Source organism: Arctopsyche grandis, chromosome 1 (assembly GCF_051622035.1).
Source record: "Arctopsyche grandis isolate Sample6627 chromosome 1, ASM5162203v2, whole genome shotgun sequence".
Taxonomy (NCBI): domain Eukaryota; kingdom Metazoa; phylum Arthropoda; class Insecta; order Trichoptera; family Hydropsychidae; genus Arctopsyche; species Arctopsyche grandis.
Window position 1 is genome coordinate 25,231,815 of NC_135355.1, and position 144,179 is coordinate 25,375,993.

General features: G+C 33.7%; 7 protein-coding genes across 26 annotated transcripts in view; 3 read left to right on the forward strand and 4 right to left on the reverse strand.

The window, feature by feature from the left end:
• The window catches only part of LOC143915289 (kelch-like protein 5), a 4,040-nt gene extending 182 nt beyond the window's left edge, over positions 1-3,858 (forward strand). The window contains exons 1-11 of one of the 2 annotated variants that reach the window (XM_077435972.1): positions 1-99; positions 1,303-1,448; positions 1,530-1,687; positions 1,770-1,972; positions 2,072-2,269; positions 2,377-2,547; positions 2,623-2,781; positions 2,859-3,007; positions 3,081-3,288; positions 3,358-3,529; positions 3,610-3,858. The exon at positions 1-99 is cut by the window's left edge and continues 81 nt beyond it. In XM_077435972.1, the coding sequence (XP_077292098.1) occupies positions 1,318-1,448; positions 1,530-1,687; positions 1,770-1,972; positions 2,072-2,269; positions 2,377-2,547; positions 2,623-2,781; positions 2,859-3,007; positions 3,081-3,288; positions 3,358-3,529; positions 3,610-3,776 (1,716 nt within the window). In that variant the 5' untranslated portion in view covers positions 1-99; positions 1,303-1,317 and the 3' untranslated portion in view covers positions 3,777-3,858. The remainder of the gene's footprint in view (positions 100-1,302; positions 1,449-1,529; positions 1,688-1,769; positions 1,973-2,071; positions 2,270-2,376; positions 2,548-2,622; positions 2,782-2,858; positions 3,008-3,080; positions 3,289-3,357; positions 3,530-3,609) is intronic. The other variant, XM_077435889.1, reaches the window with a different exon arrangement.
• A 33,340-nt stretch (positions 3,859-37,198) lies between these two features.
• On the reverse strand, positions 37,199-41,124 carry LOC143913140 (uncharacterized). Of its 9 annotated transcripts, none has more exons than XM_077432815.1 (11): positions 41,058-41,124; positions 40,746-40,881; positions 40,614-40,666; positions 40,381-40,506; positions 40,109-40,260; positions 39,562-39,759; positions 38,926-39,025; positions 38,757-38,833; positions 38,504-38,666; positions 37,532-37,710; positions 37,199-37,351 (listed from the first exon to the last, which is right to left on the reverse strand). In XM_077432815.1, exons 6-9 carry the CDS (start codon positions 39,565-39,567, stop codon positions 38,598-38,600), a joined length of 252 nt encoding a protein of 83 aa, XP_077288941.1. In that variant the 5' UTR covers positions 39,568-39,759; positions 40,109-40,260; positions 40,381-40,506; positions 40,614-40,666; positions 40,746-40,881; positions 41,058-41,124; the 3' UTR covers positions 37,199-37,351; positions 37,532-37,710; positions 38,504-38,597. The 9 variants fall into 9 exon arrangements, with proteins under 9 accessions (XP_077288941.1, XP_077288933.1, XP_077288949.1 ...); XM_077432807.1 differs by having other exon boundaries at positions 41,043-41,124; XM_077432823.1 differs by having other exon boundaries at positions 40,746-40,906; positions 41,084-41,121.
• Positions 41,125-49,551: 8,427 nt separating this feature from the next.
• Positions 49,552-51,248, forward strand: LOC143916432 (uncharacterized). The gene is made up of 5 exons (XM_077437540.1): positions 49,552-49,653; positions 49,807-50,097; positions 50,170-50,806; positions 50,882-51,017; positions 51,117-51,248. Coding segments are annotated over exons 1-5 (1,164 nt in total). The 5' UTR covers positions 49,552-49,651; the 3' UTR covers positions 51,215-51,248.
• Bap111 (Brahma associated protein 111kD) lies at positions 50,922-63,118 on the reverse strand. Of its 11 annotated transcripts, none has more exons than XM_077437457.1 (15): positions 62,894-63,118; positions 62,342-62,431; positions 61,547-61,591; positions 59,516-59,694; positions 59,237-59,443; positions 58,966-59,077; positions 55,866-56,012; positions 55,637-55,770; positions 55,416-55,556; positions 54,116-54,295; positions 52,459-52,987; positions 52,338-52,388; positions 52,023-52,265; positions 51,813-51,950; positions 50,922-51,729 (listed from the first exon to the last, which is right to left on the reverse strand). In XM_077437457.1, the coding sequence occupies exons 2-15, from the start codon at positions 62,403-62,405 to the stop codon at positions 51,680-51,682; spliced, it is 2,220 nt and encodes a 739-aa protein (XP_077293583.1). In that variant the 5' UTR covers positions 62,406-62,431; positions 62,894-63,118; the 3' UTR covers positions 50,922-51,679. The 11 variants fall into 11 exon arrangements, with proteins under 11 accessions (XP_077293583.1, XP_077293573.1, XP_077293609.1 ...); XM_077437447.1 differs by having other exon boundaries at positions 55,866-56,015; XM_077437483.1 differs by having other exon boundaries at positions 55,866-56,015; positions 59,516-59,652; positions 62,894-63,108.
• Positions 63,119-63,928: 810 nt separating this feature from the next.
• On the forward strand, positions 63,929-69,959 carry Kr-h2 (transmembrane protein 33-containing Krueppel homolog 2). The gene is made up of 6 exons (XM_077427239.1): positions 63,929-64,138; positions 64,647-64,814; positions 64,918-65,099; positions 66,356-66,423; positions 67,673-67,806; positions 67,875-69,959. Exons 2-6 carry the CDS (start codon positions 64,654-64,656, stop codon positions 68,098-68,100), a joined length of 771 nt encoding a protein of 256 aa, XP_077283365.1. The 5' UTR covers positions 63,929-64,138; positions 64,647-64,653; the 3' UTR covers positions 68,101-69,959.
• Positions 69,312-89,362, reverse strand: Tmem131 (Transmembrane protein 131). Its single transcript, XM_077427228.1, has 21 exons — positions 89,004-89,362; positions 79,779-79,828; positions 79,474-79,704; positions 79,255-79,368; positions 79,055-79,177; positions 78,768-78,979; positions 77,988-78,132; positions 77,733-77,904; positions 77,513-77,648; positions 77,297-77,417; positions 77,050-77,220; positions 76,735-76,971; positions 76,457-76,648; positions 76,119-76,374; positions 75,888-76,036; positions 75,603-75,817; positions 75,203-75,517; positions 72,372-75,121; positions 72,151-72,297; positions 71,905-72,077; positions 69,312-71,836 (listed from the first exon to the last, which is right to left on the reverse strand). Exons 1-21 carry the CDS (start codon positions 89,098-89,100, stop codon positions 71,696-71,698), a joined length of 6,147 nt encoding a protein of 2,048 aa, XP_077283354.1. The 5' UTR covers positions 89,101-89,362; the 3' UTR covers positions 69,312-71,695.
• Positions 89,363-98,284: 8,922 nt separating this feature from the next.
• LOC143919806 (T-complex protein 11-like protein 1) lies at positions 98,285-101,872 on the reverse strand. The gene is made up of 10 exons (XM_077442344.1): positions 101,725-101,872; positions 101,373-101,528; positions 100,998-101,183; positions 100,803-100,923; positions 100,516-100,722; positions 100,278-100,428; positions 100,034-100,197; positions 99,763-99,947; positions 99,514-99,680; positions 98,285-99,405 (listed from the first exon to the last, which is right to left on the reverse strand). Exons 2-10 carry the CDS (start codon positions 101,489-101,491, stop codon positions 99,212-99,214), a joined length of 1,494 nt encoding a protein of 497 aa, XP_077298470.1. The 5' UTR covers positions 101,492-101,528; positions 101,725-101,872; the 3' UTR covers positions 98,285-99,211.
• Positions 101,873-144,179: the final 42,307 nt, after the last annotated feature.

The window sequence follows — 144,179 nt, forward strand, 5'->3', positions numbered from 1 at the left end:
AGGAAAAAAACCTGATTTTTAAAAACTAATAAAAAATGTAAAATTTTTAAGATAATTAAATTTTTTGACCGGATAGTGATATTTTATACAAGAAAAAAGGTAAAATTCCTTCACAATTTCTATTGGGGAAAAGCTTCCAGGTAGTTAGACCCAAATGAAATACAAAAAGTAACTTTACGTTCTTTTTTTGTTATCATCATGTTAAATCGTTTGAAACCACACCGGAACTATTTAAAATTTGTGCAAAATTATTTTACTCATTTTCCCTGTTCCGATAATTTGTCTAAAACTATACCTATTCAGAATTTTCCGACCGAAAACTGTAATCACAATATTAAATTATTATAGAAAGCGTTTGAAGATCGATTTATAGATTTTAAAAGTAATTTAAGTGTTTCAATTTTTTTTATTTAAATTTTTTTCAAAATCCAATTAATATCGATATCAACAATATTAACGATTTTCAATTTGAATGAATCGATCTTCAAGTGAATAATGGTTTGAAGTCATTCTTTAAAAATGAAACGTTAATTAAATTTTATGCTATATTGGAGGAGTCTGATTACCCAAAAATAAAAGCATTTGGTAGCACATATGTAAGTACATATGCGAACAGACGTTTTCCAAAATGAAATATATTAAATCAAAAAATCACGCTTAACCGACCGGCATCTAGAATTTTTTTTACAAATCGGAAAGTCAATTTTAAAACCAGACATTATAATAAAAATTAGTATCTTGTATTTATATGTATGTATATATGCTATCTACTTTGGATATAATTATCAACTTTTTTATTTTCGAATCTATGCATAATTACAAAACATAAGTACATATGTATGTACATATATATGTACATACATAAGCATGTAGGCATTAATTTAGGTATAAAATCCGTGTTTACATTATATGTATATATGTATGTATAAATTGCAAAAAAAAAATACTTTTTTAATAAATGTATATGTATATACATATGTATGTACCTACATATATAAAAAAATATATGCAAATTTATTTGAATTGGATTCCAATTCGATTTTTTTTCATCCGGCCCTCCATAAGTTTTAAAATTCTGAACCGGCCCATTTCGGAAGAAATGTTGGGGACCACTGGCTTAGACTATCCTTAAGTTAAATACAATTATGTATATTTTCATTCTAGAAATTTCCACAATAGAAAATTTTATGCATATTTTCTTAAATATACAGTTTTTGAAAGAACGCTCACGATAAAACGTTACAGTGAATTTATATTTTTTTTAATATTTGCAATAAAAAATATCATTATATGTTGTTACAGTCACTGAACATTAAAATGTGCGAACGAAAAGTGAGAATGAAAACTCATAGCGATCCCACTCATTTGAAGAGGGGATTTGAGCGCTTGTACGAGATGATGGAACAAGAAAAGTTTTGCGACGTTGATGTGATAATTGGATCAGAAAGGTTTCCTTTTGATTTAATACATTAAAATAAATTATTTAAATAATGTTAATCATATCCAAAAATGTTCACATAAATTCTCAGTTTCCCAGTCCACAAGAACGTTATGGCGGCCTATAGTGACTATTTTATCGATTTGGGTCAAAATGTCGACGATCAGCCAAGAGCTCGAGCTATTATTCGCGATGTTGATTCCAATGCGATGAAACAAGTTATAGAGTATTGTTATACTGGAAATATTAGTGGGCTTTTTTATTTTATTTTTCGAAAGCCATATAATATTTCATTTAAATTATTCATTACTTCATCTCTGTACATGCATAGATCTACAAGAAGACATTGTGGAGAAAATATTCAACGTTGCCGGGATCCTTCAAATGCAACCGCTACTAAAAGTGTGTGCAGATTTCTTGGAAGCTATTATTGACGTTAAGAATTGCATTCGTATAGCGAAACTTGCAACTTTATATAATAATGCTGATTTGGAAGATTCGACGAAAGATTTCATAGGATTTAACTTTAATGAAGTACCGTTAGATTTTTTTACATTTATATTTTACGTGATGTGAATAGCTAGTTTTATATAAAATATACATATATGTAATGCTTTTTTAATGTATATTAAGGTTATTTGTACGGAAGAATTTCTTAATATTGAATTCAATATCCTATTGGATCTTGTAAAATCAGATGACCTTAACGTTTCTTCGGAGATGACGGTCTTTAAAAGTGTTCAACGATGGGCACAGCATGATTTTTCAAACCGAAAAGACCACTTCTCTAGTTTGATAGAATTCATCAAACTTCCACTGCTTCCTGTTGAAGTATAACTAATATTTTCATTAATAAAAATCATTTACTTATATTCGTGTATATCTTCAAAAATCCTAAATGTATTTCTATATAAAAAATTCAAATTCATCTATTTCAGGTTCTATTCGATGAGGTGCAGCCGCTAGTCAATGAAAAATGTCTATCGATCGTTGTAGACGCTATACAATGGAAAACCATTCCAAGCAGAAGACCACAACTTGATTCACCTCGAAACATTCCTAGAAAATCAGCTATTGTTGCTTTAGCCATTGGCGATTGGTTTTCCACAGTAAGCGGCGTTTATCATTAAATCATCAAATCCCATTGAAAATTTTTCCCATTAAAAATAAATAACTCGTTTCAGACTTCAGAAGTTGTTATGGTATACGATCCAGAGACTGAATTAATGTCCGAACTTATGAACCTGGAAACAGAAACAAGAAATTTCAGTGCAGTCATCTTAGGAGACGAAATCATAATTATGGCTGGATTTATATCTAATACTATTCAATACATCGACAAGGTTTGTAATCTCAAAACTATCGAGAACTAAAAACCGCGTTATTTTTTACTGATATATTTTTTTGATTAACAATAAAGGTTGACAGTTACAAAATAAAAACCGGCTCAAAGACTTCATTGCCACCAATGCTACAGACCAGATATCATCCTGTAGTTGCAGTTATAGACGGATTAATATACGCAGCCGGTGGCAATGATGGAAAAGCTGCCCTTAAAACAATGGAGAGGTATAATTTTTTATTTTAAAATATGATAACGATATTTATATGATTTAAACGTTGAAACATTTCGATGTTTCAGATATAATCCTATGTCTAAGATATGGACTTTCGTTAATCCAATGCCTACAGCCAGGTATGACGCTGGTGGTGCAGTTCTTAATAATGAATTATTCGTCATCGGGGGCTTTAACGGTTCTTCTCCTTTGAATGTCGTAGAAAGTTATTGCAGTTTCAGTGGAAAATGGAGACAGTGCGCTCCTACAAACGTCGCAAGGAATTGGCCAGGGGTTCGAATCTAAATCTGGATTTCAAATTGTTTAATGATAAATTATTTATTTTGCATTTAATCATTCTAGGTGGCAGTTGCAGGCGGTTATATATACGCTGTCGGGGGATCTATGAACGGTTGTTTGGGAAGTGCAGAACGCTATGATGCAAAAACAAACTCTTGGAGTATGATTGCCGATATCAGTGTTCCTAGATATGCTATTGGAGTGTGCGGATTTGGTGACAATTTGTTGGCATACGGTGAGCAGTGTTTCAATTTTAAATCCAGCATGTCGTCTCCAAAAAATTAATATTTTTTTAAACTTAAATTATTAATGCAGGTGGAAGCTGCAACGGTACAAAAACCGAGCTGGAAGAATATAATGCTGCTACTAACCAATGGCGCAGTATAACTTCGCATACCAAACGTGGACATTTTAACTTCATAGCCATGCCTAAGCGTTGGATCAAGCGCATCAAAGCAGATTCAAAGAAAAATCTAAATTAACGTATTAATTATTGCAATGAATAAAATAAAAATTCTTTTATATTACATTTCAATTGTTTATTAAATACTTTCGATAAGTCTTCTTTTGTTTTTTTTTATTGATTTATGAACGGACGCTTGTGAAAAAAAATATGTTAAAATTCACTACGTAATCATTTTGATACATTGAAAATCTAATTGCGTTATCCAGGTACGTGTTCACTTTTCTACAGAATCAACTGTGTATGCCAAATTAAGCTTACGGGTTTGTTTATCTCTTCTTTCTCGCTTCTTTCTCGCCAAGTTAAAGGCAGCGTTAAGGGACGCCAATTCCTTGATTTGGTCATACCATTTCTTGGGAGACCGTCTTCTCGTTCGCCTTCCCTCCAATGACAACCATCCTCTCCAGACTCTCCATATTTTTCCTGGCCGCTTAAATCCACAAAATACATATGTTGGAAGGAGACAAAATGTCCGAAGCTAGCCGAGTGCGGCCGAGAAGGACTCGGCCGCATTTGGCTAACTTCGGACATTTTGTCTCCTCCAAAAACACATGTATTTTGTGAATTGAAACCCAAGTCTCGACTACATATAATGAAATGGGGAACACCAGAGATCGCACCAGAGGGATTTTCCATATGTTTACTAACCTCTTCTTACTTTCACTTACGATTTTTACCAGACTGGTCATCGCCGTTTTCGCCATTCCTACTCTTTTGCGGATTTCCGATTGGCATCTTCTTTCCCTTGAGATCAAGACATTTAGGTAGATATAGTCATCGACTTCCTCGTATTATTTTAGAGCGTTAGATTATGAAAGCCTCAAATCTGTCAACTAATAAGATTTTTGTTTTATTTTTATTTATCTCTAGACCCAGGCGTCTACTCTCTATCTCTATTGTACAAAGTAATTCAGCCATTTCAGCCAAGGTCATGTCTGTCAATCTTATGTTAGAAATCTTTCTGACACCTATTGTTATTCCACCTTGCCATCCGTCGAGTACTCTATTCATTATGTATAGATTACATATATTACATAAATATTAAAAAGATCAGGAAAATTATATACATATATTAGCATATACATACCTGCATATATTTAAAATATCAGAAGATAGTATGCATCCCTGTCGGACATCGGAGGGATTTTTTTATGTAAAGGGGAAAATAATTTCAATATCTTATAGGACTCGATAGGGCCTTTGAGTATTAATCAACATTAGATTAAGAATCAAATTATCCGCATCGATCCCGATCGATTGGATGGTGATAAGATGGCGGCGGCAAACGAAGTGGCCATTACAACTCTATTATTGAGCATTACGCGTTCCCATGACTGAAGGAATGAATTTTATCACTTCCGGTAGCGGGTCTTCTAATAGCGTACACGTACTCAACCATTGGTACGCGTCCCGTATCTCTGGTTTGCTTTCTCCAAAAACGCTGCATGTTCACTTGCAGAGTCAATTAGTCAAAATTGATTATGTACATCGAGCCAGGAGCAAAAAATGGGAATTTTGCAATTTCCCACAGTCGAAAACTTGCATCGTAACAAGGGGATGTTAACCCTTTGGCTGCTATGAGGTTTTTCAAAATCCAAGCGAAAAATGCTAACATTTGTAATTATTTTGAAAAAAATATAATATATATATTTTTTTTACATACTTACTTCGCCGAAGGCGCGTAATTTTTGTAATACTTTATATACATTTTTAAGAAGCAGTTGTGGACTCGCCCCTTTCTGTCTTGCTTTTACATGCGCGTGCGTGCGAAAGAGATACCTACATATATACACTCAAGTTTTGACTATTGTTTTCGGACGCAATATTTTTTTCAATAATCTATTTTTAGACATCGATGTATCTTTACAATGGGTCTACCTCACGGGCCGGAATGTGAAATTACCGAAAACGCAAATATCGGAAGGCAAAGATCGAAAATAAAAAGATCTTAAGTCAAAAGATCAAAAAAAAGGGTGCGTGGTAAACGGTACATACTCACGTACATACTCACTTAATTTGCGCGAGCAGGATATAACAGGAACAAGAGGAACAGGCTTTTCCTCCCGTATCCTGCGCGCGCACATTAATACGGGAGGAAAAGACTGTTCCGCTTTTGCCTGTTGTATCGATTTTCGATCTTTGCCTTCCGATATTTGCAATTTCGGTAATTTCACATTCCGGTCGGTCACGGAGACCGCTTTACAACATGCGATACATTTGAAACAGGTAGCGGTCTTTCTCTCTTTCTTTCTTGGTTTTAATTATGTGCGTGTGAGTGAGACACACAAGGATGCGAAGTTTCAAGTAATCAAATAATTTTTCAACATGTATCATAAACATTTGGTATGCATTTCAGTTGGCTATAAATCCTTCCTACTTACTATGTCACCACTATTTGTAGTATGATTATTGTACAGTAAAATGTATCTCGTTAATTTGCGAGTTTTTACAGTGTCTCGTAATTCAATGACTTGTAATAAAAATGCTGCATTATAATTGTAATTGTAATTTGTAATTGGCCAAGAAGGCGCATTGGAGTTTGCCTGTAAAGGCTTCCTGGCATATATCTAAAAAATAATTTTTAATTCTTTTAACCCAACTAACGCGTTGCCAATATCTTACTTCGATTTATTTTTTACCGATGAATTATGGCAGCTCATTGTCGTGGAAAGCAGTCGATTGTTTCATACCCCTGACGTACTGCGTATAGAAAATATTGGAATACGGCAATTATGACGTCAACAACGATCGTTGTTAGCAGTCTTCGCCGATTTCATAACAACGATATATCGTTGTTGTAGCAGTCAAAGGGTTAAATAAAAAATTTCATCGGCTTTAAACAATATCCTGTCCCTCCAACCAATCGATTTATCTCGACGAAAATCTCGAATCTTATTTTAGAATAGTTTTATTTTTTTTTTAAATCAATAGTCACATATTGCAGTTTAATTAGGATGATTATGATTAGTTTCAACTAATTAAAGAGAATTCAAAACCACAGCTTAGCCTAATGTTCCTATCCAAAGCGCGCCATGCTCACAACAGCTACATACATACATATTTGTATGGTGGCAGCAGGCTTTTCCGAAAATCACATTTTTCATATTACCATCATTTTTTGAAAATAAGATTAGTTAAAAGTTTCTATGGTTTAATTTTTAATTTAAATATGTATCTTTTCTGTATTTAATTTGGTATCTTTAATTTAAATAAGCCGTTGAATGTTTAGAAAAGGTCCAACGGCGAATTACAAAATTTTACACTTAAATCATTTTTATAAACCTCCGTTTCATACATGATATTGATAAGAATGAAACTTTCTACTTTGGAGACGAGATGGACGGGAAGTTAAAGTCTATAAAATTATAAACTCCTTTCTTTTAACAATAACACTCATCTGAGAGGTCATACTCTCAGTCTCCAAAAATATATTCACTCAAAATAATTAAAAAATCATTCTTTTCAAATAGGCTAAAATTTGAAATAGTCTATTCAAAGAATTAATAACTTTTTGTAAATAAAGCCATTTGAAAAATAAACTTGATGATTTTCTTGAAATAAATGACTTTTTGTTGTTCTTCCTTTTTTCTAGTTTATTTTTTGTATTTTGTCTTCTTTTTTTGACTGTCTATTTATTTTTTTTAATTTTTCCTCCACTTTATATTTCTTTTAAGCTTTTTTTCATATTTGATATATGTATTTTTATGTAATATCTTTATGTATTAACAAACCCCATGGATCCATCGGCTATGCTGACGTATTCTTAAATCAATAAAATGCTGAGAAATATGTGAATTTGATTAAATATAATCATGCTAAAATGTCATATTTTGACTTAAAATATGATTTTACATAAATGTATGTACAATATAATCCTAGTAAAAGTATTAAAAATGATCGTGATATGATACGTACATAATATTATATTGAATGAACAAATTTCTTTGTGATAATACGAGTGCATGTACATATGTATGTATGTATGTACATATGTACATATATGTATATTCGGGAAACTTTAAAATTTGCTGAATTAAGATTTCCAAATTCAAAGGAAACGATTCAAACTTTTTATGATTAAAGTTTTTGCGTTAATCATTATGGAGATGTCGTCTAATTATGGAATTTCTTTAGTGTTAAATTTATTTTATGAGCAAACTATTTTAATTCACATTCGCGACATATTTTATTGGTATATAATGAAATTAAAAAAAAAAAAATATATGTACATGATGATGTATAACTATTGCTATTTAGTATGACTGGTTTTTATGTTGAGAAACGATCTTACATAAAATAATGCATAGACGAAAATTCGAGAGGGTTTGATGTGATATTGATGCGATTTTCATGTGATGTTCAATGATTGATCGCACTTTTCTTTTTTGTTGTCGGATGTCTTTCAAATTATGATATCATATTATATTGCTTTCGACTGTATGGCTAAAAGGAATTTTCCGTCCGTAATCGGGCAAATTTTGATTGGTTCAGAAACTGAAAATTCCTTTCAACTCGATTTTCGGTAAAGCGGCTCTATCATTTCAAACTGTGCAAAACCGAAGGTATTTTCCGCAATTATCCGAAGGTTTTTCATTAAGAGGGTGAAACTGAAATCAACCTGTTTCAACGGTTGAACCGTCACGTAACTGTGGTCGCTATTAGTTCGCCGGTGATTTAGGTGGATTCGATATCGGAACAGCGGGAAAACGCTTTTACCGGGGAAATCCGATACGCTCGCATTTCCCATCGCATCCAGGGAAAACGAGGTTCTCTTTGTTGTGGGGATTTTGCGTAAAAAGGAACCAAAGGAAAATGGTTGGCAGGGAGTCTGCCGCCTAAGCCGACTCTTGATAATTCCACGCAAACGAGTACCTCATTTGCATAAGAGCTGGTATGGAAAAGCGCCTTGAAAATACACAATCAAATCAGAGTGGAAATATATTAGTTGTCGCTACTTTATTTGCTCTCAGTTATGAGCAGTTCAAATACCGTCCCAGAATATTATCAAAAATAAACATGAATAAATACAGACATCCACTCGTAGGAAAAAAAGAAACATGCCACTCGTAGGAATTCCAATACCGGTATATCGGTTTACCAGAAAAACCGGCAATATTTCGCCTATTCGATTTTAGATTATATCAGTAATTACCGATATAATCTAAAATTTACCAGTAATTACCGGGAACTATTTTATCACGAATTAAGAAAACAGTGTATTGTGCATTAAGTAGTCTGAAATTTGTGGCAATTTTAGACATATCAACCAAATCGTAAAAAATGCGATCAGACAGATTATTTCAATTATGATCTAAACTTTTAATAAATAAAATCAAAATAAAATTTATTAACTATTATATTAATAAAATTTATTTACTTTAATGCCATAATTTATTTACTTCTACGACATTATTCACCAGAAATTTATATAAATACACATATGACATTATTCACCTGAAATTTAGTTTAAATTATTTACGATTCAATCTAGGTTAACGTTTTTATGAAAAACTAGTGTTGTGCCCGTTGATTTCAACGGGTGGTTTCGGAAAGGAATTGATACATGATTTAAAATAAAGTTACAATACGTATTGTAATAATTAATCTGAATTGGAACTAAAACAGAAATATGCTTACTGCAGAGTTACTTGTTGGATAGGAAATTGTATTTCGAACTCGGAGGACATGTTGGTTTCAGGGATCTCTCTATTGGATGTCCACAAGGCTCCGTTTTGGGACCTATCCTTTGGAACATTCTCGTCAATGGCCTTTTTACAATCAATTTTCTGGAGGGTTGCAGGTTAGTTGCGCACGATGATGACATCGCGTTATTAACGCACGCAAAAACCCGTGTTGAGCTGGAATTTAAAGCTACTGTGGCACTTCGCCTTCTAGACGATTGGGCCATAATTAACAAACTTTCTTTCTCGCCCTCTAAGTCCAAGTGCTTACTAATGAAGGGTTCTCTTGTTAGAGCCCCTAATATCAAACTCAGAGACTGTAAGATCAAATTTGTCAATGAGTCCACTTATTTGGGTGTTGTGCTCGATGTCAGGCTTTCATTCAATGGTCATATTGGGAGAGCATTAGATAAAGCTAAGGTTTCCTTTATTGGTCGCCTTTGTGGTCGCTCATGGGGTTTAGGCTTCCATGAAAAACGCTTGGAGTACGATGCTGTGTTTGTGAACTCTTTGACGTATGCATCTAGCATTTGGGGTCATCGTGTCGAATTAAAGACGGTCCGTCGTACATTAAATAGTGGTCAGCGCTTTCCTCTGATCGCTCTTACCCAGGCCTATCGCACTGCGTCTACAGAATCACTACATATTCTTGCGGGAACATTGCCACTAGACTTGATCGTCCAAATAAGATCTGCTCGGTGAGTTAGATCCTACCGTATCGGCTTGGTAACTTAAATGGGATTGTTCCTCCAAAGGTAGACACACCTATTTGTTTTTTCCGAGGGTCACTTCGCGCCTTGAGCGTGGTTGGCTATCGCCCAGTTTTTGGACCAGTCAATTTTTGACTGGTCATGTCCACTTTAATGGCAAGCTTGCATCTATGGGCTTGGTATCTGAGTCCTTTTGTCCGTGTTCTTTTCCGGAGCAGGATGCAGATCTCATTCTGTGGTCCTGTCCTGGGATGGAGACTGAAATGAGGGTTCTGCTGGACAGCGTCGGGGGTTCTCTAATTGGCCCCCTGCATCATGGGGATCTAATAATGAATAAAGCATCGTTTAGAGCTTTCGAAAAGTTTGCGGAATACTTTGGTAAGCTGTGTTCCCCTGGATGCTACTACTCCACTTAATTGCAAAAGCATTTATGAGTTCATTTTTATTATTATTATTTTTTATTCTGTGAATGTGTGTGTGTTTGTATGAGTGTGCGTTTGCTGTTTAGGTATGTGTATGTATTTGTTTTGGGTGTGTGTGTGTGTATTTGTGTGTGTGTATTTGTGTGTGTGTGTGTGTGTGTGTGTGTGCGTGCGTGCTATGTATTTATGCGTGTATAAATATACATGTATGTATATTTATGCACGCATAAATATACATACATGTATGTTTACTTGAGGTGTGCGTGCATTCGCACGGCACATTTCAGGTATTATTTCCTGACGCATGCGCGCTTTATGTGCACATGCGTTGTTGTTTATTTTGTACTTGGTTATGTACAGTGTGGTTGTTGTGCGATATTCATGAACAACCGTCTCGTGCTCCGACGAAAGGGTCTCTTAGACTGTATTCGTTGGGGGGTGGTGGCCTCATGTTGAGGGCTTTAAGGGTCAAATTCCTTGACCTTTAAAACGGGCTTAGAATATCGACGCATTTATTCGCGCGACGCGATGCTCACCATTTACATAATTTACGCGTTCGTATGAAATGATAACAACACTTATCTATATCTAAAAATATTAATAATTTTTCAAACGCGCCCTATTGGTCAAGAAGTATTACGTTGACAGTTGGCGTTACGACACTACCCCGCTTTCCACATACGAAAGCGGAGTATCGCGCGTCATCCGTTTGTCAGACATGTGCTCTTGATACAATAAAATTTGTTTTTTCATTCCCCACGTTCTGCCAGTAAAGGATTTGATACACGAATCAGAAAATTCGAATTACGAATTTTGCAGTGAAACATATGGATCGCTGACATCCCCTCTACGACACTACCCCGGTATCCGCATACGAAAGCCGAGTGTCGCGCGTCATCTGTTAGTATGACATGTACTCCTGATATAAAAAAAAAATGTTTTTTCGATATCCCCATACTGGTTGATTGTCTGGCACATATGTATATACATATTTAACGACAGTCGATTTTTATATATATAGTATTATACTAGATTTATTACCCGGTTTCGCTCGGTATTTGTGATATAAACCGCTTAAACATGACTAATCTAATAGTAAACATTTTATTAAATTTATTTGAATAGTTTTATTTTATATAAATTTATTTGAATACTCATTTGTTTTTTTTTTTATTTAATTGACTGTCACGAACAAACCAACATATATAGCAAGTCTCTTATAAAAAATTATATGTACACCCCCGGGGTCTGCGCCCCCTAGGGCTTCGCCCTCGGTGCCTACGCCCCCGGGAACTTCTAATGCTTTGAATCGGAAAAAAGCGAATTATTTGTTCGATGACGTCAGAACAATTGACTGCCGACTATTAATTAAATTGACGAAAAATACGTAGGTACAAACATACATACATAAAAATATACATACGAACAAACTTTAGTGTTTTATATGTCACATACCGCTAACCTAATACCGCTTTGCCGGTAGTAGGAAAAATCATTTTATGACATTTGACAGTAAATTACGATATTTTTAGGTACATAATAACCGATTACGAATGTTTCAAAATAACATAATAAATCTTATTATTTTTCTTCACCCTTATATAAGATTGGATTGGGGTCTTAAGATTTAAATGAGGTTCCTCCAGGAGAACCCATCTTCGGTTGCCACCGGAACCTATTTCCACTGAAGCTCTATATTGAGTTCATCTCTTTGTTCCCAACCCCTTTTAAGTCACCCTGCCGGCCTTTTACCTGCCGGTACTGTTGACAAAATTCTTTTGGCAACATTTTTTAGTCAAAAAAACTTTTAATTATATATGTACATACATATATAATTAAAACATGCGAAATATTTCTCGAAATGAAAAAAGTAGAGTTATGCCACTTTCAATTATAACGGCTCATAGTACAATTAATTATAAAATTCTCATTCGAAAACAACTTTGAATATGATACCGATAGAAATTTTTTTTAACCAAAAAAATAATAATTTTAAAATTGATTGCTGAAATTAAACTACGATATGTCTTCAAATTTTCATGATTCTTTTCTTCATTGCAATAACTCTTAATAGAAATACTAGCGTATATTGTCGTAAAGAAAAAATATTCTCTCATGTTTCCTTTGGAGAAAGGGCAAGGTGCCCCCTAAAAATACATTAATCAAATTATATCGGAATTTCATTAAACTTTCCTTAAAAGCGTGAAACTTTTTTAAAATATCAAAAATTATACATTTAAATTTTCTAAAAAGGGACAAAAATTTATTTTTCTGTTCCTTACATTTTCTTTTCATTATTAAATTTTCAACGGTAATTTTTGTTATTTTCACTCCCACCATCCTTCTGTTGAACCCAATCACAACAAATTAACAAAACAAACACCTAAAGCCTCGGATTATTTGTTCAAATTCAATGTACATATGTACCTACATATGTATGTATATATGTATATATGAATATATATATATATATATATATATATATATATATATATATATATATATATATATATATATATATATATGTATGTGTGTGTGTGTGTTTGCATGTGTATACCTATAGACATAAACATACAAATACATATATTATATAACATAGTTCAAACATACATACTTCCATGATATGCGTCGAAGCAAAGAATGCCCGCATACCTGATAAAGCTTAAACTGGATTAATACAAAGTGAATATATAATAATATATATGTAAATTTCGTTGAGAGGGAATATAGTCATAACCTAAATATATTCTGATAATTTCACTTAACATTTATGTACATATATTTTCAAATCAGTAAGGACCATCTTAAATTTTCCAAATATAATACATTCATACATAATGCAGATAACTTTGTATAATTTTTGTATGATACAAAAATTTGTATGGCGTTACGATTCCATTATTATTTTAAACAATCAAGTTTACCTTTGTGTATAATCACAAAGGACTTAATAATATAATCCTCATTTCAGCTGTTTCCTTCTGATCATCAATTCAACGGACAAACAACATTTATTCTCATATGATTATATGTAGAATATAACAAACATACATATTTGAACATGGTATAATATACCAAAGAGAATTTACAATGTTATTGTATAATCTAAATATGTACTTTGATTTAGAAACTGTGTAGAAAAAAAAGGACGAACATTTTCTTGTTCAAACGTTGTTTTTCTTTATATTTTCTTTTTGTAAACACAAATGATACATACATATATACAATTGTAAATTTATTTTGATCGATTTTATCAATAGAAGATTATCTCTAAATGCTTTAAATAACTTTTCAAATCTTCGCTTTATCAATGTACATACATATGTACATACATATATGCACTTTTTTCTATGAGTATTATAAGACTTTGAGATATATGTATGTACGTGAACATATGTATGTATGGTGACAAATAAGTCACGTTCCTCAGAACTATGATGAAATAGTGGAACAGGGATATCCATTAATAAAGTCCGGTCACGAGCGAAGTATAACGATCACATACCTGCCAGTTTTGCCGGATAATGAAATTCCGGAAAATTGACGCTTCCCCACGTTGTGGTTGCCGTTACGATTTTTACTAATTGTTTTCATTTATGAATTAATCATTGCGTTATCACCGTTCCAGATACGTGTGCTAAAACCATGGCAATCGCACAATTTAACCCTTTCGATGATACTACATGGTAATTTATTGAACAGTGAAATCCTCCAACACCCACTTTACGACCCTTTCGATGCGAACTTGGAAGCTCGGTAAGCTTTATCCGAGTGGTTAGCTTTCGAATTTATAGCTTCGGTGAGAATGTTATGCCTTTTTTTGCGTTTTAAAGTCAAATTTCACTTTTTATTGACTGCACGTTCAAATTCAACACATGCCACGTTAAATTTGAAATTAATTTAAAAAAAAAATGTTTTCGTGTCAAAACTTATACATAGTTTATGTACGGTAAAAAATATTGCATATCAACATGTGAGAATAAAATACTATAGCTCGGTGGTTGCATTAATGTTAACCACCTAGAGGTTTCCGGGTTCAAGCCCTAGTTGACCTCGATTGAAAATAATTTATTTGGAAGTATTTATGTAGCTACTACTAGTCAGATTTGGATATTTGTGATTCGTTTATTTGTAACTCGAATATTTGTGAAGTCGTTCCTTTCCTATCATAGTTTTCCAATTTATCTGAATTCATTGTTTAAACGGTTCCTCATCAAATCGGTAGAACCATTCTACCCACTATTTCACAATTATTTGAATATTATTTCAAATTTATAATATATAAAATTTATATATTTAAAAATTTAATATCAAAGTTGTCGCTCACGGACAACCCGTAATGGTTTCATAAGAAAACATATATTTTTTGAGAAGAATATATAAGAAACAAGAAGAAAATCTACAAAAACTTATCAATTTTTATAAATTATTTTTGAAATAGTTGTTTAAATTAACTTATTGGTTTGATAAAGTATTCCAAACTTTAAACCATTCGATTTGAAAAATAATGAACTTTCTATTAAACATCAAGAGGTTTCTTATAAGACAATTATAAAGGTTATTTAGTATTTTGTATAGTTCAATTAAATCACCTCTCATTCGTTTCATATCCAAATTTTCAAACTATTTCTAAATTCAATTGTTTTTGAAATGCATCAAATAAAAATCTGCATGTTTTGAGATACAAAAATTTGCATCAAATTATAAGCCTTTTCTTCCTTAAATTTTGTTACATACACACATTTTCTCTAACATGTTTGTTTTGTGGTCAACAATTGTTGTTATCAAATGTGGGAATAATAATTATCTCTATTTAACATTGATTTCAACCAGCCTTGTGACAAAAAATTAAAGTCACCGTAACATATTAAAAATTCTAAAATAATTTTGCAAATAAAATGGCAGTGAACCTATAATTTTTCGTGCGCTCGTTATTCCGATCGGGTTTCGTCGATATTTCAATAGGTTAAATTTGGGTCTTGCCAGCAAGAGATGAGGTTAAGTCAGATAAATGACTCTTAAGAAACTTTAATGCAAATTACTAACCTTTCACATCCACTGAACCTTTTATAGCTCACCATAATACCGAACACTGGAAATACCTCTGTATTTTACACCGGCCATTATCAATTACCACAACAGTGCAATGTCTTCGCTTAAATTCACACCATTATCGACTGGATGCATGCAAATGACACTCTATGAAATCTGACCAATTGTCCGACATTTCATAATTACCAATCGAACTAATAGAAATCGTTTATATAATTTGAAGTGCATGTCTGACACACAAAGCAAAAAATACAAAGTAATGAGAAGTCCTTTCAAATAACATCAAAGCTCCATTCGTATTTCGCATGTCTGATAAATTAGTTTAATTCTTTTTCGATGGATATTTTAGATTGTACGTGTTGCTATACGTGTTCGGATATTGATCGAAAGCTTTTAAACGGATGTGTACGTAATTGATACTCGTGCGGGGTGTATCGTCTGCAAAATTTTCTATCCAATTATACCGGAACTGGCTGCAATTTCCTGTTTGACCGCCTCCCTTTGAAACATCAGTCAGAAAAACGGCTGCCAAAAATCCAATAACGACCCTTTACGAGCTGGCCTGGAGCCTTCTGTGATCCCTCGTCATTATTGAGCTAATAAGAAACTTGTTGACGGTTCGACAATGTCTTATTTATATTAAACAACCTGTTGAAAATGACCGAAATATTTAAGTCAAAACAAACACGACATAAATTTCAGTAACGTTGTTTATTGTTACTTTTTTTCCTTTCCGAGCCTGGTAGTGGATTTTGATATCATTTTTCAATGAAAGTGTACAATTATTATGTAATATATGTACCTACATACGAGCCGTTATATTTGAGACTTGCATAAGTCAACTATTTTCTTTTCGAGAAATATCTCGCAAAACATTAAATATATTGATTTGCGTTTAACAATATTTAAAATTACGTGTGGCCTATAATACTTTTGTTTTGTTTTTCCAAGATTCTGGACATATCGAATTAAAAGAAGTCATATCAATTTGTGAATCAAATCAAACAGAAAAAGTGATTTTGGAACTGAAAATTGGATTTCTGCCACTTTCAAATATAACGGCTCATATAATGTATTAATATTATAAATAGCAAGATGCGGATGCGGAAAACAAATTCCATAAAAAATTTAAAATTTATTCAAATCCCTTAGATTTTCAAAGTTTTTCACTATTAAGAGCTCGAATTAAAAAATATTCTTTAATTTGCTTTAGAAATTATATTTCTCTTATTCAAAATAATATTAAAACTAATCCCAAATCATTTTGGTCATATATAAATTCAAAAAAAAATACCTCCTCTTCATATCCTTCCGTAATGTATTATGGAAATAAGTCGGCTTCACATGGTTCTGAAATCTGTACCATTTTTGCTGACTATTTTGACTCCACTTTCAATAGTGATTCTACCATTAACCTTTCTATCTCTAATACAGATACTTCTTCTTGTAACTTATCTACTTTTCATTTTGACTTATCTACTGTACTCAGTCACATCAACTCTCTCAATGTTAATCTTGGTGCGGGTTGTGATGGTTTGCCTTCTTTTTTCCTTGTTAAATGTGCTGTCCCATTATCTCTTCCCATAACAATCCTTTTCAATCTTTCTATGTCTAACGGTATATTTCCTGACTATTGGAAATTATCTTACATCACCCCTATTTTTAAAAAAGGTGATAAGAATCTTATTGAGAATTACCGTCCTATATCTAAACTATCTGTCATTAGTAAAATCTTTGAAAAAATTATCTATAATTTCCTTTTCTCCAATTTCAAAAACTACATTATACCTGAACAACATGGTTTTTTTAAGGGGAGATCGGTAGAGACTAACCTGCTTAATTTCACTAGTACTCTCACATCTTATATGGACAAACGAATCCAAATAGACGTCGTTTATACGGATTTCTCTAAAGCTTTTGATAAAATCAATCACAACCTTTTACTCAATAAACTTTGGTCCCTCGGAATCCGAGGAAATTTATTTCGTTGGATCTCTTCGTATATACTAAATCGTCACCAAATCATAATTCTCAATGGTTTTAGATCATCACTTAGACATTTATTTATTTATTTATTTTATTTCATACCAGGAAGGCATTACAGGTAAACCCCAATGCGCCTTCCTGGCCAAATTACAAATAATACAGCATTTTTTTTTATTATATACATAAGTCGCTAAATTACGAGACACTGACTTAAACTCGACAATTAACGAGACATCTATGAATTGTACATACATTTTTATTGTAATATTTACATTAATCATACTCAAATAGTGGTGACATAGTGGGTAGGAAGGATTTTTTAGCCAATTTTTAATCGGGAATCGTTTCAACAATGAAATCAGAGAAAATTGGCAAACTCTGATAGGAAACGATCAACCAGGAGTCACAAATCCTGGTCTGACCAGCAGCATTACAGATATACTCAGAAAAATTCTTTTCAATCGAGGTCAGCTCAAGGGATCGAACTCGGCGCCTCTCAGTGTTAAGCAGAAGCTTAACGACCGAGCCACGCTGCTAGACATATTCCTTCCGGTGTCCCACAAGGGTCGCATTTAGGTCCCTTATTCTTTTTACTCTATATTAATGATATCTCATACATCTTCAAACATTCCTTTATACTTCTTTACGCTGATGATTTAAAAATTTACAAACCTATATACACCATAGACGATTGTCATAAGATACAAGAAGATCTAGATAGATTCTCTATATATTGTTTAAATAATGATCTTTTTATTAATCTAGAAAAATGCTCTATTTTAAATTTCACTAGAAATAAGTCAATTATTACTAATCAATATCAATTAAATCATTCAATCCTTAACACGTCATCTTCTATTAAGGATCTTGGTGTAATACTCAATAATAAACTAGATTTCTCTGAACATATTTCTTTTATTACCAACAAAGCATTTAAATCTCTTGGATTCCTACTCCGCTCAACAAAACCCTTTAATGATCCTTATGTACTAAAATTACTTTATTTTTCCTTTGTAAGGTCTCACCTTGAATTTGCCTCAATTATCTGGTCACCTTTTTATTTATCCCATATTAATTGTATTGAGAAAGTTCAACTTAAATTTATTAAATCCTTACGCTACCTTTTTCCTACCTATACCCATTCTACTGTTTCCGACATTTTAAAAATCCTCTCTTTTAACAATCTTTCTGTCAGGCGACGACATTCTGATGCTATATTCTTCTTTAAGCTCATAAATGGTTTTCTTGATTGTTCTGATTTACTGAATAAGGTTAATTTCAGAATCCCAGTTCGATACTCTAGACGCGTTGCACTCTTTTCACTTGATCCTTTCAATACTAATTCCCAAAAATATTTTTATCTGCAGCGCGTTTATCGTATGTTTAACGGAGAGCTGAATGAGGTTGATCTGTTTGGTATTTCCCTACATCAATTCAGGTCTAACATCAAGAGAATCTTGACCGATTGATTCATTTTTTCTCCTATTCTATTTTTTCAATATTTCCATTATTTTTATACTTTAGTTTAGTTATGTATTGTGCTATTTAATCATATTATAGCTTTCATTCTTTTCCTTTTCATTTGTTTATTTTGTATTTACCTTTTTCATTTGTTTTTTATATTTGTAAATTTCAATTTCTTCTTATATTCTATCTTATAACCTTTTCCAAATATTTTAATACTATAGTTTAATTATGCAATGTACTACATATTTTGTCATGCCTTTATTCTTTACTTTTTAATTTGTTTTCCTTATATTTATCTTTTTCATTTTTGTAAAAATCTATTATTGGACTCGGATGTTACATATATTATTTATTTACTTTTTGTTTTTTTTATACCTATCTCTGTACATCCTGTCTGTTGATTTTTCAATTAATAAAATAAAATAAAATACACATACGCGTTCGCGTGTCAATTTTAATGCAATTTTATATGTCAGCCGTCGCAATGTTAATAGTTAACATCAAATCAGGAATCTATGCTATATGATTTTATGCGTGACAGGGAATAACAATCGTATGTACATATGTATGTATGTATATATTATTTGCAAATGTATTAATTTATTTTAATTTAAATTTGACAAACATAAAGTCTATTGTATTAAAATTATGAAAACATTAAGCATCTTTCACATTTTCTCATTACAAATATTAATGTACTGTTTCAACAGCATTGGACAAGTTTATAAATGTATTGATTTTCTGTTATATATGTACATAAATATATGTATGTGCGTTATTAGAGAAATTTCAAATTTACGACTCAAATATGTCATTCGTGGGATTAATTCCGGTAGTTTAAAGTTTACGGAAATACCCAACTTATGCGCCATTAAATTTCAAAACTTAATCGTTCTCCAAATCCGAAAATTATCTACTATGGGTTTTAAATTTTTGTATGTGTACATATGTACATACATATAATCCTAGTCGATTTTTTGTTAATATGAGGGATGCATTCCACTAAGTAAAATATTTGCAAATTTTTTTGTGGCAAAAAAAGTGGAAATCAATTTTTTTTTTATATTTTGTTCACAATTCCATATTTCCGTTTCTGTTCCTTAAAACAATGAATAAATTGGCACCATTGTTTACTCGAATGCTCTCTCACCTTATTTTTACGGACGATTGTAGGTCATAAAATTGCCTGACTAAAACGATAAAACATGTTTTACTGCCAAGAGCGGATGAAAAAAATTTCAATTTGATATTCGCTGAAATTTGGCATTTGATTATTTGAAATAAAATAATATAAAACTCAAATTTCAAATTTTCATAGTATGCATATCACGAGACGAGCATAACATGAATCGATTACTTTCAAGCAATACAGTGTTGTTGGGAAAGTTTATTCAGTGCTATAAATTTAATAAAAAATTGCTTGAAACTTTAAAAAACTCGAAGCAGTCGAGAAAATTGAGGAAGTTAATTTAACAAAAGTATATATCATTTTTGATTTTAATATAATGAACTAAATATGTATGTATTGTCCATATGTATGTATTTACATATACTCAATAGATTCATATTAATCAATTTCATTGAAAATTAAATCTTTTAATCACTGAATGTAACAAACGATAACCAGACATTCATTCTTTAATTTTTTCAACGGCGTATCATATCAATGGAGTTTTTTTCCAAAATCAAGAGGCATAATTTTAAAGGAAAATACACTTTTGTTTTTAAAAGGTCACCACGCTTTAGCCTCATCAGCTAAAAAAATATGCGTAGCAACGATTGCTTAAAACGTAATTTTCTCCGTTTTTTGAACGCATTTTAATATCGAATACATACATTAATATATTCCCTAGGGGGAAATATACATAAACGAAATGTTATATTATACATGTATACCATATTTTAAATTCTTATCCTGAATCGAATCTCAAAGACTTTTAGGGTTTGTGTGTAATTCGTCACAATCTATAAACCATTGTGGACCATTTATCAATGCGCAAGACTCTCGCTCGTAATCTGTCTACTGAAAGTTGAAATTTTTCACGTCGAAAAATCGAATATGCCATTCTCAAGACTTGAAAAATTTCAACCATTCGGTTTCGTCCCTGCATTAGCGCTTAGACTTGTATCGAAAATATTCTTATAGCCGGTATGTGTGAATTTTTATGTATGCGTCATTGTCGAATTTTGTTTTTTATTCTTCATATATTCCTTAAATATATTATATTTTTATTTCTTTCATTGTCTTTCTCTCTTATCTATGGCAACCCCTCCACTCCAACATGTCTACTCTACACTATGATCTATAATTTTCAAAAATTATTACAAATTATGTACGTAAATTTCATGCCAAACTCTAAACTTAGCGATTATTTAGTTTTTGGGGGCTTCTGAAACGGATTTTCTATGATAAAACAATTTGTTAAATACTAAAACAAGAGCCTTAATTATTCAACAGTTTGATAAATATGCATGGACGCAATTTAATACATATCGAAATACTAATTGTAATATAATGGTTTGGCAGTGACACGACACAGCAGTTTGTATGTCGAAATTGATTGATTCATTCGGCAATTTCTACGGCATTCACACGCAAAGTCACTTTTGCTAATTAAATGTAATTAGTTTTATTGTTTCTTTTAGTGATTATTGCATAAGTTTTACAAGAAGCAAACGATGCGCTTGTTCATATTTGAGTACATACTTCAATGTGACACGGAAACGCTTTCGAGCTTAAACTCGGTTAGATTGCAATTTTTCAAACTTTCTTCTGGGATGATACTTCGCCGAGAGCAATCTCGACGAATTGCACGATGACAAATTAAAGTGTCACTTTTATTGCAGAATTGAATGTGCAGCCGACAGCTCTTCGTCTGCAGAGCGAAGCTGAAAGAAAAAAAAACATTCCAAATGCGTATTATATATGTATGTAATTGGGAGCATTACATTCGTATGATATACATAGTTACGTAGAGATTAGGTGATTGGTACTCATCGACCACTGGTTTATCATCGCTGATCACCTGATATCGCGTTCGTGCCAAAAAGGCCTCAGCGTTTAAACAAGCCACATATAACAACCAATAAGATATCCCGATCCATCGACCAATGATCTCTCTGTGCGGAGGGTCTACCTCACGGGACCGAAAGTGAAAAGCCCGAAAAATCAAATATCGGAAGGCAAAGATCGAAAATCGAAAGATCTTAAGTCGAAAGATCAAAAAAAAAAGGGTACATGGTAAACAGTACTATGTATATATATAATATATATGAGTGGCATGCGGTGAAATTATCTCTCTTTTTGTCACACAGCCTTGTTTAATGTGCGCGCGCAGGATACGGGAGGAAAAGCCTGTTCCTCTTGTTCCTGTTGTATCCTGCTCACGCAAATTAAGTGAGGATGTACGAAGGGGGGAGAGAGACTTTTACCGCATGCCACTGATATATACTAACCGTTTTTCATATGTATGCTTGGTAAACGAACATTTTCGACTTTTTAACATACGGTGCGGTGACGGTCACCCCTGTGTGGAGTACCCAATGAGTTGAAATGTTAGGTGGTTTTGGTCAGTGCTTTATTGGAGCTGCCAGGCTGACGGATCAAGAACAATAAACTAACTCTACCAATACTGCCTGTGTCTTTTATGTTTTTCATTATTTTTTGTAATATATTCAATACTTGTCGAATTCAATTTTGAGCGTATTTTTATACAATAAATTAGCCGACACACCGCTAACTAAACGAATTAACTTAACGAACTCGAATGTTCTTCCAGCAATTCACAATCACGACTTTGTTTGAACAAAAATATAAATTTGCATTGAGATGTAAATTAAGTCGGCTTCAACGAAGCTTTTTCCGTCACTGATTTCTTAATTATTCATAGCCATTACTTTGCGTGTATCTAATTAGTCAAGATAAACACTTTTGTACTATGGGAAATTTTCCATATAATAACATGAAAATTATAAAACAAATATTTTCAGATATTATTATACATATGTAGCTAGTAGTGAAAAATTGTTATTTGATTAAAATCTCCTATTATTAAAAAAAAATAACAGAAACATTTAATAACTTTATTTTATAAACATACATAAAATACTTAAAATCACACAAAAAGAGCAATCAAAACATCGTATTGTAAATATGTACATATTATAGAGGTTCATTTATACCATTACAGCTTATGCCGGCAACTGCACGTAAACAGCAGTACGAAAAATATTCTTTAGTACATTATATATGTATGTATATGGACACGTTCATATGTTCCGTAATATTTACTTGGCGTATCCATAACGGCAGTAACCGACACGATCTATTCGTATTATACAGCAGTGCATATCACCGAAACGTATCAAGCAGAACCGGTTTTCTTTGGCCACTGTGGAAATATTTTTGGAAACGTCATATTGTGACAATATTGACTCGACGATATTTTTTCAATGCCATCTTATCAATTCCCGATAAATCATCACCAGTGATATCACTGTTCTTCAGGTCATGCACGGGCACTACGAAAACACCACTCCGTCCTCCAAAATTGTGAATTGGGTGACTCGACGATGACACAAGCAATCGTTGCACCCTGTAATGTATGTATATATGTATGTATATGTAAGCCGATTTTGCCTTGTACTCGTCCAAAATAAGTATGAACGTGCCGAAAACATATGAATAGAAGTACTCCTTTCCGTACAGTGTTGTGCCGAGCCGTTGACGAGCAGTGCTGGACAATATAAACGGACCTTAATATGTGCTAGATAACTGCGACCATTATTTTCAATTTGAAATTACCTTTGTTATAATTACAACATTAACAATTTTATACAAGTTCAACCTTTAGTCCTGAGGTCCATTAGGCTACCTTCAAAATTTATGATGAATATAATATTAAACCGTACAAATATTATACGTACAAATGTACATATATAAAATAAGTAATTATTTATATTTTATTAAGGGCAAATAATAAACATGTACGGGATTAAAGAAGAAGAAATAAAGAGACAGGTGTATGAAATTAGGATGGAGTGCATTTGGACCGTTTTTAAATCAAAAATACCACTTTGCCTTAATGAAAAATTCTTCGGTCAATATGTTTTGTCAGTAATGACGTATGGATATGAAACTTAGACATTAAACGCCAAGATGCTACGCCGAGTCCAATGCACTCACAGAGGAATGGAAGACTGTATTCTCGGCATAACGAGGAGAGCTAAGAAAATGTATACGTGGGTGAGAAATATGACAAGGGTAGTGGATATAGATGGCTAGAAGAATGTAAAAAAGTACTAAAATGCTACCCGAGAAAGGGTGAAAGGAAGGCCGTAATAAAGTTAGAAAAATGAACGGGGTGGGATATGTACATATGTAGATAAGAGTTGCACAAAACAGAGATGAATGGGAGTGTGTTGGGGGCCTTCATCTTGCAGTGAATTAGGAGTGACTGTGTGTAGATGCTGATGATGATAATGTATATGAAAGTATTTAACATACTAGCTGCCGATACATTTCATAAATATTATATGTATTGAATTAATCATATATTTGAAAACCTACTACATGTAAGTTGTACATAGATACGAAACTTTTTCAATTAATATTACATATTATGGTCTCGCATTGGTTTTCTGTACATCCATAATTGGATATCCAAAATTCCTCATGTTATCTGAATAATAAAATAAAAACTCGATGAAATTTATACAAAGAAGTTCTCGTCGCTATTTATTTATTTTATATTATTTCGTTACGTAATAATACACGACGTTCCACGAAACTTTGCGAGTGCGATTTGAATAAATTATACGACGCAGTAAGTAGCTTAAGTAGAAGGGAGCTCGCCATGAAAACGAGGAAAGTCTTCCGTGGAAAGTCCTGCGCGCGTACCGACGAGTTTTTCCGCGCATATCGAGGTAATCCCTTTCATAATCCGCATTTCTCCGTATATGTGCGTGTTGCCGCTGATTACTGCCGTCGGATTATCACCAATTAGCTAATACAGTTTTATCCTAACGCTTTTTGTGCGTTCATCCCCCTCGACCGGGTCTCGTTACATCCACGCATTTAACCGGATAATCCTGTCACGCAACTCGCGTGACAACATTCGTCTTTGCGCTCGCGCGGGCGGCAAAGACCCTCTTTATCTCGAAATTTAGTCCCCCGTCGTATATTACTTAAAATCGTTTTAAAAGCACGAGCGTGAGCATCGTTTAAGGGTGTCGAAATTTCGACTATCTTAAGTACTGGATTTCTTATACTTATGCGCTATTTTCTCAAGAAGGTGACGGCGATGAACATGTTATCGGCTACATATACCTATATGTACATACATGATATAATCGAGTAGTCGGAGAGCTGATGACTTTTAAACAAAACTGTTTTTTAGATTATATTGTTAAAATTTTACAGTTTTATCTTTTATCTGAAAATTGTCCAGAACACAACTTACAACACTTTATTAATCAAAGCTATCGCTTTTTCTCCAATTTCCTTCTTCAATCTTCTCCAAAAAGCAAAGACAGTTCAATTCCAAATATTTTTACAACACTTCATAAAAAAAAAACATTCATTGTAATGAAAAAATTAGTGCAATGAATCTGATTTTTACGAGGCCTCTTCTTATGTTTACTTCGCAAACGATTCAGTATATTTTCCTACAGTCTTCTGATCGTCTTGAAACTTTGTCATTTTGTACGGTTTGAATTTAAAATCATTTCTGGTGAAAAATAATCGTAATTCACGTTTAAAAATTCTACAATTTTGACCATCTTGACGTTTACTGGTAAATAGACTTATGTATTTACCTTTTTGTCGCCACTCTTTCGTTTTGTCAGAATTTAATTGTTTAAACGACTATAACTTTATCTTTTTCACACTATATCATATATAATTTGCATTATAGGCTCTCATATACATATATTTTTACTTCATCCATAGATTATATATTGAATGCAGTGCCGGTTTTAGGGGGGGGGCTGGGTCGGGCGGCACCTGAAAGCGCCGAGTAAGTTAGGGCGTCACTTAATGCGCCGAAGGCGCTTCAAAATTTAAAATTAGAACGCCAAAGGCGCTCCAAAATTTTAGATCAAAGCGTTAAGGTGCCTCTACGTTCTAAGTTCAAACATTTGTACTTGGCAAATTATATTCATTTGGCGAAGGCGCATTCCCTTTTATATTATATTATACTTATCAAAAAAATTAGTTCCACATTTCTCTGTGGCATCCACAATTTAAACCTTGTGCTATATGACGCTGAAACATCTTCTGTAACATCACAAACTTTTTTCGGTATTCTCCAAAGATTGTTTACCTTGTTTTCAGCTTGATTATATCGCTGGAAGATTCTAACTGATCACGTGCAATTATATTCCTTAAAAAATTAATTTGACACTTGATGGGAAGCGAAAATAGTAAGTTTCAGCTAAAAATTTAGTAGTGGAATTACAAATAGAAGCGGTATTTAAATAAAGTAACAATTTATTAAAAAGTTAAACGGCAATTTGACGAAAATACAAAAAACGAGTTAATCATTTGTCCTGAGAAATAGTTCGAGTTCGAGTTTTTTAATTCTCTCTTAATCCTTAACATTTGTGTCAATGAAAGAAAGATTCAAGCAGTTGATTGAATATTCAAAACCGTGAGGTTTTTTGTATTTTGTAAACAATCTACCGGAAAGTAACGAACTTCGTAAATATTGTGCCGATCTTCAAATTAAGCTCACCACGAATTCAAAATCTGATATCATTAGTAATGAACTTATTAGTTAAAAAGCCTATAATTCAAATAAAAGGTAAAATTAATCCAATTCCAACTAAGCAATCAAAAAAAACATTTACAAGAATTATATACAAACATTTGGGTTGCTATGAGAAATTTGTTTAGTTTTTCGAAACTTAAATTAATTAAAACTTATCCCCGATCTAGAGTGTCGCAAAATAGACTTTCCAGTTTGGGAACTCAATCTATTGAAAATGATAGAAAATTATCGCTGAAAATCTTAATTTTTCAGCTTTAATTAAAGATTTTGGCTCGGAAAATTCACTTCTGAAATATAATTTTATTTATTTTTAACTCCACCAGTGGGGTTGGGAAACCTTATTAACCACTTTTCTGCCAGTCTCAAGCCCGGAAAAAGGAGGATGGTAACCCCTTTTTTAATATTTTTTCTAGGAGCACTTAGAAAAAAATTGTCCGAGGGCACCATAGGGTGTAAGGCCGGCACTGATTGAATGTTAAAATGTTTATATTATAATGGTGATTCGATATGCTTGCTATGACCAAATACCCCAGGCTAAACTGTCAGTGTGACGTTTGTGAGCCTGGGGTATTTGGCCATAACAAGGGTGACGTTTGTGACCGCTGTACCAATCGGTCGATCTTTTTGTTCTTGTTTACATTTGTTTGAAAAACAAGAAATAATTAAAATACTATTATCAGTCTTTCATTTCACACAGTAAATTTCTTTTGAATTTTACTGTATTCATTGACACTTTTCTTACTATGCTAAAAATCACCAAACCACTATCCTGGACACCAAGCATTAAGTTAAAATTATTATTTTAAGGTAAAATAATGCAAAATCTTTCGAGATTAATTATTGTTATAAAATTAGCTATAAAAATCATATTATCGTGTATTAAACGTCAAATAATATAAAATAAATTGCAAGAAATGAAGAATTTCCTCTCTCTCGCATGTGCGAGGCACGTGTACGAGGAGCTTCCATCGAAAATATGTTGACATTGATCAATGTTTTTATTTCATAATGACATATGTAATTCGAATCATAGAGGCTTTGATGAAGAATATATAAAATATGACAATTCTGCATTCAGTATGTTTGGAGATACAAAATAAAAAAATGTCCTAGTGACTCGATATCACAATCACAATGTGGCAAGTGTTAAAGGTTGAAGCTAATTTTGATCTCCTATTCTTGTACAAATTTGATGATGCAACCTCCTAGACTTCAAACGACTAGTTCGTTTATCATCCTTTGCATTATTTGGAGCTTTTTAATCTTTTAGCATGAGTGATTCGGTGAAAATGGCAAAATTATTTCTCCTAAGTATAAAATATTCAAAAATAATCACTTCAAAGCTAATTTTTTATTTTTATAAAATTTATATTTACCATAGTGCCATTACCGACTACCCCAAGGCGATACCTATATCTAAGGCTTTACATATATACTACAATATATTTATGTATATATAAATTTATAATAATATTATAAATTTCAAATTAAATGCAAATAATGGTGACAAATGAGGGTAGGTGGCCGATTTGATATGAACCGTTTCAACTAAATTAGCAAACTGATAGGAAACGATCGACCTGGAGTTACTTATATACATATATCCAAAGTCTGGCCAACAACACCGGGTATAATATGTATAATCATACTGATTATATTATAAGTTTGTGTTATTAACTTAAATTTACATACATGATGGAATTAAAACAATCCCCTATCGTTCAATTCTTAGAATTTTCACATTCTGCAAAATTTCCGTTTTGGATAAACAAACAAAGGATTAAATGCTAGCACCATAGGTATAAATGTACGTGCGAACATACATATGTATATGACCTACATATATGTATATTTTAATGTATTTCCTTAATAATGCGTTGTATTTGAGGAACACAAAGTTTCCTGCGTAGCTAAGTAGTGTCTTGTTTTCTTGCACGTGTAAATTATATATTAAGGACCTCGCCTTTATCAGGTCAAGCGTAAATTTGACAAGCGATTACGGTAGTATATCATTCGTTTGTTACGCAGCACTCGGTAAATTATTACGAGGATTCTAACCGAACGAACAGCTGCTATTTTCGTCAAAGTTTTCCCAGCATGCCATCCAATATACATATGTACATATATAGAAACTATCAAAAAATGAAGGCATTTTTTCCTTTTGCCCCGTTGAATTTTCCCCGGTAAATTTTCCGGTATTAAAAATTGTAGCTCAGAGTGTTCATGGAAAGTGACATATGGTGGAGGACAGCGAATGCCTTCTGACGCTACACTAACACTCCCAAATTACTTTTCGTTGGAATTCGTATTTTATGAATGCAACCATTCTCATAAAATTTCATACATGAAACTTTTGCCAGTATTAAAAATAAAAGGATTCAAAATTAGAAAATTTCGTCTTCAAAAAAATACGAATGTACCTGCGGAAAAGAAGCGGTTTTCAAACAAAATTCAATTTATTTTGAAACATTGAAACACAAAATATCTTTTTTTGTCAAAATAAGTTTTTTTTAAATAAATTCATTATTTGTATAATGTAAAGAAAAAAAGACGCTGTAGATGAAAGTTTTTTTTTCGAAAAGTGATAGCTAGGCACGAAAAACGTAGATTTTCCTTGCTCTATTATAATTATTGTAACTTGCCTTTTAAAATTAAAAAAAGTCTATGGAGGTTCTATGTGCGTCTATTTGGATACTGTTGTATGTGTTCGTACTGTTGTGTGTTGGAGAGGATGATAAACACAGCGTAATTTTGACGAGGTTATTTATTCATTAATCAGCGACGTGGACAGTGTGGTTAGCATATTATGCTTTCGAGCAAATAGTCACGGGTTCGAGTCCTACTAGAGTCCTGCTGCTGGCCATATCTTGTTTTTGTGACTCCAGGTCAATCGTTTCTTATCAGAGTTTGCCAATTTCTCTTATTTTCATTGAAACGGTTCCTGTAAAATTTCATTTCCTTTCCTATCTCTCTTGCTAATCTCAAGTTATTCAGCCTATTGAGGGTCGCCAATTTAATTATAAAATGCTGCATAAATTTCTCCATAGGTGTCACTGTGGATGTTTGAATGAATTCGCCTAGTATAAAATGCTTGTGTATATTAATTGCATTGTACATATCTGTCTAAATGCACTCGTCGCTTTGGATGGATTTGTAATGGCGAGTGTTAATGTTCTATGAAATAAAATTAAATAAAAATATATTTTATAGGGGTAGGGTGAGTGAGACGTGTTAGTAATGCACAACTGCTTATTTTGGCAGCCGGGGAGGAAGTAAATGCTTACCGGCGAAGCACTGGCCAACCGATGGTTTTTCGGCCATAATTTAATATTGTAAATTGTACATTTAAGCGATGGAGCGTATTGCGTGTCCATGGAGGTCTCAGGGTTGAACTGTGGTTGAATCGGAACTCTGCTAGTCGAGGAAAACATCTGGTGAATAGGGTTTGTTGTGGCACGTACGAGTACTTTTGCAAAAAAAAGCATGTTTATGCTATTTTAATTTTAAACGTAAAATATACATTTTAAAATGCAGGGGAGCGTTCCGGCTCAAAAAAGAATTACCCCCTCCACTCTACGTAAGGCGTGCCAATAGGCAAGTGCCTCATAAACAGCTAGTATCTAAAATACTCCACCCATACACACTATGCACGTTCGCTAGCTGCTCGCTCTGCACGTTTAAAATATATTTTTTAAATATATTTTATATTTTAAATAAATTAATATGAAGTTCTTTATTACCATCATTAAGCTTCAGAATTAATAATGGACAACCTGTAATAATTATACGTTCTCATTGATGAGGTTTTAATTGTACATGAAATTGTTTTCAATTTTCGTGTAGGACTTATCTCACTTTTGCTATGCAGAGGTCAACAACGAACAAAGAACCGAAACATTACGACCATTGTCGAACGTTTTGGTGACATTGTACCGCGTCGGCTGCCATTTGCAACCACAAAGGACCAATTTATGACCGTAAAATGACGGACAATGTACATTTGGAGATAGACCATCAATCATATTGTAACACGACATCACCATCCCCGCCAAAAACCACCCCCAGAGGATACACGGGTCATTGGCGCGCGCGTCCAACACTCCAATGGGCCATTACATTACGAAATTTGTATACATCACGATTTAATACCATTTGGACAACAGTAAATGAGTGCTTTCAGCCGCTAGTGTACAAAATATATTTTAATACTAATCGATTAGTGATCTCATAAAATAAAATAATATTACATTCTATGTCATAAAAATTTTTCCTATCAAATGTATGGCCGTGCACTAGATTTTTTCAGGAGCATTCCAACTGAGAGACTTTTTTTTAATTCAAAGGTGAAGCAAATTTTTTGGTGATTAGTGTACTCATATTATTCTTTTATTAGAGTTTATTCGAATAAAATAATTATTCAAGAAATAGCATCTCCGAAGCTGCATGTATTTTATTGTTTTTTTTTCTAAAATTTCAAGGTTGTCTAAATGTGTTTCAAGATTATTTCATATTTCAGATCTATTTTATTTGAAAATCAAATATCATTACATGAATGAATTAATTAATTCATAATGTTACGTATAATAAAAAGAGCCGCAGAGTAATTGCGATTGGATTAGGCCGGGTAGCGTCCTGAGAGACCGTGTGACCGGTATAAGTGGTTTTAAGGATTATCGACAGGCTAAGTGCAAGTAAGCTAAACAATTATTGCACTTCCCAGAATTGACCTGTACCGTGGGAGCGAATGTCGTGGGAAGACATATCCGTACGTGACCATAACAATAGGTAAACAAATTAGACGTCGAAGATGTCCTGAGAGATCTATCCCTTATAAGGCAATACTTAGACGATATCATGTCAGTCTGGGCTGAGCACTGCTAGTGCGTGTATCTCCTTAATCATCAATAAATGCTGTGAGATGACTGTTGGCCCTTTACTTGGATCCTCCGCCCACCCCTACGTAACAATACCTATTAAATTTAAACTAATATTTATATTAAATCCAAACAAATAATTTATTGATTTAAGTGAAATATGTAATTAAAATTATTTTTGATAGTATTCACTAAGTACATGGAACTTAAATTCAGGTGCTTAATATTACACTTAATATTATACTTAAATTACACTTAATATTATATAATATTAACTTAACTTTGTTTTGAGTACTTTTAACTTTATTTCGAATACATTTAACTTTAAAATTAATACTATTCACTCGGTACACTTTAACTTTATTTCCAATAATGATACATTAAATATCATGCACTGAAATTTAGAAAATTTGAAAAATCTAGTAAAAAAAATTTAGAAAATTAAATTTGACATACATATGTATGTATAGGTACATACATAGATATTACCATGAGCTTTTAATTGAATAGTTATTTTAATTCAGCTGGCAATTGAATGTTTGGGATATTTTTGAAAAATATGATATAATTTTGTTTAAAACTGAGTTGGCAAGGTTTGTCGTTGCATTTTTGCTTTAGTTCTATTGTGAAATATTTCTAACCTATGAGTAACCTTCCGGGATTGGAAGCATTACTCAGTAGTTTATAAGTTCACTTGTCACTGTATACACTTTTCGTTGTGTTCATTAGTCGTTCGATCAATAGCCGTGTGCTCTTTTATAATGTGTTCAGTTGTCTGGTCACTCTCAATAGATTTTCGTTATTTGGCTCTTTGTTTGAAAAAGGTTCCCAACCATTGCCTTAAACATTCATTGAAATATTTTAAATTCTCACAAGAAAAAATGTACATATAAAATAAATAATGATCATTGGATCAATAATTTTGTAGTAGAATAGATTTAAAACCTATTGTGAACATAATTTATATGTAATTAAAATATATAAAAATTGTTTATTTGATGGCATGTATTTCCAAATCAAGTGGGACAATTTCAGGTCACTTTTTTCTTATTTAGGATATAATTTAGTGTTTTTATATCGTTATAAATTTGACAAGTCGCAAAGGCGTGAATTCCACTCTACAAAGGATGACTGAAAGTCACGCGTGCGAAGCCTACGTGACCGATTGTTATAAAAGAGTACCTACCAAATGGGATTTCTGGAAAACTTTTGATTCCACAAATCCACTTAAGCAAACCCTTTGTTGTTTTTTTGTGAATTCTGTTGAACTTCTTAATATTATTACAATTATTCAAAATATGTATACATAGTTGAAACGCACTTTTAAATCCATGCAATATTCCGAGTGCGTTTTATTATGGAGAGACCCATTTCGTTGTTTGCCTCCCCCTCCTTACCCATTCCTAAATCGTACACAGACTTGATGGATGGTGGGATTCGATGTCGGATTCGCGGCAATTTCGCGAGAAACGCATACCTAGTACCATCGCAGTTCGCTTTACGCAAATCCATTAATCTCTCGGTTACGCTCGAACGTAACGAGTGGTCCAATTAAGACGCTCCTATCTCGGGCTAACGACCCCCGATATAGTCAAATACATATTATATACATAATAATCATATTTTTAGAGACTTGTCGCTAACTTGAATTATTTTATTAATTAAAAAAAAAATCAATAGAAAATTAAAACATATTTACTACGCTAAAGAAAAGATCTTCGAACAAAGTGTTTTTCCAGTAATGACGTATGGATGTGAAAGTTGGACATTGAACGCCAAAATGTTACAGAAAGTCTAATGCATTCAAAGCAGTATAGAAAGATGTTCGCTCAGCATAACAAAAAGAAATAGTAAACGGATTACATGGATGAGTAGAGTGACAAGGCTCATCGATAGAGTGGAGAGAGTGAAGAGATTTAAGTGGCAATGGGTGGGTCACGTAGCTAGAAGAATGGAGGAAAGGTGAACAAAGGAAGTCCTGGAATCGTACCAGAAAGATTGTAAAAGAGTGAAAGGAAGTCAGCAAGGAAGACGTTTATATTAAATTGGAACAATATGTTAAGTGAGATGCATGAGAGTTACGCAAAACAGAGAGAAGCGTATTGGAGAGGCCTTCATGGCTGTAAATGGTGATGATGTACATATGTATGTATGTACATATCTATTGGATGATTGCATAAGTTCGTGCCCGATTTTCATAGATGGCGGTAAATGATTTTAACGGTTATATGACAAGAGTTTATGCAATATTCCAATATATTCATATATAAATCTTATGTAATAAAAAAATATATACATACATATATGTATTTTGTATGTATTATAATACATTATATTAATACAGTTTTTTTTATATAATGCATTATACATACGTAGTTGTGAAATATAATATATCACTGTTGAGCTCGTATAACTTCTTTTCTCATTTTTGACGTAATTGATGATGGGTCATGATATTTTAATATGTTACATTTTTGGCACCTCAAAGATGTAGATCATTATTCCTCTCGCTGTCACTCAATGTCGACGTCCTATTGTATGTACAATGTATAATCGAAATACGACCTTATTCGTTCGTCAGGTAAATTAATTAGAACTATTTTTGATTTTCACTTATTTAAACAACATTTTGATTAACGTCTCTTGAAATATAATATTTAATCCAATTTTCATATAAACATATATGTACATCCATATTATTAACTCATTATGTAAACGTCTTTCACTTCAAAAAACATCAACGTGCTCTTTACGAAATGTTTATATACATATGTACATACGTACGTTTATGTAACGTGGGTATTTTCCAATAAAAATATCCCTATTGTGTTAAAAATTTTCTTATAATAAATTAAAAATAAAATTCATTCCATAAAATAAACTCAAAATATAACATTCATTATTATAATTATGCGTTCAATGTTTTGTTTTCTGCGGCATAAAAAATATGATTCTTACATTTTACATTAACATAATAGGTATTAATTATATTATATATAAATACATAAATTGTATTATAAAGTAAAAACATCAATAATATTTATGTGATGTTGGCGCATAATATCTTGGTTTATAAATTAGTATTAACTGTTTCCTAAGACTATATTTCATGTCTTGTCTGCAAGATGACCGCAAATGTGTTTCCACATACTCCGTAAATTCACACTGAATTATATTTCTCAGAATCCATGCAATACAAACTGTGCGATACAGATACAGAATTAATTTATTATCGCTAGATGCTATAATGGCTAGTCTAATTTATGAATTTCGATTTGAATTCACTTTGAATATAATTTTATTATGATAAAAAAAAGAATATTTGATTTTTATAACAACAAAATGGAAGACGTGCGTTTTATATTTACATACACAAATTAATTTTATTTTAAATCTCCATAATTTTATTTACGTCAAGGACTTCACCGATCATTCAAATTATCTCTACGCGCTGAGTACTTTTCCTTTTTACTTGAAATGACGAAAATCTCGCAACGTTTCAAAAGAAAATTTACGACTAGTCGAAAATTTATTACACATCGTGCATACGAACGATCGAAAAATCGTGAGGCGCACTTTCCGCGCTTTTCCTTAAATTTCTTCGCCCATTTTCCGCGGCCCCGACACTATAAATCACGGCCGATGGTCACCATTGTCCCATTTGCCTCCTGACACACAAAAATTCACCGGAGAAAATATGTAAAAGATATTCATTTCGAACATATGTATGTATGCGGTTTCGAAAAAGATAAACATACATATGTACATATAAACGTGTGTTACATACATATATTATTTCGGCCTCCTTTTAGTTTTTCTTATGTACAGCTGCGGAAAACCACGATGAGGCATCGTAGTTGTTCTTTTTTTTCAGAAACTTTTTATTACATTCAACCGTATTGTTGAATGAAAATACATACATACATTGAGAATCTTACAAGCATTTCACTTAGAGTGCAAAATCAGCAAACGTTCAACAAATAAAATACATATATATTAAATGGGTCTACGTGACGAGACAGAATGTTAAATGACAGAAAACGCAAATATCGGAAGGCAAAGATCGAAAATCGAAAGATCTTAAGTCGAAAGATCAAAAAAAAAAGGTGCATGGTAAGCGGTACATACTCACTTAATTTGCGCGAGCAGGATACAACAAGACAAGAGGAACATGCTTTTCCTCCCGTATTCTGCGCGCGCACATTAATATTGGAATCTAGAGTCGAGTATTTTATCTTTCATTTTTAGTACTTTTCAGCTTTCAAATCTCTCTAAGTAGTCGTCCAGTTCAAATCAAAAGTCAAAATTACGTATTTTCACTTGTGATTTTTTCCCACTGTTAATACTATATTATATTGAGTATTTTCTATTGAAACATGTTTATTAGGATAGTGTTCTGGCCACACTATTTTTTGATTTCGTTTAAAAGAGTTAATTGGATGTGTGGTGAATTTTAAACCGGTAAAATTGTGACCAAAAACTTCGTATTAGTAGAGCACAAATTTGTGTTGTGTGCGCTGCATCATTGAACGCTGCATCATGTGCGTCATTGTATACAACGATATAGTGGTCACAAACTTTTTTCAATGTGTTTTTAAATAATTTTGTAATGAAATAATTAGAAGGATTTGAATTTAATAATATATCCGGAGCCGAAAAAGTAATCCGGGCCCGGTATACAAAATGCATACAAAAGTTATGTTATGTTCAGTTATCAAAATGTAATAATACTTTCCGATTATAAACAAATTGTCATTTCCCTCGCAACGTTGAATATTATTATTACGAATAACAAATTACATACATACATACATACATACATGCATGATGTACATTTAACACACTTTTCCCGGGGAAGACGATAGCCTAGTTGGTAGCGCGTCTGCGCCTCGTGCCTCGTGCCCCAGTTTCGAATTAATTTAATTTTTCAAATATCATTAAAATATAATTAAATTTAATTAAAAAATATTTATTTAATTTTAATTGTTTAATATGCAAACAAAAAAAGTGGTTCAAAACCTCGCTAAATAAAATTATTATTACGTATTTTTATATGGCGAGAAGGAAAAAAATTAAATTAATGTTTAAAAAAAGGCCATTTGGAAATTCAACGTTGGCTTCATCGCTAACTCTCTGAACTCAGGTATAAGAAAATATTTGTGTTCACGCGAGCGTACGCAGGTTTGATTCCGATTGAATTTATACATATTTTAGGCTTTTTATCGATTCATTATAATGTTCTGCTAGTGCTAGGGGACACACACACACACACACACACACACACACACACACACACACACACACACACACATACACACACACACACACACACACACACACACACACACAGAATAGCGTCTTTATTTATATAAATAGCCTACATACATACATGTGTACATGTAAGATTTGATTTTACTGTGCTGTACTTTTTTTACGAGTTTGTTTTCATAATTTAATTTAAGTAAAATAACAAAGTCTTTAATATAAAAATATGTATATTTTTTAAAATTCAAATCATATAACAATGTTCATGCTCATTCAAATTAACAAAAAATTAATACAGGGTCGATAGTTGGAAATTAACTCGACCACTTCATTGGTTGTTGTATTATATATAAAATTCATATATCCATCTGAAAAGGTGATAAAGTTTTGTTTTAACATGACTTCATTTGTGATTATTGAAATTAATTAAAATTTTATATTTTAACATTACTTATGAAATCAATCATTTTTTTTAAATAGCATTGTAATGAACATATGTAAATTTGTATTTTATACATTAAAAAATGTCAACGTATTTTAATACTTACTGCCATTGATGTACATGTATATCATACTAAGATCTAAAACAGCTGCACCTATCCACCGGGTATATTCTAGAGGTTTCGGAAATCCTTCCATTGTTTGGTATTTAAGTCCAATCGTTCTCCATGCATCTCGTAACCGAAGTCCATATCAAAACCACCACCGAACCAGCGATCGACGAAGTCTTAAACATTTAATTGATTTTAAATATAAACTTGACCTGTTAAGATTTCGTTTTAATTGCATTCACTTCCATGAATTACAGGTTAAATCTTTTGATTTGTTTACAAAGGAAATAAAAATACTTACACCGATGGGGCAAAAGAAAGATAGCATGGGTGTAGCTAAAATTGGTGAATATATATACATTACTGGAGGTGTTCAAAAGGTGGACGAAAATTTTAATGATATTGGTACAGTTGAAAGTCCACTTATTCAGATTTGCATCATAAATCTCCAATGATTTTAAATATGTATAATCAGAAAATTCACCGTGAACTCCGCCAGCCACATACATTTTTCCTTCATTTACATACATATGTATGTACATACATCACTAGCTTGGAGAACGAGTACCCAGCATTGCGGCCATACGACTCCAGCTGTCTGTATTTTTGTGTATTTTTCATAAATTATACAAAAAATATGTATCGACAAAAATACAGAATCATAATTGTTTGAGAGTTGTAGAGTTGACAGTTGACAGTTGAGAGTTCAGTTCGTTTATACAAACCTCTCAACTGTAGCAATATCATTATAATTTTCTTCCACCTTGTGAACACCTCTAAAAATGTATATATAATCGCCAATTTTAGCCACACCCATGCTATCTTTCTTTTGCCCCATCGGTGTAAGTTTTTTTATTTCCTTTGTAACCAAATCAAAAGATTTAACCTGTAATTCATGAAGGTGAATGCAATTAAAACGAAATCTTAACAGTTAAAGTTCATATTTCAAATGATTTAAACATTTAAGACCTCATCGATCGCCTCTTGTTTATTTGATTTTCCTCCGAAAATATACAAATTTCCGTGTGAAACTATCGTCAAATAATCGATAGAAACATTTATATCAATTTCTGTCAGCGTAGTCCACGTATGTATCATGTAATGGGTGATAGAATTGAACTGTACATTTATTCTGAAATAACGAATTTAGTGTACCATCGGATTGTGTATCATGCGCAACATCAAAATTTAACGTATTTAATAAAATGCATCGATATCTTACAGAATCCTGATTGAAAGATCCTACTTCTACTATTGCAACTGGGTAATATGTTATCAGATGTTCTTTTCCTGGCAGAACTGAAAAGTTTATACATGCTATAAAAAACGCAATTAGGCAATAATCAGACGTGCGTAGAACAATATCTGAAAGTTTGACGTAATTGTATTACCAAGGTTAACCAGAGACTTCTTCACCAGAAATGATATTGATTTTTTTTCCCATTTTTTTATCGTTGCAAATTCATTGGTTTTTATATTAATTTCCAGACCCTTAAATATATTTAAAATAATGCACAATTTTTTTACCGAATTAACGAAAAGTGAATATAAAATGATCAATTTTAAATTTCATAATGGCATAGCGAGTTACATATTAAATGGGGTCTCAAATATGACATATCGTTATTATATTAAATATTTATCTTGAAAACCTACGGGAGAAAATGAAAATATTATTGCGAAAAACAATAGCTTTTGACCACCATGGGTCATAATCGGGGTTGGTCATATTTGACCACTTTAATCTAATTGAAAACTGTCAATTACACCTCCTATAACGAATAGACTTCCATCGGCAAATACAATCTTAATTACAAATAAAATTGCAATGTTGATAGTGAGGTTCATAATCTATGCATTGGTAGTTTTTATGAGAATCCAAATATTGTAAATTAATAATATATTTTAAGGCTATGGAGAGTGATTTTTAATTGTAATAAAATTTGTGTATAACACGCATTTTTTAACAATAATTTGGTCCTTTAAAATAAGCAATACATCATGTGTTTATCCAATTAGGCACTTACATACATGGCATGGGTGTTCCAAAAGTTCAACTATTCGTTTTAGGTTCGTAAACCTCTAATGAATTACTACGATAATCCATTAACTTATTTATTCCTCCAGTGACGTAAATTTTTCCTTCCAATACATTAATAGTGTGCTTATATCGTTTTTTGAGCATATGAGCCATAAATGTCCAGCTATCTGTTTTTGGGTCGTACCTTAAATGAAATGTAAATGATTATCATCATGGCTCATCAGTACTAAGCCCGCTTTAAAGGTCAAGGAATTCGACCCTCAAAGCCCTCAACATGAGGCCACCACCACCCCAACAAATACAATCTAAGAGACACTTTCGTCGGAGAACGAGACGGTTGTTCATGAATATCGCACAAGAACAACCGCACATCACTGCTCTAATGAAAAAAACCACACTGTACATAACCAAGTACAAAATATACAACAACGGATGAACACATAAAGCACACATGCGTTAAATGTGAAATGGCTCATCAGTATGAAACATGCACTTGTAGAATGAGCGATGAACGAAAGTAAATTCAATAATACCTCTCAATTGTGTCAAGTATTTTAAAGCCTTCCCCACGACCACCAGTCACGTAAATATATCCATCAATTTCAACGATTTGTTCATAATTAATTTTTTTGCCCATCGGTGCCAGATTAGAACATGTCTATTTTGTCAAGTTGAAAACGACGACCTTGAATTTATGAAATTTAAATAATAATAATATTATGTAAATTTTGCAGCAATACCTCATTCGAATATTCATCGGTGTTTGTTTTCCCACCGAACATTAATATTTTTCCATTGTACATACACAAAGGGCGAGCACATTGACGGTTGTGTCTTCGGTTGTAGATGAAATCTTCGGTTGTAGATGAATTCTCGCAAATATTGACCACAAATCTTTCTCCGGATCGTAAACTTCCACGACACACACTTTCTGGAAAATCAGTATTATTCGAAATATAATATTCAACTATTCTTAGCTGTGTGATGTTATATTTATTGTGTTTGTACCGGTTGTACAATGTCATATCCAAAACTTACCATTGTATATCTATGTACTGTTCATCCGACTTCGAATTGTCTCCCGTCGCTACCTGTGAAAATTAAAAAAATGAATGAAACACACATATGTTTATAATTTGACATCAGATTACTTGTCATTTAATATATTACCAGTTTCCGAATGACCAAAGGTTACAACAGCCAACAACGTTAAGACAAATAAACTTTTAAAAACGATCATCTTGTATTTACAATATATAGGTGACACGACAACTCGTTTACAGATTTTCCGTAAGCCGATGATGCGCTCCAGGCATTACGTATACGGCCATCTCTTTCTCACCCCGTCTGTTCACCATGATCTCGTTTAATATGCCATTACGTATGCAGCATGCAGATCATGGTGAACAGACGGGGTGAGAAAGGGATGGCCGTATACGTAATGCCTGGAGCGCATCATCGGTTTACGGAAAATCTGTGAACGAGTTGTCAGGTAACCCAATATATACATAGGTATGTATGAAATAGGCAACGAACGGTTACTAATGCCATATTGTATTTTTCCATTGCGTTTTATATTTTTGTTTATCTCTCCAACGCGTGACAGTCTATTTAAGATACTAACTAGATCAAAGGTCAGTGTTAAAAATTTAAGACATAAAGGTGGAGGTCATCAGATAAATATGTATATATTATGTTATAATAAATATGTGTGGATGTGTATTTTGGAAATCACTTGAATACGCATATAAAACTGAAACGTAATATCAGTTACTGAAATGTTTATCGACATAATATAACATTTTTTTTTTTAATTTTTAAGTTGACCGGAAGTGGTAACTTCCGCTTATACATATGAAGTTGTTAATTTTTCAATTTGTTTTTAATTAAATTATCTCCTAAGCCGCTTATCGGATCGGATTGAATTTTGGATGATAAATTACATAAACTTACATTTTGTAAATATTTTTACCTCAACAAAAAGTGTTACTACTACTTTAGAGACTTAGTAAAAGTACTGTACTGTACTTTAAACAAAAAGAGCTTGTGAAAAATCAGTAAGTGAGAATTTTTCCTCTTAGAAAAACCAAAAATGTTGTGACAACAATACTTTACCTATACTACTGAAAGAACGTATTGGGCTAAAAATTTATATTTGTTTTCTTGATGTATTAGAACCTTCATATGTGCACATATGTAATTATGAAACTGGTCTAAGTCAAAAAAAAAAATTTAAGTCGATTTTATCGTTTAATATCGGTTACATTGTAATACATATGGAATTGATTAAAAAAATATATTTTTTTTTTACTTAGACCACTTTCATAATTATGGGCACATATGTATGTATGTATTAGAACTTATAGAATTTGTTAATTGGAAGTAGTTTTTTTACTCTGACCTTATAAATTATATCTATCTTCTCAATATTTTATACTTCTAATATTTATAGTGATTTTAGATTGTTTAAAATTTTTGAACAAAATCCGATAACCGGAAGTACAACTTTAGTCTTTGTGTGGGATTCCTTAATTAGTGCTAAAACTTCTATCGAAAATGTTGTAATAGCTGGCATGTGTGAATGACATACATATGTACATAATAGCTGAATTATCGAATTTTGTTTTCTATATTTTTTATAAGCTCATAATAATCTAATCTTATAATATATAATTTCGAAAGAGACTTTTTATGTATGTTACTATGTCAGGTTTAATGTGTGTAAGGTTTGGGTGGTAAAATCCGTGACGTTATCGAAAAAATCTAACTTTCTATGACGACGATATCGATTCCATTTTCGACTTCGATTCCGTTTCCAGATTACTTTTTCAGTTCCGGTTCTGAATTCCTGTTCCGTTTCATTGATCTGGATGCCTTTTTCATTCCCTGGTCCGGATTTCTTTTTCAGGTTCGGTTCCAGATTCCTTTTTCAGTTTCAGTTCCGGATTCCTTTTTCAGATTCGTTTTCGAATTCCTCTTTCAGTTCCGGATCCGGATTCCTTTTTGAGTTCCGGTTTCCTTATATAAAAAATCGTTGTGTGTGTGTGTGTAATTCATCGCCTTGCTTTCAGTTGGCAACAGGCTTTAAAATATGTGGGGAAATTTTGCAGATGGTACCGAGTTGTTCTTTGATCATTAAATTTAATCAAATTAAATTTGATCAAATAAATTTAATAAAAAAACAAATGAACGTTTATTAGATTTATATTACAAATACCGAACGAACCCAGGTAAAACCACTAGTAATTTATACTCGTAACCACTAGTAATTTACACCACATAGAAGTGGGGACTTCAAATTTCAAATGCGCTTGGGGCCCCCCATTTACATACTTGATCCGCCACTATTATCTTGTATACGCTACTATTTACTGACAGCCGGGAAGGAAGTAGTAACTTTATTCAAAAGGTAAAAGTATTAAAGAAAATTGGAGTTATTCGAAATAAAGTTAAGGTGTACCAAGTGAATAGTATTTTTTTAAAAGTTAGAAGTATTTGAAATGAAGTTCCGTGTATTTAGTGAATACTTTTAAAAATAAATTAATTATATACCATTATATATTCTCCTTTTTTATAATCCTCAAATAAATAGATAAAGTCATGGGATGATTACATCCGAATTTTTTACTTTATCTACATATGTATGTATGTACGTAGTAACAATAGATGAAATTTTGTGATCATGCGAAAATTCGACCTCGAGATTTTGACTGATTCGAACTCAGAATCAATCACCGATTCACAATCATTTAATGATCTAAAAAAAATGTGTGTGTGTGTGTCTGTGTATTTTGGGGATTTTTTGAACACCGTTAGTCTTATCGAACTGAAACTTAGTATCGGGTACTGAAATTCTTATTGATACGACGTGAATTTTATTCAAATATTTAAGTTGACCGGAATTGGTAGCTCCCCTTATAGGTATCCTTTTTTTTAAGTTTTTGAATCCAATTATATCCCAAACCGCTAACCGAATCAGACTGAAATTTTTTATATTCAATATTTCATTATTTTATTTTTAACAAATATTAATAGCCGGGTAATACTAGCTGTATTACCCGGCTTCGCTCAGTATTTATAATATAAACCGCTTAAACATGACTAATCTAATAGTAAACATTTTATTCAAAAAAAAAAATCTAAATTTTTTTCGCCTTCTAGGGCTTCGCCCTCGGTGCCCCCCTGAGCCTTTGCCTTCTAGGGCTTCGCCCCTCTACGCCCCCTTTAGCTAATGCCTTTTAGGGCTGCGCCCCCGTGGGGGTGAATCCATTGAATCGAAAAAAAATCAAATCGGTGCCTATGAATCGAAAAAAAAAATCGAATCATTTGTTCGATGACAGCTGCGCCCCCCTTCGGGGCCCCACAAGGCTGCGCCCTCTTCAGGGCCTCATGCGGCTGCGCCCCCTTCGGGGCCCCATGGGGCTGCGCCCCCTGTGGTGCCCCTAGTGGGGCCCCATGAGACTACACCCCTCGCGCCCCCGTGGGGGTGAATCCATTGAATCGAAAAAAATCAAATGGGCGCCGATGAATCGAAAAAAAAAATTGAATCAAGTGTTCGATGACGTCACCAATCTACGGACGACGAACCAACCATTCAACGAACGAACGAACCAAGGATATATATATATATATATATATATATATATATATATATATATATATACAAATTCTCTTTCCAAATTATATATTAGATGCATAGGGATATAAATGTCAGTGCAGAAAAAATATTAGATATGTTTACAATAAAGACGCGAAGATTGGATCTGTGAATTTCGTACTTTTTTAAAGTATTCATTATTTTTATTTTATTTGAATTTTGTTCATTCCATATTTTTACTACTTTATTTTTATATGTTGTGATTTTATAGAAATTATCTTGCCTTTTTTCCCGTCAAAACCCCCCCCCCCCCCCCTTGACAAAATCCTGGCTACGCCACTGGTTGGTCACATCCGAATTTTTTTGGTTTGAATATACCTACATATTTACGTATCTACCTAGTACATATGTACATATGCTTTTGTCATTTCTTTATTCAACTAAGCCCACTGAGTGCGTTCACAGTCCTATTTTATCCCGACACCATGCCATTTCAATTATTCATTGAACCCGTCGAACTAGTGTCGACGCTCGATAGCCGACAACAAATGACAAAGTTTTCCTGTCAGTTAAGGAGGTACTATTGTTCCTTTTGCGACAAGAAGAATCTTTGGGTGTATACCGAAACCTACATATGTATATGTATGTACCTACATGTGTATTTGTATATACATATGTATGTATAATATGTACATATGATACAACATCCTAACATTGTTGAGAAATAAACAAATGTTTTACCTTCAACTTGCGAACGTATCCGAATGTCTCTCTCGAAGCCCAAAACTTTAGTGCTTGTAACAAAAACGCTAATTAATACAAATACAACACAGATAATAGGTATATTCATACATATGTATTGGCTTATTACACATTATTCAATCGTATAAACAAAATAATTGAAAGGCAAAACATATGTAGGTACATATGTGCATAAATACAATGCTTTAAATGTCGATCCCCTTTCGGTGGGTCATATATCACTAGCTCTTAATTAAAAGACCCATTGACATCTATTGGTCGCCGTGTGAGACAATCTTTCCCTCTCGACCGACTCCCATTAATTAAACTTGTTCATTTACCCCCACGGCAAAAGAATTGTTGGATACATTGAACAATATAAAATGGTGTGCCCCTTAGAAAATAGATCAATTGCTATTACTTCTCTACTGCCATAAATCTCGAGTCCTCCTTGTTCATGACCAATACAAAAGATAATGAAAGTTTATTTTGAAAACTAAAATAAAATAATACTTACGAAAAAATAATTTGTATTTCATTTTTCATTGTACGTATGTGTTAAAACACTGTAATCGTCGACTATGCGATAGTCGACCATCGACCTTTTAGATTAAAATAATACATTAACACCAATTCACTTTCTTTCAATTTTATAGTTTTTAACTTTTTTTAAATATAATTTTATATATTTTTTTTCTATAAATTTTAAATTTACTTTCAGTTTTACTGCCAGCTAGTAACCTTCTTCTTATGACAAATCCGTATTCGAACGTAGGCGACTACCGTGAACAGACATTATACCTATATATATATACATACATATAAGCAAGAATACAATCTAGTAAATAAGGAAATTAAAAAGAGAATAGCCAGGGATGTCAGAGATTTTAACAGCAAGCTAATAGACAATACCATTAAGAATAACCGTAGCCTAAAAAAGTGCAAACAAGATATTTTCTTAGGCAAAAATCAAATGATCGCAATCAGATCAGAGAGCGGAGTAATAATTAGGAATAGAGAAGAGATCATAGACAGAGTTTATACGTTCTATGCAAAACTTTACGAGATTAACAACGGTCAATTTCCCGCTCCTGAATCGACACACGGCCAAAGGGTTCCTGCAGTATTGCCTAGCGAAGTAGAGGCCGCGCTAAAACCTGCAAAGAACGGTAAAGCCCCAGGGGAAGATAATATTCCCATTGACTTACTAAAATGTGGCGGCTCCCCCCTAAATAATATCTTAGCTAGGCTTTTCAGCAAATGCATCCAGAACCAAGCTATACCAGAAGGATGGAATAACGCAACTATCATTTTAATACACAAAAAAGGTGATAGAAGCGATATCAAGAACTATCGACCCATTAGTTTACTTTCAGCGGTCTACAAGCTCTTCACAAAGGTTATTACAGAAAGGCTGAAGAATATCCTCGACGAGAACCAACCGATAGAACAGGCAGGGTTTAGAGCAAATTTCAGCACAATGGACCACCTCCAAGTAGTTGGCGAACTAATCGAGCGCGCCAACGAATATCAACGGCCATTATGCCTAGGTTTCGTCGACTATGAGAAAGCCTTCGATACAGTTGGCCATAATGCAGTACTTAACGCTCTACAAACACATGGAGTACCGGAACCCTATGTGAGGCTGTTAGCTGCAATATATAAGAATGCCACAGCCTCGGTTAAAATTTAGCATAAAGATTTAGCATAGGAAAAGGAGTAAGACAAGGAGATACAATCTCGCCCAAGTTATTCAATGCGGTGCTTGAGGGAGTTTTCAGGAACTTGGATTGGGACACAGCCGGAGTAAGCATCAACGGTCGCTTCTTGAGTCGCCTTCGGTTTGCAGACGATATAGTTTTAATAGCTCGTGATTCAGCTGACCTACTTAATAGACTAACACAGCTGGACAGGGAAAGTAGAAAAGTATTATATGATAAACCAGTAGAAGTAGTAAATAATATTTATATTTAGGTGAAATAATTGACATGTCTGGTAGTAAAGATGAAGAGATAGAGAGACGTATGAAATTAGGATGGAGTGCATTTGGACGGATAAATGCTGTTTTTAAATCAAAAATGCCACTCTGCCTGAAGAAAAAGATCTTTGATCAATGCGTTTTGCCAGTGATGACGTATGGATGTGAAACTTGGACACTGAACGCCAAGATGCTACATAAAATCCAATGCACTCAAAGAAGTATGGAACGCTGTATGCTTGGCATAACGAGGAAAGACAGAAAGCGAAACACGTGGGTGAGAAGTATGACAAGAGTAGTGGCAGTAGCGTAACTACCGCGCCCGCAGACCCCGCAATGCGGGGGGGCGCCGAGGCTTGGGGGGCGCCGCAAAGCGGCGTGCCTTTTTTGCAGATTTTTTAATTTGTTCTGTAATTTCTTTGGAATATTTTTTTTTAAAACCTCTGTTATTTTTTAACCTATTTGCATCTCGTTTTATTGTATTTACATATAGCTGACAATTCTCTCTTATTCTTGTATATATTTTTGTTAAAACAACGTGTTCAAACAATAAAATAAAATTATATGAGGCGTAAAAACGTAAAAATTTATAAATTTATAAATTTTTAGCTGTCAACATTAACGGGTGGGAAGTTTTTAAGGAAAATTCATCATCAGTTACTTTAAACAGATTGTGCACTGCTTGTTGGTCGTCCAGATTAGACTCTATTAATGCACTTCGATATATATGTAGGTACATATATGTACAGATGTTTTAAAATTTCTTACAGAAATAATTTTAAAAAGTAAAATAAATGATGAACAATCAAAAGAAAAGTGACTAAAAAAGAAAATGGAAAGTTTCAAATTTATTCTCCTACTCGTGCTTCTTGAAAAATTCTTCGGTTTCTCAACTTTGTTTCAAAGTTCCTTCAATCAAAAAACGCTGATGATATCAGTGCTCAGTCTATGATTAGAAATGCATATTGCGAGATCAGTAATTTTAGAAATAAATTTGAAGGGTTCGTAACAATTTCAACAATATTAGGGTTGAAGCCAAAATTGAATCTAAAAGCATTTCGATGAACTTAGTCATGATATACGATTCCAGGATCCATTAAAAGAAATTTTGAACAATTTTTAATGCGGCACTAAACGTAACCTAAGTGCAAATGAAGGTTAGTATCACGTTATTTAAACATTGTTTCAAAGTTCGCTTTCCTGCCAAACAATTATCAGATGACGATTTACATATATGTACATATGTACATATATCGTGAAGCTATGTCTCTAGCCAACTAATATGTCAATGATTTTGACAAATCATTGCCTGATCAGATACTTGATTTCCGTTCGTGCTTAAAAGAAAATAAACCTTGTAAAAATAAAGAAGATCAACGTGTTCATAATTTGGCAAAGCTCTTCATTTGTAATTTTTATAATTTAAATTCGTCATTTAAATCATCTTGTTCCTCACGCTTCCGGTAACTGTAGCCACTACGGAGCGCTCGTTCACAAGTTGAAACTTATTAAAAATCACTTAAGGTCAACTATTTCACAACATCGTCTTAAAGTATTAGCAATGATTAGTATTAAATTTTAACAAAATAGTCGTGTTTGCCAATGAGTCCAGAAAAAGGTTTTTCTACGTAAAAATGGTATGAATTATTAATTTAGAAAGTTATTTGGCTGTAAGGAAATAATATGAATATATGGGGGGGGGGCGCCTTAAAATATTTTGCGGGGGGGCGCCTGGAATTCACGCTACGCCACTGAGTAGTGGACATAGTGGATAGAGTGAAGAGATTGAAATGGCAATGGGCGGGTCACGTAGCTAGGAGGATGGATGAAAGGTGGACAAAAGAAGCGCTTGAATGGTACCCGAGAGAATGCAAAAAGGTAAAAGGAAGACCGCAAGGAAGATGGGTGAACGAAATTAGGAAAATGTGCGGGGTGAGATGGATGAGTGTTGCCCAAAACAGAGGCGAGTGGAAGCGTGCTAGAGAGGCCTTCATCCAGCAGTGGATGGCGAGTGGCTGTAAATGATGATGATGATGATGATGATATATATACATATATTTTTAGTTAACATTTTCAATTTCCCAGTTACAGATTACAGCTTTCCTTGAAGTTCTCATTTCGTTCGGGGAAGCAGCATAACCAGCAAGGGTATTACGTTCATTGGAGACTCCTTTGAATATGACAATGTTCGTTAATTAAATATGTACATGATAAGTAAAACTAAAATTACGGCTACTTTTTATATAGGTACTTTCGTGGCCATGCTGTCACGTTCCAGAGATAGTTAATATTTTAAAAAGTTTATTGGGATGATGACGAATTAATCAACAACCCAATCGATATTTATTTAATTAAAATTGTATTAAGTTCTTATCACAGGTTTATGAGAAATAAAAGGTATTCGTTTATTACTGAATCTTTATATTATGTATTTTGCATTAGAAGAAGAAATTATCCTGGTAGCGATTCACATTTGGGATGTAATCACCAAACCGATCTTGATAGACAATTCCATCCAACAGGCATTGCTATTTATTCTGGTGAATGTATATATGTATGTCAGATTTATAAACTGTCCATTTGTTATTTTTACTGATATTTAATAATATAATACTGAAATTGTTTAAAATATTGGCCAAGTTGATGCCAAGCTAAATGTCGATATGCTCGTAATTTTACCTCTTAGTTCCACTTCTAATGTCACTTTCTGCGTTTGGACTTCATTGTTATAATTTATTATACTCGAAACTTAAATAGGCCATGTATGTATATTTCACTTTTTATTTATACAATTACATCTATACATATATATTGATATTATTCTTTGATTATCAAAAATTTCAATTTTGATAACCTCAAAATATTTTTCTTTGTATTTTGTCTGAATTCATATGTATTAATATAACTTTATTCAGGGATTCTCCATTGCCGTTTGAAAGTGGACCAGATCACGTATCTTTGCCAGGACTTGCTCCTGGAATAGCATCATTACAAGATGTATGCAAAACTGCAGAGAACGAAAAGTACAATGAATTGTTAAAAACATATGGACTTTCCGACAATGAAATTAAAATTTATAAAGACTTTAATAAAGGAATGCAACACCTGGATGTTGTTCATAAAAATTTAGAAAAATCGGCACTTCATAAAATAATACAAGATATTAATCAGAAGATAGAAAATGCAAGAATAGAATTTAACAACAGGTTAAACTTTTAATGCAAAACAATTAACATTTTAGTTGAAATATTTTATAATACACAAATGTTCATTTCCAGTATTCAACATAAACTTGAAGACAATGAAGGTCCACCTCAAACAGAAAATAAGAATACTGAAACAATTTTGACACATCCAATTAACAGTTTAAATGATTTAAAGGATGATTTATTTGGATATATGGATGTAGATAAACTTCCGACTGCAAATAAAAGGAGAAAGTTTACAAGAAGAATGACAAGAAAATTCAATAAACCAATTCCTATACCGGAACCAGCAGCATGCAAGAGTACTTCAATAGATGAAGTAAATCATGGATTCAACGACTTTATACGTTGCAAAACTAATCCAAATATAAACAGTAAACACCCTGACTTCATATTAAATCGTAAATCTAAATGGGATATTAAAGACGTGGATCCTCCAAAAAAGTCCATTGTCTTATCAAATGAAAATAGTACAATACAAACTAAAAGAAAAATAGGCTGTTCATCACAAACAATGTATACGATTAAGAATAATAAGATTATTAGATTAGAAAAAATTAATAAAAACTCTTCTGATTATAAACTGACAGATATAAAATTACCCATCAATAAAGCAGAAGAAAAGTTGTTGGAAGGAACAAAATTAAGCATAGAAGACATTAAAAAATTGACCAAATTCGAAAAATATTGCGCCGGAGAGCCATCGAATGTAAACACAATTTACAATCATAGTTTTCCCATCGTATGATTTTTCAATACAAATTTTGTATTTTTTTGTTAACAGGTATTATTTATAAAGAATTTATCAAATAATATCAACGAAGGTGATTTGAAAAGTTTATTCAATGTTTATCAAAATTACACAAATATCAGAATGATGACAGGAAAGATGAAAGGACAAGCTTTTATAACATTCAACAGTTAGCATTAATTTTCTAAAACTACAATTTGCATTTATAACTAATTCATAGTTAAGATGTATTTAGCATTTAAATCTACATATTTGACCATTATTACAGGTTTAGATACAGCTGTCACTGCTTTACACGAGAATAATGGGACCATAATTAAAGGGAAACCTATTATAATTCAATTTGGAAAACAAGGTAATAGATAAAATCAAAAATAATAAAATCTTGTTGAAACGTTGTAAGAGTTTTTTTTTTTATTCACTGATCTTATACAAACCTTAATCTTACACTTCAACTGTTTCTTATTCAAAACTTACACACTAAACTACTCTTAAGGAATCTCTATTACAAACTTTACTTCATATTTTATTTTATTTAAAATTGTTTTTTGTATTATTTTTCTTGCTTATTAAAAGTTCTAATTATATTAATGAACAATTTAAAATTCGTGATTTATGCATAAGGAGATTCACTACACAACTGCCAAAATCAAACATACATAACTAGAAAAGTCATACTTATTTTATATTTCAAACTTCAATGTTAATTTTAGTCAATTTTAACGGATCGAAACATCTGATATCGTCCCAACATAGTGAAACAACAACGTTTGGAACCCGAGCATAATAACGAAGCTTTTTCGAGCAAACGTTTTATGATTTTCGCCTTCGTCACTCTTTCTTCTTATCCATTGGTGGCGCAATCGATTCCATTCGTGTTTCTATTGAATTAAAATTTTCATTTAAAAAACAAAATAAGACATTAACTATGGTTTGCTTTAAAAATCAAATCAAAAAATGTTACCGATCGCAGGAGCACTTTCGCCTCCAACACCTGCAGGGGGTTGATGATGATTTGGCAGAGGAGCCAAAGGAGGTGGAGCTCCCTGACCTGGCATAGGCCCAGGATGTCCACCATGAATTCCCATAGCAGAATGATTGGCTAATAATAAAAAAAATCAAATATTCTTCAAATTGCCATTTATATGGTCAGTCAATTTGGTTCATTACTCACTCATGTTTGGATGACCGCCAGGTGGCGGTTGTTGCCCTTCAGGTGGTGGATAAAGATCATGCGGCGGTGGCGCAGGATAAGGAGGTTGATAAGGACCAGGAGGATATGGTCCGGGAGGTGGACCGAATTGAGGATAATGATGTGATGGAGGTGGGCCATATTGTGGATAATAAGGATGCCGAGGTGGATACCCAGGGTAATGAGTTGGAACACCGCCAGCGTGAGGCATCATTCCAGGCATTCCTGATAATATTAAGACAATATTAAAAAAAATTTATCGAGTTATATAAAAAGCACTTGTTTCACTTGAATCACCTTGAGGATGTGGTCCTACAGGTTGTCCTGGACCAGGCGGAAGCATCATTCCTAAAGTTTCAAATATTTCTTATAATAGACATATTATTTATATTATTGATTGTGAATTACCAATACTAACCGTGGTGGGGCATAGGCTGCATCGGATGTGGCTGCATACCAGGAGTTAAATGAGGCCCTGGAGGAGGAATATGAGGGGGTGTTGGTATTGCCGTATCATGTACTGGTGGAGGTGGTGGTGTAGCTCCTATAATTGGTGGCGCTGCAACTGGTTCTTCTTCCATTTTGTCATCAAAAGTTGAAGGCTTACCATTATCAGCTGGATTACCTATCTCAGACTCATTTTTTTCAACTTTCTCTTTCTCTTTTTCATCCTCTTTGGGAGAAGGCTCATTTTCTTCTTCAATAGAAGCTACTGATTTATCTTCTTGACTGTCTTCTTTGAGTTCAGATGCAGATATTTTTTCCTCTGAAATTTCTTCACTCTTAGCAACCACATTATCCATGTTTTCAGGTTCATTCTCTTCTTTGATGATAATTTTCTCCTTTTCACCATCACTCTCCTTAATAGGAGATCCATTGACGGGTCTTTCAGTTGCGTTAGCTTCATCTAAATCTTTTTTCACAGGCTGTCCATCTTGTTCCATCGGCTAAATAAACAAACAACATTAAAATATATACATAATTGAAACATGCAAAAAAATAATTTAATACATATTTAGTGTGTCCTAGAATTTGGAAAATAATAATACAAGCATTCTTTAATAAATTTTTGGTATCAATAAAAATCTGAAAAAATATACATAAATGTTCGATAAATTTGCAAAACTTTCTTTGATAAGTTATGAATATAAAACGCAAATAATAAAATTTTACACAACAGTAAGATCAATATGTTATGGCAACAGTAGACATTACAGAAAAATAAAAGAAACAGGGTGAAGTTCAATTTTCGCATACACTTTCATATCACACAAATGAAATAAAAAAGAATTGTATAATTTTTGAAAAATCATAAATGAATCGTAGAATTATGGCCTAAAAGTAGATAAAAATTTCCCAATGTTCAAAAATAAATACTTCTACATTTTTGCGTTTATCAACATATTGATCCCATCACGTTTTCTTAACGCGAGGATGGGTTAGAGAAGAGAAAAAGCTTATTTCATTTTCCATTACCTGAATGTAGTGGAGTACTAGCATCTGCTATGGGTGCGAGACGCATAGAAACACAAAACAAATACACAATCACAATACATGAACATACACATGACTAAAAGACTCAATTATTGGGAAATTGCATTTAAATTCGTGGCGAGACTGTCTTAAACATCTACGTGTCTTTGAATATTTCACCCCACAAGCTTACTCCTATAACTTACAAAATAGACAACATAAAAAATGTCCACGTGAAATATTTACTGTACATCTATAATAGAAAATGCTATGTGCATATGAACTTACCTGAATAGCGCATTATGAAAATGTTCATTACATCGTAAATCATATTTAAAAGCTCAAAAATTTCCAATTCATGGACGAAATATTCCAAACATGTGGGTGATACATTAAATCAAATCATTATAAAAATTGCTTAAACTGAATACTAAAATTGCACTGTGTATAAACTGTATTGGTGATGTAAAAATAAAATTATTAACAATTAAAAAATGACATGTGCCACACTTAAATAAAAATATTATTGACATTAAAACTAAATTGATTTGCAATATAGTCTTGATTGATTGACCACGGGACAGTATCTAGGTATAACTTACTTCCTCCGTATTGACGGCAGGTTGTTGTTCGGTCATTGTAGTAGCTGGTGCAGACGGCGATGGCGCTGCGATCGCACCAGCCCCGGCCACAGGCAACGGAGCACCACCTCTTCGCAAAAGCTCGATTTGACGCTCTACAAGACGACTAAATCCTTCATCGTCTACAGCAGGTTTACAATGCTAAAATTGCAATAAGTATTCACATCACGTTAAAAATAACATCGTTATAATATGCAGATATATGTACATATGTATATACTCAGTGGCGTAACAAAGGTATGGTGATGGGGCTACCGATGCCCCGGGCGCCCCAGCTTCGGGAGAGCCGAGAAGGCAACATATTTTTACTTTATCTATGTACATAGTAACAATAGATGAAGTTTTATGATCTTGCGAAGATTCGAACTCAGAATCGATCACTGATCACGTTTTCATCATCTAGAAAATATGTGTGTCTATTTTGGGGATTTTTTGAACACCATTAGTCCTATCGTACTGAAACTTAGTATCGGTTACTGAAATTCTTATCGACACGACGTAAATTTTTAAGTTGACCGGAAATGGTACCTCCTCTTATAGGTTTCCTCTTTTTTTTTTTAATTTTTTAATTCAATTATCTCCCTAACGGTTAATCGAATCGAACTGAATTTTTTTTACATGTAATAGAAATTGTAAATTTTATACCCCAATATTTTAAAAATATTTTTACCTGATCCGGAAGTAGTACTTTTACACTAGAGAATCGAGGTTTTTATGTTTATCTCAGAAACCTTTTGGTTTATTGAACTGAAATTTCATATCTAGAAGTTTGAGCTTAATACCATATAGAACTTGGTAATCGTCCGTTAGCTGGAAGTGGCAGTTTACTCTTGTTCGATTTTTCTTCCACTATTTTTTTCGACCCCTTAATAAACATGTGTGCTCTTCACGAAAAAATTCAAGTATAATTCTTGTATCAATATTTTTTTTTATTTATTGTCTTGTCAAATTTTATAGTAACTTCAAAAAGAACAATGTGAGCGAATGACACCAAAATTCACGAAAAACCATTCAAGTTTATGAATGTTCTTCGTAATCCATATGTCAAGCATTTAGTTGTATTGAAAGCGATTATATGGCGTCCGATTTGAGCCCGACTGTGAAAGCAGAAGTAGCGTTTAAAGCAATGCTTTTTACAAGGTTTTTATACATATATATTTTGCATCTGAACGCTTGAAAATATGTACTACGAATTAATTACTAACCCAGGCGTCATTTACCCTCGCTACGCCGCTAGGTATACTATAATTATAATACATACCTTTTTCAACTCTTCCTGAAAAGCATCACTCATTTCCTGGAATCGTCTTTTTTTAGCTTCAAACTTTTCCTCTATTTGTTGGAGCTCAGTTTCTAATTTTCTTTGATGCATAGTCAATGATTGAACTTGACGTTTAAGAACCTGAAAAAAAATGGAAAAAAATTAATGCAAATCAAATACTTGATAGTATACAACCATGCATGTGTGTAACAGAACCAAACCTGCATTCTACCAGTAGTTACAACAGATCTCACATCAGGCACAACAGCGTCAGAAAATATTTCATTAATCAAACGGTGATTTCGCAAATATCTAGCATATGCAATATGCTTTTGCGATAAGCCATCATCTTGATCTGGAAATGAAATATTGTAGAAAAATCATGTAAATATTACTATGGCCTAAGATTTTATTTAGTCTGGAGTTATTTCAATCAAAATATTTATCAACCATCTTCGTCTTCAGCCGGTTGTATATCGATTCTTCTATCCTGGTGTTGACTTTGTTGAGCTTGTAAGGCTTTACTGCCGCCGCCACTGCCAGATCTGCCACCACCTCCTCCGCCTCCGGACTCATCTCGTTCTTCCAAGCCACTCACTACTAACCGTATGCAATATGCGAAACGGCATTTCATACGAATAAGCAAAAAAAGACCATTTAAAAACGGCATCTAACAATTATTACTAATAATAAATTCATGCAATGATTTTATTTTATCTAACTACATTTTATACAAGTTTGTATGCTTAAAACATCTTGTGATGTTTAGACAATACATTAATTTGCAAATTAGTTAGACATAGAACCGAATTTATTGAGTGAATTATTTATAGTTTTATTAAGAGTCATTTTAAAACGATTAAAACGTATTAGTATTGTGAATTATTTTATCAAATGATTAAAATAAGGGTTCCATGCATAATGGTAAAGGTTCCATAACAAATACACACAAAACAATTTCACATTGAAGACTGGTGCGTTGTTTAAAAATAAACATAAAACAATGAAAAATCTAGATTTACGTTTAATAATGAACACAAACAATTTTTAAATTAGCATGCATGAATTTTTACAACGTATATTTCTTGTGTAAAATTGTACTATGTCCAATTGTCCGGTTAACAATGTAAGTGAAATTGAATATATTAAAATATCAAAGGTGCTTTTAATAAATCGATTATATATGTATGTATTAAGGCGCAGACACACAGAAGTATGCGGCACATGCTTTTTTAGATAGATTTGCACATGTCAAAAAAACAATAGCATGATCTACATATGATATGGCATTCGGGCCAAAAATCCTTATATTGACATATTTGATTCATATATTTGAAGAAATGTCGGAGAAACTTGTCGAAAGAAACTTATGAAACATGCTTTGCCACCACGGGAGGCCAAGAACGCGCCAGTGCCATACGATTTAGTGTGTTTGCGCCTTTAGGGATTCCAATACCGACGCTACCGAAACCGATTCTATCGGTTTTTGTTCAAAATTCGACCTTTGGTACTAGCGGTAGTACAAAATAGACTACCGGTTGTACCGAAATATAATAAATTCAATTTTATCTTAGTTGAATTGTTTTGAATTGGGCAGAAAACATTGTATCGGCTGGTTTGTAAGGATTAGTCAACACTCAACATCTTTTTTGGCCTGTTTTTTTAAAACAAGGAGCATGTAATAATTTTTTTTTTTGACACATGCTGATCGGTAATCGCGCGGTGTAGAACAAATTATTTTGTAATTAATTAAAAAAATAATTATAGTAATTCATTAAAACATTTAACGATTAAGTGGCAATTAATTAACCCTTTGAATACTGACCAACGCCGATCGGCGTTTTGCCAAGAAGTCCATGGGCCTGAAAAACGCAGATAGGCGTTGTATTTTGAACACGTACAAAGTAAACAAGAATACTACCCGCTAAGCCTTTCTAGGTAACATTGAAAAAAAAATGCATTGAACATGGGTCGTGTAATTCGTGTCATTCATTTGTCAACGTTTATAAAGACTGATTTACATCGGAATTTCTTAATTTATAACCATAAAAGAATTTCCCGATGGAAATCCCTAACTGCTGAGTATTTTAGATTGTGGCTTGGCATTTAGATTGTGAGCATTACATTTTAACAACAATGAAGATGGAACTAGTTTTGGAAAAATACATTCATTAATAGAATTCTTTTGTTTATTTTATACTGTTTCAAGATATATTAGAGTCTAAACACACCTTTACAAAACTCGAAATCCTCAGCCGTAGTCATCGGGTTTGTTTGGAATAGCTACAATTTTAATACCTGCTTTCTTTTATAAATAATTCTAGTTGGAAATGTTGGCGAAATTTTCAGCGCAGCAGGCTATCAACAGAAAATACGTCACTCAGAAAAGACGTCAGCACTCAAAGGATTAATTGATATTATATTGGTAATTAATTTAGTTTTATTGTACTAACTGGTTAAATAAATCAATACTGGTACCATCGGTAGTGGCCATTGCCGGTATTTTTGGAATCCCTAGTAGTTATGTATTTCTTTTAGAAAATTAATTTATCGTTTTGAAAAAAGCAGTTATGATCCATATGAAAACATTAATACATTACTAAAATAAAAAAAATATATATGTATGTATATAAAGCGGATCAAGGGCGCGCAACACTTACGCTTACCAGCTGCTTTGTTCTTGGCGGCGATGTACGCGAGGTACGCCGGTGAATTGTGATAAGCCTTCAGGCTCTTCTCATAATCCAACTGGAAAACGTAACGCAACGTGACCATAACAGGAGAAGCTTGTGAAATATGTATACATGACAGAAAAATAACCCAAAAAAAGACAATTGGCTGAATTTTAGCTTTGACAAGTGACAACAAAGAGACACCTCAATAAACTCGAAAACATTCAAACATTGAATAATGATAACCCAACAGTTTAGTCGATATTCCAAAATGAGCCATTATTTCTAATATAACTTATTGTGACGTTGAAATATCCTCAACCTTCATGAAATTATGACATAGATTATGTAATTTTAAGATTGAAAATATAAGAAAAGCAGTCAAAATTTTTTTCAATTGATCATATTTTTATATCTAAACCCAATGAAGTTCATTTTATCAGCTCAATGTAAAATATCAATCATAAAATCACATGACCTAGTAATTTTAAGTAATTTTCCTCAATTTAATTCACGAGTTCCTCTGCAACACCCCGTGATACATTCATTTAGAATAATCTCGAGTGACTCTTGAATAAATTCAGTAACATTACTTAACCCAGTATCCAATTTCACCAATATGAGGGTACAAGCAGTGAAATATACAAATATAAGGATTCTCCAAAGCCAGGGATGGGTTCAAACTGTGCAAGAGCTATAATAACCACTTTAAAAATTATCTTACATATCACCAGTGTCTATTTACAATTGACCACACAGCAAAAGTTAAATATTTTGTGAAAATAAATCAAATACTTTGTGAGAGAAAATAAAACGGGTCAAATGGGCCAATACAACACATAGTGATATGGTGGAATAAATTGCCAAAAGACAATCACCGTTGCTTCCCCTCATTAGAAAAGTCTTGCTAATACCCCTATTCTTGAATGCCATCCACTGTAAATAGGCTGGAGATGCATGGTACGCCTTCATCAACTCATTATATTGTGCCTAAGATATAAATTTTTCCTTTAAATTAATATATCTGAAGATCAATTGAAATTAATTCAATAAATGTATAAAGTTCGTAACCACCCAAATTCAATACTGTAATTTAATTGAGCCATCAGTATTGTCAAAATTCAAGATTCTAATCAAAATTTACGTTACCTTTTCGGCTTCATATTCATCAACAAAGTGTGTTTTTTCCTGATCTGGTAAATCTCTCCACATTCCACCGATAATCCGTCCTATTTCCCACAACTTCAACTCTGGATTTGCAGCTTTTACCGAGTCCCATACTTTTCGAGAATACCGCATGTAGGGCATTAACGGTTTCTCTGGTGGTTTTGGTGGTTTCGGAGCATTAGCAGCCGCCTACAATATCACATACACAATGTTATTTATGGAAAATTTAAATAAATTGCTTTACAAAATCAAGTAACTCACATTGGCTGAACCCTTGCCGACTTTTTGAGGCACAAAACCGGGGTGAGAATGCGGGGTGGTGACGAATGGAGTTGTCTTATCATCCTTGGTGCTGCTTCTCGAGTCCTGGACAGGACCACCGCTAGCGCGAAGTCTCTCTGTATGGCGAGGCCAAGCAATCATAGGACCATTAGGAACGCCTTTAGATCACAAGTGACCAATGACGAAATAGAAAGGAAACAACGTGGTGGTGTGTTTTTCACCGTTGCACGGGGATGGAATAATGAACAGATCGGCAAGTACAGGCAGGGCGAGGAGTAGGGTGGAAAAACAGAAAACAGAAAAGAAGAAAAACAGGCAAAAATACTCATAGAAAATTAAAAATGAATAACAGTTAATGCAAAGAATAAAAAAGCAAGGATAATAGACGGAGGAAAAAGTCATAAACTAAAACTTTCAATTTGATTTCCATCTCAAGCACTATTATCATAGTTAAATTTAAAAAAGACAGATTATTTGGATCGCGTCATCCAATTTATTTAAATGATGTAATTACAGTTTTTATTACTTTTATTTGGCATACAAAGCGACGATGATAAAAACTCCTAAAATTCAAATGTGCAAAATCATACATTTATTGATATCATTCCACAAAATAGGGTTAATAGACTAGATTATTAAAAATATACTTGGAATTTTAGTAATTTCATCATATGCTAATAAGATTGATCTACAGATAACTAAATAAACTAAAATTGTTCAAGCTCAGCAAATATCATTAGGCGTTTTTATAATAAAATGGGCTTAAAAATACATTGCTTCAAATAATTTCATGAACTATTATTCTAACCATATTGCATTATTTGTTAAGAAATATACATACATATATCAGGGCTGTGGAGTCAGATTCTTTAAAAATCAAGATTTAGATTTCACTTATCCTTTTTTCTATATTTTGACTTAATAATGTGAGCTGAAAAATCCTAATAAAAGTTACGTAAAATGCATTCGAATAAGGCTTGTGGTTATTATAAAGCTTATTTCTAAAAATTATATTAACAAGTCCAATGATTTCTTTTGTTCGGGTTTATATAAATAAGAAACTTCCACAGCTCACATCAAAATGAATTCAAATGCTTAACTCTTCTTTAAGATTAAAGGTTCGTTTATACCAGTACAGCTAAAGCCGGCAATTGCACGTAAACAGCAGTACGAAAAATATTCTTTAATACATTCGATATGGACACATTCATATATTCCGAAATGTGTATGTGACATATGTATCTAAAACAACAGCAACCGACACGATTATTCATACTATACAGCAGTACCATATCACCGAAACGTATCAAGCAGAACCGGTTTTCTTTGGCCACTGAATATATTCACTCATGGCGTGACGTCATAGTGGCGGGTGCACCCGTGCTAAATAAAAGTGTAGCTACATGCATATGAATATTTTAGGAAACGTCATATTGTGACAATATTGACTGGACGATAAGATGCAAGCTATATTGCGCCATATCGTCACGCTCTGTAATGCATATGTAAGGCGACTTTGCCTTGCACTCGTCCAAAATAAATATAAACGTGCCGAAAATGGACAGTGCCGTATAGTACGAATAGAAGAAGTCTTTTCCATGCAGCGTTGTGCCAAACTGTTGACGTGCAGTGCTGGATAGTATAAACGGAACAGATTTTAAAAAATCAGCCCATTCATCACATTAGATGATGAAATTACGACTGTATTTAAGTACCTAGAAATGGTCCTATGCAAACATATGGTGACAAATATGGGAAAAAATCAATTTGACAATTATAATCTGAGTCGGGGCTAGGCTGCTTTTTCATAACGATTCCACAGCCCTGATATATGGATGAATAAAATACATACTAATTAATAAATGGTTAAAGAAATAATATAAATGCTAGCAGTAAATCAATCAAGTTACTTGGTCATTGTTATTACTTTTCTTTAGCCACTTATTAATTAAAATGTGATTAGCTAACAAACAGTAAATAATAACAGAAGCGTAGAGAATTAAGCATTACCTTTTAGTATATTGTATGCCATAGGAGAGCCAGCAGTCATCATGTCTGAACATACATAACATGGAACAGAAAACAAACTGAAAATATAACAACTGGATGCGTACGAGCAGGTTGCATTTTTACCAAGACAATTATTTTCATTTTAATTAACGGAAAAAATTAAGCAATACATATTAGTAAACTATTATTAAAAGATATACAAAACGTTTATTTTGTTATTCACATTCATGTATAATGGAGAGTATATTCAATATAATAACAAAATGTGTATTATCAAAACTTGAACATGTTCAAATCATTTAGTATTTTTGTAATAAAAAAAATCTTTTAAAAATTAGTGCATCCATGAAAATAATCACTATACATAAATATCAATTATCACAAATAAATTAAATTGCACTAGTTTTATATTTCATATATATTTTACACACATTTTAATTACTGGTGTGGAAAATCGGCAAAGCATCTACATATAAAAAATATGCAATTAAAAGGCAGATATATATATATATATATATATATATATATATATATATATATATATATATATATATATATATATATGTATGTAAATAAAATAATACACGATGCAACTAGAAAGATACAAAGCACACTATATTAGTCGAAGCTTTACTGTATGTCAATCATGCTACATTATTATTTCGTCGATTGGCGATTTATTGTACACTCACTCGGCGTACGAAAAACAGTAAATTCGTTGGATCTTTACAAATTGGAAATACTTGTTTTAATGACACCATTTCAGTCAAATTATAAGTTAACAAGTATACGAACGTGCAGTGTTCTGAGGACTTGGCATAGCCATCGCAATTTGCTTATAGTTGCTTGGAAGTGCCATCTCGTCAGTTGTTAGTCGACGTTCAACTGAAACACAAAAATGCAAATTGATTATTGTTTGTAAACAAATTTATTTAATCGATGATAAGACACATTGGCCTAGTGCTGTATGGTAGACTATTTGTCTAGTATACTGAGTTCAGGCTGTGTAATAGTCTTGCTTTGAACGTTACAAAAAAGCAGTTTAATCACTGTCTACTATTTGATTCTTCAATATTTTCGATACATGAACGAACCTTATTCATTTTGGAAAAATGCAAGACTGTAACAGTCCACTAAAAATTGACATGTGTCATCAGACAATAGACATATTCAAATGATAATCCCAAGTAAAGGTTTATTTTATTTAATCAACCACTTAATAAAATAAATGTAAGCATTTCTGATATATCGATGCGGTGAAGGTTCCACAGCGTTGGACATATTTGAGTGTGCACTAGTTGAGATGTAGTAGAAACGCCTAAGTGAAAGAGCAAGAAATCGGCTTACTAGGAATGCGTGTGTTTTAGCGGTGCAAGATATGAACAGACGAGAGCCTGTGGGGGCTCCGGGGGGCTCCGGGGGGCTCCGGGGTGCGTCGGGGGCGTCGGGGGCGCCACAATACTTGTCAAAACCGACGCTCCGCCCCAACGCGGACGCCAATGCCAATCCAGCAATCAAACCGGCATCGGTCCGTCCAAACACACACCAACACCGCCAAACACATTTTAGTATAAAATACATATATTATTTAATGATGGTGTTTCCCCTACCGGGCTTTTAAAACATTCACAATTTATATATTGAGTAAACTACTTATATTGTATTTTATTTTTACTCTTTTCTGCTGTAGGATTGAAATAAAATTAAAATTAAATACGAGAAACATTACAGTTGGTTCTTTATGATAGGGTTAGCCAGTGCCGGTTTTAAGAGGGGGCTAGGTCCGACAGCGCCCGAGGGTGCCAAATAAGCTACAGCGCCGAACGATGTGCCAAAGGCGATTTAAAATTTAAAATTAGAGCGCCAAAAGTCATTCAAAGTTTTAGATTAGAGTGCCAAAGGCGAAAGTTCTTTCTAAGGGTGTTTAGAAAAAAATTCCCGAGGGCGCCATCGGGTGTAAGGCCGGCACTGGGGTTAGCTATTGGTGTCGTCCACACGGGTCTACCTCACGGGCCGGAATGTGAAATTACCGAAAACGCAAATATCGGAAGGCAAAGATCGAAAATCGAAAGATCTTAAGTCGAAAGATCAAAAAAAAAGGGTGCATGATAAACGGTACATACTCACTTAATTTGCGCGAGCAGGATACAACAGGAACAAGATGAACAGGCTTTTCCTCCCGTATTCTGCGCGCGCACATTAAACAAGGTTGTATGACAAAAAGAGAGATAATTTCACCGCATGCTACTCATATTATTTTTCGATCTTTGCGTTTTCGGGTGTTTCACTTTCGGGCCCGTGAGGTAGACCTCGGGTGAGGTACATATGGTAGGCACGGCCCTGACTGAACCGATATAAACATTCAAAAACCCTGTAGAAAAGAGTCGTTGCAGAGTAAGCATACACGGTGTAAAAGGTAAGTGGAGTAGTGTCGTGTCGTGATCACGGAGTCCAGTCGGCAGTCGGCCGTGGGAGTGGTCGTGACTGGTCGTGGAAGTCGCTTTCGCACGAAGCTGGACGAGTTGTGGTGGTGTCGGTGTCGGTGAAGTCTCCCGGCGGCGCCCCCTTCGAAGACTCCGCCCCCCCTACCGAGTGAGCCCCCCCCCCCCCCAACCACTTTGACAGCCACTGCCTTACCTCTAACCTAGTTAATCGCTGAACCTTTGCACCCGTCCGAACTATGGCCTTTGCAGCGCTCCTCGACCTTCACTTCACATCACTCGGAAAATCGCCACACTTTTCCCCAATTTCCCAATCGTAACACTTAACTTTCCCGCCTCGGTGCACACATCAGGTGAAAGTATCGTGATTGTGCACAATTTCGTTCCAAATTCCATACATATTCAGCGTTTAAATTGCGGCCCAAGTCAGTTCGCACCTGAACACATCACACTCATTTTCCAATTAGAAATTGATTGAAAGTTTGCGCAATTTCATTATAATCAACGAGAACTTGTCTAAGCGGAACGATATTGAATTATTAATTCCCATTCGTGACGCTCATTCTAGTACCTGTGAATAAAAAAACATTTTTTATTCATTATTTTCACCAAGCGGTAATTCTACATATCGTATATTAAATGTTGTTTTAAAATTGCAGAATCGAGATGGGCGATAGTAATAAAACTTCTCCGAGGACCGAGCAACCGCCACGAGGGTTCGAAGCTCTGAAAGCCCACGTAATAGCCAATAAAGTAGAGGTGGCACTGTGGCTAACCAGAGTTTTTACCATTATCTTGTGCTTGGGATATTTAATACCGATGTTTAAGTATGGCTTCGTTTCTGAATATCGTATAACATTCGAATTTTAAATTGAAATTTCTTGGAAATCAAATGCGATTCGCTCAAATGTGAAATAATTTTATTTTTAGTAATGCCAGCAATGCCTACTATAAAGCTTTGCTATCGAGCGCAGCGACGAGTGCTCTCCGATTACATCAACGACTTCCACGAGTGTCTATATCCAGAGAATTCTTAAGCCAGTTGATCCTCGAAGATTCGTGTCACTACTTATTGTTCTCGATGATATACCTTTATGTCACGCCGATTTCACGTATCCTTTTAAACGTTCATAGTAAAATTATTCGGTAAGCCAAGTATGTATGTTCCTCGACAAAAACTGTCTAAAATTATATCTTATCTATCAGATTATGGCCGAAGGTTTAGTAAACGTAGGTTAGTTGTAATGAGATAGTGTGAGAATTTATTTAGTACACGCTTAATTTGAGATAACTTATGAAAATGTTGACTTGAAATTTATTGGTCTATTGTCCATAATAATAAACCAAACATGACGTTTACACATTAGAATGAATTACATTTAGTACTTAAATGAAATTCAATATTTTGATTTTATATATCTACTAATGTTGCACCCGATGACATATCGTCGCATGGGTGTTGGCATATTAAGTTATTAAATAAATAAAAATTTAAAGAAATGTGTCATCGGTAGAGATCGAAGAACCTTTTTTTTGCACTTTAGCTTTGTAAATAGACCCCAAAAGCGCTGATTTCTGGAAAAAGCACGCTTCCAATCCGCCCTTCAGTCATCGGTCATGAGTTGGATCCCCCACGCAGTCCAATTTTTTTCAAATACCTTTTAAATATGTTTGATTGTTTAATATGAAAAAAAAATGGTAAAAACTACCTACCTACCTACATATAAACAATATAAAACACTGATAGAAAAATTAAATAAATTTTCGGTCTGTTTTCCTAGCGGAAACATTCGCATCGAACAGTATATATAGAACTTTTTTCTTTTGTTATTATTTGTATTACATTCGTACGTCGTTTTGTTGGAAGCGGTCTATCTTACGTACACATGTATGTTCTTATCGAAACGACTATTATAGTACGGCGAGCGTTATCTCAGACACACAGATGGAATAGCGAAATTATATATTTGATTTTAATGAAATTTTTTCCATGTAAAATTCATAATTATTAATTGTACTCTGTTTATTTTGTGTTTGAAGACATAAATAACCTTTATACAAAATACAAATTTTCCACTAAATTTTATTACGTCATTTGCAAATAGATTTTTATTTTTGCACTAATTCCGCGTTTTAAATATGTATATTACACACATATATGCTATAAATATATTAATATGTATGTAGTTACACTCTGTAACAGGTTTTTGCAAGGCCAAGCAGTATCTTCTGCGACACTACGTTGTAATTTATAGGAACAAAGTTTATTATATTAACCTTTGCGACATCGTTTTTATAATTTATAATATTTTAAACAAAAAACTATTTTAAAACTTCAAATCGAATATCTTCCTTAACAAAAATACAGTCGTCATTATTCCAGTGGGTCTATTCGGCTTGCTACATGCAGCCAGCTATGCCTTACCACTTTTGGATGCAAGTGTTTGATCTATCTGTAAATGTTATAGTCCAAGTGTACGTTTCGTTTGTTCATGAATGTACTAGTTAGTACCAATCTGACCAGTTATACTGTACACAAAAGAACAAATTGACAAATTGGTTTGTTTATGCACAAACTATTAGCCATAAGTTTAAGTATTTTCAATCGTTTGTCCCACTATCTATGTATGTATGTCTGCTTACCCTGGGTTGCAATTAGGGTTCTCAATCGAATGTTCATCCATACGAATATTCGAATAACCCATCGAAAATTCGTAAAATATTCATTTATACCATATCGAATGAAAATCATGTACACTTGAGGAATATAGGTAGTCATGTTTCTTTCAATATACCCAAGCGACCGTGCCAATAATGCTGTTCCAAAAATTCTTGGTCCTTTTACATGCGTCTTTATTTTGTTTCGAAAATTGATTCTTGAATCTACATATAATAGTTGACCGTAAAACAGTATACCTAGAAAGCATTATAAGCGGCATTCTTTATATTTACCAAGTCACTTGTATATACATATATCCACTGTAAATTTGCTTTTGATGTTCTCTTCGAAATACGGCGAAAATCATTTAATGTTTTTTAATTCTAATATATAATTTCGAAAGAGACTTTGTAACTATTGTTGGTTCGTATATCCGTGACGTCACAATATTTAAATAAAATAAAACTATTCAAATAAATTTAATAAAATGTTTACTATAAGATTGGCCATGTTTAAGTGGTTTATGTTACAAATACCGAGCGAAGCCTGGTAAAAACACTAGTACTTTATAAAATTCAAAAAGTAAACGATTATAAAAGTAATTAATGGTTAATTAAAATTAACCAATTATTATTTACTTTAATTAAATAATATTTCACTGACAATTTGTTAGAAATTTGATAGATAAATACTGGTGAAAGTCGAAAAAAAATACGAATAATTGAGAACCCTGGTTGCAATACTTTTAATATTAGCCAAAACGGGGATTATATCAAAGTTGTAATGCCGTTTCCATAGGATTTTCCTTTTGAATACTTGGTTTCAACAGTTCAAAAGTTTCATAAGACACTGGTGAATCTATTTGAAGATAGCTTTTGACTGTTGGCACTAAAACTAAAACCAATAGTTCGTGTATGAACAAAACTAGCACGTTCAGGAACGAACCGTAGTGAATACTTGGACTGTAACGTATCAACTACATATATACATATGTGCAATTTTTAATTGTAATTTTTCCAATTGCAGACCCTCGGACAAAATTCCTGTTGGTTCGCTCGACTCATGATATCACTAGTTGAATTACAATCACGTAACATTTTAAAAGTCGTCTCGTTAGCCGAAATCCTGTTGATGCCGACGTGTGTCATTATGATATTCTTGTAAGTAAAATTCGGTCGATATGTCTTCAGCTGTATCATTCCGTTTTCTAATGTCATAAAATATTTAGGGGCAGAGTGGGTTTGCTGACGCCATTTGCGTATTATCACTTCTTGACGCTGAGATATTCATCACGCCGCAACCCTTACACCAGAAACATGTTTAGAGAGCTGCGTCAGTGGACGGAAAACACCGCGGAGCGTCCGTTTATGCCACAAATCTTCAAGACCATCCTGATGGGTGCTGTTGCTTTCACGTGTCGTCTGGCGCCTGCACAGCAACCAGTGCAAGAATAATGTGTTCTTTGCAATCACATTTGCACTTGAAATCCCCCCAAATCCCTTAGTGCAATTGTATCTCTTTCACAAACGAGTGATGTACAAAATTGTTGTTAAAGTGTAATATATGCAATAAAATTTGAGAGCACGTTTTAGTTCTATGTACATACATAAAATAATTTGGCTAGTACTCGTTGCGTGGAAACTTTCCCTTTTTCTTTAACCATTGATACTTTCTCTTTAATATTAAAAATGATATTTCCAAATTCTACTTGCTATGCATGAATACTATACTGTATTATGTTAAAATTAACTAACAAGCGAATGCATTTTTGTGATTTTTATTATTATTGTTTAATTTATATTTTTTTTTCGTAATAATATTTCTTTTAACTTATTCCATACTTTAATTTAAGTGTTAAATTTTTTTTATTCTTTGTTAAATAGTTAAAAAGGTCAATATCAATAATTCATTTTACACTGCTGCCAAAATTTCAAAGACTTATAACAGAATATGCATATTCTGTTAACCAGTCCTCTTACTGTGACTGAACATTTCCTTCATATTTAACAAATCTATTATCAAATTTTTTTTAGACCAATTGGTTTAAAATACTTCTGAAAGTTGAAACCTAATTGAAGAAAAATGTGGCCCCTGTTTAGATACACTTAGTAAATGCAAATATAAGATAAATTTAACAGTGGTAATGGGTTAACATTGTTAGTTAAGTATGCAAATGTGATTTTATCCCGCAATCGCCTTCAATTACTCACCGTTTTACTTTAAAAATAGTTTAAGTCAAATTTTTTACTGCTAATCGAAGAATTACCTCATACGTGACGCGCGTAAGAAACTGTTTATAAAGAAAATTTAATATTATCAAATTCTTAGCTACCTGTTAAATGTTGTCAGTATTCATAGTTTAACTATCGATCACCGAATATTTGTACATTAATATTTTTACTACAATACATGAATTAACATCATAATTATCGGCACAGATTTTACATTTTTGCATTTAATAGAATTAAGGAATGCGGTGAAAGATAAAAAAAAATTATATTTTCTTTAACTCGATATCATATTAATATTGTAAAGGCAACAATGAAGTTCACATTTTTATGTATTAAACGTATTTTTAAGTACATATTGTTTTGTAATAAAGGAGATTTAAAAATAACATTTCTATTTTTATTCAAAGGGAAACTGCGATGGAAAAAATAATAAACACATTCTGAACAACATTTTATTTGTTTCTACATTCAATTTAGATGTAGCAGTTATTATTATTACATAAGTCATTTTTATAAATCCACATTCATGTAATTTATCAAATGTAACCAACACAAAAGTATAATATTATACCTTCAAAAATGAGTTTCCAAGTCAAAATGTGTGAAATTGTTAAATCACGAACACAATTTCGAATTTGCATAACATCACATGACATGAATCTACAACCTATGTATGTACTTACATACATATGTATTTCGAATACAATCAGTGAATAAATAATGATAAAAAAATATCGTCAGTCATGAAAACGTTAAAAAATGAATGAATCAAGTAATGACAGTATTTAAGCATATAAAAAATGTATATATGCCGAGGATGAACATTAGATGGACAGTGAACACCTCATAGAATGTAATAAAATCGTACAAAAACAATAAAAATAAATTATTTTGTAATTTCTTGACACTAGCCTGCAAAACACGTAAATCCAATACCAATAATTTCGTTCGGGAAAAAATGGAATCCGTTTTATTGCGCTTTTTTTGAGTTATGGTACGTAGAGGTGGATTTAGAACGCCATTTTGAATTCAATAGCAATGGAACAGTGCTCCATTATGAAATGGATTGAAAAATTGCGAACCACGGGTAACACAATGAAGAAAAAATCACCAGGCGCTCCACAAATGGCCAAGATAGAAAACTGCATCAGGAAAGATGGACATCACCTTTCTGACGCAATTTTTGCATATGGATATGCCATAAATGGCATATCCCCTCAAACGTGTTACAAGCATTTTACAAGTGATGATCTATTGAAAGTAAATATAAATTGTTTGTAAACATGGTGTACAACAAAAATCATTTTTTATGGCACTATAAAAAGTAACATTTCAAACTGACGCAACCAAAGATTTTACAAAATTGCAGTTAAACCGGCAGGTACTTGTAGGTTATACGGGTGCATCTGAGCATCGAGCATACACACGTATATGAATGATAGTACGTAACCTGAGATTCTTGTCGAGCCTATCAAACCCAACCGAACTCGAGGGAAAGTTTTAGCCATTCCAAAGTGAACCATCTTCAGGTGTGCATGCGCAAAATATAGGAAGATTATGGGGTCTGCGACTTAATTAAAACCGTTTAAAACTTTACTCGGTGCTCGGATGTGCCCGTATGACCATTAAGTGCCATCCAATATGTTTGTAATCGAAACAATGAGATTTCCTAGCATGTACATGTAATTTAAAAGTAAATTTCCCAGTCTAAAACGATAGAAACACCGCTAAACTTCCTATTACTTAATGAGCTTAAATAAACAATTAAGTCGACACTTCGGTTGAGTGACCTTTTTTCCGTGTGAACTGTTTGGTTATGTTTTAAGTGACAGTAACCATATTTAAAATATTAGTACATACATATATTAAAAAACATGCGTAAGTCACATTCGAGCGAAATTCACAAGTATGTATTATACAATTCATTAATATATAATGAAAGTTACGTCACATTTATTTAAAGATTAGCAACACCTACAAATATACTTGTTTAACATCAAAAACTATAATAAACCTCTGCGAATAATCTAAGAATAAAATTTCCTCATTCGACAAGTTTGTTACAGCAGTGATACGAATCATTACTTACATTCATTTTTAATACGTACATGTTGTGGACTTTCCATGAGAATTCCTTAGTGTTATTATACATAGATAGGTTAAATCTAGCTCAGTTATCATAAATTTAGTCTACTAGTCCTCACTCACCGCACCATGAAAATGGTCACATTCAAGAGGAAAAGAGTAGCTATACTTAGTTTTTACACTTCACTGTCAAAGTTGATAAAAGTTTAGTAAATCAGAAACTGATCGAACACAGAATGTATTGCACTCTAGTTTCTTCGGTTACGATGGCGTTAGTTTTTAAAACTTTCAAACGTTGGTCAAATATGATTGGTTCTGTTCTGATGAATCGAAAAGAAAAATTATAAAAAATCATATTCCTTACAACTTTAAAAAGGATTAACATTGATATAATCTCTGGTGAAATAAGGTTAGTTGATAAACAGAAGTTGATGAGAAAATAGGAATAATGAAGACGTCTATGCTTGTAAATTTGACTTTAATTTCGTAAATCATTACTGTGTATTAAAAATGCAACTTGACTAGATATTAAGTGATATTTTTTAATCGCAAAAGCAGACGTTCAACCGATTTTGAACAGGATCAAATAAAAAAATATAAAAAAAGTTTTAACATCGATAACAATAAGTAACAGGGCGAATTTTTAAGTTAACATAATAAAAATTAAATAAATAAAGGTTGAATTTCTGACCAGCAGATCAAGACTAGAACCATTTATTTACACTTAGGTTGTTTATTGATAGTGATTAGTGTGACCATGACCGTTGAGATCTTGATTATTCCCGTCGTAATTTTGTTGATTTGTCCACATATCCATCGACGAACCGCTCGACCAAATAGAACTCAACGAGCGATACGGATCAAACGAACACGTCTGAAAAATATGTCAAAATTTAAATACCTCAAAACAAGCAATATACAATTGATACAATATGCATTTACCTGTTGTGGTGACATCTGAGGTGGTTGAGAATACTGGGGCAAATTGTAAGTGCATGGTTGATTTGGTGTTACACTCGCCTGGGCGTGAGTAGATATGTTTGCAGTGTTTGAACTGTTTCCAGTGTTATTATAGCCCCAAAGCCATTCAGCAGCACCACAATCACTAGACGATACTAAATAGAAAGAATTATATGAAATAATTTCAAATTGATAATGTGATAATCGTACATATTTGACTGATCCTACTTGTGCTTCCGGAATTTGTAGATTGGATTTGTGTATTCGATGTGGTTAAAACTTGATTGTTCTGAGCGGCAGTAGTAGTAGTCACCGCTGAATTTAGCGTTGAAGGATTCCATAGGTTTTGTGGCGTACCCCATCCAATCTTGTTATCTAAAAGTGTATATTGTTTATAAATATTACAAGTAATATTTCCCATTTGGGACACTGTAAAAACAACTACAAACCGTTATAAATATTCCGAGAGCTATTATATTCGACATCAAACATATTATCGCTGTTTACATTTGTCATGCTGTTCATATGGCCCATGGTGTTTATGGGATCAGTTCCGTGTTCCCAAGGATTTATTTGTGGATCGTATGGTTCCATAGGTGAAATTTGCTGATTGTTCGAGTTCATTAATGACATACTATTGGTCGTTGCCAGGTCTAAAAGGTCACCACCAGAAGAAAGATCCAACATATTGCATCCCATGACTGGAGATAATCGTATTCCGTAATTATTGTGATGACTGCCAGTTTCGTAAGAATTTAAATTCAATGAATCCGAAGGTAAATTGACATTACTTTCAGTTTGGTTTTGATTAATGTTTTGCAACATTGGAGAACCAGGAATGGCGAACTGCATTCTGGGAATATTACTGCTGTTTCCGACAGTGTTAATAGATGAACCGATGGAGCCATAGTTCATTTGAGTATTATTTCCATGATTGGCGACATTCAAGTTGCTCTTGTTAAAGTCAGTACCGTAATACATAGTTGAATTGAGAAAATAGCTATCGTTGTTATTTGCGGAAGTATCGTCAGATACATTTTGAGAATGGGGATTAATCTGTTGCATATTAGGTACATATTGTGTAGGCTGATTTTCAGGAATCGATTCTGACCAAGTTTGTTTTTTGGAATAATAATTCGAACCAATGGGTCCGAGATCTGACGTTGATTTTGACTGTGATTCTGCTTTTTTTGAATCTTCGTTTGAATATTTACTGACATTTTGAGTTTGCACACTACTGCCATGAACGTTTGATTTTTGTTCAGACTTTCTAGAATCCTGGTTGTCTTTGGGATGGCTTATGAAATTATTTGTATAAGAGTTATCTGAACGAGCAACAACATCACTAAAGGAAGCTCGATTTTCCCAAACGGTAGGTATGGCTGGAGGCGTACTAGGTGAGCTTCTTGCTATACTAAATGAGCTTGTAGTATGAAGACTATTGTTATTGTCAGATTTTGATATGAAAGCAAAGCTTTTATCCAAAGAGCGTTTCTTGGATAACGGTTGCCTATCTCTTTTCTGGTTTGTTTTAGATGTTTCTTTCTTATTTTGCTTTGTAGGATTTGTGTTTTCCAATGAACTATTGGTAGAATTTTTGTTCTGATCAATGGGTTTTTGTTTTTCAACATCAGAATGTACTTTGGAATTATTCGAATTATTAGTGTTCTCTCTGTTCTTAGTCCATCTTTGGTTAGTTTCGCTTTGTGTAGAATTATGATTAGTTTGGGATTTGTGATCGTATTCCTCATCTTCTCCATCCCCCTCATAGTTGTCTTTGCATTGAGAAGCGCATTTAGCTTTTTTGATACTGGCAACGTTTCCCCCCTTTTTAGATGTATTACATGCAATACTTTTAATCGACGATGACGATGTTGAATTATCGTTTTCTTTGTCAGCGTCATCGTTATTAGAGCTCTCTGTGGTGGTAGACGATGTATCTTCTTCACAGCTGTGAGATTGGGGCGACACACATTTTAGTTTAGAATGTTTTTTATTATTATTATTATAATGACTCTGTTGACTGTTTATATCAATATTATCATTACTGCCACTGAACATTGTTGTTAACTTTTTAGGTACATCCGGTAGCTTGTGTTTATCAATAGTTGCGTCTTGCAATGTTGGTTTGAGCGTTTCACTAGGATCACATAAACTACCTTGTGATGGATATTTTGTGGGTGTTTTTAACACATTTACTATGGGATTCCGCGTAAAATTCTTCCAAGAATTATTGACCGGTTCTTTTACAGATTTTTTCTCTTTAGCATGTAAATCATGATCTACATTCAATTCATGCGATGCTGTGTCTGAAGCATTTGAATTTCTTTTGCCTAGTTTTTTTCTATTTCTGATAGTTGTAGTTTGACTGACATCCTCATACTTTTGAATTTGAACAGTATCAGTCTTTGGGCTTTCATTCATGAAAACATTTTCTGTATAATTCCAATTAGAAACTTTATAATTTGTAGTACTTTGGATGGTTTCTTTTGGTTTATTTTCGCAACATGTTACCCAAGTGTCCGATTTTTTACTCAATCCCATTTGTCCAATGGCTCGTAAGTCAAATGGTGCATGTACATTATTAGGATCTCTGACATAAAAAGCTGACATCAATGTCAAAATTTTATATGACTCATAGCATCCAGCAAACAGAACACAAAAACCAATAGCGATAAGAAGGGAAGAAGTCAAATTATGTAAACTCATTTCCCATGTCGGTCGTCTTAAAATAGAAGCGCATTTCGATGCCAATGACACAGGTATGGAAGAAACAAGAGTATAATTAACAAAATCATTCAACGATGTTTCTAATACAAGCAATCGTTGAACTTTTGTAAGCGTGAAATCAGGAGTGAATGCTATATCCACTTTGTGAGTTCCATTGGGTAACAACTCAAATGGTTCACAATTTAGAACTCTGAATCCATACCCCTCACATTCAATGCTATTTATAAAAAAGCGTGTTATTTTAACAGGAATAACTCCAGTATTTCTAGCGACGAAGGTTCGCTTTACTGTAAAATTAGGTGGAGTAGTAACTTTTTTATTTTTATCCCTGTCACAATCTTTTAAGTGTTTTTCAGTTATATCAAACAGCAAAGGAGTTGTTGAACCTGGTTTTCTGTTACCAAATTTCAAACTTGCAACCACTCCCTCTCCGGTCAATCTGAATGCTTCAATTATGGTTAGATTATTTCTGAAACAACAAGATAATTAGACAAGTTATTCGACTTTGAAATTTAGTTTTAATTATAAAAATGTACTATATTTGAATTACCTAATATATAAAACTGTTGATATTTTTTTTGAAAAATTTGTTAAAAACGCAACCGTTACGTTTTTCTCGCTGCCTGGAGGCAACATGAACACACGAGAATCAGGATGAGGCATTAGATATGACGGTAACCAATAAAAATCATTAAAGTGCCAAGATTTTGTATTGTAACGTTTATCGTTGCATTTTTCTTTTATTCTACTATTTTCAGAGCAAACATTTTTACTCGATTCAGAAATAGTAAGATCAGGGAAATAGAAGGCTTTATCTGATGATGCCTCACACCATTCATTATTAGGGCATTCAGTAAGTTTTAATCTGAAATTCCATATTATATAATAAAATTTACACACACAGAGATGGAAAATGGTACTGAAAAAAGGAATTTGCAAAAAAATCTCACCTATCAGGCATATTTTTAATGCTATCAGTATCAGGTAGCATCCAATCAAACAGGAGTTGCACAACCAAAGGACGCGTAAGTGAAGGATTGCTTAGTTTAAAATGGAAATATGAAGGTCGACCGACTTGACCCAAAGGAGCCAACAATACAGTTGTTCCCTTATATAATTTTGGCCAAATAAAAGGTACGCTAGTTGTTAACATGTGATTCCGTACCTAGAGATAAAATCGTACATTAGAATCTACTTTTAACAAACTTTAATTTTAGAAAACTTTTTAGTATTACTTGAGTGGTATCCAGTCTAATAGACATATTTGTATAAGTTGACAAAGATGTGAGATTCATGTATAGACTATAGCGTGAATTGAGTACACGCACATCCAAATCCAAAGTATCAATGGGGAGTGTTATCCTAGAAAGCCACTGTTGACCAACTGTAATAAGTGAATGATTGCACGTTACAATGATTGCTTTTGGCAAATGCAATAATGACAAATTTTGATGGTATTTGAAAACCTGTTGAATTTAAATCTAGTCCAGTGTAACACCTTCCGTCGCATAATAAATAGGGGTCGTAATGTAACCAACCGATTTTGCTCAATGCTGAAGCAAAAATAGTAGAAGATGCTATTTCTGATACGTCTTTGACACCGACATCGTGAGACTTTTTGTAAAATAGTCGCCGGTCATACGGAACAGCTTCTACTGAAACCACATCCATATCAACAGGAAATGTGGATTTGATTTGTAATTGAAAAGCACAAAGAGTGCCCTATAAAAAATATACATAAATTAACAATATAATACTGAAAGTTATGTAAAATACAAAATGAAGAATCAATGTATACACTTACAGGAAAGCAATCTTCAAAAGTCGACGGTTCTGGCTGTGAAAGCCGACCGCCATTGGCTGCTGTTAATGCCACGGGCACAATCAGCCGTTCGTGCACCGTGGCTACCCAAAATTCTCCTCGTAATGAGGCTGCACTGGCCGGTGCCACAACCGATACCACCAAAACTGCACACCATTTGGCTGGAATGCATGTCTACAACAATTTCACGATTAAAATTAACTAATTCACAATAAATAATATTTTATGCAAATGAATTATACAAAAGAAAGTAAACATACACATGCGGTTACATTGGATGCAGACCCAGCTCCTAATTCGAGAGTGGTGGGTGGTTGGGCTGAACAGCCAAGCAACTGTACCGCTGTTCCCGGCAAATCAGCTCCGCTACCACGGACACAAACAGGTACCGGATTAGAATTACGCAATATGAGTGTAGCACGAGTGGTGCTTGACACACCAACCAAACCCAGATCTAAAATTCCTTTGTTAGACGGTCTGGGAGGTATGGACATCAACTACAATTCATAAAAGGAGTAAGAGTCAGTAAACTGAGGTATATATTTATAACAAAAAATGAAAATTTATACACTCACAATTTCTAATTTACCATTGTAAATATAAACAGGAATAACTTGAGATGAAATATTTGTTACAAGAGTTATTTTTGATTCGAATTTTAAAGATTTTGTCCAGGACTTTAATTGTATTCGAAATCCGTGTTGAATTGTGTTCACTTTAAAATCCTGAGGATAAAAAGCGGTTATCTAAAAAAAAAATAGTAACTCGTTGAAATCAAATCAAAATTGGCAATAAATTGTAAAAATATATATTTTTAATTACCTCAAAATATTTATCAATTCCCTTTCCAAGTATTAACTCAGTTGCATAAACTCCAACTTTGAAAATGTTTTTCAAAAGAACTTGTCTTACAACGGTTATACCCGATTCAGATGACAAATATCTAATAAGAAACATATGCAAACAGAAATGTAAAAAACAAATTAAAATTCAATTAAACCTTCAAAGAAATACGCATCGGTTCAAAAGCAAAAATACCTTGTGACTGATTCATCGTTCATGACTAGTCCTCCATTCAAAGGTTCTGATGAATACGGAATTTCAATCTTTTGATCATTTTTCGTAGCAATAACTATTTTACCACAACACTGACCCGAATCAAATGCTTGTTTCCCTACAGTAAGAAAAATGTAAACTATTCAATACCAGAAATCAAATTAAACAGAGAAATGCAACAACCATCTAAACAAAAACTTACAATGAAGAGTCAAAGTTGCAACATGTATATCTGACGGTGAAAATGGTGGAAGAAGAGTCCGTGCATTTGTGAGAACACGTAATCCACCCCCAGACACACCGTCAACATTATCTACTGTAATTGATGAAATTCGAACCGGTTTTGGAGAACTATTTCCCATAAACAATCGCACCTAAAATTCAAATTCATTTTCAATGTGTAAAAAAAACAACAACCAAATAATATAATAATGAAAATTAAAAAAATAAATGAAACCTTTTTTGGAGGATCTCTTGTGCCACCCAGGCCAAAGTCGAAAAACTGTGGCACTGCATACGGTCCAGATTCAGAAGCCGTGATTACTTCTACAGCAACGACTAATACCGATGACAACATAGATGCTGTTCCATGTAACTTAATTCTACAAGGAAAATTAAATCGTATTTGAATCAAATAACAAAGGCAACAAATTAATTGGTTAGTTTATAATTCCAAAAGTGGTTAGTAAAAAAATAAAAAATTTATCAGTAATTAATTATAAACTTGATCAGTAGAATATAATTAACGATCAGTAAATTATTAATTTTTGTTCAGTAAATAATTATTTTTTTATCAGTAAATAAATCCTTTTTGATCAGTACTTTATTTAAATACTGATCAAAGGATTTTTTATCAGTGAAATTATAATTTTTGACAGTTGGATGATAGCGCATATATATATAGCATTCCCAGTCTCCTCATGGTCCACACACCGTAATATCCTTCCAAACACATTGTAATATCTTTTTTTTAAGTTTTATTTCATCATTATTTTCACAAAAAAAAAAACATCGTATCAGCATTATTTATCATTTTAGTCTAATAACTGATCATTTAGTTTATTAACTGAGTATATGACAACTGATCACAGCGTACTGATCATTTAGAATACTAACTGATAATTTCGAAATATTTACTGACAATTTAGTTATTTTTGTTGATAAAAGCTGAATAAATTACTGATCAATTAAATACACGCCAATAACAAATAATAATTTGTCAATAATGAATAATTACCGGACATATGCTGTCTGATGATGAGGAGATTCTTTATCACGAATGGGCAACTGATGCGGTACAATCGGCGGTACAGGTGGTGGATTATAATGCACAGTAATAATTGGACGTGTCGTATGCGGTGGAAGTAGCCACAAAGTCTGCGGCCCTTCGAGTCCACCACCAGGTAGTTCCAAGAGTACATTTCCACCCGACGAATACAATTCCGTAACCTGCACAAAAATCGAAACGAACCACATGAATATTAACTCAGCGTCGACAGTCTATCACCACGTTATATAAAATACCTGAATAGGATAATCGTGTGGATTATGCATGTAAATGAGCGATGAATATGAAGCATTATGTGGCAAATATATCATCATCATCGGTTGTATTCGGTAAGAGCTCGGTGTACTTGTACCGGACATCTTTAAAGAGTGAATCGACAATATAATTTACATAGTTAAATCGACTGGAAAGTTAGGAAGAGGATAATGAAATTTACCAAGTATTTGTGAATGCCTTCGGAAGTATGTATAAACAAACACGTATCCACCGGACCTTCCATCCTACCGAGAAATACAACATTGAAGGATGTGTTACCATTCGGAGGAATGACCTAGTATCACAAATAACAAAATTAGTGCCTCAGAATGGGAGCTTTAAAATGTTAGCGCGAATACGAAATATAAATAAAAAAAAACGTACAAAACATAAAACAAACCTTGTCTTCGAAGAACGAGCTGTGAAAATGCGTCGTGTGACCAGATATAGATGTTAGATGCACGGTGCGATTTAACTTATTCGTAATCACCACTCGTTCAATATGAGGCATTCCCAAAGGTCGTGCACCGAACGTTAACTTCGACGGAGAAAAATTCAGCGCATACGTTTCACTTCCGGACACCACGACATGTGAGTTTATATAATCGCCGCCGCTCACATCTCCCAACGGCTGTGAAAAATTCAATCACCATTAAGATGCATGAATAAATCGACCAACGTTACACCGACCGAATAATTTGATACCTGGTAGCTGACTATGGACATCCCATCCAGCAATGAATCTTCTATTCCAACTGAAAATACAATAAAAAGCACTATGAATCTTCCGAGATGCATCTCCTAATACTTACGTAAACAATCAATTTCTGTATTAACTTTTTTACTGTGATAACCTCTACGTGTTCATACGCTTTGAATGATAAGATAACTTGCCTTTAACAAAGGTGTAAAAGGTGATTTAAAACAATACAAAATAAATACTATAGTTATTGCATCAATCACACTTCGATCATATTACAGTTAATAATGTTTTGATACAGTACAGATAGAAATATAATTTGACAGATATCATTTGATTGATAAATTTCTTAACCAAAGCAAAATCTAGTATGAATGTATGTTAACTGAAAGAAATATTCAATAAATAACATCGAAATGAAATAAAGGTCAAATTAAGTCAGTTATAGATCAAATGTAAGATTATCGCATCACTCAAACTCACCATGCGGTTGTAATATTTAAATAAATAAAATGTAATAAAAATGACGGTAAACGGACTACTAGTCATATGTGAACCAGTCACAGGACAACCGGTCGCTGTAGATCGGTCACATGTGATCACCCGTCACACTAAAACTGGTCACACCCTAAAATCGATCACGAGAAAACTGGTTGACAGATTTTAGGGTGTGACCAGTTTCTCGTGACCAGTTTTAGTGTGACGGGTGATGACGTGTGACCGATCTAGAGCGACCGGTTGTCCTGTGACCGATTCACATTTGACTAGTAATAACCGAACCAAAAATGACTTGTTTATTGATAAAAACTGAGGGGTCACAGGTTCGATCCCAGACCGGGTGTTGCTGGCCAGACGTTGGATATATGTGACTTCAGGTTGATCGTTTCCTATCAAAGTTTGCCAATTTATCTGATTTCATTGTTGGGTACTTATTGGTTATATGGGCGCAACCGAGTATTCAGTATACACACACACTGACAGAAACAAATACAGTTTTAATAAAGTGACAGTACGCAACCAGTGAAATGACATCGAACAATCGCATCACTTTCAATTGTTCGATGTTTTCGATTTTTTTTAATTACATGAAGCTATACACAAGTTTTTTTGGTTTTATTATTTGATTTCAACTATTTAACATGTTTTACGATTAAAAAAGATTATTTATATTTTTAAATTAAGGCGAGATACGAATTTTAAAAAAACATGCAAAATAGGGCATTTTTCTTATGTGTTTCAAATGTCTCTAGCTAAAATAATATTACAGTATATATTTTTCTATGAATTAAAATACATAGGCAATGGACATGACAACAATAAATAGTAATATAATAATTACTAGACAATCGTCTTGCTTCTATGATGGGATGGTACCTGCCGGCTGGGACAATACGACTTTTTTAGTATGTCGTCCGAAATTTCTGCAAACCATACATTTTCAACAGTTTTTTTAACTCATAATTTGCCCCAGGGTGTTGTTTTTATTCCCTTTGCTTTATAATAGCCTGTAAATATTCGATAGGTTGTAAGTCGGGACTATTGTCTGGTCTATAATATGGTTTTCAAAGCAATTGCAATTTTTAGCATTCTTTGGGGTGTAAAAACTGTTAAAGTGGTCAGTAGCAGTGAGAATTCAGTGGCGGGGCTGCAGAGATGAATCGGTCTGTAGTGGCTTGTTGACTACACCGGTGACCGAATTCAAACGAAAATACCATGCATTTATACTATACTGGGAGGGCTGCAGCCCGCAGCCTGTAAGGACAAGCCGCCACTGGTCAGTAGCCTTTTTTACGAATAGACAAATTTTAACTTAATGTTTTTGCTTGTTTAAAATATGGAGAAAAAAGCAATTTCACATATTAAAGATAATTATTAACTCCGATTCTTGGCGAGCCTAACAAATTCATGTAATAAAATATCAAAGGTAGCTAAACTTTTAGGCATTGCAAGCGACTCGCTTACTGCTATTGGTAATTAAATTTAAATAAATTATATAAATTACAGTAATTAATTATACTCTCACAAATTATGAAATCGAACATTAAAATAGCATGTAACTCGATTTGAAGACTTGATATTTTATTATTGTGTCAAGTATACTTCAAGTATGTACGTAAGTGCATGTCTCCCAAGTCTCACAATGTGATTGTTTAGGATTATCGACATCTTGGCTACAAATATGAATTATGAGTATAATATAATAGAGTTGATTTTATGTTGTATTATACAACAAATATTTCTAATGATCCCCATTGCATTCTATAGAGTCCAGACATGGAAAGCTTCTAAAGAGAGAAATGGTCATGTTAGATGTCTTTGAAATGTGGTGCTGGAGATAGATTTCATGGATCGCAAGATGAACGAACATCACCTTCAAAAAGCTGGCAGTTTCAGACTCTCCACAACATTTTATTTTATTTTTTATATATATATATATACCAGGAAGACCCCAATGCGCCTTCCTAGACAACGAATTACAAACATTGCAGCATTTTTTATCACATAAATCACTGTATTTCGAGAGGCTGGAGAGTACGAAATTAACACTTAATTAATTAATGAATAGACTTTTACATAAATTTTTACATATTGTTCATAATTCAAATATTTATGACAGCGGGTAGGATGATTTTTTCAAATTTGGGGAACCGTTTCAACAGTGAAAATCAGATAAATTGGCAAACTCCGATAAGAAACGATCGACTTGGAGTTACAAATATCAAAGTCTAACTAGCAATATTAAAGATTAGCACAGGATCGAACCCAGTAATATCTCGGTGCTAAACATAAAAGCAACTACCGAGCCATATTGCTGGCTAGAATCTAACATGTAGAAAAAGGATTTGGTCATATTGCTAGGAAGGATGTGAAGAGTCTAAACAAGCTGGTAGTCACCGTATCACTGGAGGAAGGCGAGCGAGACAGTTTCCCATAAGATTCAGATAAGATTAAAGAACTGATGGGATTGTCCTTAAACGTTGATTTCAACTAGACACAGGACCGGGAGAAGTGGAGGTGGATCGTCCACCTGTTTCTAGACGATATAAATGACCACGACGTTTAGCATTGATCAAACGAGAAAGAAGATACTAAAAAAGACTAATTATCAATACTTTTCGTATCACAATGATAAATTGCCCGAATAATCAAATGTTTGTAGATTTCAAGTATGGAAAATCTTTATATTTCCAGTTTCAAATTTTATACTCAAAAAGTTGAAGTTCAACGGATTTTTGATCTAATGTTAGCTTTGAATCTAACTAGCGTTTAGTATTTATATTTTGCATAATAGAATATTCTATTTACACGTGGTTTATTTATTTTTTTTATTTATTTTAAACAGACCATTGTGGCATAACAGGAATTCCTAAAGCGCCACAATGGTCAAAAAATATAACACAAAAAAGAAAAAAAACAAAATAACAATTAACATAAACATAAATACATCCATACATACATAAAAAATAGCATTTATAATAACAGATAAAGTAAAAATATCAAATAAAATATAGCATAAGGAATGCCTTGCACCTACAGCCAGTTTCAATAAATATGTAAGAAACAACTACAAATACAAAACATCCCTGTAAGGCCCAAATGGAAGAGAGTTAATCAAAATTTCACTCATAAATCACAATCAATCATGAAAACAATGAAAACAATTTTATTTTATTAATTGAAAAATCAACAGACAGGATGTACAGAGATAGGTATAAAAAAAACAAAAAGTAAATAAATAATATATGTAACATCCGAGTCCAATAATAGATTTTTACAAAAATGAAAAAGATAAATATAAGGAAAACAAATTAAAAAGTAAAGAATAAAGGCATGACAAAATATGTAGTACATTGCATAATTAAACTATAGTATTAAAATATTTGGAAAAGGTTATAAGATAGAATATAAGAAGAAATTGAAATTTACAAATATAAAAAACAAATGAAAAAGGTAAATACAAAATAAACAAATGAAAAGGAAAAGAATGAAAGCTATAATATGATTAAATAGCACATTACATAACTAAACTAAAGTATAAAAATAATGGAAATATTGGAAAAATAGAATAGGAGAAAAAATGAATCAATCGGTCAAGATTCTCTTGATGTTAGACCTGAATTGATGTAGGGAAATACCAAACAGATCAACCTCATTCAGCTCTCCGTTAAACATACGATAAACGCGCTGCAGATAAAAATATTTTTGGGAATTAGTATTGAAAGGATCAAGTGAAAAGAGTGCAACGCGTCTAGAGTATCGAACTGGGATTCTGAAATTAACCTTATTCAGTAAATCAGAACAATCAAGGAAACCATTTATGAGCTTAAAGAAGAATATAGCATCAGTATGTCGTCGCCTGACAGAAAGATTGTTAAAAGAAAGGATTTTTAAAATGTCGGAAACAGTAGAATGGGTATAGGTAGGAAAAAGGTAGCGTAAGGATTTAATAAATTTAAGTTGAACTTTCTCAATACAATTAATATGGGATAAATAAAAAGGTGACCAGATAATTGAGGCAAATTCAAGGTGAGACCTTACAAAGGAAAAATAAAGTAATTTTAGTACATAAGGATCATTAAAGGGTTTTGTTGAGCGGAGTAGGAATCCAAGAGATTTAAATGCTTTGTTGGTAATAAAAGAAATATGTTCAGAGAAATCTAGTTTATTATTGAGTATTACACCAAGATCTTTAATAGAAGATGACGTGTTAAGGATTGAATGATTTAATTGATATTGATTAGTAATAATTGACTTATTTCTAGTGAAATTTAAAATAGAGCATTTTTATGAAACAAACACAATGCCATTTTGAAGAATTGGAACATTGACAACTTTTAATGATAAACAACTTAGTCAATGGAATATTGGGAAATGTGGATGTGGCTCGATTTGCAATACAAAATGGAAAAATTATCATCACCAAAATGGAACCTTATTTGAGTGCTCATAATTGCCGAAATTCTCAATGCTTTTTGGATAGGATAAATATTCAGTAATTTCGTATTAAACTGTATAAACCGAAAAGAAGCGAACGACTCGATTGCTGACATACACGTATATCAAGTATTTAACGTTATTGTTAATATCTAATATATAATTTCGAAAGTTTGTATCGTTTGGGAACTTCGAAAACAAAACAAAGTTTCTATGACGACAATTCAATTGGTTGAATATTATATTATTATTCGATTCAAATAAATTTAAGGGGGTATTCTAGTCTAGAAATTTGAAGAAATCGATTTTTTTTCTTTCATATTTTCAAAGCTTAAACCTTTAAAAATATGTCCTAAAGAAGATTTTTTAAAATTCAAATTATTTTCGGAGATATAGCTGCTTTAGTGACGTGGCATCTGACCGGCACGTAAGCTAACCCGAAACTTTAAACGCGTTTTTCTCGAAACTACTTTTTTCGAGACGGTTGACATGATATCTCAAGTTATACTGGACCAATTTACTTGACATTTGGTGTGAGCCTTTTCTATACATTCCTCTATCGCATGAACTAGAACTATGACAAAATTCCAATTTTTACTATTTTTAAAAAATTCGGAAGTCAAAAAAACTGGTAAAAAATAGACTTTTTATTTCAAACAGCCGCTTTAAAACAAAATTACATTTATAGTATAAATTTCAAATTATTTGAAAATTTTATTTAAAATTATTTTATTTAAAACTTAATATAAAATGCTATTTTGCGAAAAAAAATTTGTTTGACTTTTCCGTAGTTCATGCCATAGCAGCATTTGTTTGGATTAAGAATTAATTTACTTTTTTGATTTTGGAATACTAGGAGGGTTGGAACCGTGTCAACCAGGGCGCACCATTTTTTTGAGACCCCTCACTTCATCAGCCTGTAACTTTTTGAATTTTTTCCTTTGATCTTCTTTTCTATGTATTCTTCAAACATTAATAAATATTTGGTAAAATAATGGCTAGTAAAAATATTTTTTGTTTTTTTTATTGCACCTGAAAAAATACCTAAAATTCATGCCTCTAGACTAGAATACCCCCTTAATAAAAAAAAGCATGAATATTTACAATTAGATTCGCCATGTTTAAGCTGTTTATATTACAAATACTGAGCGAAGCCGGGTTAAACAACTAGTAATATAATAAGTGTGAATCATGTTATAAAGGATTTTATCGATAAAAAAATGCTGATGAACCAAATTAAATAAATACAAACAACTGACAAGTACGTCAATAAAAGTATTTGAATTCATCACAGAAATGGGTCGTATTATTGATTATTGACAAACTAGTCTAAAAATGCGAAATGATTTTATTAAATTTGTTACTAGGTCAGCGGTTTCCAAACTGGGAGGCGCGGACTATTGCCAGGGGAGGCGCCAAAACTTTTTAATAAAAAAATAATTTTCATACCATAATATCTACAAATAAATAAAACTTCATATCGTAGCTTAACAGTAAAAATTCAATGCATGAATGTTTATTTTTATTTTTCTCTCATTTTTATATACACATTTAATTAGCAACCTTTCTCGAAGAAAACCTCTCGATAATTTAATTGTTAAACTTGCCTATTTGGTTGAAATTTTTGGAAAATTGAGGGGTTTAAATAAATCAATGCAGGGATCAAAAATACATCCACTTGTTCAAAAAGACAAAGTAAAAGCTTTCATTAAAAAGTTGAAGTTATGGAAATTAAATTTACAAAAGAATGAATTGGATATGTTTTCACTTTCCAAAGATTTCTGGGCCACAGCCAATATTGAAGCAAGTACAAATCTTTTTATTGACCTCTTGGATGGTTTAGTGCTGCATTTTTCCAATTATTTCAAAGACCTTGATTTCTCAAAGTTTTTGTGTATACAGAATCCATTAAACTACAATGAAGAAGACGAATTCGAACTGACAACCATCGAAAAAGAAAAATTGATAGAATTATCATGCGATAGCTCACTAAAAAAAAAGTTTCAAAATGAAACCATAATTCAATTTTGGATGAATCTTAGTGGAGAGTATGAATCTTTGTATTGCAAAGCAATGCAAGTGTTTCTACCGTTTGTAACGTATTATTTATGCGAAACGGGCTTTTCGGCACTAGCTGCAATGAAAACCAAATATCGAGCCAGGTCAATAGTCGAAAAGGAGTTACGAGTGGCACTCTTCATATTGCCCCCAAGATTTGATAAACTTTGTGCCAATAAACAACAACATCATTCGCATTAAATTTTGATGTGTTAGATGTAGTTTAATTAGTAATTTAATATAATAATAAATATACGTGTTCGTATAAATTTATGTTATAGCAAAACCTTTTTATTATTCTGTCTATTGTAGTGTTCAGTATTTTTTTTTTAAATAAAGGTTTATTATTTAAAACGTGTCTATATTATTATATATATTAAAAAATAAAAGGTAGGGAGGCGCGGAAAAAAAAAGGAGGCGTAGTAGCATAAAGTTTGGAAACCGCTGTACTAGGTAGAATAAATGTATATATTTTTTATTTTACAAAATCAATTAATCAAGCACACTCGTCTAACAGATTGCTCAAAAGCGACGAGTGTGCTAAAAAGATTAAGAAGTACAATGGGAAAAAATACATGTTAAATAAACAAATTATATATACAAATATACAAATTAAATAAGGAAAGGATAACTAAATAAAACATGAAATCATAATTAGAAACACTAACTCAATCTTTCTAAATGGTCACGACCTCCATAACTTAAGAAGTGGTGCAGAGAATGAAGAGAGACGTGACAAATGTCAATGGCACCATCCAGTGAATTTAAGAAACGGAGGCCGCGAGGAATGAGAGAATAACTAAATGCCACAGTTCTAGCTAAAGGAGTGTGAAAAAGGGGACGATGGCGGGTCCATATCACACTCTCTGGAGCATGAAGGCCCAACTCAGCCAGGATAGACGGACAGGAGATACAGCCTCTAAATATGGAAAACAAGAACTTGATGAGGGCAACACTCCTCCTGTGGTCAAGAGAAGTGTAGCCGACCATACCCATGACGAATTTTGAAGGAAATAAGTATGGGTAAATCCCATATTGCTCCTTATAAACCAGTCTGAGAAATCGTCTTTGGACAAGTTCAAGCTTCACAGATAGAGACTTGGTGTAAGGATTCCAGATTATAGAGGCGTATTCCAAGATACTCCTAACTAGAGCATTGTACAGCAATCTTAAAACAGCGGGATTATGGTAGTGTCGAGAATTACGAAAGACAAACCCAAGCATTCGTGAGGCAGAGGAACACACAGAGTCGATATGAACGGAGAAATTTAGGTCACTCTGGAATGCAAACCCAAGATCAACAGTTGAATCGATCCAGTTCAATAAAAAGTTACCAACAAGATATGGAAAGGTACGATCGGGGGGTGGATCTGGATCTGGAGTAACACATAACCTTGCACTTGGAGACATTAAGAGGCAAACAGTTGGTTAACGACCAATCATGAAGAGCATTAAGATCATCTTGTAAAAGCTCGCAAGAACGTTCAGAATCGAAACTCAAATAGAGCTTTAAATCATCAGCGTATAGTGAGAAACGAAAATTGACCAGTTTAATACTAATATCATTTACAAATAAATTGAATAACAAGGGCCCTAGGTTAGAGCCTTGTGGAACTCCTGAGCCAGAGAAATAGAGACGGGAGCAAGCGGAACCGAAGGCTACAAATTGTTGACGATCCAGAAGATAAGATCTAAAAAACTGGACCAATCTGTCATGAAATCCGTATGCGGACATTTTCTTTAATAAAATACAATGATTTAATTTATCAAAAGCTTTCTGGAAATCGGTATAAATTACGTGTACAGATAAATGACGGTCTAGAGAACGGTGAACATAATTGGTAAACTCAAACAGATTCATGTTCATCGACGTATGCGTTATATGTATATTGTCACTGTTTTGACCGACATATCGATTGAATTTGAAAACGCGAACGCACCACACCACATTCATATACGTATAAAATGGTGACATTAACATTGAAATAAAAACATCGTTTTATAAATAGTGACGGCATTGGAGTAACGGCGATCGTTTTTCGTGGAGCACATATGGTCAGTTTTGACAGGCGTTGTTGTGACAAGAGAATGTGAGATGTTGTGTTGTCGGTGCTGCTCGCCTGGCATCAAAGACGATATCGTATCAGACGAAACCTGATGGGGAAGTAGGGTTGGGGTGGGGTGGGGTGGGGTGGGGTTGAGGGGAATGTAGTGCAGTGGTGTATTCATATTCGTACCCGTGTGCGTGTGCGTGTGCGTGTGCGTGACAGTGTGTGTGGCGGGCATGAGCGCGTGCGCCAACGCCACCAGCAGCAGCGCCCCGCGCGCCCCCATCCCGGCCGTTGTCGCTGCCGCTGCCGCTCCCTCTTCCGCTTCCACTTCGGCGCCCGCTCCCCTTCGCGCCCCCCCCCCGCACTCTCCTCGCCCCTCGCCCGTCTCCCGTCTCGCGACTCGCGACTCGCGGAGTCTTTGCTCGGGCAGCGCCGATCACTCGTCCAATGACGACCGCCGCCGGCCGCCCCGCGCGCCGCTCTCCCACTCTCCCACTCTCCGTTCTCCTCTCCCTTTCCCCCACCGCTTCGTCTCCGTCGCACTCCCCCGCCCGTCCCCTCTCTCTTCTCTCGCCTCCCCACTCTCGCCAATCGCGAATACTGCCACTACGCGCACTACTGCCACTCTAACTGTAAGGATTGTAAATAGGTTTTTGAGCTCTTTTTCCTATTATGCTGTAGATTAACATTAGAATAATATACTATACTAGCTGTATTACCCGGCTTCGCTCAGTGTTTATAATATAAACCGCTTAAACATGACTAAGCTAATTTAATTAAAAAAAAAAAAAAATTAAAAAAAAATTTAAAAATTAAAAAAAAAAATAAAAAAAAAATAAAAAAAAAATCAAAAAAAAAAATTAAAAAAAAATAAAAAAAAAATAAAAAAAAAATTAAAAAAAAAATTTTTTAAAAAATCAAAAAAAAAAAATCAAAATTTTTTTTTGCCTTCTAGGGCTTCGCCCTCGGCGCCCCCCTGAGCCTTTGCCTTCTAGGGCTTCGCCCCTCCACGCCCCATGAGCAATTGCCGTTTAGGGCTTCGCCCCCCTTAGTTAATGCCTTTTAGGGCTTCGCCCCTCCGCACCCCCATGATTAAATGCCGTCTAGGGCTTCGCCCCCCTTAGTTAATGCCTTTTAGGGCTTCGCCCCCCGCGCCCCCAAGATTAATTGCCGTTTAGGGCTTCGCCCCCCTTAGTTAATGCCTTTTAGGGCTTCGCCCCTCCGCGCCCCCATGATTAAATGCCGTCTAAGGCTTCGCTCCCATGATCAGTTGCCTTTTAGGGCTTCGCCCCCCACGCCCCCAAGATTAATTGCCGTTTAGGGCTTCGCCCCCCTTAGTTAATGCCTTTTAGGGCTTCGCCCCTCCGCGCCCCCATGATTAAATGCCGTCTAAGGCTTCGCCCCCATGATCAGTTGCCTTTTAGGGCTTCGCCCCCCGCGCCCCCAAGATTAATTGCCGTTTAGGGCTTCGCCCCCCTTAGTTAATGCCTTTTAGGGCTTCGCCCCTCCGCGCCCCCATGATTAAATGCCGTCTAAGGCTTCGCCCCCATGATCAGTTGCCTTTTAGGGCTTCGCCCCCCGCGCCCCCAAGATTAATTGCCGTTTAGGGCTTCGCCCCCCTTAGTTAATGCCTTTTAGGGCTTCGCCCCTCCGCGCCCCCATGATTAAATGCCGTCTAAGGCTTCGCCCCCATGATCAGTTGCCTTTTAGGGCTTCGCCCCTCCGCGCCCCCATGATTAATTGCCGTCTAGGGCTTCGCCCCCCTTAGTTAATGCCTATTAGGGCTTGCGCCCCATGAGGCTGGGCCCCCCGGGCCCCCTTCGGGGCCCCACGGGGCTGCGCCCCTTGTGGCGCCCCCTTTTGAGCCCCATGGGGCTGCGCCCCATGAGGCTGGGCCCCCCGCGCCCCCTTCGGGGCTTCACGGGGCTGCGCCCCTTGTGGCACCCCCTTTTGAGCCCCATGGGGCTGCGCCCCATGAGGCTGGGCCCCCCGGGGCCCCTTCGGGGCCCCACGGGGCTGCGCCCCTTGTGGCGCCCCCTTTTGAGCCCCATGGGGCTGCGCCCCATGAGGCTGGGCCCCCCGGGCCCCCTTCGGGGCCCCACGGGGCTGCGCCCCTTGCGGCGCCCCCTTTTGAGCCTCATGGGGCTGCGCCCCATGAGGCTGGGCCCCCCGGGCCCCCTTCGGGGCCCCACGGGGCTGCGCCCCTTGTGGCGCCCCCTTTTGAGCCCCATGGGGCTGCGCCCCATGAGGCTCGGCCCCCCGGGCCCCCTTCGGGGCCCCACGGGGCTGTGCCCCTGTTGGCGCCCCCTTTTGAGCCCCATGGGGCTGCGCCCCATGAGGCTGGGGCCCCACGGGGCTGTGCCCCTTGTGGCGCCCCCTTTTGAGCCCCATGGGGCTGCGCCCCATGAGGCTGGGCCTCCCGGGCCCCCTTCGGGGCCCCACGGGGCTGCGCCCCTTGTGGCGCCCCCTTTTGAGCCCCATGGGGCTGCGCCCCATGAGGCTGGGGCCCCACGGGGCTGCGCCCCCCGGGCCCCCTTCGGGGCTGCGCCCCTTGTGGCGCCCCTGGCGGGGCCCCATGAAGCTACTCGCCTTGCGCCCCCGCGGGGGTGAATCCATTGAAACGAAAAAAACAAATCGGCGCCCATGGATCGAAAAAAAAAAATCGAATCACGTGTTCGATGACGTCACCGATCTACGGACGACGAAGACGACGACGACCAAGGATATTTACATATTTACATACATACAAAGTCTCTTTCCAAATTATAGATTAGAAGATTATAGATTAGATATAGAAACGGACTGTCGCTAAATATATTTGTATATTTGTATATTTGTATGTGACGGACGATCAACCATCAACCAGTATGGGGAACAAATTTTTTTTTTTTTTCATATTTTTCAGTTTTTTAATTTTTTTCATTTTTTCAGTTTTTTCATTTTTTTCATTTTTTCAGTTTTTTCATTTTTTTCATTTTTTCAGTTTTTTCATTTTTTTCATTTTTTTCATTTTTTCAGTTTTTTCATTTTTTTCATTTTTTTCATTTTTTTCATTTTTTCAGTTTTTTCATTTTTTTCATTTTTTCAGTTTTTTCATTTTTTTCATTTTTTCAGTTTTTTCATTTTTTTCATTTTTTCAGTTTTTCATTTTTTTCATTTTTTTCATTTTTTCAGTTTTTTCATTGCCGGGGGCGCTGGCGGCGCTGGGGGCGAAGCCCCCGGGGTGCCAAAGGCATCGGGGCGCTGGGGGCGCCGGAGGCGTCGGCGGCGCTGGGGGCGAAGCCCACGGGATGCCGAAGGCATCGGGGACGCTGGGGGCGAAGCCCCCGGGGTGCCGAAGGCATCGGGGGGGCTGGGGGCGACGGGATGCCGAAGGCATCGGGGACGCTGGGGGCGAAGCCCCCGGGGTGCCGAAGGCATCGGGGGGGCTGGGGGCGAAGCCCCCGGGGTGCCGAAGGCATCGGGGGGGCTGGGGGCGAAGCCCCCGGGGTGCCGAAGGCATCGGGGGGGCTGGGGGCGACGGGATGCCGAAGGCATCGGGGACGCTGGGGGCGAAGCCCCCGGGGTGCCGAAGGCATCGGGGGGGCTGGGGGCGCCGGAGGCGTCGGCGGCGCTGGGGGCGAAGCCCCCGGGGTGCCGAAGGCATCGGGGGTGCTGGGGGCGCCGGAGGCGTCGGCGGCGCTGGGGGCGAAGCCCCCGGGGTGCCGAAGGCGTCGGGGGCGCCGGAGGCGTCGGCGGCGCTGGGGCCGAAGGCCCCGGAGCGACGGAGGCATCGGGGGCAAAGGCGTCAGGAGGTCGGCGATGCACAAAACGTAGTTCGTAATTCGTAATCACTTCGTAATTCGTGCATCAATTTCTTTCCGAAACCAGTCGATTCAATATCTTTAACTTTATTTTTATTCGAGTTTCAATTCCTTTTCGAAACCACCCGTTGAAATCAACGGGTCCAACACTAGTACTATATATAAAAACGGACTGTCGCTAAATATATTTGTATATTTGTATATTTGTATATTTGTATATTTGTATGTGACGGACGATCAACCATCAACCAGTATGGGGAACAAATTTTTTTTTTTTTTCATATTTTTCAGTTTTTTAATTTTTTTCATTTTTTCAGTTTTTTCATTTTTTTCATTTTTTCAGTTTTTTCATTTTTTTCATTTTTTCAGTTTTTTCATTTTTTTCATTTTTTCAGTTTTTTCATTTTTTTCATTTTTTCAGTTTTTTCATTTTTTTCATTTTTTTCATTTTTTCAGTTTTTTCATTTTTTTCATTTTTTCAGTTTTTTCATTTTTTTCATTTTTTTCATTTTTTCAGTTTTTTCATTTTTTTCATTTTTTCAGTTTTTTCATTTTTTTCATTTTTTCAGTTTTTTCATTTTTTTCATTTTTTTCAGTTTTTTCATTTTTTTCATTTTTTCAGTTTTTCATTTTTTTCATTTTTTCAGTTTTTTCATTGCCGGGGGCGCTGGCGGCGCTGGGGGCGAAGCCCCCGGGGTGCCAAAGGCATCGGGGCGCTGGGGGCGCCGGAGGCGTCGGCGGCGCTGGGGGCGAAGCCCACGGGATGCCGAAGGCATCGGGGGGGCTGGGGGCGACGGGATGCCGAAGGCATCGGGGACGCTGGGGGCGAAGCCCCCGGGGTGCCGAAGGCATCGGGGGGGCTGGGGGCGCCGGAGGCGTCGGCGGCGCTGGGGGCGAAGCCCCCGGGGTGCCGAAGGCATCGGGGGTGCTGGGGGCGCCGGAGGCGTCGGCGGCGCTGGGGGCGAAGCCCCCGGGGTGCCGAAGGCGTCGGGGGCGCCGGAGGCGTCGGCGGCGCTGGGGCCGAAGGCCCCGGAGCGACGGAGGCATCGGGGGCAAAGGCGTCAGGAGGTCGGCGATGCACAAAACGTAGTTCGTAATTCGTAATCACTTCGTAATTCGTGCATCAATTTCTTTCCGAAACCAGTCGATTCAATATCTTTAACTTTATTTTTATTCGAGTTTCAATTCCTTTTCGAAACCACCCGTTGAAATCAACGGGTCCAACACTAGTAATACTATGATAACTAACCAAATTAAATTAAATTCTAGAATAGAAAATGATCAGTAGATCAGTAGCTATTAAAATAGATATAAGATGTATTGTGAACATAATTTCGTAATAATAAAAAGCATTTAAAAATCAAAAAAAAAAAAAACCACTCTAACTATGATACTAACGAGAACTCGATTGCCGAATATTCCGTATTCGCGATTTTCATGACAAAAATTGTCGTTTGGGCGATCGCAATGTGACTAATAACTAGAGGTAGGATAGTCAAAGTGCTATCCATTGTTCGGCAAACCTTTAACAATGCATTTACAACCTTTGAACAATACACGGCCCCCTCAGGCTCCGGTGACTACTAATAACACTGAGCAACAAAAAAATTACCAGAGCGGAGACTAGCCAATCTTTACTAAGTTTGACCCACTGAATTCGAATATGATATTGATTTGTGTTGGTGGGTGATCGTTTACGAGATATGAGCGTTTTAAAAAAAACCCGATTTTTACAGTTTTTTGGCTTTTGTGGTTTTTAACTCAAAATTTAGGATTGTTACGTTCAAAGTGAGTATTGGAATCAATAGTCAGATAGTTTTCCTATTGTAGGTCTGTTCATACTTAACAGCACTGCACGACTCCGTTTCAAATATGTCATTTTATTACATTTCTATTCATATCTACCTACACGTCGCGGTCACGTCACGTTTACAGCAATTTGGCCGAGTGCAAGGCAAAATCGGCTTACTTATACATTACAGGCCATGACGATACGGCGCAATATTGCTTACGTCGTATTGTCGAGTACTTACAATATGAATGCATATTGAAATGGCTGAAGTTTTTTAGAGATACCAAGCATATTGAACATAATTCATGTTTAATAAAACTATGAGAGTATATATTTGCCATTCCAGCCCACAATGTCAATGTGGAGAGAATATTTTCCCTGATGTCAACACAATGGTCGGATGAAAGAAATAAGCTGGCAGTTGAGACAATTTTGGTTTGCCAGTATAATTTTAAAATGACGCGCCCAACTTTAGCATCATGTAAAAGAGGAAAACGATTTAATTAAAAAAGTTAAATCATCGTTAAAATACGATTGGGCTAAAAAAGACTATTTTTTTAAAATAAACTAGTACCTACCTACTTTTCCATGTTTTATTTATGTAGCACTTAAATGTCCCGTATCGATTCTTGACAATTATGGCAACCCTAGTCATACCATATGTATGTCACAATTAAGACAACACGTACCTTCGAAGATATTTAGATAAATACATATTTGCTTATCTAGGCTTTTTAAAAACAATTAAATTAAATTTGTTTTGAAATTGGGTATTTCAATTCTCAATAAATGTGTGATTGGAGAGGTACTGTTGTTGATAGTAAATTTATTTGAATAGTTTATTCCTGGGGGAAAAATACCCTAGGTTACGCCTTTGGCTCCCGTTTATAGGTTTCTTTTTACGGTTTTTCAACACGATTATTTTTCTTTATAAATACTGAAATTCAGATCTGTTCTCTTTTAGTATTTCGCCGATTTTAAAATATTTTTTTGTGAAAAATACTCGGTGCACATAAATAAAGCAGGGCGATAAAAAAACCACAACTCTGGCCCAGAAATTTACCCTTAATTTAACGAAAATATATATTTTTCCCATTGGGTTGATTTTTGAATATCTCTTGAATACTAATACAGAAATCTACATATAAAATGAGCTGATGTAAATCATTAGCTTGAAACTTTTTTCTTTCAATATTTTGTAAATGTATCATTTAATAAACGGTTTGTAATCATATACTTAAAAAAAAATTATCTCAAAACTGCAAACTTCAATGAATCAAATGACAACAAACATAATATTGTAAAAGTATACATATGAAGAAATTAGAAATAAATAAAAAAATTCGGGTGTGACCAACCCATGACTTTATCTATGTATTTGATGAATATAAGAAGGTTACAAAACAAAATTCGATATTGAACTGATGACTATGATAGCGATACAAATTGAGCGCAAATGTATGGAAACTTGCACAAAACAAAAGATCTACTTCCGGTTATCAGATTTTGTTCAAATTTTTTTTATTACTAAAAATCACTATCAGTAGTATACTCATATAGAAATATATAACATATATAATATCAAGAAAATAAAAATAATTTTAAAGGTCAAAATAAAATAATGAAATATTGTTTTAAAAAAAAATACTACTTCCGGTTTACAAATTCTGACCAAAACCCTACCAGCTCTAAGTTAGTACATAAAGGATAGAAATATAAATTTTCAGCTTAATACGTTCAGGGGTGCGGACAGAGTAGTGGGCACAACATTTTTGACTTTTCTACGAGGAAAAAAATCCCACTTCCGGTTCATTAAATTAAGTTTTTTTTTTTTTTTTTTTTTACTTAAAATCACTATTTTTATTATACACATTAAATATCAAGAAGCTTAAAACAATTTAAAAGGTCAAAATAAAATAATGAAAAAATAATGAAATATTGTTTTTAAAAAAAATACTACTTCCGGTTTACAAATTCTGACCAAAACCCTACCAGCTCTAAGTTAGTACACAAAGGATAGAAATATAAATTTTCAGCTTAATACGTTCAGGGGTGCGGACAGAGTAGTGGGCACAACATTTTTGACTTTTCTACGAGGAAAAAAATCCCACTTCCGGTTCATTAAATTAAGTTTTTTTTTTTTTTTTTTTACTTAAAATCACTATTTTTATTATACACATTAAATATCAAGAAGCTTAAAACAATTTAAAAGGTCAAAATAAAATAATGAAATATTGTTTTTAAAAAAAATACTACTTCCGGTTTACGAATTCTGACCAAAACCCTACCAGCTCTAAGTTAGTACACAAAGAATAGAAATATAAATTTTCAGCTTAATATGTTTAGGGGTGCGGACAGAGTAGTGGGCACAACATTTTTGACCTTTCCACGAGGAAAAAAATCCCACTTCCGGTTCATTAAATTAAGTAATTTTTTTTTTATTTTAACTTAAAATCACTATTTTTATTATACACATTAAATATCAAGAAGCTTAAAACAATTTTAAAGGTCAAAATAAAATAATGAAAAAATAATGAAATATTGTTTTTAAAAAAATACTACTTCCGGTTTACGAATTCTGACCAAAACCCTACCAGCTCTAAGTTAGTACATAAAGGATAGAAATATAAATTTTCAGCTTAATACGATCAGGGGTGTGGACAGAGTAGTGGGCACAACATTTTTGACCTTTCTACGAGGAAAAAAATCCCACTTCCGGTTCATTAAATTAAGTAATTTTTTTTTTATTTTTACCTAAAATCACTATTTTTATTATACACATTAAATATCAAGAAGCTTAAAATAATTTAAAAGGTCAAAATAAAATAATGAAAAAATAATGAAATATTGTTTTTAAAAAAAATACTACTTCCGGTTTACGAATTCTGACCAAAACCCTACCAGCTCTAAGTTAGTACATAAAGGATAGAAATATAAATTTTCAGCTTAATACGTTCAGGGGTGTGGACAGAGTAGTGGGCACAACATTTTCAACCTTTCTAAGTGAAAAAAATCCCACTTCCGGTTTATAAAATTTCATAATTTTTTTTCAGTTTCATCAAATTGCAACAAGATTTATACTTGAATTTTTTTGTGACGAACACACATGTTTAAGGGGTCGAAAAAAATAGTGGAAGAAAAATCGAACAAGAGTAAACTGCTACTTCCGGTTGACGGATGCTAATTAAATTTTATAATTAACTTGGTATTAAACTTAAACTTCTAGATATGAAATTTCAGTTCAATAAACCAAAAGGTTTCTGAAAAAAACATAAAAAACTTCGATTCTCTAGAGTAAAAGTACTGCTTCCGGTTCAGATAGAAATATTTAAAAAATATGAGGTTATAAAAATTATTATTTGTATTATCTTTAAAAAAAATTCAGTCCGATTCAATTAGTGGTTTGGGAGATAATTGAATTCAAAAACTTAAAAAAAGAGGACACCTATAAGGCGAGGTACCATTTCCGGTCAACTTAAAAATTTGAAAAAAATTTACGTCGTGTCGATAAGAATTTCAGTAACCCATACTAAGTTTCAGTTTGATAGGACTAACGGTGTTAAAAATATCCCCAAAATACACACCCACACAGACACACACACACACATTTTTTCTAGATCATGAAAACGTGATCAGTGATCGATTCTGAGTTCGAATCAGTCAAAATCTCGAGTTCGAATTTTCGCATGATCACAAAACTTCATCTATTGTTACTACGTACATAGATAAAGTAAAAAGAAAAAGCATACATATGAAGAAATTAGAAATAATATTTTCAATAGAAAAATATTTTGTGTTCATGCGCCACAGGCCGACTCGTTTCTGAAACGTAAAATTAACAATTTCAAATAAAAAAAATAAAAATATCCAATAAGACTCGTTTTCTTTTAATTGTAAATTATGTGCAACTGAAAATTGATTTCTTCTTTGGTTAAGTAATATAATTTTTACTAGAACGTACATTTCTTTAAAATAAGAAAATGAAAAAAGATAAAAAATTAAACATAATATAATATTGTATTTTACAGTTATTTCAAAATGATTATGTATGATGAAAACGATTTATTTCTAGAAACAGGAATCATTTGACAAAATATTAGAATGTTACTTTAAAATGAATATTTATATAATAATATTTGTTTTTGGAATACAAATTGATTTGGAAAAAAAGTAAAAATATGGACAAAACGGGACAAATCAATTTTACGAAAACGACAGGACAAACACAAAGCATCTAAAAAACGGGACTGTCACTCCAATGGTATTATATTATATTACGCCATACATTTATTTTAAATGCACATTAATGGAATTACACGATTTTTTCTCAAAAAAAAAAAAAAAAATTGTATATAAGGTTACAATAAATATTTAAATTCATTTCGTTTATTAGTATTTATAAAAACAATGCAAACAAGAGCCCTGTCAAATATGAACATTAATTCAAAAGTTTAACAGGCATATGGTATGTATCACGAGTTTTGTGTTATATTTTATATTATAATTATTTTTCCATTAAAAAAGTGTAAAAAAACATTAAATGTATAAAAAAAGTATAAGTTTTTAGAAATTAAACTGATTAATTTTAATAAATCAAATATTTAAAGCCCAAATATTATATATTTATAAAATTCTATCAATAAGTTTTTTATTGTAGGATTATTGCAATAATTTAAGATATATCACCAAGTTTTAATACAACTGCGTCACAATAATTTGTATTAGTGTAAAAGTAAAGATTGACAATGAAAACATTTTATAAACCAAGGCAGATTTACAAATCTGTAAATTTGATAAAATTATTTATCAAGTTCAGCAGCTATAATATCCAAGTAGTACTGATTAAAAACAGCCTTATTATGCATCACAAGCCTTAAGAAAGTTCCAGATAAGGTTGTCAATTCTTTATGGAAAGCCGATAATCCAACAGGCACTTGTTTCGATCCACCACCACACACTAGAATTTCTTTTAAAAATTCCATTACTCTTAAACCTTAAAAAAGAACAAAATTATACAGTATATTAGTATGTAAATAATAACATTGTAGTTGATTGCATTTAAAGCGATTAGGGTAGTGGTACAACAATAAAATAAACTTACAAACTAACTGTTTAACTTTATGATTTGGGTCTGTAATTGCCATTAATTGTCCTCTTATGAGTTCCTTAACATCACTAGTGAGTGGTTCCTGTTTGAATTTCGACAACAATTTATCTGTATCAGCGATAACCTGCTCAACTATGGAAGGCAGAATTTTCTCGAAGTCACTGAAAGAGTTAAAATAACATTTTAGTAAACACAATACCATTTAAAAACTAATTGGTTCTGAAAGTTCTTCTAAAAATGTACCTCTCATCCGAAACATCTTTCATAAGAATAGTAATTTTATTTTTAAGATCAAGTTTAAATTCGTTCGCAGATTCCTGCGTTGCAGCACCACATGTGGGACTCACAAGAAGTAAGCATGCTGATGATACAAGTCTGAAGAGAGCTTGTGCAAGATCTGCATAGCGAACAGCATCCATTTGAACAGTCTAAATAAGAACAAGGCATCGTGTAACACATATATTTTAAACATAGATGTACGTATTACAATATAATACAACCATTTCTGAATTACCTCTGGATAAGGCTTCTTTTTGTCCCACTCCAAGAGTTCGAGATATGCTTTTGCTAATGTTTGCGAAGCAGTATTTCTTAAAAACAATGGATCAGACTCGGCTGGCTTGGGAATCGATTTATCTACATGAGGTGAAATCCAAGAGCGAGTCGTAGCTAACCCATCTACAATTTTAATATATTTTTTATTTGTACAAAGACCATTCCAAAACAATTTAATTAAATATTCAATATTTAAATTATACCTTCTTGAATTTCCAAAAATTCTTTGAATTTGGCTTGTTCATACTGAACACTTTGTGCTTGAACATGTGGGCGAATCATCGTAATCAAAGAATTGGCTAAATCCAATTTTAATACTTCCAATGTTTCTAGAATTGACCGAAATACTTCTACCTGTAATTCATATTATAAAACGATTGAATTAAGATTAAAAATGTTGAATTAAGAATAATTGAATAACATATTTTAATATAAACTTACAGTATCATCTAATTTTGTGATATTTTGTATCATCTCATCTCTACAAGGGGCTGCTAGTTTTCCCATCAGATCAATAACAAAATCAGCATATTTTTTGAAATCAATAGCATCGTTTTCTGCCTGCTGCCTAATAAACGACTGATCTAAAACTTCATTGATCATATCTCGAATTTTCGTGTGACGCGGCATTAAAATGGAAAATAGTCCCTATATTAGAAAAATAGTTTAAAAAGTCTCAATATTCATATTCTTTGATAGTAAAACGTACACAAAAACAAAATTATTACTTCTTTAACGTCGTCTAAGAGGACATACGCTTGTTTATAAACGGGAGGATCGGAGTTCAAATCTTCTCTTAACACATCGAAAAATGCTCGATGCATTGTATCCTTGACTAGTTTTTGATAACTGTAAAATATGGTAATATATATATATACACACATTTGGCAAATCAGACACAAGTGCGGTAGTAAAAAAAGTACCTATTATCTGGAGGTTCAAACGGCTCTAGTCTGAAATCTTGATCGATTGCAATTTCGTGAGCAAGTGCCATGTCTTGAACACCGTGAGCGGCTTTCATGATTTCTTCCAGCGATATGAATTTCGGCGGAGAAGCACCCGTTATTGTGGAGCCTCTGACACGAAATTGTATACTTTCTGGTTTCATCCTTCGATGATCGTATGGAAATAAACAAAAATCAATCAGTATATAAAACACATGTTTTCCAAATTTCAAAAGAATATGCAAACTCTGATTGAAATATAGTTGTATAATTGACTGTCTTGTAAAGTTAATTTGATAATCCTACATACAATCCAAATATTTACATACACGTACGTAACTACACAACACTTACTTGCTACCAATGGGTATTGGCAAAGGTATACTCCCGGTGATACCAGATTCAGGTAACAACTTGGAAGAGGAAGATGAAGCATTTCCTGAATTCTGATTTTTATTCTCTTGCTTGTCCATTTTCGAATGTTCGAAACACCTTCACTCACGATTGAATCTGCAACAATGAAAATATTCGCGGTTGAGTCAGTAAAGTGACCGAACCATTTATGGAAAAAGTCGGGTCTGACAGGTCCTTGTCCTCTCGCTTTGTAATAAAGCCTTGACGCATAGTCATATAACCTGTACGAGTATGACATTGACAAATATTGAAATTTGCGCAAGAAATGTATATTTTCAAAATACCAACTCACCCCCGTATTACTTCCTTTTCCTAACTGCAAATTTAGGATAAAATATTTGAAGCGTACTAAACACAAAACATCAAAATAAACATATCAGCTGTTTACTAGGATTTGCGATGTTGCCAGTGCTGCCATGCGTAATAATTAGTGATGTGTCATCGATACACCGACCATACATCGTTTATTTAAAAGGGGTTCGGTGATTACTAGTCAAATGTGAACCGGTCACAAGACAACCGGTCGCTCTAGATCGGTCACACGTGATCACCCGTCACACTAAAACTGGTCACACCCTAAAATCGGTCAATCACATAGATATATAATACACATAGATGGCCCTGACGTGTGATTTTGGTCGGAGATCTTGTCTTCACTAACTGAACTGGGTGCGGGGGGGTTAAACTAGCGGAGTAGTTGGGAAAAAAAAGGTTTTTTTCTCTACGACGCAGCGGTACCTACCTACCTACTGAGAGAAACTGTGCATGCGCCATGTATTTTGCATGCGCCAAAAGGGAGACCAGTATAAAGCGTGAGGGCGGATCTAGTGTACATATTATACATACATCAATGGTCAATCAGTTTTCTCGTGACCGATTTTAGGATGTGACCAGTTTTAGTGTGACGGGTGATCACGTGTGACCGATCTAGCGCGACCGGTTGTCTTGTAACTGGTTTACATATGACTAGTAGTCCGTTTAACTTTAAAACGATAGTCCTTTATTTCAGTGGTCTGTCCTTTTATTTTCTAAAATTGCCATTTTGTCCTTTATTTTGTGATATCGACTTTCACTAATGAAACGTAAAGAAGGTTTGTAAAAATATTAACGCCGAAATATTTAAATATGCAATTCATAAATTTTATCAAACCTGTATTGAATAGACTGAGCAATAAAAAAAGTTACCGGGGCGGAGACATCAATCTTTACCGAGTTCAAACTCACTGAATTTGAATATGAGATATTGAGACTATTTTTTGTTAGCTTCTTTTTGTTTATAAGATATGAGTATTTTAAAAAATGTACAATTTTGACGGTTTTTTTGGATTTTACAGTCTTTGACTTAAAATCTAATATTGCAATGTAAAAAGTGAGTATTGGAATCAATAGTCATATGTTTTCCCTATTGATTGAGATTTTTCAATGCTTTATACTACATATATGTATGTACTTATAATTGATTACTTTTATGGATTTTTAAAGTCAAAAATATACTTTTTCCGTAATGTAATGAGCTTATTTTATTAATTTTTCCCTTTACCACGGATATAAGGATTATAAGGATAAGTTTTCTATCTCAATATGTTTTTTTTTTTATCTAAACGCACTAATTCGAGTGGAACATGTCTTTTAAATTTCAATCATGGGTAATAAATATGATAGTTTAAAATTCTATATTTTATATGCTAATATTTTATAATAAATGTTATCAACTTATAGAGCATTTTTTAAATTATCAAATGATTCTCTATATGTCCTTTATTTTCTCCAAAAAATATGGTCACCGTAGTCATCGATGAGAAATGTTTCAATGCACATTTTAGCTTTCACATACATACAATTGGATTGAAATAATGGATTAATTCCAATTAACGGTAAATTAATGTAGTGTTAATCAGCTAATTGTGAACAGGAGCACCATCAACTATATAAAGAATACGCGGTATGTAATATAAAATAGGGTTCTTATTTTTAAATTAAAATTTAAGTGTAGCAATGACTGTAGTCAGTGCCGTAGCGAGGCTATGGTGAGTATATACAAATGGGTGAGTGCCAAGGGCGCTCGATGTGAGGGGCGCCGAAGGCGCCCTCGCTTATTTTATTTTTATTTTTTTAATAAATAATCTAAAATTTAAGAAGAATTCGATGTATTTTTAAAATATTTATTTGTATATATGTATGTACATCAAATAATATATATGTACATGTACATAAGTTCGTACATATTAGAGGTTGTGATTTCTCGACTTTTTTTGATTCTCGAGATTCGAGAATCTCCTTTTCTCGGAATATTTGAATCTCGAGATTTGAGAATCTTATTTTCTCGAAATATTTGAATCTCGAGAATTCGAGATTTTCTTTTTTTGTTTCTCGAGATTCTCGAGAATTCTCGAGAAAGTATAATTTTTTTTTTATAAAGTGAATTGATTTTTTTAGCATATAAAATTGACAACATACAAAAATCAAAATTACACAAACACTACATATGTATATTATATCAGGGGTTTACAACTTTATTAAAGACATGACGAAAGAAAGATATAGAGAGATACAATAGAACATTGAATAGAAAAAAAATATATTATAAAAGAAGGCATGAAAAGAAAATAAAAATATACAAAAGTAATTTAAAATAGTAAAAATAATATGTAAAAAAGAATTTTATAAAATTCCCAGTGTTGCTACCCAGCTTTGCCCGTGTTTTTGTGACCGGACAAATAATAAAAATACTGACCATCTATGCATATTAAAATACTGACTATAAATTGATAAATATTTAAGGAACAAATACTCGAATAAATAAATAATAAATCAAAATTTTTTGTTTTATGTGTGTTAAGTGGGGTAATATTGTCAGTGAAAATATATTTTCACTAGTGTTTTAGTGATATCATAACCGAATACTTTCGCACTAGTGACTAGTGTCTACATGCACATACATATACATATGTAACTTAAAAATGGTGCGATTTTGTTTTAACATGTGTATATGTACTTATATGATGATCGAATAATAACTTACCGGACAAATAATAAAAATACTGAACATCTATACATATTACAATACTTCACAAAATTATTTACGAGTTAACAAGTATACAAATCAGTCAGTTTATTGAGCAAAAACATGTAGTGATAAATTAAGAATATTCTCGAAATTTTCGAGATTCTAATAAAGGATTTCTCGAGATACGAGAATCTCGAATTTTCATAATAAAATATTCTCGAGAAATGAGAATCTCGAAATTTTACAATAAAATATTCTCGAGAAACGAGAATCAAAATTTCTCGAGAATTCTCGAGAAATCTCGAGACGAGATTTCTCGATCACAACCTCTAGTACATATTATGTTTCAATTATGTACTTTGTTCGAGGAAGCGTAGTGCATGTTTTACTTTTAATACTTTTGAGTTCTGAGAAATTGACCGAACAAACAAAAATTTTCGGAACCTTGCAAACTCTTTTTAAATTTTTTTTATCGTCTACTAAATAGATGGAAAAAATCGTTCATCATAATAAGTTTGTAAAAAAAGTTCACGATCAATATGAGGACATACATACATACATACATACATGCAATTTCAGTTTTAAACATCATAAAATACGATCATATTTTTGCTAATACACATTCACTTGCGAAACCATTATACTTTTAAATGTACAATTATAAGTTTCTTGAATTTTTAAATCTTTGGAATCTTATACTTGATAAGTGGAATAAGGTTAACACTGCACTTAAGCAGAAAGAGCAGGATATTTATAGATCATCGTTATTAATTGAGGGGTTCGATAATGATTTTAGGGATTTTCGAGAAAATAGTTAAGATGAAATTTTTGTAAAAGTTATTGAAAAAAAAACTACTTCCGGTTTACAAATTTTGACCAAAACGTTAGAAATTCTAAGTTAGTACATAAAGAACACAAATATAAATTTTCAGCTTAATACGTTTAGGGGTGTGGACAGGATCCAGGCGACAACATTTTTGACCTTTCTAAAAGGAGAAAATCCCACTTCCGGTTTATTAAATTTAGTGATTTTTTTATTATTTTCATCACATTGATACAAGAATTATACTTGAATTTTGTCGTGAAGATCAAAAATGTTTAAGGGGTCGAAAAAAATAGTGGAAGAAAAATCGAACAGGAGTAAACTGCCACTTCCGGTTGAGGGATGCTTACCAAATTTTATAAATAGCTTGTTATTAAGCTTAAACTTCTAGATATGAAATTTCAGTTCAATAAACCAAAAGGTTTCTGAGAAAAACATAAAAAACCTCGATTCTCTAAAGTAAAACTACTACTTCCGGTTTAGATAAATATTTAAAAAATATAAGGATATGGAGATAATTATTTCTATTACATGTAATAAAAATGTATTCGATTCAGTTAGCGGTTTGGGAGATAATTGAATTAAAAAACTTAAAAAAAGAGGACACCTATAAGAAGAGGTACCATTTCCGGTCAACTTAACAATTTGAAAAAAATTTACGTCGTGTCGATAAAAATTTCAGTGACCGATACTAAGTTTCAGTTCGATAGGAGTAACGGTGTTCAAAAAATTCCCAAAATACACAGACACACACACACACATTTTTTCTAGATCATGAAAACGTGATCAGTAAACGATTCTGAGTTCGAATCAGTCAAAATATCGAGTTCGAATCAGTCAAAATCTCGAGTTCGAATCAGTCAAAATCTCGATTTCGAATTTTCGCATGATCACAAAACTTCATCTATTGTTACGTACATAGATGAAGTAATACAATAAATGATAAATAATCGACAAAGAAATAAAAAACACGAAATTTTAATTGTGTTTTAAGTGCACTGATTCCTTTTTGTAATATGATATTTATTGCGAAATTGTCAATGTGGGACATTTACAATATAAATAATAACCTATTTTTTTTTTAAATGTTTTATTTAAATGTTTCAATAAATATATATTTTTTAAATGAAATGAATTCTATAAATCGAATGAAAAAATTTTAAAGGGGCTACAAATTTGATATTTGCCAAGGGCGCCAAAACCATCGCCAGGACTCTGATTGTAGTGCTTTCTCGATAGTTGTCTAGTTTTGCGACGTTCAAATTCACGCTCAAACGCTAATTATTCGCCAAGGTTCGCTGTGACATCACGGTTCGACAATATGTCAACAGATGTCTCACGTGTGAAAATCGGTATCTGCGAGGTTTGTGAATATACATACATACATACATGCGTTTCGATTCGTGTCCATCAGGGCTGTGGAGTCATAGTATTTCAAGCGCAGTCGGAGTCACCGACTCAGAAAACCAGATCCTTTTTAATATTTTCGTAATTGATTTCGAATTTCGTTGAATTGCTCGTATTTTGATGTTTTTTCGCCAAACCCGATTGTTTCCCGAGTCTAATACTTTTTTAATTCTCAATATTTACTCTAATTTTTACTTTATGTATGTACGTAGTAACAATAGAGGAAGTTTTGTGATCATGCGAAAATTCGAACTCGAGATTTTGACTGATTCGAACTCAGAATCGATTACTAATCACGTTTTCATGATCTAGAAAAAATGTGTGTGTGTCTGTGTATTTTGGGGATTTTTTCAACACCGTTAGTCCTATCGAACCGAAACTTAGTATCGGTTACTTATCTCCCAAACCGCTAACTGAATCGGATTAAATCTTTTTTACATGTAATAGAAATAATAATTTTTAAAACCTTATATTTTTTAAATACTTTTATCTGAACCGGAAGTAGTATTTTTACTCTAGAGAATCGAGGTTTTTTATGTTTTTCTTAGAAACCTTTTAGTTTATTGAACTGAAATTTCATATCTAGAAGTTTAAGCATAATACCAAGTTATGTATAAAATTAAGTAAGCATCCCTCAACCGGAAGTGTTAGTTTACTCTTGTTCGATTTTTCTTCCACTACCCCTTATACACGTGTGACCTTCATGAAAAAAATCAAGTATAATTCTTCTATCAATTTAATGATAATAAAAAAAATCACAAAATTTAATAAACCGGAAGTGGGATTTTTATCTCTTAGAAAGGTCAAAAATGTTGTCGCCTGGATCCTGTCCACGCCCCTGGACGTATTAAGCTGAAAATTTATATTTATATTCTATATATACTAACTTAGAATTTCTAACGTTTTGGTCAGATTTGTAAACCGGAAGTAGTATTTTTTTTTAAAACAATATTTCAATGTTTTTTCATTATTTTATTTTGACCTTTTAAATTATTTTAATCTTCTTGATATTTATTGAGTATAATAAAGATAGTGATTTAAAGTAAAAATAAAAAATAAAATCATCAAATTTAATGAACCGGAAGTGGGATTTTCTCCTCTTAGAAAGGTCAAAAATGTTGTCGCCTGGATCCTGTCCACACCCCTGAACGTATTAAGCTGAAAATTTATATTTATATTCTTTATGTACTTACTTAAAGCTGATAAGGTTTTGGTCGGAATTCGTAAACCGGAAGTAGTATTTTTTTTTTTAAATATTTCATTATTTTATTTTGACCTTTTAAATTAAATTCATAGTTATTAGTGTTTCATAATTTGTCTGTACGGTTCAATATCGAATTTTGTATTGTAACCTTCTTATATTCCTCAAATACATAGATAAAGTCATGGGTTGGTCACACCCGAATTTTTTTTTTGTTTTGAAAATCGCTATTGTTTTTATTACGAACAATTTTATACGATGACAAGGAAAGTCAATCTTACTAAAATCGTTCAAGTTGGAATCGGAGTTAGGAGTCAGAGTCTGAGTCGATTCATAAGATAAAGTTGGAGTCGCTGTCGGTAAATTTTGAAGCGACTCCACAGCCCTGGTTTCAATACATGTGACATAAACTTTGAAATTGATAAACATTGTACCTGTAATATTTATATGTACATATTATGCCTACCATGTATATATTTCAATCCCACAATAAAACAAAAGCCAAGAAAATTATAATAATGCATTCATTGAATGAAACAAAATATGTAAAATTCCCTCGAGTTACGGCGTATAGTATATTTGGAGAAACATTTTTACAAATTACTGATTGGTTTGGTGACCAATCCTCAAATTCTGGTAGAATTGAGCTTCAATGTTCCCAGCCAACTCAGTTTGTTCCCTTCTCTTAGGGCACGTACTAATTTGATATTTTCGTCGCCTGTTGCTCGGGGCATCAAGCTCCTCAACCAGATTTCTGTTAACTTGGATTTGTTTAATCTAAAATATGCTGATCTGTAGAGGAATTGTTTAATTTGAGATCGTAAATGTGTTCTCACATTTAATTGTTCATATATCATACTATTTTTTTTTGTTTTTCCATTATTTTTGTTCTTTACTTTATATTATTTTAAAGCTTTATTTTTCTTTACATTTTAATATTTAATTTTATTTTTGAATCTTTTATTTTTTCATGTATTATTGTTTCATATATGCCTTAACTGTAGCTTAACTGTAATAAATAAATAAATGTGGGTACAATTTAGCACTGACATAATATACAACGCAAAAATTATATTTAAAATAGATAAAACAACTTTTTTTTTAATAATTACAATATAAAGTATGAAGTCCGTGAAGGTGATAGCCTTATATTCATTTGATAGTAATTTTACATATAATTATTACCGAAGTGAAATTATTGTAAACCATTTCATAAAGTCGCAAAGGTGACCGTCGGTCCGCGTCCACCTTTGTTTGCTGCTTCTCAAACTTAATTAAAACTTTGGCTCTGCCTTCCGTCCACTTCTTTGTGAAACTTCTATAATTCCCGTGTGAGAGACCGACTTCTGGAATTATCCCCATATTCGTCGACTGCTAGAATTCGTGTCGCACACAGCTTCAAGTGTAAAACGTAAGAAAATACTTTCAGAAGTCTAATTCGCTCGCAATTCTTGCAATAAGCATTCATTTTCCAGAGGTAATTAACCCAAGTTCGTAAAATTTTCGGTTTCCTTTATCAGTGATCATTGTAACACTTACGAAAATAATTTTGTTATACAAATTTGTCCCAATCAAAGTATCCCACGGACCTCAAGGAGTATGGCAAATCTTTATCTCGTATTTTTGGATTATCATTGAGTGGAACTTTCACCGAGTGAAATAATATATACAGCGAATGTATGAATGCTTAAAATCATTTAGCTTGTTTGCGCAAACTGTCAAATTATTATCCGGCATGAGTGCAGCTGGATAAACTGTAATTATTGCATTAAAACTAGCCGAACGAAAGTGCATTAAAGCTGCGAACTTTTCCCATATACGCGGTGAGATATCGTTTCGCGTCATTTAAACTTCTCGATATGCACATGCATACATACATATATGCAGTTATCGGAGTCATTTCAACTTTGCAGATTGGATATGTTCTTAACTTTACCTCTCCCGAGTTTGAATTTAATCAGACCACCGCTGATCAAATATTATGTGATGTTTGAATAATTAATTTACATATGTTTTTGCTTTATCCAAAGACATATGTATGTACATATATACGAAGTGTCAATACACAATGTTTTGCGATCGAATGTTTTGCAATTTCGATTAGGTAGGTAATGACAGCGTTTTATTTTTGGTTTTTAAAAATGTGTATTTTAGAGATAATTTGGACATCATAAATCTTATCGTTTATAGATTAATTGCTCTATCGTAAAATTTTGAAGTCAACCAGAAGTTGTACCTCTTCTAATAGATCTCCTCTTTTTGATTTTTCTTTGGATTTTGTTTATATCTCCATAGCTGCTTAAGGGATTGAGCTGAATATTTTCCATATACAATAATTATGATAAATTTCAGCCAACAGTGTTTTTGATATGTTTCTTTTCTCATCCGGAGGTAGTACTTTGTGTACTTTAACACTTGACTTACTGTGCTAAAAAAATCCAATAGCCACTGTGCTGGACGCTAAGCATCCAGTTTAAAATGTATGTTGAAAAATGAAAGTTAAAATCTTAGAAGTAAATTATTGTAATTAGCTATAAAAATCATTTTATCGTGTATTAAACGTCAAATAATTTTAAATAAGTGCAAGAAATAAAAATAAAGGTAATAACGGCTGAAGCAGGCTCATCATTCCAAGGCGGATATTATTTTCCCACTGACCGTTGAGCGCGGCGCGTGCTGAATTCTCCTTCTCTTTTTCTCGCATCTGCGAGGCACGTGTACAAGAGGCTTTCCGGGAAAATATTTATTTCGTAATTTCATAGTTCGAATCATAAAGGTTTTGATGAAAAACGTATAAAATATGAATCCAAAAAAATATTCAGTATGTTTGGAGAAATAAAATAAAATATAAGTCCTGTTCACTAGCTATCCATTAAAGTGCGGTAAGCTAAACAGTTTGGCGTATTGAACTGAGATTTCATATCTGTTAGCATTATAAATTTGGTGGAGATCCATCAACCGAAAGTGGTAATTTACTCTAGAATCTAGATCATGTTTTGTGATCATGCGAAAATTAGAAATCGAGATTTTGACTGATTCGGACTCAGAATCGATTACTGATCACGTTTTCATGATCTAGAAAAAATGTGTGTGTGTGTCTGTGTATTTTGGGAATTTTTTGAACACCGTTACTCCTATCGAACTGAAACTTAGTATCGGTTACTAAAATTCTTATCGATATGACGTAATTTTTTTCAAATTTTTAAGTTGACCGGAAATGGTACCTTCCCTTATATTTGTCCTCTTTTTAAATTTTTGAATTCAACTAGATATCTTCCAAGCCGCTAACTAAATCGGACGGAATTTTTTTCACCTGTAATAGAAATTATAAATTTTATACATTAATATTTTTTGAATGTGATGTGATGACAATAAAAAATATTTAACTGTCGAATTATGTTTTGTGACTTTCTTATATTCCTCAAATACATAGATAAAGTCATAGATATAGCCATGGATTAGTCACATCCGAATTTTTTTTAACCTTGTAAACGTGTAAACTCTTCGCAAGAAATTTATCTTATTATCCTTGTATCAACATCATGTTAATAAAAAAAGAAATATCATAAAACCGCAAGTGGGACTTTTTCATCTAAGAAAAGTCGAAAATGCTTATCTCAAAATTTATATTATATGTAACATATAACTTTATTTTAATTTTCGTATAAATTTATTTCCGAAACCACCCGTTGAAAGCAACGGGCAGAACAATAGTTATAAATAAAATCGTTGAATTGCAAGTTTTTTGATGTGTTACAGCGAAAAAACGATTATTTTCTTTATCTCATACTTTTTTATTCTCATTTTTTTTTTATTACATTGATTTTCTTGTGTATGAAATTCATACACATACCTACACTATGATTGTACTTATACTTCATTGAATAATTGGTAGTAAAATATGTATTTATACATATTTTATTGCCAATAATTCAATGAATTCGGTTACATGTCAATTTAAGTGTTTTTTAAATTCCTTTAATTTTTATATGTTGAAAATTTCTATTATTTTTATTATTAACAATTTTATAAGTTGGCAAGAATGGTCAATTTTACTAAAATCGTTCAAGTTAAGGTCGGAATTCGTGTCGGAGTCGGAGTCCTATCGTAAAAATAGTCGGAATCGGAGTCGGTAAATTTTGATCCGACTCTACAGACCTGTTTTTTTTTTTATTTTGGATATCCATTGTTATTTTTAATTTTTACGTATTATATGTATTTTATTGTCTGCATTTGAAGAGTTATTAATTATTAAAATTTAAAGATATATTCTGGAGACTATTTCCTGGAATAGGGATTGAAAATGGCATAAATTGAGAACATGCATACATATGTATGTACATAGGTATGTATGTATGTAGATACTAACCACTGATACAATCATATTAACCACTGATCATGCCAGCAGAATATATCAATGGTTAGCGTGTAATGCTTTCAATTGAGTGGTCAAATAAATTTAATACAACCGTAGCCGTAGACAAATTGATTGGTATACATACATATGTACATATATTCTTCAATCTGCACAATAGATGGAATAAATTATTTTTGATCAAAGAATAGAACGATTTTTGTATTTACATACATATATAGGTGGATGTTTACATTTGAATTTTGATAGGTACATACATACATACAGGGCCGACGAGAGGGGGGGAAGGGTATGCAAATAACCCCGGCCCGGGGCAAATAATATTTAACATTATCCAACATTTTTAGCAAAAGTATAAAAGCATTATTTGGCCTTTATACTCTAAGGGTTTTTTGGACAATAAGCAAAATGGGATAACTGTTTTCGAGTAACGGATTTTACCTATTTATGGCATAATAAAATTTAGGGAAAAATCTGTTCTGGTGTTCTGAATGTTCAGTTCCCTTGTCACAATATCCAAAATAAATTAGTAAAATAACCCTTGGTTGATTCAAGCAAGTAACAAGCGGACAGTTAAAAGTACGAGATTAGTGCATTTTTACATCGATAATAAAGATAAAATCTTTCACATTTACCTATTTGCAAATTTGAATGAAACTTTTGACTTAAAATTGCAAATGTGATGCACGTGCTATTCCTAGAATAATTCAACAGAAATATACTAATAAATGATTGATTTTAATCGTTAAAAGTATCCGTTTGTCTTTCGACGTATTCGACAAAATACGTTATTAAAATACGTCGTATAAAATACGTTATTAAAATACGTCGTATAAAATACGTTATTCAAACATGCTAAAATTTTGCTGTATTTCAAATCAAAGTTGTTTTTAAATTAATAATATTTGTCGTTTACGAATTCATTTTTATTATTCAACTGTTTTCTATCTTGATTATTTTAACCCATAATGAACATGTATCAATCTGAAGTATGTATATTTATGTACATGCATACATATATAGAGACATTTTAAAAAGCTCTCACAGAAAAAATCATCCCAAATTCAATACATTATTTTTATTACCTACTTAGTACATTGGTACCTGCTTTTCCATAAATAATATATGTTGATATTTTACGGGTTTTTTATGTTATATGTTTAATTTTTATTTCATGTATGACAGCATTATATTTTTACATACCTCCTTTACGTTTCACTTACGATTACAATTCAGGAAAAAGTTTGCCTCTTATCCGATCGTTTTCATACTTTGCCATATTGCTCATTTTGGTCATCAATATAAGTAAATGGATCCTCCGCCATTACGATGGTGCAAACATATCGTGTAAGTCGCGTTTTAAACAGAGATAGTCGTTGACGTCTATCCACCATTTGTTTATTAGTTTTAAACATAGATGGCGGTAGTAAAATAAAATAATGGTATTTTTATTCAAAATAATAATTTTATATACAAATTATAGAAGAGGTATGTTTTTAAAAATTTTTTTTTATAATAATTAATTTTTATAAATTCAACTATTTTTTAACGTGTATTCATATGTTTTCATTATTTAATTTTTCATGTTATGTGTTGTTATAGTTTATTGTTGTATTTAATTAATTTGATTTATATCACTGTATCGTATTTATGTATATGTATAAATCAATATGAAATATATTTTTATTAATCAGCTAATTAATTAAATACTCACATTACTTTTTTATTACTAAAATGGGTCAAGTTGGGGCCCGGATTTTCAAATTTGCACCGGGGCCCGGATTTTCTCTCTACGGCCCTGCATACATACATATGTGAAATCATTTATTTCTTAAAGTTTTGAAGACTATCATTTCATATTTGTACTTAAAAATCAATTGCACACCCGCCCTTATAATATTTGTATATATAAATACATAACGGAGATGATATTAAAGCGGGAGATATAAACTCGTATCGTTTTTGTGAACTAAACGGTTCCCTTATATTTCATAAGTTGGGTCGTCGACGGAGAGGGGCGAAAGGATGGTGAGGAAATTCCCGCACCGAAATGAATAAATTTTATTGATTCTATCGCGTTATCAAACGTTGGTTTTCCGTTTTTCAACCAACCCATAATTTATTATCAGGTGAAACTTTGCAAAAACCGCAAAAGCCGAGGAAATGAAACGAGGGTTTAATCACTGATTAAAATCAAAGCACGAAGTCGCAACTTTACTCGGCGGCCGACGTTCATGACGTGCATACGAACCGCCCAATGTTTAAATTAATACTATTTCTATTATAGCTACGTATGTATATGTATGCATGTACATATGTACATATATTTATTTTCTGTACATTAAATATATGCAATTTGCACTGTATCTATTTACCGTGCTGAATTTTCAGTATTACTCCGTTTATTACTACTTGGTAAAATTTTCAATATTATTTTTACTTTATTTTTTTCAATTATGCACCTACATATGTACATATAAACATTATTGTTATTAAACTTGGTGCCATCACGGGTTTTGTCCCAAGGCGACATTTATGGCCAAATTTGTACACGTGTACTTTATATAAATTTATAACAATATTATGATAAATTTGAGATTATATGCAAATAATGGTGACAAATGGAGTTAGGTTGCCATTTCTTTGGAACCATTTCAATAACGAAGTCAGACAAATTGGCAAAATCACATACGAAACGATCACATAAACATGAAAATGTAGATCCATCATACATACATATGTATGTACATATATATGTACATAAATTGATGGGATAAAAGAAAGTTTTCAATTAATTTTACTAAAAAATAGTTATTAAAAATACTATTTTTTGAGCCGTTATATTTGAAAGTGGCGGAAGGCCACCATTATTTTTAAATATTATTAAACGAAAAACATTATATGTATTTAATGTTTTGCGAAATATTACTCGAAATGAAGAAAAGTGGACTTATGCCACTTTCAAATATAACGGATCGTATGTACATGCATATACATACATATGTATGTAGTATGATTCCAAATATCATTTCTCCAAATATTTGAATAACGGTTTCAATATACATTTCAAAAAGTACATTCAACTTAAAAATTAAAGAATGGGTACCATTTATCTGCCCGGCATAAGCTATTTAGATTACCCAGTGAAAATGTAAGTGGTTATGATTTCACTGAAACGTCAAATTTTATTTTTGTTACTGGCAACCGGTTTGATGTTTGATTTGCTGAGCGAACGCCGATTCTGTCGTGCGAGCTATTGTAGAGATGTTAATTTGACATTAAATGTCGTTTTGACATTTGTCGTGTAATTTATTTTACAGCCGCGCCAAAAATATTATCCCTATTGAAGAATATTGTTGATAAAAAATATTTGCATGAAATCTGTCAGTGAGTTGTCCCCACGATAAAAAGTCATGCTATGAAATTTACAGACACGCGCAAAAACGATTAATGAAAAGATTTGCAAAATATACGGAAATGATGCAGTTTAATATTCACACATATTTTGGGTGGATAAAAAAATTTCGTGCGGGAGATTTCGAATTCAAAGAGAAAAAACGAAGAGTGGTCGCCATATTGCGTTCGACGATCAAAAATGAAAGGTGCTGATTGAAAATAGTTTAACAACGCGTGACATAGCACTGAGGATGAATTTGTCTAAAAATTCGGTAGCGAATTTTTAGCCCTTAATTGCATCGGAAAAGTTCGAGTTTATGATGAACCACGGCTAAAAAAAGCTTTCGTCACACAAAAAAAATCTGACCTGAATTGGGAAGTGTTTCGATATCCAACCTGTTCCCCTGAACTTACACCATCTGATTTTCACCTGTTCCGGTAATTAAAAATGTTCTCGCCAAAAAAATAATTCAAAATGAAAAAGAAGTCGAATCTTTTTTTGTTGCATTCGTTAGAAACATCGAATCCAAACATAAATGCTAAGATCAAATTAATTCGATAGAGGTGGATTCATTTAATCGAAACTCGCTCCATATTTGCAAAGTGAATTTTGTTATTCATTAATATTGTTACCGGTGAAAACGCTAAAATCGATAAAATCTACTTATTTATGTATGTGCATATACATATGTACATATGTACATATGCAGGGGGTTTCCAGAGACCCATTGCAAAAATACGAGTTTATTAGATTATATTAAAGCCGAGAAATTGGCAATTTATCTGATATCATTGTTGAAACGGTTCCTACCAAATTGACTACCTACCATCTATTTGTTACCTACATATACCTATACATATGTACATATAGTCAGTGGCGGATTAAGCACTTTGGAGTCCACAGGCGCAATGTAATTAAGAACCCCCTCTCCAACAATATTATAAATCGTTAAATTAATTTTCAATTTATTTCGAAATTAAAAAATAATTTAAAATCTTGAAGCAAACTGTCATAAATTGATCTTCTTCTTGTTATTTCCGAAATGAATGCATCACAGATAAAGTTATGAACATTTACAATAAAGTTTTCTTTTTGGCTAAAATTAACTTCATCGCATATCTCCAAAAATTGCAATTTTCGTTTTTTACGTTCAGTGTCTTTATATTGCTGATTTTCAGTTAAAGTGTTGGCATCTTTTTCGATTTCATTGAATTACTTTCTCTTTTTTTTATAAACTCCTTTATTGTTCCTAACAACAAATTGTGCTGCATGTTTTGTAACGATTTATTTATAAAATTGATGCGTTGTAATAATTTATCCCACAAAGTAGTTAATAGTGTAGTAACATATTCATCTAAATATACTTCTAACTTTTTTGCCTCCAATTTTCCCATAGGTTTTTAAAATTCGGACGTACTGATTTTAATAAGACCTTGTTTAATATTTTGATATTTTTGGTTTTAAAGCAAAAACAGCATCTGCTCTACATAGATGTTCATCGCGTATTATTTATTATTTTTAAATGTTGGTTATTCCAAATATTACTTAAAAAAATATTCCATCGTCGAGTCGATGATTGAAAATTTTTGAATAAAATCAAAATAATATAACGCACCTGAACAGGATTCTGCAGCATAGTTCCCAATTAATTTTAAGGTATGAGTACCGCATGGTATAAAGGTGGCTGTATAATAATGATGTATGTAATATTCTAGCCCGCAAACTTTTGTATTTTCCCCTACATTTAGAAATATCTATCGAAATAGTTTCTAAACATTTTAATATGTTCTAAATATTCAGAGTCATGTTTTTTCAATATTTAAAAATCCAAAGAAACACTCTTTAATATTTCCATTTTTATCCATAAATCTCAAGATTAATGTTAACTGGTCCATATGAGATACATCAGGAGTTGTGTCGACTAGTGAAATGCATAGGCTTTGTAGTGAAATGCGTAGGGATTTCCGAAGTAAAATAATTTTTCTTAGAACGATTTGGAGGCCACAGATAGGCGCCAATTCCGCTGTGCGATAATCTGCCACTGTGTATAGTACATACATACTTATGTACGACTTTGACAATTTGTGTCGCCTTGGGGAAATCTGTAATGGCACTACGATACATATAAAAAGTGAATTTGAATATATTGCTAAGTATAAAATATGAATTATATTATATAAATTTCTGATTATATTATATAAATTATATTAATATATTGCCAATTGTATTATATTATCTATTGCTAATAATATTCAAATCCAAAAATTATCAAAATTATTGCCTTTTCTTTTAACTTTTTTTCACTGATTTTGTATGCTATTATTTTATATTTATGTAGTTTTTTTATTTAGATATTCAATGTTTGAGTGATTTAAGAATACCTGAAATTTTACTGTATATTTAAATAAATAAAATGAAATATAACCCCAATTAAAAAAAAAAATACAGTTCTTCATGCAATGAAATTCGAGATACTTTTTAAAGGTAGGAAAACTGTTCAAGTTATTATAGCATTTCTCATTTTTGATTTTTAATATTGCGCATGAACTAATTTTTTAATTCTAACTTATATTCAGCATTAAAATAACACACCAAAAAAGTTTTAAATAATACAGCAATACTGGTAATTGTGAGAGGGTTAGTATCACCACCACCAGCCACCGACCCCAACGCAGTCGTACATTCAGGGTGGGTGAGGACTTTTTTAAACAGCCTGATAAAAGTCTCATTTAAAGTTGAGATTTCCAGTGTTTTTCGCGCCTCCGCAGGTGTTCAGGAGTCGGACTGTGATGAACTTCTCTCATTTATTATTTTATTTCATAAGTTATATTAGAGAGCTCGCTTTGCATAGCACAACTTGGGGAAAATTGCGCGAGCGAGGAGAAGAGAAGCGGAACCAAAGGGAAATGGTTCCCGAGAGATTTATGTCACTGTCGAAAGCATTTCTAATTTTGCGTATATTGTCGTATTTGATATCGGCACAATATGAGGGGTGGTCAACGCAGAGTAATTTGATTTCTGTGAAGTTGATACATCGCAATTGAAATAAATGTGATGTATCAAATATGAGTGAAATATCAAAAAAACGGAATTTACAAACCTTTGAGTAAGCAAATTTTAAAGATTAAACTGCTGTTTCATAGATTATTTCATGTTTTATTAATATTGTATATTTAAAATTAACACAAATTTGAAATGCGGGATAAGTAGTAATACGTTTGATATTGGCTCATCGCGGGAAGCGGGACACGTACTACTACGTTTATACTAATAGTATGTGGAAAAACATATGTAGATATTAGTTCGATTTTTTTAAATGTTAGTTCGATGAGTTTGAATTTGTCACACATGAAATTCAATACGAGATGGATATCGAGTAAAATGTTTTTTACGACCTTAGTTTTGTTTCGGTCGGTCGTTAGTCGGTCTATCGCGCGTGTTTTTGATTTTTTTTACATATCTATTTTTTTTTGAGTACTTTTGATGTTATAGCGATTTTTATAGCGATTTATTCGCGCGATCTTGTTTTCGTCCGCTACACCTGGTCGCCGCGAATAAATTTTGGCCGCTAAGCTGTGTTGAAATAAATGAAAGTATTTTTTCATTAAATCGCTTAAAAATATAATGGAAGAATCAGTGGAACATTTGTTCCAAATGATCAAAAAACAAAATAAATTTATGTGCACTGAAATTCAAAAAATAGTTCAAATAATAATTCATATACATATGTATATTACTGTATGTAGTCACTAGAAATATTGTATTCGTGTATGAAAATTTTTATTTATGAAACACTCGGTACAATGTGTGTGTGTATTCAAGGTGGTATGCGTATTTTTAATTAGGTTTACTCGAAGGATTAAAAAAATAAAAGTACTTCAGGTGGGGAATGAGACGTAATTTTTCTCAACACTTTTTCTTATTCTCACCTCGCCGTCTGCGCCCGTAAGTAAATGGAAAACTCCGGGAAACTTTTTAAATTAATGACTTTTCATATTATTTACTTACGTTTCGTTTGCTTCGAATCAGAAATTCATCCCGGAGAGAGAAAATTAAAAAAAAATGTTTATCAAAAAATATACATCTTTATAATATATATTGTATAATAGGTACGCGCAATACATTTCTAAATGGAATGAAGTTTACTACGTTGCAAACTTGGTTGACTTTCTACTTATTCAACAGGTAAAGGCTACAAAGGATCAATATTGAGAACTTCTCGGTGTCATAATAATATCAAAACGATGAATAAAATAATTATATAAGTACTTGAGTTCTCGTCTAAACGTGTTATTTTATAGGTATTTGTATAAAAATACTATTTAATAGATAGCGTGTGATTCGAATTCGAATAGCGTGTGATTCGACAGAGTTCGTTAATAAGATTTCTCACGTTTCTTAGATTCAGGTCCAGAATTTCGAATCAAAAGCTGCGAGTAATGACAAAGTAGTTGATAAAAATAATTTACAATTTCTTTTCTATTAATTGTTGGAGTCGGAAATGTAATAGTTATGCTTTATATGCGTCAATTCATCTATGTACATATGTCAATATATTGAATATATGTTCGAGGTTGTTCACATGTATTATATATATTTGTGGGAAAATATTATATTTTCTTGAGAGATTCACAAAGAATAAGCATAAAAAATAAAAATAAATTGTTCACTTCACACTGGCACTTCGTTGAATAATGTTTTTTTAAGAAAAAATATTCATAAACAGAGCGTACATAAATAAATTCTGAATAAATCATGAAAAAAAACACTTCATTCATTGATACTTCGTATATGCATGAGTTAAGGGCTGTGGACAACCCTCTAGCATTTTATTGAGACTTTACCAATTCGTCATTAGTATGACACCATCATGTACATATAACCCCTTCATTTTCACATGATGGGTAATCAATGTTAATAATAAAACGACTAACCGAAAATGTACGACACGTGTCTTCAACACTTCATTGTTTTAAAATAGAGTATATAAACTAAATACTGTTAGAACTTAAGTTAGTCCGTAATCAGCTCTTGTACTGAATATATTAATAAATCATTATTTTTTATTCAAAACCGTTCGTCTGTAATTCTTTATTCATCCAAATAAGTAAAAAATATTGAATTTGTCTTGAAATCATAATAATAATATAAAATATGTGGATAAATATGTATGTATGTATGTATGTATGTATGTATGTATGTATGTACATACACAACTATTATACTGATCTAAAAAAATATGGTAAAATAATAACGTTTTTATTTAAGTCAGAATGAAAAATAATTACTTTTATGGAGTTAGATTGTTTTTTCTCAAAGTTATATAAAATGAAAGGATATAGACAAAGACGAATGTACATACATATAGACAGAGTCCGACTTAATTTGCATCTATCGATGTTGTGTTTCCTTTTCTTATTAATGTATGTACATATTACTTGGTTTCGAATTATTTATCTTTACAAAACGTTCGTAGAATAATTTTTGAAAATTGGGTTGTTTTTGGTCATGACTTTTTTTAATGTGTACCCGTGATTATTCAATTAGAACGTATCCTGATTCTGTGAATCAAATTAACTAAAACAATTTTTCTAAACGTGCATTAAATTCTTTAGTTTTGCTCAATGAATTTATTTATTTATTTATTTTATTTATTTTTTATTTAATTTACACCAAGAAGGCCTAACAGGTAAACCCAATGCACCTTCCTGGCCAAAGACAATTATATAAACATATATGTACACCATCCATATATACACAAATTCTTACACGTATACACAAATACACTTACATACATTCATAAATATAAAAATACACATATATACATATACATACATACACACCTACACATATATATATATATATATATATATATATATATATATATATATATATACATACACATATACATATACATATACACATACACATACATTACATACATCCATAAACATACAAACATTATACATGCATATACACATAAACACATAAATACACATAAATAAAGATAAATTACTCACATATATATATATATATATATATATATATATATATATATATATATATAAATAAAAAATAGCATACATATATAAATAAAGATAAAACCAACATACATACACATTATGCTAAATAATAAAATTACAAAATGAAAACAACATGTGTAAATATGTATGTAGCTAGAAGTCATTTAAAATATGCTGCCTGACAGAACTGTATGATGAAGTAAAAACATCAAGGCTCCCAGAAAGCAGGTTAAATAGTCGAATGGCTCTTGAAAGAGGTGAGTCATCAAGCACATTAGTTCTGGCCCGAATAGGCAGGAATAGAGTTCTGGAGCGAGATTCTCTCAGTTTCTCAGGTACTCTAAGTTTAAGATTACACAGAACTTCAGGAAGATGACATTCACCCCTTAAAATTTTTAGAAAAAGCTTACCAAGATGATTGTTTCTACGTGAAGCTAAGGAGTCAAAGCCCAAGGAGCCCATGACAAACTTACTGGGAAATAAGTAATTGGAAAGAGACATATGACAAAGCTGCTATAGTGGCTCCCGCAGTGGAACAGATTAGTGGCAGGGGTTGTAAGTTTGTCACACAGCGTTTTCAATTCACGTTTTGTTTATAATCAATATGTGTAATGATGGTACTCGGTACTAATTTTCAAAAGATTGACGATAGGTGTCGTTTTGGGCAATATGTAGAAGTTAATATATAATGGATAAATAAATAGCATAATATAAACTTTTTTGGTGTTGATGTTATGAAAAAATATTTAAATACTGAATGTTTCTGTTTTTAAAAATAAATATTAAAAATATGAAGGTGATTTAACATGCACGCATGCAAATATGTACATATGTATTTGTTACCTCTTTTGTGCTATCCAAATAAGTGAGAAGATTAGAGCAAGCACATTTTGGCTAATGCTCTACGAATCTACCGCATGGTTGAATGGGTTGGCAGGAAACGGTGGGAGTTGGCACCCCTGATAGTAGCGACACACGATTTCCGGTTGGCAAATGAGACGCGCTCGAAACGCGCCAACTTAAAAGCTCTCAAGATGCAAACGATACACGGAAGCTTTATCGCGGCGTGCTTCCACCCCCGTTGGCGAAGGAAATAATGCTATAAAGAGATGTCATCTTACGGACAATTTTTATCGCACGTTTGTTGTTATGGAATAATCATGCAGAAAAAGAGTGTCGAACACACACACACACACACACACATACACATACATATGAATCTTAGATTAATTCAGGTTAAGTTAAAATTAATAAAGTCTCAGCATGTCGGGAATCGTGCTAATTGTCAGTCCACATATAATATGTACCGTGCGCGGACAATTGGCTGAATGGAAACTTGGCCGACGGACCTTTGGCCGAACAGAAATTTGGCTGAATGAAATTTTTAATTGCTTAAATTTATTTGTAATATAAAAAAATGGATAAATAAAATAAAAACGCAATATCATTGCAGATTATTATTTTATCTATCCCTTTTTTCATATTAGAAATAAATTTAAACAATTAAAAATGTCATTCTGCCAAATATCCGCTCGGCTAAATGTCCTCTCGGCCGAATGTCCGTTGGTCAAATTTTCGCCAGCCTCACATATGAATGTATGCATTATTACGCCCCCTTTTTGAGTTCTCGCGCTCTATTTAGGAATGTTCACACGGCCGTGGGAAGAACAAAACTATACAATTTTGATAAGATAAAATATTTGCGATGACACCCACGTTATATAAACCGCACCTTTAATGCGACAATCAGTCAGTACATTGATTCAATCAGCATGAATGTAAGCTCTCAATAGTGGGTAAATAAATAAAGAAAATAAAGAATAAAGAAAAGTTCAATCGATACGAACAAAAGCTATTAACAGTTCTACGCGTCTCTTTAGTTCATCGTTCCAATATTAAGTTCAAGGTACAAGTGTGTTTTCGAATTTACCTACTGGTGATAGTTAAAAGTTTACTATTAAAAAGTATAATATAAAGATCCAGTAATAAACGAATACCTTTTATTTCTCATAAACCTGTGATAAGAACTTAATACAATTTTAATTAAATAAATATCGATTGGGTTGTTGATTAATTCGTCATCATCACAATAAACTTTTTTAAAATATAATCTATCTCTGGAACGTGACAGCATGACCACGAAAGTACCTATGTATATAAAAAGTAGCTGTAATGTTAGTTTTACATATCATGTATTTAATTAACGAACATTTTCATATTCAAAGGAGTCTCCAATGAACGTAATACCCTTGCTGGTTATGCTGCTTCCCCGAACGAAATGAGAACTTCAAGGAAAGCTGTAGCTGTAACTGGAAAATTGAAAATGTGAACTAAAAATATATATATATATATATATATATATATATATATATATATATATATATATATATATATACATATATCAGTGGCTTCGAGATGCTGTAAACTAATCGTAGTATTATATTATTCTAATGTTAATGTACAGCATAATAGGAAAAATAGCTCAAAAACCTATTTACAATTCTTATAAATGTTCATAATACATCTAATAAATAATATTAATTAAAGACTCTCTAAAGTCGATGACCTAAAGCAGATTGTGTTTAGGTAATCTCTGTTTATACCTGAAGTTAGTTCGATGGCGGTTAGTTCTGGATTTTTTAGTGGCGGAGCTATTTCTAAATAAATAATTAGGAATAAAATAAATAAATAAATAAATTACGCGACAATGTTTAATTGAGTATTTTATAAAAATGGCAACTCCCTCTCCATGCTGTTCTCGGTCTTCTCGATAGCAGTTAAAGTTAGGTCGGTTAATACGGATATGAGGTTTTAAGAAGGTCTCGGAGATTAGAACTATGTCAACACAGTACTCACCGATCGCCGACTTTAGTTCGTCAATCTTATTCTTAAGTCCACGAGCATTCTAAGATAGACGTCACCGTGAAGGAAGATGCATTTTTTTAAACGTGCCTATTACGATTATTTTTCACCATGGTAATGGCGGACGTCATTTCCACTTTTATTGATGACCAAACCAAGCAAAATAGCAAAGTTTGAAAACGATCGGATAAGAACCCAAACTTCGTCAGACGACAAAATCGATTCTGAACTAAGAAGAGGTTAGTAAAAATGCCATGAAGATACACGCATCACAGTTGGAAACCAAGGGCACATACCGTACCGCACATAAAAAGGTGATCGTTGATACTCAATCCTACCATATCCCATGTTAAGTCGTAAGCAACGCAATGAATACACTGAGAGAGATGGTGTATCTATGATGAAATCTAGACATAATGCCTTACAATATATGTACATTGATACGCTCTACTAATTGGACATGGTCCATTGTGCTCTCCTGCCTATTCTATAGGATGCTTATACTCAAGGGTATGTATATGCTTATATACATACATATATGTATATTATTTTATATTTTAAAAATTTAGATACTTTTATCCCTTTATCGTCAACTTATTATGTTCGAAGAATATTATGTATTCGTCGTGTGATTTCCATTTTTCTCCTATTGAAATTTTCTCGATTTTTCCGCCTCGCGAAATTTGCAATCCAACAAAATAAATTCGGTACCCCTATGCGATGTTGTAGTTCGAGTGCTGGCTGCGTTTACGAGGACTCATCTTTTACGCTTCGAAAGCTGTTAGTTTACGAGAGGTTCAAAAGCTCTGGAGCGCTCGGTTCAGAGCGACCGTGTCGCATTAAGAGCACTTCAACCAAATACGCTGCGGCCCAAAAGATTGCGTTATAAGTACGATAATATCTACGAACGATATGTTTTTGCCTCAGATATGTACATTCCCAATGATAACTATTACATATTTAAGTTGTATTATATTTTCTACAATTATGTTTGTGATATTAAATTAAATTTGTATGTGAAATTAATTTAAATGATCATTTTTGTATCACTCTGTTGAGAAAATCTTGCACTACAAAGGGACTCATCTGTACGCAAAATTCTCTAGTTGTTATGTTAACATTACGTTTTTTCGCACTACGTGCTTCAAAGTTCATAATAACTCTATGCGTCGATTGCAGACATTATTTTTAATTAAAAATAGAACCATTTATAATATATGTAGAACAGCATAGTGTATTTTAACATATTATAAGATACAGTATAACGCTGGGATTTATTTACATAAATATACATAGTATGTATATATATATATATTTATTTTTATTTTAATAATATTTTTCATCTATGGTACTAAATTTTTACATACAGAGCCGTATCAATGATTTTGGCGCTCTTGGCAAATATTAAATAAGCGCCCCTTTATATCATTGTTTTAATAGCTAAATGGAAAAGTCATAATTAAAGAAATAATTTTACTATTAAATTATTTATGTTATGAAAATTGCGTTATAAAAAAAGTATTTATTCCGGGTACAAATTTAACTATTCATACTTAAAAATTAAATAAAAAACGGATCTACATATAGTATTATTTTTTTTTATTTTAAATTAGCAAATTTATTAATGATGTCGTCGAATTTGAAATCACTCAATTATTCTTAAATTAGACGTGCGATCTTGACTATTTACAGATCTCAAATAATTCTTGAGTTGTCATGTGGCTATTATCGCTGGCATTGTTAAAAATATGTGTATAGCTTGTATAAATACTTGAATAAGATTAATGAAAATCCCACACGTTCAATAGATTCAAAATATCTACATATATCTCGGATCTATATTTTATACATTTTTATTTTTTCAATAAACATCGTTTCATAATGGAATTAAATACGGGTGGACGTGAAAAAGTCGAAATGAAAAAGTCGAATATATTCGTTTATCATGCATACATATGAAAAACGGTTAGTATATATCAGGCACAAGAGCTACTCTAATCTGATAAGGAATACATGACCGACTATGAAATAAACATTATATCCTGTAAAATATTATGTACTATGTAACCCATTCTTTATATTACAAATAAAAAAAATAAAAAATAATATATATATATATATATATATATATATATATATATATATATATATATATATATATATGTTTTTGAGTTCGGTCTTTCGTGTCATGTGAGGAGGACGTGCTTCTGCGTTCCTCCCGCTATTACTCGCTTAAACCCGGCTATTGCACGAAATTTAACTTAACCATCTAATCACTTATTTTACTAATTGCATCCTAGTATAATTTAAGTGTAAAAATAAACAGCAAATCGGTCGTAAAAAGTGGTTTTATATCAGTTATTTCTAAAAATTTTGTGCTAATTTTTGTGTCAAATCGGTGTCAAACGAGATACATCTCCCTACCTGAATACAAAAAAAGGGTCCTTCGCCAGCCAAGTCGGTCCCACAGAAGCAATAAATCTTCCACATAATTGCTTCCAGCCAAAAATCTTTAACGAACTTTACTTAATAGAATAATAGCAAACAGAAACGGTGTTTCCCAACTGTCTATCAGTTCTTTTTCATATTTAAATTATATTAAAGTAATTCGTGTAATTTTATATACTTTACTAAAGTTATTATTAAAATATTAAATTGCAAACCGCACTCACATATATAAATCCGTTGTCTCCAAAGAGGCGTCTCACGATAAAGATCTGTAAAAAAGTAGTATAACAATTGCTAATCTATTATTATCATAACTAACTACTTTCACTTACAAAGTAACCCTGTTAAATGGCATGTAATAACTCATAAGTGATCCAAGTGATACCTAGGATGACTATATGTCAAAGCTGACCACAGAGAAGAGTTTATGGCGGTAAGAACTCACTCCTTGAATGGAAATCTCTCTCAAGTACCGCCTTTTTCTCAACACATCTTGGATAAATGCGAGAAAAATAATATCCAAACCTCCAACAAGGTAAGAGTGACGATGGATGATAGCTTAGCTAATAGAAACCTGTATTTAGCCACGTACAATGTAAGAACGTTATCGAGTGAAGGAAGTGTGCTTGCATTAGAGAATGAACTAGAAAGTATCAAATGGGATTTAGTAGGACTTAGCGAAGTAAGACGAAAACAGGAAAACCAAATAATCCTAAAAAGTGGTAACTGTCTCTACTGGAGAGGGCTACCAAATGGTAGAATAGGAGGAGTAGGGTTTCTTATCAATAAGAGAATAGAAAGAAATATTATAGAAATAAACGACATATCGGAACGTATATGCTATGTAGTATTAAGAATCTCGAGCAGGTACACTTGTCAAATCTTCCAAGTGTACGCCCCCACATCTAGCCACCCAGACGAGGAAATAGAAGACTTCTACGAAAAACTACAGGGCGCATACGATAATAGCCGCCACCACTTTAAAATAATCATGGGCGACTTTAACGCAAAAATAGGACAAAAGGCAAACACAGAAAGAGCAGTAGGCAATTTTGGTACCGGCCAAAGAAACGACAGAGGCGATCGCCTCATAGAATTCGCAGAACACAACAGGCTCTTCATCACTAATTCATTTTTCAGGAAAAACACCAACAATAAGTGGACTTGGGAGAGTCCTAAAGGAGACAGAAACGAGATCGATTTCATCCTAACAAATGCCCTGCACTCCGTTAAAGACGTTAGTGTTTTAAGTAAAGTAGATATAGGCAGCGATCACAGATTAGTCCGTGCCAAGATGGCCATTAATATAAATTGCGAACGTAGGAAATTAATAAAAGGATGCAGTAACTCTCCAGATTTCGCTCAACTAAGGTCTAGGAAAAAGGAATTCGAACTCGAACTTGGAAATCGATACGGGAAATTAAACCCAGAAGCAGACATCGAGGAATTGAACACTGTAATTAGTTCGGTTCTAACCTCAACAGGTAAGAAATTAGGTGGTTTCAGGAAACAGATTAAATTAAGCAAAATTTCAGCGGAAACAAAAAACCTAATTAAGCATAAAAGGAATTTAGATAGGGATAATAATAAGCAAGAATACAATCTAGTAAATAAGGAAATTAAGAAGAGAATAGTCAGGGATGTCAGGGATTTTAACAGCAAGCTAATAGAAAATACCATTAAGAATAACCGTAGCCTGAAAAAGTGCAAACAGGATCTTTTCTTAGGCAAAAACCAAATGATCGCAATCAGATCAGAGAGCGGAGTAATAATTAGGAATAGAGAAGAAATCATAGACAGAGTTTACACGTTCTATGCAAAACTATACGAGAACGACAACGGCCAATTCCCCACTCTGGAATCGACACACGGCCAAAGGGTTCCTGCAGTATTGCCTAGCGAAGTAGAGGCCGCGCTAAAAACTGCAAAGAATGGTAAAACCCCAGGGGAAGATAATATTCCCATCGACTTACTAAAATGTGGCGGCCCCCCCCTAATTAATATCTTAGCTAGGCTTTTCAGCAAATGCATCCAGAACCAAGCTATACCAGAAGGATGGAATAACGCAACTATCATTTTAATACACAAAAAAGGCGACAAAAGCGATATCAAGAACTACCGACCCATTAGTCTACTTTCAGCGGTCTACAAGCTCTTCACGAAGGTTATTACAGAAAGGCTGAAGAATATCCTCGACGAGAACCAACCTATAGAGCAGGCAGGGTTTAGGGCAAATTTCAGCACAATGGACCACCTCCAAGTAGTTGGCGAACTAATCGAGCGCGCCAACGAATATCAACGGCCACTGTGCCTAGGTTTCGTCGATTATGAGAAAGCCTTCGATACATTTAGTCATAATGCAGTACTTAACGCTCTAAAAACACAGGGAGTGCCGGAACCCTATGTGGGACTGTTAGCTACAATATATAAGAATGCCACAGCTTCAGTTAAAATTTTTTCAGGTACAGATAGATTTAGCATAGGAAAAGGAGTAAGACAAGGAGATACAATCTCGCCCAAGTTATTCAATGCGGTGCTTGAGGGAGTTTTCAGGAAATTGGATTGGGATACAGCCGGAGTAAGCATCAATGGTCGCTTCTTGAGTCACCTTCGGTTCGCAGACGATATAGTTTTAGTAGCTCGTGATTCAGCTGACCTACTTATCAGACTAACACAGCTGGACAGGGAAAGTAGAAAAGTAGGATTAAAAATTAACGTAGATAAGACTAAACTAATGTTCAATAGTTATTGCATGCCTGATAGCATCCCCTTAGATGATAAACCAGTAGAAGTAGTAAATAATTATTTATATTTAGGTCAAATAATTGACATGTCTGGTAGTAAAAATGAAGAGATAAAGAGACGTATGAAATTGGGGTGGAGTGCATTTGGACGGATGAATGCTGTTTTTAAATCAAAAATGCCACTCTGCCTGAAGAAAAGGATCTTTGATCAATGCGTTTTGCCAGTGATGACGTATGGATGTGAAACTTGGACACTGAACGCCAAGATGCAAAATAAAATCCAATGCACTCAAAGAAGTATGGAACGCTGTATGCTTGGCATAACGAGGAAAGACAGGAAGCGGAACACGTGGGTGAGAAATATGACAAGGGTAGTGGACATAGTGGATAGAGTGAAGAGATTGAAATGGCAATGGGCGGGTCACGTAGCTAGGAGGATGGACGAAAGGTGGACAAAAGAAGTGCTTGAATGGTACCCGAGAGAAGGCAAAAGAGTAAAAGGAAGACCGCAAGGAAGATGGGTGAACGAAATTAGGAAAATGTGCGGAATGAGATGGATGAGTGTTGCGCAAAACAGAGACGAGTGGAAGCGTGTTGGAGAGGCCTTCATCCAGCAGTGGATGGCGAATGGCTGTAAATGATGATATATGTTTTATATATATATATATATGTACATGTACCGTTTACCATGCACCCTTTTTTTTTGATCTTTTGATTTTCGATCATTGCCTTTCGATATTTGCTTTTTCGACCTTTTCACTTTCGGTCCCGTGAGGTAGACCCATTAATACATATGTATGTTTATATCTATTCAAGTTCTACCCTAAATATAAAATATACATAGGTATAAAAGAAAGTTAGGTAGATCACAAGCGAACTTGGGGATATAAAAAACATAGATAAAGTAATAAAGTTAAATAGATGAAATAAAATAAAATAACTAATCATGCACCATCCATTATTTACTATACTGCAGCGACTTTAATGGGTTGGTGACTTGGTTATTTTATTTTTCGTATCGGCGCACAGAGCATTTTCCGAGTTTTCTATGCACATCGCTACTCTGAAAATGTAATGATGTTTATTTACCCCTTCCGACATGAATGCCGAATTTCAACCGGGTCTTTGGCCTCTCCAGCGCTTTCCGCCACATTCACGGTATTCAATATTCGCAGTGCGAAATCATCATACGCGTACATTGAACAAACGCGAAAGCAACATTCAAAATGCTTTCCACAATCAAATCTTTCAGGTCAAATTATATTAGTTACCAAATAAAAATTAATGACTCACTATCGAGTTAACATTTGAAAGTCTGAAAGAACAATGTTTAATACATACTTTACGGGAGCATGATGTATCTAATGGAAATCCTTCTATATTTATTTATAAGGTGTGGAAGATTTCTGTAAAGTTTAAATGTTTTGATCGATCGAAAAGGTAAGTGAGAAACGAACTTGCTATTTCTCCTTTCCAAGCTTTTTATCACATAGTTTTGCCAAATCGCACATACATATGTATGTATGTATGTATTTTCATAGGACCGTACTATGGCATGAATGATAATGAAGATATGGAAGTCTAGCAGTTTGGTTAGTTTTATCTTATCACCATTTTCGAAAATGTTTATAATTTAGATTTGCAGATTACTCAACGCTGATGACCAAAAATTAGATTAAAAATGCTAATCTCTTTCATAAAATATAAATAAAAAGTCAATATCGATATCACTTTTGTTTTAAATTACAAAAACACATTTTTTTTCAATGAGATAGGTAAACCTGATGAGATGATATGAGATTATATATGTTTGGCTCTATGTTTGTGTGTTACATTCGTCTCCACGACCACTAATTTCCAGTTGGTTTCTTTTTTTCGTGGTAAGGTTCATAACTGCACTAAATCCACGTTTTACTAAATATGAATTAAACCCTTAATGTATGATATAAAATTGACCAGAATTTGTGATATCCTTGTTCAAACATTGGTTTCAGCTCCTCATTTGTGGATAATTCAATAAATTGCTCCTGTATTAGTGTATGGATTCATCTGAATTTGTGGGTCTACTTGCAAAAGGATTCAACATCCAATCTGGGATAATCAAGTGAAGAATGTCTTCAAATATTTAGCTGAGGACAGAATGAAGAGCCGTTAAGTGGTGATAATAAGCAAGCAAATCTAAATCTAGTATTTGCAATTTTGAAAGATTTGGAAACTGGCAGCATTCCCCTCTCCCCAAGCTTTGTTTATATAGAAAAAAATTCTAACAAATGTAGATAATACACTTAGTTTTGATTAAATTTTATTGAGTCTGACCAGCAGTGGTACAGATAACTCAGAATAAATACTTTTCAATCGAGGTCAACTCACGGGATCGAACCCGGCTAGCTCTCGGCACTAGGCAAAAGCCCAACCACCGAGCCATGCTGCTGGCAATTTTGCATTTGATTGTGACTATGATATGGAAAATAATGTGCCTAATGTGACGATAGCATGGAAAAACCGGTCAATATGCTCCATTCCACAGATCCCGTTGAATTGTGGTGCTTGCAGCAGATGTTGTGCATTTCTTAGACTGAGACATGCACAAACGTCTCGATTTTTCAGCATTTGGCAATAAGAGAAAGACTCATTATACATAAAAGGATCATTTCCTATTTTGGACGTGTTTCCAGGAAAAAATAGAAACGTCTTATGAAACTGGTAATAGTAGGGACAGTAGATGGAAAGCCAGCAAGAGGATCGTGTCTTGCAAGATGGACTTTTCAAATTAAGGAATTAGCAGGATCCATCGCTGCCAATAACTTGGCCCATGACCGAGAAGGATGGAACCGAATCGTACTCCAAGCCCCAAATATGCGAGATTGCGATCGTAAGATATTATTTTAATATAAGAGATCTATCTATGTATACAAGGATGGAAAGAGCATGTACATATAGTAGCTCAATATATGTATGAGGGAGAACCATTGCATACATCAACACATTACATACAGTCGTATCGCCCGTATGATATACTAGCTCGACAGTTCCAACCGAATGTTAGTTAAATGGTCCACGGGATCAGGGGAGTGGGCAGGTGTATTTTTTGTGGGGTCCGCGGACCGGAATTAGCGCGCACTCAGCCAAATTGCAAAACGGCTGCGCGTGTGCCGGTATTTGCAGGATGATTTGTTTGCGGCGATTGCCGCCTAACAAACAACCAAATTACGGCGATAAATGTCGGCGAGAACATTTCCCTCTGCAGTGCATTAAAAAGCCATTACGCGGAGGTTTTCCCCGACGGAGGGCTGGGTGGGTGGTGAGATGGAGTGGGGCTGAGGAAAATCTTGGAAAGTCTAGCGGCAAAAAAAAAGCGCTTGTGTAAACTGCGTCCTTCGCTGTAGGGAAATCACAGTAATCGCTTCCTAACACTAGAACGAGCTTTCGTTCGAGTCAGAACAATGAAATTTTACTTAAAAAACAAATTTGAGGTTTTGAGTGTCTACATACATATGTACATACTAGAGGATTTATTCCCAATGTGAACTTTTTTAAAAAAAATTCAAATTAAGTTTTATTTTAAAAAGTATTTTGAAAGCAAGAAATAAATACTCGTTATGTGAAATCAGAATCGGAAACAAAACGTCATTCAGAAAGAAAAAGCCAGTTATTTTTATTCAACGATAAAATCGATTCGAAAGTATTGTATTTTATTATTGATTAATTTTATAATATACTGATGTTGTACTCGATGAAATATCATCGCATGGGTGTTGGCTAGTGCTTCCAATCCCGGAAGGTTACTTCAGCACCGGGATTGCGGTGCTGGGAATTTCCCATCCCAGGATCCCGGGAAATCAAATGTATAAGAAAAAATAGTTCAATTGCATTTTGCAAACTCCCGATGTTTCACGCAAAAAATACTCCCATATTGGCGTACTAATTTTGAGAGTTTGGCTACATATGTACTTTAAATTTTCGGTTCGCATCCATAAAAAGCATCGATTTGATTCATTGATTCGTTTTTTTACAAATAGTTTGTACCGTCTAGTAATTATTCATCGAAGCAATCCACCTTATATAAATAAACTTCGGATGTGACCAACCTACGACTTCATCTACATATGTATTTGAGGAATATAAGAAGGATAAAAAACAAAATTCAACAATCGAACATATTGTAGCGTATGCTAAAAGGACCCGCCGTTATAATTGGTTTCGAGGATTATCTCCAGGCTAAGTGCAAGTAGGCTAAAAATGACCACCGAATTGGCTTAGTAACGGCACCCAGTCCCTTCTCAGAACTGACAGCGATAGCGTGGGACTGACTGTCGTGGGAATCATATATTGTGGCGCATAAGTTCTTCCTGTAAAGCCAAAATGGTCCAAAACTACTATAAATATCTAGTACGTGACTATAGCAATAGGTAAACAAACCGGACGTCGAAGATTCTCTGAGCGACCTGTCGATATCAAGACATTCTGGACGGAGCACTGGCGGTGCGTGTATCTCCTGAATCACCAATAAATGCTGTGAAACGGCTTTGGCCTTTTACTTGGATCCTCCACCCAACCCTACGCAACAATATGTATGAACATACACGTTCACACATACCGGCTATGAGAATTTTCAATACAAATTGAACACAAATGTAGGAAATATTACACAAGACTGAAGTTCTACTTCCGGCTTATGAATTCCGACCAAAACCTTATCAACTCGTGTTATTACAAAAAGAATACAAATATAAATTTTCAGCTAAATATGTTTGGGGCGTGGAAAGAATCTTTGTCACAACATTTTTGACTTTTCTAAGAGGAAAAAATCCCGCTTCCGGTTTATTATATTTAGTGATTTTTTTTTATTTTCATCACATTGATACAACAATTATACTTGAAGAGCACACATGTTAAAGGGGTCGAAAAAAATAGTGGAAGAAAAAATTGAACAAGAGTAAACTGCCACTTCTGGTTGACGGATGCTTACCAACTTTTATACATAACTTGGTATTAAACTTAAAACTCTAGATATAAAATTTCAGTTCAATAAATAAAAAGATTTCTTAGAAAAACATAAAAAAACCTTGATTCTCTAAATTAAAAGTACTACTTTCGGTTAACGAAAAAATATTTAAAAAATATTGGGGTATAATATTAATAATTTCTATTACAAATAAGAAATTTGTCCGATTTGATTAATGGTTTGGGAGATAATTTAATTCAAAAACTTAAGAAAGAGGACACCTATAAAGGGAGGTACACCCAGCACAAAGCGAAGCTTATCAGTTGCATCACATGCAAATAACGATATATTTTAAAAGACTAAGAAAGGAATTTAAAATAACAGTTTTCGTATTACTTTTTACAACTCCTCTTCATCAATATGCAGCAAAAAAAAGCGATTTCGTCAATAGATAACATTATGAGGGGAATCATTGTAAATTTGGAGTAAAAATGAACTTTTTTTTTATACCTGGAGTAGATTTCGTAAATCAAAAAATCGATAAAAACAGATTTTTTTTCTTCTTCAAGCTTTTCAACATATTAAGGTGACTTCAAATAATAGTAGGGAATACAAATAAAAATGTTTTTTTTATAATAATATTTAATGGGACCCCCTTTGTTTTTAATAAATAGTTTTATTCGTTTAAGTAGTGATTCATATTATTTTTTTAATAATTCATCACTAATTTCATTGTAGCATACATCATAAATAATGTATTTTAATTATTTTATGGTTTTTGGTTTCTTTGACCCAACACCATACCGTGTGATGGCCCCCAATACCATACCATGGCGAATTTTAAACAGTCAGCGCTTAGCACGATTCTTTATAGCGTTCGCCTGATTTTCGTCGTACTAGCGCCATCCCATCTGATCCAATCAGGTTGAATTTGGATTCATCTGAAAAAGTAATCGTCTGCCAATCTTAAACTGTCCAATTTTTCTTCTCTTTGGCCCACCAAAGACGAGTGTCCTTCATTTTCTTCGTGAGGAGGGTTTTTATATGTATATTTATATATTTATATAGGGTTAAAATAGACCAAGTTCATTTGGCTTATATTTAACTGTTCTAAGGCTTACTGTTTTTTCCAACTTCAATGAACTCTAATTTCTGACACAGTTTTGAAGCTGTTTTGAAGTAAAATTCTCTTTAAAATCCGTCCGTCTCGAGAAGTCAGTTTTTTGCCATTTTTCCTCTTTTGACAGGTGTTAAGTCCATTGTTTTTTTATACTTCTTAAAAAATACAATTATTGTAGGTAGAATGTGTCCTCGTTCGTCGATAAATTTCCACAAAAGGATAATTTTCCTCCCAGAAAGTGACAATTTTTGATTTCTCGACAAAAATTCATATTTTACGCTCAACGCTCAAAACACAAAAAAAACACGCACTACTTGAAAGTCTGGGGGAAACTGACTTTAAAACTTTTTGCAACAATACGTTGAGGTATGCTAAAATCAACTGTAAAAGTATAAAAACAAAATTCCCAGAAAGTGAGACCCAATAGGGTGAAAAATGGGCCATTCCGGTAAAATTTGTGACTGATAAGCTTCGCTTTGCGCTGGGTGTATATACTGTCGCGGTTTCGGAAACCGGAACACTTGTGATTTTACGATTTTTGGGCAATAAAAATATTGTCCTTTTAGGTGTGTGGTTTTTAACGATCGGGTCTTTTAAATATGATTGTTTTCTACAATTTGAGTTCAGTTTAGTGTGAGTTTTTGAGGTGTACGGATCGAAATCGTTGAAAATAAAAATACCATGCAACGATAAACTCAACTATCATTGGAGGAGAATATAAAAATCGCGGCTTTGGCAGACTCTGGACATTCATTGCGATAAATTTCTCAACAAAGGGATGTTCTGTACAACTGGGATGTTCTGTATCTACTGTGTCAAGAATAATGAAAAAGAAAAAATATTCTGGAACTTTTGCTCGTAAGAAGGGGACAGGACCGAAAAGATGCACATCCGAGAGACAAGATCGCCTGATAACTCTATTATCTTTACGGCAACGGTTCAAAACTGCTGTAGAGATAAGAAAAGAGATCTCGGATCAATTTTCAATTGAAATTAGTGATGTAACCTTAAGAAAACGACTCAGTGAAGCTAGACTGCACGCTCGGAAACCTGCGAAAAAACCATAACTTACGAAGAAAATGATGAAAAACCGATTAGAGTGGTCGAAATATCACAAAAATTGGACGACATCGGATTGACGACAAGTCATATTTTCTGATGAGTCGAAATTTAACCTCTTCAGCTCCGATGGTTTTCCGTATGTTCGAAGAAAAGTTGGAGAAAGATTCGACCAAAAATGTACCCTGAGACAGTGAAGCATCCCTCAAGCCACATGGTTTGGGGATGGTTTTCTTATTATGGAATTGGTCGAATACAGTTTGTGCAAGGTTCCATTAACGGAATAGCATATAAAAAAATTCTAGAAGAAAGTTTTATCCCATCAATGGAAAACCATCTTTCAAATTCTGATGATGTCATATTCCAAGATGACTCTGCCCCTTGTCATCAAGCTAAATTAGTGAGTATTATTTTTATTTAATGATATTGTATGTAATTAATAATATTTCGATCAAAAAACTCAAATATTTTTGTTACTTTTTTTTTAGGTTCGGGTTTATTTGCAGGAATTGGGTGTAAAGACATTAACAAGGCCTGGAAATAGTCCCGATTTAAGCCCAATTGAAAATTTATGGATGGCTATTAAATATAGGATTGGTAAAACAAATGTGTCTAGCCATCAATCATTAAAAGAGACCATTGAAAAAGTATGGTATGAAGACTTCCCCATCGACATTTTAAGAAACTTAATAGATTCTATGCCTAACCGTATAAAAGCCGTCATAAAATTAAAAGGAGCCGCAACAAAATATTAATTAAGTTTTTATAATTTGTAAATAATACCATGTGACTAATTAAATTAAAAGTTTACGCTCAACTGTGTTTTTTCATTCAAAATTTCATTCAACTGTGGAGACTGCGTTTGGTCATAAAAACCGGCTCGGACTAAAATTCTCCCTACCGTTTTTTTGTTGTTTTTTTTCTTAACGATTGTCGTTAAAATAAAGCACTATAATATAATCTACGATTTTAATGACTTTGGGTGTTTATTTTATTTAAGATCACTGAAATTTCACGCAAAATCACATTTTTCTATGGTGTTCCGGTTTCCGAAACCGCGACTGTACATACATATATACATATGTATGTATATGTATATATATATAAATATGTAATATATATATATATATATATATATATATATATATATATATATATAAATATATGAGTTCGGTCTGTCGTGTCATGCGGGGAAGACGTGCTTCTGCGTTCTTCCCGCTATTACTCGCTTAAACCCGGCTATTGCACGAAATTTAATCTAAAAACTTAACCATCTAATCACTTATTTTACTAATTGCATCCTAGTATAATTTAAGTGTAAAAATAAACAGATGATCGGCCGTTAACAGCGTTTTTTAATATCAGTGATTGCGAAAAATTTTGTGTTAATTTTGTGTCAGTTACAAAAGCGTATACGAACGAGATACATCTCCCTACCTGAATACAAAAAAAAAATAAGGGTCCCTGCTCGTCAGTCAAAATTCGGTCCCACAGAAGCAATAAATCTTCCACATAATTGCTTTCAGACAAAAAATTTTAACGAACTTTACTTAATAGAATAATAGCAAACAGAAACGGTGTTTCCCAACTGTCTAATAGTTCTTTTTCATATTTAATTTATATTAAAGTAATTCGTGTAATTTTATATTCTTTACTAAATTTATTATTAAAATATTAAATTGCAAACCGCACTCACATATATAAATCCGTTGTCTCCAAAGAGGCGTCTCACGATAAAGATCTGTAAAAAAGTAGTATAACAATTGCTAATCTATTATTATCATAACTAACTACTTTCACTTACAAAGTAACCCTGTTAAATGGCATGTAATAACTCATAAGTGATCCAAGTGATACCTAGGATGACTATCTGTCAAAGCTGACCACAGAGAAGAGTCTATGGCGGTAAGAACTCACTCCTTGAATGGAAATCTCTCTCAAGTACCGCCTTTTTCTCAACACATCTTGGATAAATGCGAGAAAAATAATATCCAAACCTCCAACAAGGTAAGACTGACGATGGATGATAGCTTAGCTAATAGAAACCTGTATTTAGCCACGTACAATGTAAGAACGTTATCGAGTGAAGGAAGTGTGCTTGCATTAGAGAATGAATTAGAAAATATCAAATGGGATATAATAGGACTTAGTGAAGTAAGACGAAAACAGCAAAACCAAATAATCCTAAAAAGTGGTAACTGTCTCTACTGGAGAGGGCTACCAAATGGTAGAATAGGAGGAGTAGGGTTTCTTATCAATAAGAGAATAGAAAGAAATATTATAGAAATAAGCGACATATCGGAACGTATATGCTATATAGTATTAAGAATCTCGAGCAGGTACACTTGTCAAATCTTCCAAGTGTACGCCCCCACATCTAGCCACCCAGACGAGGAAATAGAAGACTTCTACGAAAAAATACAGGACGCATACGATAATAGCCGTCACTACTTTAAAATAATCATGGGCGACTTTAACGCAAAAATAGGACAAAAGGCAAATACTGAAAGAGCAGTAGGCAATTTTGGTACCGGCCAAAGAAACGACAGAGGCGATCGCCTCATAGAATTCGCAGAACACAACAGGCTCTTTATCACTAATTCATTTTTCAGGAAAAACACCAACAATAAGTGGACTTGGGAGAGTCCTAAAGGAGACAGAAACGAGATCGATTTCATCCTAACAAATGCCCTGCACTCCGTTAAAGACGTTAGTGTTTTAAGTAAAGTAGATATAGGTAGCGATCACAGATTAGTCCGTGCCAAGATGGCCATTAATATAAATTGCGAACGTAGGAAATTAATAAAAGGATGCAGTAACTCTCCAGATTTCGCTCAACTAAGGTCTAGGAAAAAGGAATTCGAACTCGAACTTGGAAATCGATACGGGAAATTAAACCCAGAAGCAGACATAGAGGAATTGAACACTGTAATTAGTTCGGTTCTAACCTCAACAGGTAAGAAATTAGGTGGATTCAGGAAACAGATTAAATTAAGCAAAATTTCAGCGGAAACAAAAAACCTAATTAAGCATAAAAGGAATTTAGATAGGGATAATAATAAGCAAGAATACAATCTAGTAAATAAGGAAATTAAAAAGAGAATAGTCAGGGATGTCAGGGATTTTAACAGCAAGCTAATAGAAAATACCATTAAGAATAACCGTAGCCTGAAAAAGTGCAAACAGGATCTTTTCTTAGGCAAAAACCAAATGATCGCAATCAGATCAGAGAGCGGAGTAATAATTAGGAATAGAGAAGAAATCATAGACAGAGTTTACACGTTCTATGCAAAACTATACGAGAACGACAACGGCCAATTCCCCGCTCTGGAATCGACACACGGCCAAAGGGTTCCTGCAGTATTGCCTAGCGAAGTAGAGGCCGCGCTAAAAACTGCAAAGAACGGTAAAACCCCAGGGGAAGATAATATTCCCATTGACTTACTAAAATGTGGCGGCCCCCCCCTAATTAATATCTTAGCTAGGCTTTTCAGCAAATGCATCCAGAACCAAGCTATACCAGAAGGATGGAATAACGCAACTATCATTTTAATACACAAAAAAGGCGACAAAAGCGATATCAAGAACTACCGACCCATTAGTCTACTTTCAGCGGTCTACAAGCTCTTCACGAAGGTTATTACAGAAAGGCTGAAGAATATCCTCGACGAGAACCAACCTATAGAGCAGGCAGGGTTTAGGGCAAATTTCAGCACAATGGACCACCTCCAAGTAGTTGGCGAACTAATCGAGCGCGCCAACGAATATCAACGGCCATTGTGCCTAGGTTTCGTCGATTATGAGAAAGCCTTCGATACAGTTAGTCATAATGCAGTACTTAACGCTCTAAAAACACAGGGAGTGCCGGAACCCTATGTGGGACTGTTAGCTGCAATATATAAGAATGCCACAGCTTCGGTTAAAATTTTTTCAGGTACAGATAGATTTAGCATAGGAAAAGGAGTAAGACAAGGAGATACAATCTCGCCCAAGTTATTCAATGCGGTGCTTGAGGGAGTTTTCAGGAAATTGGATTGGGATACAGCCGGAGTAAACATCAATGGTCGCTTTTTGAGTCACCTTCGGTTCGCAGACGATATAGTTTTAGTAGCTCGTGATTCAGCTGACCTACTTATCAGACTAACACAGCTGGACAGGGAAAGTAGAAAAGTAGGATTAAAAATTAACGTAGATAAGACTAAACTAATGTTCAATAGCTATTGCATGCCTGATAGCATCCCCTTAGATGATAAACCAGTAGAAGTAGTAAATAATTATTTATATTTAGGTCAAATAATTGACATGTCTGGTAGTAAAAATGAAGAGATAAAGAGACGTATGAAATTAGGGTGGAGTGCATTTGGACGGATGAATGCTGTTTTTAAATCAAAAATGCCACTCTGCCTGAAGAAAAGGATCTTTGATCAATGCGTTTTGCCAGTGATGACGTATGGATGTGAAACTTGGACACTGAACGCCAAGATGCAAAATAAAATCCAATGCACTCAAAGAAGTATGGAACGCTGTATGCTTGGCATAACGAGGAAAGACAGGAAGCGGAACACGTGGGTGAGAAATATGACAAGGGTAGTGGACATAGTGGATAGAGTGAAGAGATTGAAATGGCAATGGGCGGGTCACGTAGCTAGGAGGATGGACGAAAGGTGGACAAAATAAGTGCTTGAATGGTACCCGAGAGAAGGCAAAAGAGTAAAAGGAAGACCGCAAGGAAGATGGGTGAACGAAATTAGGAAAATGTGCGGAATGAGATGGATGAGTGTTGCGCAAAACAGAGACGAGTGGAAGCGTGTTGGAGAGGCCTTCATCCAGCAGTGGATGGCGAATGGCTGTAAATGATGATGATGATGATGATGATATAAATATATATAAACATAAATATATATATATATATATATATATATATATATATATATATATATATATATATATATATATATATATATATATATATATATATATATATATATATATATATATATATATATATATATATATATATATATATATATATATATATGTACGAATATACACATTGGAGTGAAATTTTGAAAGATCTTAAGACATGATTTAAATAAGTTATTTTAAGAAAGAAAAAAAACATCTCCAACCGCATCATAATATTCCTTTTAATTTGAAATTAACTCCTACAGTACGAATGTACATAGATACATATTTATATGTTTGTACATTAACTACTATTTACATATATAGGAGAAAGTTGGTTGGAGGCCACACCTTGGTGTCGATATCCGAAACACTAGAAATTGGCTTCATTATTGCGAAACGAACGAAGCGTTTAGTGCACAAAGCTTACACGGTTTCACTTCAGGTAAGAATGATTATCAGAAAATCCACAAAGCCTTCATCCATACGTATGGAAAGCTAAGGAGTTTTTAGACGCACACTTGAAAGGGAGAAAATCAACATTTCCATAGTCTACGGGTACGAAAGCGCGACGATAACGACACTACATACGAGTATGTATGTACATACATATATTCCATTTCACCGCTACCCCTTTTGGATCTCTTGTAAAATTTATAAGAATTATTTTTATGTCGATGCATACGAGTATTTGGATTATTTTCCAATTGTGTAAGCCTTATTGCAAGCACACGAAGCTCGTCTGTAGTCACTTTCATGAAATCTTCCGTTTGAAAACTATTCGCTTGTCAACGGGATCGAGTTTCTTTTAAAAGTGTACGGAGAATGCACCAAAGCCGCTTGTTTTTGCATTGTATCCAGTAAGAGCATCGATATATGCATTCACCACAGCTGTGAATAAATGTATGTATATGTATATGTCACACCGAATCCGTGAAATTGTCTATTACACGCATTCGGCAAGAGAATTTCCGAATGCGTGAAAAATGCAAGCACGTTACCCAGTTCTCGAATTCGGCAAATTCTTTGGCGAATGCGTGTAATCGGCAAGAATTTGTCTGCTCAAAGCGTGGAGTAAGCAAATAGACTATAGCAAAAGAAATAACCGGTGTTGTATTTTAGAACTGGACAGCGTGTTATATTATGACCAAGTGTCAAAGTGACAGCTGAATAAGGATGTTTAATTTAGTTTAATTTACATATTATTATGTATATTATGACTACATACATATGTTTCGATCATGTCATGTGACTTATACATAAATTAATGCTATTTTTATACATTTTGATCAATATTTTAACAGTCGGAATTTTATACGTTGTGAAGAATCAGTATTATATTATTAACTAGTGTTGGACCCGTTGATTTCAACGGGTGGTTTCGAAAACGAATTGAAACTCGAATAAAAATAAAGTTAAAGATATTGAATCGACTGGTTTCGGAAAGAAATTGATGCACGAATTACGAATGACAAATTACGAAGTGATTACGAATTACGAATTACATTTTGTGCATCGCCGACGCCTCCGGCACCCCGGGGCCTTCGCCCCCGGCCCTTCCGTCGCTCCGGGGCCTTTGGCCCCAGCGCCCCCGATGCCTTCGGCACCCCGGGGGCTTCGCCCCCAGCGCCGCCGACGCCTCCGGCGCCCCCAGCGCCCCCAATGCTTTCGGCACCCCCAGCGCCCCCAATGCCTCCGGAACCCCGGGGGCTTCGCCCCCAGCGCCCCCAATGTCTTCGGCACCCCGAGGCTTCGCCCCCAGCGCCCCCGATGCCTTCGGCACCCCGGGGCTTGAAGAAACTGGGAAACTGAAAAACTGAAAAAATGAAAAAAATGAAAAAACTGAATGGTGTTTTTTGTCCGGAGAACAAAACAGCCCTGCGTGACCTGGGCCATTTGTATTTTAACAATCACCTCTCACTCATTGGTTTAACCTAAAATACAAACATTGTTTGGACAGAGGACTATTACAGACAAACACTCTTTGAAGTCTTTGAAAATGGGCTAAAAATGTACCTTCACTTTAAACAATAAGTCACTATTAATAGTTTTTTGGGCTTTTAATATTTCTTTTACACAAAAATGCAATGGAACTGACTGTGTGTTCATACATATGTAGTAGATAATTTTTACATGATATAAATTAACATTAAAATTTTTAACAATTTGGGGCATTTCACAGGAGTTGTTACAGTGTAAAGAATTAATGATAATTACTTTCTCCGTTTTAAAAACGCGTTGTATACGATATTTTATCTCCAACGTAATGGCAGACGATACATTAACGTGTATTGATGACCAAAATGAGCAATATGGAAAAGTATGAAAACGATCGGATAAGAGATAAAAATGACCACTGACACGAAAGCCATGTGAAACGTAAAGGAGGTATGTAAAAAGTAATGGCCACTAGAAATTATATACTATCAAT

Bases quoted from the DNA above. Each gene is read 5' to 3' on its own strand.
- LOC143913140 (XM_077432754.1), bottom strand. From the start codon at position 40,212: ATGGGCAAAAAAATTAATTATGAACAAATCGTTGAAATTGATGGATAT. The intron at 39,760-40,108 runs GTATTATTGAAT...ATTTCATTTAAG, and splicing joins ATACTTGACACAATTGAGAG to GTACGACCCAAAAACAGATA.
- LOC143916432 (XM_077437540.1), top strand. The intron at 50,098-50,169 runs GTTAAACTTTTA...GTTCATTTCCAG, and splicing joins AGAATAGAATTTAACAACAG to TATTCAACATAAACTTGAAG. The intron at 50,807-50,881 runs GTAAACACAATT...TTTTGTTAACAG, and splicing joins GCGCCGGAGAGCCATCGAAT to GTATTATTTATAAAGAATTT.
- Bap111 (XM_077437447.1), bottom strand. From the start codon at position 62,405: ATGGCACTTCCAAGCAACTATAAGCAAATTGCGATGGCTATGCCAAGT. The intron at 59,078-59,236 runs GTAACGTAAATT...TTTATATCTTAG, and splicing joins ATGAATATGAAGCCGAAAAG to GCACAATATAATGAGTTGAT. The intron at 51,730-51,812 runs GTAACATTTTTT...TTAATTCAATAG, and splicing joins CGAAAGTGCTCCTGCGATCG to AAACACGAATGGAATCGATT.
- Kr-h2 (XM_077427239.1), top strand. From the start codon at position 64,654: ATGGGCGATAGTAATAAAACTTCTCCGAGGACCGAGCAACCGCCACGA. The intron at 65,100-66,355 runs GTATCCTTTTAA...ACAAAAATACAG, and splicing joins TTATGTCACGCCGATTTCAC to TCGTCATTATTCCAGTGGGT. The intron at 67,807-67,874 runs GTAAGTAAAATT...TAAAATATTTAG, and splicing joins TGTGTCATTATGATATTCTT to GGGCAGAGTGGGTTTGCTGA.
- Tmem131 (XM_077427228.1), bottom strand. From the start codon at position 89,100: ATGGGGGCGCGCGGGGCGCTGCTGCTGGTGGCGTTGGCGCACGCGCTC. The intron at 76,649-76,734 runs GTATGTTTACTT...AAATTGTTGTAG, and splicing joins CATCCAATGTAACCGCATGT to ACATGCATTCCAGCCAAATG. The intron at 72,298-72,371 runs GTTTGTAGTTGT...ATACACTTTTAG, and splicing joins CTCTCGGAATATTTATAACG to ATAACAAGATTGGATGGGGT.
- LOC143919806 (XM_077442344.1), bottom strand. From the start codon at position 101,491: ATGGACAAGCAAGAGAATAAAAATCAGAATTCAGGAAATGCTTCATCT. The intron at 100,198-100,277 runs GTATAATTTAAA...TTAAAATTGTAG, and splicing joins ATTTTTGGAAATTCAAGAAG to ATGGGTTAGCTACGACTCGC. The intron at 99,948-100,033 runs GTAATTCAGAAA...GTTCTTATTTAG, and splicing joins AAAAGAAGCCTTATCCAGAG to ACTGTTCAAATGGATGCTGT.